At 45.2% G+C, this 117,500-nt stretch overlaps 1 protein-coding gene across 1 annotated transcript; it reads left to right on the top strand.

Annotated features, from left to right (window-relative positions):
- The first annotated feature begins 13,733 nt into the window (after positions 1-13,733).
- On the top strand, positions 13,734-84,459 carry hdac9b (histone deacetylase 9b). The gene is made up of 11 exons (XM_038995124.1): positions 13,734-13,977; positions 35,619-35,854; positions 39,995-40,163; positions 42,017-42,140; positions 45,588-45,709; positions 62,373-62,504; positions 63,269-63,384; positions 65,390-65,515; positions 67,317-67,503; positions 67,820-68,037; positions 83,196-84,459. Exons 1-11 carry the CDS (start codon positions 13,869-13,871, stop codon positions 83,571-83,573), a joined length of 1,917 nt encoding a protein of 638 aa, XP_038851052.1. The 5' UTR covers positions 13,734-13,868; the 3' UTR covers positions 83,574-84,459.
- The last annotated feature ends 33,041 nt before the right edge of the window (positions 84,460-117,500 follow it).

Here is a 117,500-nt window from a genome sequence, read left to right as displayed (position 1 = left end):
AATATCTTAACTGACTTGCCTAGTTAAATAAATATCTTAACTGACTTGCCTAGTTAAATAAATATCTTAACTGACTTGCCTAGTTAAATAAATATCTTAACTGACTTGCCTAGTTAAATAAATATCTTAACTGACTTGCCTAGTTAAATAAATATCCTTCAGGTCAGAGTTGAAAAAGGCAAGTATTTTTGGAATTGGTAATATTTCAGCAATATTGGAACACAGTATTCCTGGAACTCATTGTGAAATGATAATGGTATCATTATGTGACTAGTCATTCAGGAATTTCCTAGCCTGGTTAACCAGCTTTCTGTGTGTCAGGACTTTCCATGTGTATAGTTACCCAGTAGAGTTTTCATTTCTCATAATAGGAATTGCATTGTCATAATCCCAATCCTAATGCCTGGATACTTGAGACTTCCTCTGTTTAGCCTGACCTCACCTGTGACCTGTGACCTGTGACAGCTCCAGGTCTCTAGGCTTAAGGATCAGAGCTGGTCTGTCACTGTGACAGCTCCAGGTCTCTAGGCTTAAGGATCAGAGCTGGTCTGTCACTGTGACAGCTCCAGGTCTCTAGGCTTAAGGAACAGAGCTGGTCTGTCACTGTGACAGCCCCAGGTCTCTAGGCTTAAGGATCAGAGCTGGTCTGTCACTGTGACAGCTCCAGGTCTCTAGGCTTAAGGATCAGAGCTGGTCTGTCACTGTGACAGCTCCAGGTCTCTAGGCTTAAGGATCAGAGCTGGTCTGTCACTGTGACAGCTCCAGGTCTCTAGGCTTAAGGATCAGAGCTGGTCTGTCACTGTGACAGCTCCAGGTCTCTAGGCTTAAGGATCAGAGCTGGTCTGTCACTGTGACAGCTCCAGGTCTCTAGGCTTAAGGATCAGAGCTGGTCTGTCACTGTGACAGCTCCAGGTCTCTAGGCTTAAGGATCAGAGCTGGTCTGTCACTGTGACAGCTCCAGGTCTCTAGGCTTAAGGAACAGAGCTGGTCTGTCACTGTGACAGCTCCAGGTCTCTAGGCTTAAGGAACAGAGCTGGTCTGTCACTGTGACAGCCCCAGGTCTCTAGGCTTAAGGATCAGAGCTGGTCTGTCACTGTGACAGCTCCAGGTCTCTAGGCTTAAGGATCAGAGCTGGTCTGTCACTGTGACAGCTCCAGGTCTCTAGGCTTAAGGATCAGAGCTGGTCTGTCACTGTGACAGCTCCAGGTCTCTAGGCTTAAGGATCAGAGCTGGTCTGTCACTGTGACAGCTGCAGGTCTCTAGGCTTAAGGATCAGAGCTGGTCTGTCACTGTGACAGATGGAGCAGTTATGTTTATTATTATTACATTTTTACGCCACGATGTCCATACACACAATAAAAATATATTTTAGACAGACAACTTTACTATTTACATTGTAAGACTGACAGATCTTTAATCCCCCACTCCCCTCCCGGCACGACAGCCAGATTCCCCTTTAGATAGACTACATAGAGGTGGATGGATCAGGACTTTCCTAACTCTAATTACCCTCATTTACTGGGGATTATGTCGCCTGTGGAGATAAAAACAATCACTAATTGTAGACCGTGTTTTCCATGATGTAGGTACTTTAGGTTAGCCAGGCAGATAGATAAGTCTTTACTAGGATAGATATATTTAAATCTCACTAGAATAGATACAATGATGTACAGTATGCATGGCTCTGCAAACCCGACATTGTAATCTCTTAGAATTTGCAATCACATTGCCTCAATCTAAATCTAACATTTTAATGTAACTCAAGCTTTTAGGTAGCTGATAATTCCCAAGGCTGTCCAAATGCAATTTTTTTTAAATGAATGATCTTTATTAAGAAAAACAAAAACAGTGTATGGGCTACAGTATGAAGCTGTTTAATATAACAGAAACAAATATGATAATGTCGTTTTATTCCAAAATTCAAAAAAAAAAATTGCCACTTGAGTATAGCCTAGCCTGTGAGCTGTGCATTCCCTCTTCTGTGTGTTTCCCATGTTGTGTTGTAATAAAAGCATTGAGGGTTTAACTGTTTGGCCAGCTGAAATAACACAGTCCAACTCCTTTCTCTCTTTCTCTCTCTCCCTCTCCCCTGCCTGTAGAGTCATAAAAGCGCTGAGCAAGACTCTATAAATAGCACTGTGCTGGCTTCACGCCCCTGGCTGGAGGACAGGTCAAATTATGAAGGAAAAGAAGATGACAATTTTAAAGGCATAGCCCGCTAGCCTAGCCAGTAACTCAACCTGCTAATTTAGCCAGTAACTCAGCCCGCTAACTTAGCCAGTAACTCAGCCCGCTAACTTAGCCAGTAACTCAGCCTGCTAGCTTAGCCAGTAACTCAGCCCGCTAACTTAGCCAGTAACTCAGCCCGCTAGCCTAGCCAGTAACTCAACCTGCTAATTTAGCCAGTAACTCAGCCCGCTAACTTAGCCAGTAACTCAGCCTGCTAGCTTAGCCAGTAACTCAGCCCGCTAACTTAGCCAGTAACTCAGCCTGCTAGCTTAGCCAGTAACTCAGCCCGCTAACTTAGCCAGTAACTCAGCCCGCTAGCCTAGCCAGTAACTCAACCTGCTAATTTAGCCAGTAACTCAGCCCGCTAACTTAGCCAGTAACTCAGCCTGCTAGCTTAGCCAGTAACTCAGCCCGCTAACTTAGCCAGTAACTCAGCCTGCTAGCTTAGCCAGTAACTCAGCCCGCTAACTTAGCCAGTAACTCAGCCCGCTAGCCTAGCCAGTAACTCAACCTGCTAATTTAGCCAGTAACTCAGCCCGCTAACTTAGCCAGTAACTCAGCCTGCTAGCTTAGCCAGTAACTCAGCCCGCTAACTTAGCCAGTAACTCAGCCCGCTAGCCTAGCCAGTAACTCAACCTGCTAATTTAGCCAGTAACTCAGCCCGCTAACTTAGCCAGTAACTCAGCCTGCTAGCTTAGCCAGTAACTCAGCCCGCTAACTTAGCCAGTAACTCAGCCTGCTAGCTTAGCCAGTAACTCAGCCCGCTAGCTTAGCCTGTAACTCAGCCCGCTAGCTTAGCCAGTAACTCAGCCCGCTAGCTTAGCCTGTAACTCAGCCCGCTAACTTAGCCTGTAACTCAGCCCGCTAGCTTAGCCTGTAACTCAGCCCGCTAGCTTAGCCAGTAACTCAGCCCGCTAACTTAGCCTGTAACTCAGCCCGCTAGCTTAGCCTGTAACTCAGCCCGCTAGCTTAGCCAGTAACTCAGCCCGCTAGCTTAGCCTGTAACTCAGCCCGCTAGCTTAGCCAGTAACTCAGCCCGCTAGCTTAGCCTGTAACTCAGCCCGCTAACTTAGCCTGTAACTCAGCCCGCTAGCTTAGCCTGTAACTCAGCCCGCTAGCTTAGCCAGTAACTCAGCCCGCTAACTTAGCCTGTAACTCAGCCCGCTAGCTTAGCCTGTAACTCAGCCCGCTAACTTAGCCTGTAACTCAGCCCGCTAACTTAGCCAGTAACTCAGCCCGCTAACTTAGGCTGTAACTCAGCCCACTAGCTTAGCCAGTAACTCAGCCCGCTAGCTTAGCCAGTAACTCAGCCCGCTAACTTAGCCTGTAACTCAGCCCGCTAGCTTAGCCAGTAACTCAGCCCGCTAACTTAGCCAGTAACTCAACCCGCTAACTTAGCCAGTAACTCAACCCGCTAGCTTAGCCTGTAACTCAGCCCGCTAACTTAGCTTGTAACTCAGCCCGCTAGCTTAGCCTGTAACTCAGCCCGCTAACTTAGCCAGTAACTCAGCCCGCTAGCTTAGCCAGTAACTCAGCCCGCTAACTTAGCCAGTAACTCAACCCGCTAACTTAGCCAGTAACTCAACCCGCTAGCTTAGCCTGTAACTCAGCCCGCTAGCTTAGCCTGTAACTCAGCCCGCTAACTTAGCCAGTAACTCAGCCCGCTAGCTTAGCCAGTAACTCAGCCCGCTAACTTAGCCAGTAACTCAGCCCGCTAACTTAGCCTGTAACTCAGCCCGCTAGCTTAGCCAGTAACTCAGCCCGCTAACTTAGCCTGTAGCCCAGCCCGCTAGCTTAGCCAGTAACTCAGCCCGCTAGCTTAGCCAGTAACTCAGCCCGCTAACTTAGCCAGTAACTCAACCCGCTAACTTAGCCAGTAACTCAACCCGCTAGCTTAGCCTGTAACTCAGCCCGCTAGCTTAGCCTGTAACTCAGCCCGCTAACTTAGCCAGTAACTCAGCCCGCTAGCTTAGCCAGTAACTCAGCCCGCTAACTTAGCCAGTAACTCAGCCCGCTAACTTAGCCTGTAACTCAGCCCGCTAGCTTAGCCAGTAACTCAGCCCGCTAACTTAGCCTGTAGCCCAGCCCGCTAGCTTAGCCAGTAACTCAGCCCGCTAACTTAGCCAGTAACTCAGCCCGCTAACTTAGCCTGTAACTCAGCCCGCTAGCTTAGCCAGTAACTCAGCCCGCTAATTTAGCCTGTAACTCAACCCGCTAACTTAGCCTGTAACTCAGCCCGCTAACTTAGCCTGTAACTCAGCACGCTAGCTTAGCCTGTAACTCAACCCGCTAACTTAGCCTGTAACTCAGCCCGCTAACTTAGCCTGTAGCTCAGCCCGCTAGCTTAGCCTGTAACTCAGCCCGCTAACTTAGCCTGTATCTCAGCCCGCTAGCTTAGCCTGTAACTCAGCCCGCTAGCTTAGACTGTAGCTCAGCCCGCTAGCTTAGCCTGTAACTCAGCCCGCTAACTTAGCCAGTAACTCAGCCCGCTAGCTTAGCCTGTAACTCAGCCCGCTAACTTAGCCTGTAGCCCAGCCCGCTAGCTTAGCCAGTAACTCAACCCGCTAACTTAGCCTGTAACTCAGCCCGCTAACTTAGCCTGTAACTCAGCCCGCTAGCTTAGCCTGTAACTCAGCCCGCTAGCTTAGCCTGTAACTCAACCCGCTAATTTAGCCTGTAACTCAGCCCGCTAACTTAGCCAGTAACTCAGCCCGCTAGCTTAGCCTGTAACTCAGCCCGCTAGCTTAGCCTGTAACTCAGCCCGCTAACTTAGCCAGTAACTCAGCCCGCTAGCTTAGCCAGTAACTCAGCCCGCTAACTTAGCCTGTAACTCAGCCCGCTAGCTTAGCCAGTAACTCAGCCCGCTAACTTAGCCTGTAGCCCAGCCCGCTAGCTTAGCCAGTAACTCAGCCCGCTAACTTAGCCAGTAACTCAGCCCGCTAATTTAGCCTGTAACTCAGCCCGCTAGCTTAGCCTGTAACTCAACCCGCTAACTTAGCCAGTAACTCAGCCCGCTAACTTAGCCTGTAACTCAGCCCGCTAGCTTAGCCAGTAACTCAGCCCGCTAACTTAGCCAGTAACTCAGCCTGCTAACTTAGCCTGTAACTCAGCCCGCTAACTTAGCCAGTAACTCAGCCCGCTAGCTTAGCCTGTAACTCAACCCGCTAACTTAGCCAGTAACTCAGCCCGCTAACTTAGCCAGTAACTCAGCCCGCTAACTTAGCCAGTAACTCAGCCCGCTAACTTAGCCAGTAACTCAGCCCGCTAGCTTAGCCAGTAACTCAGCCCGCTAACTTAGCCTGTAGCCCAGCCCGCTAGCTTAGCCAGTAACTCAGCCCGCTAACTTAGCCAGTAACTCAGCCCGCTAATTTAGCCTGTAACTCAACCCGCTAACTTAGCCTGTAACTCAGGTAGCTAACTTAGCCTGTAACTCAGCCCGCTAACTTAGCCAGTAACTCAGCCCACTAGCTTAGCCTGTAACTCAGCCCGCTAACTTAGCCAGTAACTCAGCCCGCTAGCTTAGCCTGTAACTCAGCCCGCTAGCTTAGCCAGTAACTCAGCCCGCTAACTTAGCCAGTAACTCAGCCCGCTAACTTAGCCTGTAACTCAACCCGCTAACTTAGCCTGTAACTCAGCCCGCTAACTTAGCCTGTAACTCAGCACACTAGCTTAGCCTGTAACTCAGCCCGCTAACTTAGCCTGTAGCTCAGCCCGCTAGCTTAGCCAGTAACTCAACCCGCTAACTTAGCCTGTAACTCAGCCCGCTAACTTAGCCTGTAGCTCAGCCCGCTAGCTTAGCCTGTAACTCAGCCCGCTAACTTAGCCTGTATCTCAGCCCGCTAGCTTAGCCAGTAACTCAGCCCGCTAGCTTAGCCTGTATCTCAGCCCGCTAACTTAGCCTGTAACTCAGCCCGCTAGCTTAGCCTGTAACTCAGCCCGCTAACTTAGCCTGTAACTCAGCCCGCTAGCTTAGACTGTAGCTCAGCCCGCTAGCTTAGCCAGTAACTCAACCTGCTAACTTAGCCTGTAACTCAGCCCGCTAGCTTAGCCAGTAACTCAGCCCGCTAACTTAGCCTGTAACTCAGCCCGCTAGCTTAGCCAGTAACTCAGCCCGCTAATTTTGCCTGTAACTCAGCCCGCTAGCTTAGCCTCTAACTCAACTCGCTAACTTAGCCAGTAACTCAGCCCGCTAGCTTAGCCTGTAACTCAGCCCGCTAGCTTAGCCAGTAACTCAGCCCGCTAACTTAGCCAGTAACTCAGCCCGCTAACTTAGCCAGTAACTCAACTTGCTAACTTAGCCAGTATCTCAGCCCCCTAGCTTAGCCAGTAACTCAGCCCGCTAACTTAGCCTGTAACTCAGCCCGCTAGCTTAGCCAGTAACTCAGCCCGCTAACTTAGCCTGTAGCCCAGCCCGCTAGCTTAGCCAGTAACTCAGCCCGCTAACTTAGCCAGTAACTCAGCCCGCTAGCTTAGCCTGTAACTCAACCCGCTAACTTAGCCAGTAACTCAGCCCGCTAACTTAGCCAGTAACTCAGCCCGCTAGCTTAGCCTGTAACTCAACCCGCTAACTTAGCCTGTAACTCAGCCCGCTAACTTAGCCTGTAACTCAGCCCGCTAACTTAGCCAGTAACTCAGCCCGCTAGCTTAGCCTGTAACTCAGCCCGCTAACTTAGCCAGTAACTCAGCCCGCTAGCTTAGCCTGTAACTCAACCCGCTAACTTAGCCAGTAACTCAGCCCGCTAACTTAGCCAGTAACTCAGCCTGCTAACTTAGCCTGTAACTCAGCCCGCTAGCTTAGCCTGTAACTCAACCCGCTAACTTAGCCAGTAACTCAGCCCGCTAACTTAGCCAGTAACTCAGCCCGCTAACTTAGCCAGTATCTCAGGCCCGCTTAGCCAGTAACTCATGCCTGCGTGTATCAGTGGTCAGAGAGAACACTCGACCTGACGTGTATGTTATGAGTCTAATTATCATGTTATGGGTTCTCTACGGGGCTCTGATGGAATAATACACTGTTCTGTTTTTACAGCCAGACCAAAGCGATTGCTTCCTTCCCCCTGCCATTCAAACAGATCATGTGGATGTATTATCAAACAATGAACTATTTTGTTCCTCTGTACCAGTGGAGGCTGCCGAGGGGAGGACGGCTCATAATAATGGCTGGAACAGAGCGAATTAAATGGCATCAAACAAATGGAAACCATGGAAACCATGTGCTTGATGTATTTGATACCATTCCACTCATTCCGCTCAAGCCATTACCACAAGCACATCCTCCCCAATTAAGGTGCCACCAACCTCCTGTGCTCTGTAATGCTATCAATGCACAGCACTCCCTAGTGACCTAGTTGTGATGCAGTAGTTTGTGCTTTTTAAAAACCTGTTGTGTCACATGAAAGACTATGAAAGGGACAGTGTTGTCCTGTGTTTTAGACAAGGACAAACGGAAGCAAAGCTGAAAGCTGTTACAGTTTTTTACAGTTGCTAACAAGTATTTACCTATACTTAAGATACCGTTTCTAAACTCTTAACACAGCAACACACCTACATCACACAATTAGACAAATAGTTAAAGTTCTGCTCAAAACCACATTTTGTTCATTAAATACATTTCAAAATGCAAAACAACTCTACATACACGAACTCTATCAAAACACAGTAAACCCGACTCAATATCTAATCATTCTGTCAAAACACTAGCACATGTTTTCTATCCAAGAGGAGCGTATAGTCAATCATAACACAATGACTTTCTAAATACTAACAGTTGATGGCATTACAAAAACTGCATTACTTTTCAGGTTACGGTTCTACCTGCATACATTAGACAATATGAAATCCATTTTTTTTTATAATTCAGTTTCCTTTTACATTTTTTGGTTGTGTAACGCCTGTCGTCAGAAGGAGTGGACCAAAGCGCAGCATGGAAAGTGTTCATGATTTTATTTATTATCAAAAAACACTTGAACAAAGTAACAAAACGAAAGCGAACAGCTCTGTCAGGTAACAGAGACTAAACAGAAAATAACTACCCACAAAACACAGGTGGGAAAAAGGCTGCCTAAGTATGATTCCCAAACAGAGACAACGATAGACAGCTGCCTCTGATTGGGAATCACACTCGGCCAAAAACAAAGAAATAGAAAACATAGAAATAAAGAAACTATAATGCCCACCCTAGAACAGGACTGGGCATTTTAGTGTTTTTTCCCTTCCGTGCCTTTTTTACTGTAATTGTGTTTTATTTGTACACATTTGGAACCAAAGGTCATTTATGTTGGATTTCTTGTTGATCACTGGCAGCAATTTCATGTTGCTAATAAAGCTTTTACTGCAGCAATTCCTATTTCTTCTACTGTACATTCTATGAAGTAAAGATGACTCATTCACTTTTAGATAGTATGTTGCCAAAATTGCACACATTCGACACTCAACCTGTCACACCCTGGCCTAACCAAAATAGAGAATAACAGCCTCTCTATGGCCAGTGACAGGTTGAGTGTCGAATGTGTGAGTCATTGACAATTTTCGATGAACAAATATAGTTTAATATGTAAGATGGTTAAATAAAGAGCAAAATTATTGACCATTATTATATTATTATTTGTGCCCTGGTCCTATAAGAGCTCTTTGTCACTTCCCACAAGCTTTGTGGGAAGTTGTGACAAAAACTCACACTCATGGTTATGTTTAAGAAATGTACCGTATATGTGTGGCAGGCTTACACTGATGGTAAAAAACAACATTTGAGAGTGTGCTGACCCTGGTGCTAGAGGGGGTACGCAGCTGACCCTGGTGCTAGAGGGGGTACGCAGCTGACCCTGGTGCTAGAGGGGGTACGCAGCTGAAGGTTGAATGTTTGAAGGGGTACGGGACTATAGGGCATGTTTCCTCACATGATTGGCTGACTCAGGGCATGCTCCTTACACGATTAGCAGGCTCACGGCATGCTTCCTCACACGATTAGCAGGCTCAGGGCATGCTTCCTCACACGATTGGCTGGCTCACGGCATGCTTCCTCACACGATTAGCAGGCTCACGGCATTCTTCCTCACACGATTAGCAGGCTCAGGGCATGCTTCCTCACACGATTAGCAGGCTCACGGCATGCTTCCTCACACGATTAGCAGGCTCAGGGCATGCTTCCTCACACGATTAGCAGGCTCAGGGCATGCTTCCTCACACGATTAGCAGGCTCAGGGCATGCTTCCTCACACGATTGGCTGGCTCACGGCATGCTTCCTCACACGATTAGCAGGCTCAGGGCATGCTTCCTCACACGATTAGCAGGCTCAGGGCATGCTTCCTCACACGATTGGCTGGCTCACGGCATGCTTCCTCACACGATTGGCTGGCTTAGGGCATGCTTCCTCAAGAGCAGTACAGATTTAGGATCTTAATTTGATTACTATTTTGTAGCTGAGAATGTTCCTGAATGTTCTAAAGTTTGTTATTTCCACTTTAAAATGTAGGACTTGACTTGCCCTAATGAAACATGTATTAACACCTTCAAAAAAATGCCCATTAATTATAATCCACACAATAATTCACATTTCTTGTTGCTGCAGGATTATTTTCCTGTTGTAGCAAACTTGCTCAAATGAAGATCCTACATCTGCAGTGTCCTGGATGCACACTGACCCCTGCTCTCTCTCCATCCTACAATCTGAGATAATAGTTACTATTCCACTTGGTCAGGTGGTTGGGTCAGGGTGATCTGGGAGGGTTGACACAGTTAGTTATATAATACATGTGTTTGTTTAACATGCAGAATATGGTGCTGGTTTGTTAATCTCAATGACTAACCAATCATCTTGAGATTGAACTAATAACCAACCTATCAGATATGGGCTGCTTGAACTAATAACCAACCTATCAGATATGGGCTGCTTGAACTAATAACCAACCTATCAGAAATGGGCTGCTTGAACTAATAACCAACCTATCAGTAATGGGCTGCTTGAACTAATAACCAACCTATCAGATATGGGCTGCTTGAACTAATAACTAACCTATCAGATATGGGCTGCTTGAACTAATAACCAACCTATCAGTAATGGGCTGCTTGAACTAATAACCAACCTATCAGTAACGGGCTGCTTGAACTAATAACCAACCTATCAGAAATGGGCTGCTTGAACTAATAACCAACCTATCAGATATGGGCTGCTTGAACTAATAACCAACCTATCAGAAATGGGCTGCTTGAACTAATAACCAACCTATCAGAAATGGGCTGCTTGAACTAATAACCAACCTATCAGAAATGGGCTGCTTGAACTAATAACCAACCTATCAGATATGGGCTGCTTGAACTAATAACCAACCTATCAGATATGGGCTGCTTGAACTAATAACCAACCTATCAGATATGGGCTGCTTGAACTAATAACCAACCTATCAGGAATGGGCTGCCACTAAGAATAGAAGTTACGTTGTCAACATACAGAATATCACAGGCACCATAAACTACCAGAAAAAAAAAACAACAGTAGCAAGACCTTGTAAGGATGAGGAAGTATATTTGATTTGGATAGTATGTTTTGGAAAAAGGGATATAAGGATGAATCTTGTACGAGAGAAAGAAATGAAGAATCCCAGTTGAGAGAGGGTAGAGAGATAGAGAGATGAGAGAGGGTAGAGAGATGAGAGAGGGAGAGAGATAGAGAGAGAGAGATGAGAGAGGGAGAGAGAGGAGAGAGGGTAGAGAGATAGATAGAGAGAGATGAGAGAGGGAGAGAGATGAGAGAGGGTAGAGAGATAGAGAGATGAGAGAGGGAGAGAGAGAGATGAGAGAGGGTAGAGAGATAGAGAGAGAGAGAGATGAGAGAGGGTAGAGAGATGAGAGATGAGAGAGGGAGAGAGATAGAGAGAGAGATGAGAGAGGGTAGAGAGATAGAGAGAGAGAGATGAGAGAGGGAGAGATAGAGAGAGAGAGAGATGAGAGAGGGTAGAGAGATAGATAGAGAGAGATGAGAGGGAGAGAGAGATGAGAGAGGGTAGAGAGAGAGAGATGAGAGAGATAGAGAGAGAGATGAGAGAGGGAGAGAGAGATGAGAGAGGGTAGAGAGATAGATAGAGAGAGATGAGAGAGGGAGAGAGATAGAGAGAGAGATGAGAGAGGGTAGAGAGATAGAGAGATGAGAGAGGGAGAGAGATGAGAGAGGGAGAGAGAGATGAGAGAGGGTAGAGAGATAGATAGAGAGAGATGAGAGAGGGAGAGAGATAGAGAGAGAGATGAGAGAGGGTAGAGAGATAGAGAGATGAGAGAGGGAGAGAGATGAGAGAGGGAGAGAGAGATGAGAGAGGGTAGAGAGATAGAGAGAGAGATAGATGAGAGAGGGTAGAGAGATGAGAGAGGGAGAGAGATAGAGAGAGAGGGTAGAGAGATAGAGAGAGAGAGATGAGAGAGGGAGAGATAGAGAGAGAGAGATGAGAGAGGGTAGAGAGATAGATAGAGAGAGATGAGAGGGAGAGAGAGATGAGAGAGAGAGATGAGAGAGAGAGAGAGAGATGAGAGAGGGTAGAGAGATAGAGAGATGAGAGAGGGTAGAGAGATGAGAGAGAGAGATGAGAGAGGGAGAGAGATAGAGAGAGAGATGAGAGAGGGTAGAGAGATAGAGAGAGAGAGAGATGAGAGAGGGTAGAGAGAGAGAGATGAGAGAGGGACAGAGAGAGAGAGATGAGAGAGGGTAGAGAGAGAGAGATGAGAGAGGGAGAGAGATAGAGAGAGAGATGAGAGAGGGTAGAGAGATAGAGAGAGAGAGATGAGAGAGGGAGAGATAGAGAGAGAGAGAGATGAGAGAGGGTAGAGAGATAGATAGAGAGAGATGAGAGGGAGAGAGAGATGAGAGAGGGTAGAGAGAGAGAGATGAGAGAGATGAGAGAGGGAGAGAGAGATGAGAGAGGGTAGAGAGATAGATAGAGAGAGATGAGAGAGGGAGAGAGATAGAGAGAGAGATGAGAGAGGGTAGAGAGATAGAGAGATGAGAGAGGGAGAGAGATGAGAGAGGGAGAGAGAGATGAGAGAGGGTAGAGAGATAGATAGAGAGAGATGAGAGAGGGAGAGAGATAGAGAGAGAGATGAGAGAGGGTAGAGAGATAGAGAGATGAGAGAGGGAGAGAGATGAGAGAGGGAGAGAGAGATGAGAGAGGGTAGAGAGATAGAGAGAGAGATAGATGAGAGAGGGTAGAGAGATGAGAGAGGGAGAGAGATAGAGAGAGAGGGTAGAGAGATAGAGAGAGAGAGATGAGAGAGGGAGAGATAGAGAGAGAGAGATGAGAGAGGGTAGAGAGATAGATAGAGAGAGATGAGAGGGAGAGAGAGATGAGAGAGAGAGATGAGAGAGAGAGAGAGAGATGAGAGAGGGTAGAGAGATAGAGAGATGAGAGAGGGTAGAGAGATGAGAGAGAGAGATGAGAGAGGGAGAGAGATAGAGAGAGAGATGAGAGAGGGTAGAGAGATAGAGAGAGAGAGAGATGAGAGAGGGTAGAGAGAGAGAGATGAGAGAGGGACAGAGAGAGAGAGATGAGAGAGGGTAGAGAGAGAGAGATGAGAGAGGGAGAGAGATACATAGAGGGAAAGAGAAAGGAGAGAGTGATAAATAGAGTTGAAATGAGAGAAAGAGTGAGAGATAGTGAGAGAAAAGAGCAAGAGAGAGAGGGGGGGAGAGGGAGGGGGGGGGATCAAGCAGAGTGAGCCTCCATCTGCAGCTTGGCTGGGCTCTGCTCTGGGAGAGAGGGAGGGAGGGAGTCAGTCAGGAGACATGCCTTCTGGCAGGAATCTAGCTGTAGAGCTGTAGAAGAGACAGCTGTGTTTGGTGGAGGTATTTTTAAACGCATCAATGCTGCTCCAATCCCCTCGCCTCGGCCCTCCTATTTATAGCCGGGGCCGGCCATTGTTCTATTTCTGTCACCTGTGGGCCACGCTGTTGTTAATTCACATGCAAATTAAGCTTGCACCCTCTCCGGCTCAAGCATTACTTTCCTGTGAGAGGTTGACGGGTAAACAGTGCACGGCTTAGCTCAGCTCTGACTAGGACACCCCCCACTGGAAGGTTGAAACACAGGCAGGCAGGCTCACTCTCACCGCTCAGACATTACTGAGAGAGGAACAGAGAGGAGAAGACAGACAGACGAGAGAGAGAGAGAGAGAGAGAGAGAGAGAGAGAGAGAGAGAGAGAGAGAGAGAGAGAGAGAGAGAGAGAGAGAGAGAGAGAGAGAGAGAGAGAGAGAGAGAGAGAGAGAGAGAGAGAGAGAGAGAGAGAGAGAGAGAGAGAGAGAGAGAGATCAGAGGGAATAAGAGCAGGGTAGTAGTTCAGTGTCACAACAAGAGAAGAGAATCAGACTGCCAGTCATCTTCTAACTCTGTCTGAACAGGGACTTCTTGACTGAATCTCTGTGTTCTATTGTGCTGTGTAGTCACAGTATAGTGGGGAAAGCCTCACAGAGGGAGTGTGTGGTGTGGTTGCGTTTCAGCACAGCAAGAGAGAGAGAGAGGAAAAGGAGGAGAGCTGTTTCTGTCTCTAGTCGCTGTACGTCGTCGTGGTCGTTCCCCTGAGTGCACTGCTGCGAGAGGGTTGGCTCTTTGGGGACAGGAAGAGCAGAGTTTGCAATGCGACCTGAGCGCTGAGTGGAGTATGCTGCAGACGATTTACGAGATCGAGTCAAATTTCTCCACCACAACAAACAAGCTCGTTGGCCACCAGCGACTCTTGGACCAGCAGAAGATGCACAACGGTAACTCAGGTGACCAGACCCACCAGGCTCTCTCTCTGCTCCTAAAGGGATAGCCTTTCTTTCTCTTTTTTCTCTGGATTTTTATAGCACTATTATCCTCTCTCTTATTCTCTCTCTCAATCTCTCTGTTTCTCTTCATCTGGCGGTCTGCCGCTCTCTCTCCTTATTTCTCTCTCTCTCTCTCTCTCTCTCTCTCTCTCTCTCTCTCTCTCTCTCTCTCTCTCTCTCTCTCTCTCTCTCTCTCTACCTCCCTCTCCCTCTGTTTCATTCTCTCAACTCTCCGGTCTCTCCCAGTCAGTCTCTATCTATCTGCCTCTGTGAAAGGAGGGCTCCAAACTTCTCAGCACAGCAACGCGTTATGATCAGGCACTGCTTTCTGTATCCAGGTATTTACGTGTGTGATATTATACTGCATGGTTTTACAGTGTGCGGTGCTTATGGATGGGAAGTATTCATTTACTGTCATTGTTTCTCTGTTTGCTTGTGTCTGAATGGAGTAAAACAAACATGTTTAAAACTGTCTGTATAGTGAGTGTTAGTAAATACACCTAGTTTTATCATTGTGTGGATATGGACTGAATGCACTGTTTGGATTTGTTTTGGTGCATATTAATAGCACTGTGCTTTTTACAGTCATTGTCACCACAATGAAATGTCATGAAAACATGAAAGGGATGTTGTGTTTGGATAGGGAGGCTTCCATGTCAGTCTTCACTTTCTGAGGTATAACAGTAACAGGAAATGCCATGGTAAAAATACAGACAGTACAAGGCAAACGGAAATGAACATCAAAAGATTATCTCTGTGTCTCTGTGGATGTTTACCAAACACAATGACATTCTATTTCTGAACTGAGAAATGAATCTCAGGGTTCAAACGAATCTGACATCATTCTGAGTAATGTTGGTTTACGGTATTCACTCAATGTGAGTCACTCTGCTATTCTCTGCCTTTTGGACTTGTGGTAGTTCAGAAAATTCACTTGGCTCTTGTCATCTAATGGGTCTAGGGCTGTTGGACCAGCATTGTATTATGGGAAAGCACACACACTACAGTAAATGTCAGGACTTTTGGTGGGCAGCATTGTTATGACAATACACAGATTGAGTCATGTACTGCGTATTGTAGGCAGAGAGTTGTATACAGGAAATGAATATTATGGCTATTGATTTCTCAATAACTTGTGAACATTAGAGATAAACACTTAAATTATTCATTTCACACATCCTCACATTGATCACCAAGGATATCACATGCTCTGTGGACATGACTCTTATAGTGTGTTTCTGTAAACTCAGTGTATTTCTCCTCATACGCATTGTACTGTTGTCTGTTGCAGAACTATATTTAACCACCAGTACAGTATATTAACTACAGGACAAACACATCTCTACTTAATTAACCACAGAACCAACACATCTCTACTTAATTAACCACAGAACCAACACATCTCTACTTAATTAACCACAGAACCAACACATATCTACTTAATTAACCACAGAACCAACACATCTCTACTTAATTAACCACAGAACAAACACATCTCTACTTAATTAACCACAGAACCAACACATCTCTACTTAATTAACCACAGAACCAACACATCTCTACTTAATTAACCACAGAACCAACACATCTCTACTTAATTAACCACAGAACCAACACATCTCTACTTAATTAACCACAGAACCAACACATCTCTACTTAATTAACCACAGAACAAACACATCTCTACTTAATTAACCACAGAACAAACACATCTCTACTTAATTAACCACAGAACCAACACATCTCTACTTAATTAACCACAGAACCAACACATCTCTACTTAATTAACCACAGAACAAACACATCTCTACTTAATTAACCACAGAACTAACACATCTCTACTCATTAACTACATACTGCATTGTTATTAAATTCTGTCCTATTCTATTCTGCTCTGTTCAATTATATTCTATTCTGTCCTATTTTATTCTGCTCTATTCTATTCTATTCTGTCCTATTCTATTCTGCTCTGTTCTATTATATTCTATTCTATTATATCCTATTATATTATATTCTGTCCTATTCTATTCTGCTCTGTTCTATTATATTCTATTATATTATGTCTCTATTCTGTCCTATTCTATTCTGCTCTGCTCTGTTCTATTCTATTCTGTCCTATTCTATTATGCTCTGTTCTGCTCTATTCTATTCTGTCTTATTATATTATGCTCTGTTCTATTCTTTTCTGTCCTATTCTATTATGCTCTGTTCTATTCTGTTCTGCTCTATTCTATTCTGCTCTGTTTGATTCTGTTGTATTCTATTCTGCTCTGTTCGATTATGTTCTATTCTGTCCTATTCTATTCTGCTATGTTTTATTCTGTTGTATTCTCTTCTATTCTGCCCTGTTCTATTATGTTCTATTATGTCCTATTCTATTCTGCTCTGTTCAATTCTGTTCTATTTTTCTCTGTTCTATTCTGCTCTGTTCTATTCTGCCCTGTTCTATTCCATTCTGTTCTATTATATCCTGTAGACAAGCTGAAAGGTTGTACAGTACATGACCCATGGTAGTTAGCACAACAAGAAGAGCAGAACAAATGTGAATAAGGCTCTAGCATGACACATTCTATCTCCTCTGCTCTGTCAATAGAGCACCAGGTCAATCCCAACATCCATTGCTGCTTTTCCCTTTCCTTCGAGCCATGCATTTCAGGTCTTCTTCTTTTTCTTCTTCTCCCAGAACATTATCTGCCAAACAACAAGATATTTTAAGTGCCTGAAATTCAGGCTTCTTGCTTATTCTGTGGGTCAGCTATTCTTAGGTGTGTTATTTTGGGCTTATGGCATTAGCCAGCTAAGATTAGGCGCCTTGCCGTCTTTATCACTCCATCTCAGCAGCCAGCAGCACACCCCTGATATAACAGTGCTTTGGAAGGAGAGATATACTTCATTTATCATTTACCTATTTAGTGTGTGTGTGTGTGTGTGTGTGTGTGTGTGTGTGTGTGTGTGTGTGTGTGTGTGTGTGTGTGTGTGTGTGTGTGTGTGTGTGTGTGTGTGTGTGTGTGTGTGTGTGTGTGTGTGTAATGTGTGTGTAATGTGTGCATGTGTGTGTGTAATGTGTGTGTGTGTAATGTGTGTGTGTGCGTGTGCGTGTGTGTGTGCCTGTCTCTTATTCTGGTTTCACTTGTTGACGATTATATTTTCGGTTCTAAAAATAGCCTTGTCACATGCCTTTTATGACGGCTGCATGGGAGGCAGGGAGGCACCACAGTGACTGCTGCACAGCACACAGGTCTGTTCTGTTGGACTAAGACCATGGGAGGCAGGGTTAACAGGGTAAAAACAAGTTGTTAGGAATTTGACCTAGTGAAGCTCACATACAGAAAGATACACATACATTCATTTCCTGACAGTTCACATGTTAGACATGACATCTGAAACCATCTAAAATGATGTGTTATGACTGGGTTTATAATCACATTCAATGGTGATGAAGCTGTCCTTGCCACTATCTGGAGAACCAACATTCATAAAGGTTTCTGTCCACAGAGCTCTTCGTGAATTCACACTTCATTTAATAACACTCTCATCTCTCCGGCTTTCATGTTGAAGAAGCTCAATGAATTCAGGGGGAGGAAGACAACACGTCTTTGTGATTTTAATGAGATGAGCCATGTAACAGTGACATCAACATGTTCTAACGTGACCAAAACAAAGTGCTCAGACACAAAGGCTTTTTGAAAAAGAGAAAATGACTAATTAGTTAACTAAATGTAATGTCAGGAAGTGGGATTGTTGAGAATAATAAAACTCAAAACAGCACTGTGTTTATAATGCGCTATAATATGACCATGGCCTCTCCTTTGTCTGCTGCTCTCTCTACCGTTATATTCATTTCAATCATCTGCTGCTTAACAAAGACTGTCATTGGTGAATTACATTTATATATTGCATTACAGTTACTCTGTACCCCTTCTGCATTACAAATATGTAACAAGATGTTTCCCTTGAACTGTTAAACAATAGTTGAACGTTCCAAATATACGGTTTGAATATTAATAATCGATAAGCATAGTCTTGGTATCAAGCAATTATTTCTTCACTCTAATAATTTGATACAAATTTGATGAAATGTAGAGGAACATGATATTAGAGGAACAGCTGTTGTTGATGTTGCGTCATTTCTAATCCACAACGGCCTATCAGAGGTTCTGTATCGTGTGACGCTCTGTTGAGTTGCTGTGAATGTGCTGGGCCCACATCCTTCCATCACTGGGCTGATGATTGGACCTGTACAAGGAAAAAGACAGGCTTTGCATGGCATCCTGGGGAGGTAGTAAAGTGCTATACAAATGGGAAACGTATAGTTCTCTCTCTGTCTGCCACCGTTATGTACATTATTTTGATTGTGTTGCTATGTTACTGTACATTACAGAACGGTAGTCATTTTGGGAGGTGACAGAGTCCTATAGACTGTATAAAGCAGTGCCCCATGGTTGGACAGTTTCATTACATTAAAGGGCTACTTTTGGATTTTCACCAGTCAGATGAACTTGTGGATAGCATTTTTATTAGTGCAATTGCTAACTAGCATGCTTGCAGATAACCATAGACTTCCAGTCATTGTACTAACGCTAGTTAGCATTGGCTCACGAGACTACCTCCATCTTCCTTCATACTGGACACAGAGACACACCACAGAGTTCATCTGACTCTTGGGAAGTAGATAAAGGGCCAAAATCCCGAAGTATCCCTTTAAGGACATACACATTAAACTCTATGGTGAATGAGCGGGGTTTGAGCGGTTCGGTTTGTGGCACTGCGCGGCAGCGGCTCGGCTCCTTTTGTTAGCTATAGAAGATAGTCTGCAAGCCACAGCTCTGTTTGAGCTGCAAAGACGAGCCTGACCGCCTGGGACTTAAAAATAAAGGTCTGTTTCCTGCTTTAGACGTGCCAGCTGCCCAAAAATAACAAGGCACCTAATGAGAGATCCAGCACCACATAGCAGACCCAAGCATCAGGCTATTCCTGCCTTGAAACATCTTCTGCATCTCCCAGTTTCTATTTATACAAGGCCAGTTAGAAAGGGCTCTAAAAGCTTGGTTGAATGTCACAATGCTTTTGGAAAGCAGGAAAAAGTATTGTTTGGGATTGTTGGATTGACTATATTGCACTGTATTTATAATTAAGTGTCAGTTGTTGTGATCTAATTTTTAGTTTGTTGATGTCTTTTCACTTATATTCAGATAATTTTGGATTGTTGGATTGTAAGTGTTATATTATTATTATTGTTACTGGCTTGTTGTTTGTTGCTGTCTTTTAACGAATGTGTCTGTAAGAGCCAAAACAGATGTAGAATCTTATTTGATCGCTCTTTTGTTGCTGAGAATTCTTCTTCGCCACAGGAAATGCAGATGAGCTTCCTGATTTACATAAATTCACTGAAAACCCTCATTAACACACTGTTATATTAAGATTATTGCACTTTTTATGTAGCTTACTTTTGTCCAGCTAATAGCCCAACCACCGACCAAGCAACATTATGGACTAAATGTTCAAATCCTGTTGCTGCAGGATTATTTTACTATGACAATACTGGTCAAATTAAGATCCTACATCTGTAGTTAATAATTTTAAGTGATATCATGGTTTATATGGCTCCCTTGACTGGCAACAGGATAATGGAAAATGCTGGAAAAGCAATAATTGGCTTGTTATCATTTAGACTCAGAGTTTAGTACTTACTCCTTTCCTGGCATGGATTTATTTAGACAGGAGCTCTATGGTATTGTTATTATAGTCTTCACAGAGCTCTATAATATTATTATGGTCTTCACAGAGCTCTATAATATTATTATGGTCTATACAGAGATCTATAATATTAATATAGTCTTCACAGAGCTCTATAATATTATTATGGTCTTCACAGAGCTCTATAAAATTAATATGGTCTATACAGAGATCTATAATATTATTATGGTCTATACAGAGATCTATAATATTATTATGGTCTTCACAGAGCTCTATAATATTATTATAGTCTTCACAGAGCTCTATAATATTATTATGGTCTTCACAGAGCTCTATAATATTATTATGGTCTTCACAGAGCTCTAAAATATTATTATGGTTTTCACAGAGCTCTATAATATTATTATGGTCTTCACAGAGCTCTATAATATTATTATGGTCTATACAGAGATCTATAATATTAATATAGTCTTCACAGAGCTCTATAATATTATTATGGTCTATACAGAGCTCTATAATATTATTATGGTCTTCACAGAGCTCTATAATATTATTATGGTCTTCACAGAGCTCTATAATATTATTATGATCTTCACAGAGATCTATAATATTAATATAGTCTTCACAGAGCTCTATAATATTATTATGGTCTATACAGAGATCTATAATATTATTATGGTCTTCACAAAGTGTTGCAAAGTGTTGCTATGTGAAGCAGTCAAGGAAAGTGCCATCAGAAAGATGAATAACCCAATACTTGTTAATTAACCTAGTGGGGATACGTCTACTTAGTGTCATAGTGTCGGCCACAGTCTCATCTCCATTCAGAATGATACATTAAACACTATGGGTCAGTTTATCGGACACTGATTAATTAAGACAATACTATATATATATAAAAGTATGTGGACACGCCTTCAAATTAGTGGATTCGGCTATTTCAGCCACACCCGTTGCTGACAGCACACAGCCATGCAATCATCATAGGATGCCACCTTTCCAACAAGTCAGTTCGTCAAATTTCTGCCCTGCAAGAGCTGCCCCGGTCAACTGTAAGTGATGTTATTGTGAAGTGGAAACGTCTAGGAGCAACAACGGCTCAACCACAAAGTGGTAGGCCACACAAGCTCACAGAAAGGGACCTCCGAGTGCTGAAGCGCATAAAAATCGTCTGTCCTCGGTTGCAACACTCACCACCGAGTTCCAAACTGCCTCTCGAAGTAAACGTCAGCACAAGAACTGTTCGTCAGGAGCTTCACAAAATGGGTTTCCATAGCCTAGCAGTGGCACACAAGCCAAAAATCAACATGCGCAATGCCAAGCGTTGGCTGGAGTGGTGCAAAGCTCGCCACCATTGGACTCTGGAGCAGTGGAAATGTATTCTCTGGAGTGATGAATCACGCTTCACCATCTGGCAGTCCGACGGACGAATCTGGGTTTGGCGGATACCAGGAGAACACTACCTGCCCCAATGCATAGTACTGACTGTAAAGTTTGGAGGAGGAAGAATAATGGTCTGAGGCTGATATTTCATGGTTTGGGCTAGGCCCCTTAGTTCCAGTGAAGGGAAAACTTGGTGGCAACAGTTTGGGGAAGGCCCTTTCCTGTTTCAGTGTGGAAGAACTTTACAGGTCTGCACAGAGCCCTGACTTCAAACCCATCGAACACCTTTGGGAGGAATTGGAACGTTGACTGCAAGCCAGGCCTAATCGCCCAACATCAGTGCCCGACCTTATTAATGCTCTTGTGGCTGAATGGAAGCAAGTTCCCGCAGCAATGTTCCAACATCTAGTGGAAAGCCTTCCCAGAAGAGTGGAGGCTGTTATAGAAGCAAAGGGGGACCAACTCCATATTAATGCCCATGATTTTGGAATGAGATGTCCGACGAGCAGGTGTCTACATACCTTTGGTCATATAGAGTCTGTCAATTTTTTATTTAATGTTTTTATTTAACCTTTATTTAACTCGTTCAGTCAGTTAGGAACAAATTCCTATTTTACAATAACGGCCTACCTCGGCCAAACCTTCCCCTGACCCGGACGACGCTGGGTCAATTGTGTGACAAATAGATGATGGGAAGAGATCCAAGAAAACATATCTCACATCACAGACGTCACAACATGTAACACTCCCACCAGTCCAGACGACATGTGTCTCTATTCTCTCTCTCTCTCTGCTGTGTGGTGGGTGAAGCCTGCTAGTGTGACTCCTCAAGGTAAAAACAGACACGGACTGTGTCCCACATGGCACCCTATTCCCTATGGGCTCTGGTCAAAGTAGTGCACTATATAGGTAATGGGGTGCCAATTGGGAAGCAACCACCTGCCATTGCCATGCCAACGTCTCAAATGAAAGCTGTGATCGTCACTCTAACCGCCATGGGGGCTAATGATAGACAGATCTGTTATAGAAATAAACACGTTGGGGACAGGCGGTCACGGAGCTGTGTGGTGGTAGTGTTGGCCCGTGGTGTCAGAGAGGAGACTAGTGCAGTGGGAGTGCAGCCACTGGTTATGAGTCACCCTATCCCCTGTTGGCAGGGCCCTCGGAGGGGAAGAATTTGGGGCAGGGTGCTGCTTGTCTCTCCCTGGTGCTAAAAACAAATTGGACCTGTCATTCATAAATCTCTTGTTTACCCGCCAGCCCCTGCCGTTGGCGCTTAGCGACACCTCTCCACCAATGAGGAGGCCCCATCACTTGTTTCGCTGAAGGAAAGCTGCAGGTGAATGAATATCTAGTAGTAACAGTTTATTGTATCTTCTTCAAAAAGCCAAAGAGGTTGATTCAGTGCTCCTTCAGGGCGATTAGCTTAAAAACAAAACTCTGTGTTAAATTAAGCAGACAGCCTGACATCCATGACAGTCTTTCACACATTGTCTATATTAAGACCCAGGCAGCTCAGAAAAGATGTTATATTTAGCCGTAGTTACTGCTGCTTCCGTGTTCTCCTCCTTTGCCTTTGCTGGTATTTGGAGTGCATCAACAGCAGATTTCAGTTTCACGTAGAACATTTGACATAGTCATTTCTGAATCCTAAACTTAGCCGTAGGCAGCCACAGATATAACCAGATAGACATTGGTCTATTTTAATGTCGGTGTATGATGCTGGTTAATTCAAAACAGACATGATGATAATATCTCGGGCAAAGATCTGCCTTCTTTACTATGTGTTCTGTTTAACAGGGTGCTGTGTCTCTGTACAGTGTCTGCACTTGACCTGAACAACAGATGGCTTATGTTGATAAGGAGTGTAAGGCCTAGTTTGAAAAAACAAATTCTACTTACAAAATAGTTTTTCCGCTGACTTAAAATGTTGCATCTTACAATGTAACTATAACTTTGGTCAAATTAACTTTCTAAATGGACGTTACTTACGATTTGAAGGTGGCTGGGGTTACTTACCTTTTTGTAACAACTATCATTTTTTAAATGGAAGAATCTGCAGTGGAGAGTAAACCTTGTATTCTCATTCCCTATTCCCTACATACAGTTGAAGTCGGAAGTTTACATACACCTTAGCCAAATACATTTAAACTCAGTTTTTTACAATTCCTGACATTTAATCCTAGTAAAAATTCCCTGTCTTAGGTCAGTTAGGAGCACCACTTTATTTTAAGAATGTGAAATGTCAGAATAATAGTAGAGAGAATGATTTATTTCAGCTTTTATTTCTTTCATCACATTCCCAGTGGGTCAGAAGTTTACATACACTCAGTTAGTATTCGGTAGCATTGCCTTTAAATTGTTTAACTTGGGTCAAATGTTTCCTCCTGACAGAGCTGGTGTAACTGAGTCAGGTTTGTACGCCTCCTTGCTCACACACGCTTTTTCAGTTCTGCCCACAAATTTTCTATGGTATTGAGGTCAGGGCTTTGTGATGGCCACTCCAATACCTTGACTTTGTTGTCCTTAAGCCATTTTGCCACAACTTTGGAAGTATGCTTGGGGTCATTGTCCATTTGGAAGACCCATTTGCGAACAAGCTTTAACTTCCTGACTGATGTCTTGAGATTTTGCTTCAATATATCCACCTAATTTTCTTTCCTCATGATGCCATCTATTTTGTGAAGTTCACCAGTCCCTCCTGCAGCAAAGCACCCCCACAACATGATGCTGCCACCCCCGTGCTTCACGGTTGGGATGGTGTTCTTCGGCTTGCAAGCTTCCCCTTTTTTGCTCCCAACATAGCGATGGTCATTATGTCCAAACAGTTCTATTTTTGTTTCATCAGACCAGAGGACATTTCTCCAAAAAGTATGATCTTTGTCCCCATGTGCAGTTGCAAACCGTAGTCTGGCTTTTTTATGGCGGTTTTGGAGCAGTGGCATCTTCCTTGCTGAGCGGCCTTTCAGGTTATGTTGATATAGGACTCGTTTTACTGTGGATATAGATACTTTTGTACCTGTTTCCTCCAGCATCTTCACAAGGTCCTTTGCTGTTGTTCTGGGATTGATTTGCGCTTTTCGCACCAAAGTAAGTTCATCTTTAAAAGACAGAAGACAAATCAATCCCTTCCTGAGAGGTATGACGGCTGCGTGGTCCCATGGTGTTTATACTTGCGTACTATTGTTTGTACAGATGAACGTGGTACCTTCAGGCGTATGGACTTGTTGAGGTCTACAATTTTTTTTCCGAGGTCTTGGCTGATTTCTTTTGATTCTCTTATGATGTCAAGCAAAGAGGCACTGAGTTTGAAGGTAGGCCTTGAAATACATCCACAGGTACACCTCCAATTGACTCAAATGATGTCAATTAGCCTATCAGAAGCTTCTAAAGCCATGACATAATTTTCTAGAATTTTCCAAGCTGTTTAAAGGCACAGTCAACTTAGTGTATGTAAACTTCTGACCCACTGGAATTGTGATACAGTGAATTATAAGTGAAAGTATCTGTCTGTAAACAATTGTTGGAAAAATGACTTGTGTCATGGACAAAGTAGATGTCCTAACCGACTTGCCAAAACTATAGTTTGTTAACAAGAAATGTGTGGAGTGGTTGATAAACAAGTTTTAATGACTCCAACCTAAGTGTATGTAAACTTATGACTTCAACTGTATATATAGTGCCCTACTTTGGAACAGGGTCGATATGGCTCTGGTCAAAAGTAGTGCACTAAATAGGGGATAAGGTCATAGGTGTCCTTTTTCCTCACCTCTTAGAGCTTGGACCCTTACGAAAAAACACATGAATGTCACTTGTGAACACGTGAAGTGTTCCAGAAACACATGTTTTTATGTGATCACTTGTGATCTTATGTGAAGTTAATGTGATAACATGTGAAAACATGTAAATCAACATGTGAAAACCATTTCTTCATGTGAAATCATATGTTTTTTCTGTAAGGGGAGGAGTCATATCGCTGTGTTGTGCTTTATGATTCTGCTGGAACCTCGTTAGGTTGGGAGCAACAATGTTGTGCTGTATGATTCTGATGGAGTCACAGAGCTGTGCTGTATGAATCTGATGGAGTCACAGAGCTGTGCTGTATGATTCTGATGGAGTCACAGAGCTGTGCTGTATGATTCTGATGGAGTCACAGAGCTGTGCTGTATGATTCTGATGGAGTCACAGAGCTGTGCTGTATGATTCTGATGGAGTCACAGAGCTGTGCTGTATGATTCTGATGGAGTCACAGAGCTGTGCTGTATGATTCTGATGGAGTCACAGAGCTGTGCTGTATGATTCTGATGGAGTCACAGAGCTGTGCTGTATGATTCTGATGGAGTCACAGAGCTGTGCTGTATGATTCTGATGGAGTCACAGAGCTGTACTGTATGATTCTGATGGAGTCACAGAGCTGTGCTGTATGATCCTGATGGAGTCACAGAGCTGTGCTGTATGATTCTGATGGAATCACAGAGCTGTGCTGTATGATTCTGATGGAATCACAGAGCTGTGCTGTATGATTCTGATGGAGTCACAGAGCTGTGCTGTATGATTCTGATGGAGTCACAGAGCTGTGCTGTATGATTCTGATGGAATCACAGAGCTGTGCTGTATGATTCTGATGGAGTCACAGAGCTGTGCTGTATGATTCTGATGGAGTCACAGAGCTGTGCTGTATGATTCTGATGGAGTCACAGAGCTGTGCTGTATGATTCTGATGGAGTCACAGAGCTGTGCTGTATGATTCTGATGGAGTCACAGAGCTGTGCTGTATGATTCTGATGGAGTCACAGAGCTGTGCTGTATGATTCTGATAGAGTCACAGAGCTGTGCTGTATGATTCTGATGGAGTCACAGAGCTGTGCTGTATGATTCTGATGGAGTCACAGAGCTGTGCTGTATGATTCTGATGGAGTCACAGAGCTGTGCTGTATGATTCTGATAGAGTCACAGAGCTGTGCTGTATGATTCTGATGGAGTCACAGAGCTGTGCTGTATGATTATGATGGAGTAACAGAGCTGTGCTGTATGATTCTGATGGAATCACAGAGCTGTGCTGTATGATTCTGATGGAGTCACAGAGCTGTGCTGTATGAATCTGATGGAGTCACAGAGCTGTGCTGTATGATTCTGATGGAGTCACAGAGCTGTGCTGTATGATTCTGATAGAGTCACAGAGCTGTGCTGTATGATTCTGATGGAGTCACAGAGCTGTGCTGTATGATTCTGATGGAGTCACAGAGCTGTGCTGTATGATTCTGATGGAGTCACAGAGCTGTGCTGTATGATTCTGATGGAGTCACAGAGCTGTGCTGTATGATTCTGATGGAGTCACAGAGCTGTGCTGTATGATTCTGATGGAGTCACAGAGCTGTGCTGTATGATTCTGATGGAGACACAGTGCTGTGCTGGATCATTCCTAATGGAGTCACAGAGCTGTGCTGTATGAATCTGATGGAGCCTCCAGATCAAAGTGGAGCGTCTTATTAATACCCGTCACAGTGAGGGTAGGGAATGAAATATGAAATGAATAAGACATCACAGTGCTGGGTTCTCCCTCAGCCAGCCAGCAGGTGTTTTTCAGGCTATATTTAATACCATTAGAGAAGCAGCAGCGCCGTACCGCCAGGGCCCTTTCTGTCTGTCTGACTCACTGCCGTACGCAGCCCTTTCATCGGTTCACAGGTTCACTGCTGCGCCTGGAACACCTCCCGTGCTGCTACAAAATAGTATTTTGTCAAGTACTTACCACTAAGATTAATATTCCCTGTCACTAGAGGAAGGCTGTATGCTACAGGTGCTGGGCTGCTCTTTGACAGGAGTTCCTCTGTTATTTAAAATGAGCTGTTTTTAGAACACAGAGGAGAGAGAGAGAGAGAGAGAGAGAGAGAGAGAGAGAGAGAGAGAGAGAGAGAGAGAGAGAGAGAGAGAGAGAGAGAGAGAGAGAGAGAGAGAGAGAGAGAGAGAGAGAGAGAGAGAGAGAGAGAGAGAGAGAGAGAGAGAGAGAGAGAGAGAGAGAGAGAGAGAGAGAGAGAGAGAGAGAGAGAGAGAGAGAGAGAGAGAGAGAGAGAGAGAGAGAGAGAGAGAGAGATGGAGATACAGAGACAGAGACAGAGACAGAGACAGAGACAGAGACAGAGACAGAGAGAGAGAGAGAGAGAGAGAGAGAGAGAGAAAGAGAAAGAGAGAGAGAGAGACAGAGACAGAGACAGAGACAGAGACAGAGAGAGATGAAGTACAGCCTTGGGGGATTCCCCTTTGCCCTCTTCACTCTCTGAATGTGACAAAGAAATGAGAAAACCCCTAGTATCAAGTAAACAAAACACAAACTGGGAGGATAAGGAAATATGGTGATTATATCTGTGATTCCATTCATGTACTTACTCAATGCAATCATTATTATTTTAAAAAATTCAGATATGTGTTTGTGGCATGATGTGTGTACGTATTTATTTATCTTTTCTCCCAATGTATCAACTCTAGGATTACATAGCGATAACAGTCTAAATTGGATGATGGTAGTCTACCTACCCCAGCCCCAGTGTCACACAGCAACTGTAGCTAGGATAGGAAGGATGAGACAAGGAGACAACACGCAACAAGACTCGATATCTGTTCTGCAGGAAGGAGGGACATTATTATGTCGCCTGCCGCCGCCTGCAAACGTTACCATGGCAGCCAGTTAGGGTGGTAGTGGTGGTGGAAAGGGTGTGGGGTTGTCAGAGCCCAGGATTGCGGCACTTGCTTTAATGTTTCTATTTATAATCATTTATAACGACAGCGCCGCCCGCCCGCCGCCTGCTGCACCACACAGTTGGACGGTGTAATGAAAAACTGGCTGCACCGCCAACACCAAGCAGAGGAAAGACAATATGTTTCACATTATCAGTGAACACTATAACAGCGAATGTATGTTGTTAATGGACAACTGGGCTAATGGAGACTTGTTCTGGTAAGGCTCAACTCTGACCAACTTGGGATTTGACATGTTATGGGTTTTACATGTGCAGCACGAGTGAGGAACGCTTAGAGTGCGTCCCAAATGGCACCCTATTGTCACGATCGTCTTCTTGTGAGATATTGGACCAAGGCGCAGCGTGTGCAAAATACATCTCTTTATTTTGGAAGAGAGAAAAACACAAAAACAAACACTATACACAAACTAACAAAACAACAAAAGTGAAGCTAAATAACGTAAGTGCACAGACAAGCAACAAACGTTCAACATAGACAATTACCCACAAACACATGATGCCCATGGCTGCCTTAAATATGGCTCCCAATTAGAGACAATAAACCACAGCTGTCTCTAATTGAGAACCAATCTAGGCAGCCATCGACATACAAACACCTAGACAAGACATTGCCCCATTAAACTTACAAACCCCTAGACAAACCAAAATAATAATGAAAACAAAGATAACTAAGGCCAGGGTGTGACACCTATTCCATATATAGTGCACTACTTTTGACCAGAACCTATGTGGGGAATAGGGTGTCATTTGGGATGCACAGATTCCCATAGTGTAAACAGGTACAGTGAACGCTGTCAGGATTCTCACAACAGGTGCTGCCTGAAACACTGCCTGTATTTGTTCTCCTAAATGTGACCCTTGAGAAGATTACGGCAGTGAATGCACCCGATAAATCTCCCCTCAGCCTTTGGCATTTTAAGTAGGTTTGCATATTTTCTTTCAGGCTAAAAATGGAATAGACATGTATAAGGCCTGTACAGTGTGTACTCTTCTCACAATGTGACTGATGCCATGACAAGAATAGAACTAGAATATTCTCCAAGAGTTGGAAAAAAGCTAAATGTAGCAGTGAACAAAATGTCCTGTCACCAGAGAACAGTAGTTACTATCTGGTATTATGAGACATGGGTTGCTTTAAAACAAAAGGCTTGCTGTTCTCCATAACCTCATATGAGAGGAGGAGAGATACAGTGATACAGTAACCTGGGTTTAACCATCCTCTCCTCTGGGACAGAGAGATGGACTAGCCTTGTCCTCTATGGTGTAAATGAGAGGAGGAGAGATACAGAGATACAGTAACCTGGTTTAACCATCCTCTCCTCTGGGACAGAGAGATGGACTAGCCTTGTCCTCTATGGTGTAAATGAGAGGAGGAGAGATACAGTGATACAGTAACCTGGGTTTAACCATCCTCTCCTCTGGGACAGAGAGATGGACTAGCCTTGTCCTCTATGGTGTAAATGAGAGGAGGAGAGATACAGAGATACAGTAACCTGGTTTAACCATCCTCTCCTCTGGGACAGAGAGATGGACTAGCCTTGTCCTCTATGGTGTAAATGAGAGGAGGAGAGATACAGTGATACAGTAACCTGGGTTTAACCATCCTCTCCTCTGGGACAGAGAGATGGACTAGCCTTGTCCTCTATGGTGTAAATGAGAGGAGGAGAGATACAGAGATACAGTAACCTGGTTTAACCATCCTCTCCTCTGGGACAGAGAGATGGACTAGCCTTGTCCTCTATGGTGTAAATGAGAGGAGGAGAGATACAGTGATACAGTAACCTGGTTTAACCATCCTCTCCTCTGGGACAGAGAGATGGACTAGCCTTGTCCTCTATGGTGTAAATGAGAGGAGGAGAGATACAGAGATACAGTAACCTGGTTTAACCATCCTCTCCTCTGGGACAGAGAGATGGACTAGCCTTGTCCTCTATGGTGTAAATGAGAGGAGGAGAGATACAGTGATACAGTAACCTGGGTTTAACCATCCTCTCCTCTGGGACAGAGAGATGGACTAGCCTTGTCCTCTATGGTGTAAATGAGAGGAGGAGAGATACAGAGATACAGTAACCTGGTTTAACCATCCTCTCCTCTGGGACAGAGAGATGGACTAGCCTTGTCCTCTATGGTGTAAATGAGAGGAGGAGAGATACAGTGATACAGTAACCTGGGTTTAACCATCCTCTCCTCTGGGACAGAGAGATGGACTAGCCTTGTCCTCTATGGTGTAAATGAGAGGAGGAGAGATACAGAGATACAGTAACCTGGTTTAACCATCCTCTCCTCTGGGACAGAGAGATGGACTAGCCTTGTCCTCTATGGTGTAAATGAGAGGAGGAGAGATACAGTGATACAGTAACCTGGTTTAACCATCCTCTCCTCTGGGACAGAGAGATGGACTAGCCTTGTCTTCTATGGTGTAAATGAGAGGAGGAGAGATACAGTGATACAGTAACCTGGGTTTAACCATCCTCTCCTCTGGGACAGCGAGATGGACTAGCCTTGTCCTCTATGGTGTAAATGAGAGGAGGAGAGATACAGTGATACAGTAACCTGGTTTAACCATCCTCTCCTCTGGGACAGAGAGATGGACTAGCCTTGTCCTCTATGGTGTAAATGAGAGGAGGAGAGATACAGTGATACAGTAACCTGGGTTTAACCATCCTCTCCTCTGGGGCAGAGAGATGGACTAGCCTTGTCTTCTATGGTGTAAATGAGAGGAGGAGAGATACAGTGATACAGTAACCTGGGTTTAACCATCCTCTCCTTTGGGACAGAGAGATGGACTAGCCTTGTCTTCTATGGTGTAAATGACAGGAGGAGAGATACAGTGATACAGTAACCTGGGTTTAACCATCCTCTCCTCTGGGACAGAGAGATGGACTAGCCTTGTCCTCTATGGTGTGAATGAGAGGAGGAGAGATACAGTAACCTGGGTTTAACCATCCTCTCCTCTGGGACAGAGAGATGGACTAGCCTTGTCCTCTATGGTGTAAATGAGAGGAGGAGAGATACAGTGATACAGTAACCTGGGTTTAACCATCCTCTCCTCTGGGACAGAGAGATGGACTAGCCTTGTCCTCTATGGTGTAAATGAGAGGAGGAGAGATACAGTGATACAGTAACCTGGTTTAACCATCCTCTCCTCTGGGACAGAGAGATGGACTAGCCTTGTCCTCTATGGTGTAAATGAGAGGAGGAGAGATACAGTGATACAGTAACCTGGTTTAACCATCCTCTCCTCTGGGACAGAGAGATGGACTAGCCTTGTCCTCTATGCTGTAAATGAGAGGAGGAGAGATACAGTGATACAGTAACCTGGTTTAACCATCCTCTCCTCTGGGACAGAGAGATGGACTAGCCTTGTCCTCTATGGTGTAAATGAGAGGAGGAGAGATACAGTGATACAGTAACCTGGGTTTAACCATCCTCTCCTCTGGGACAGAGAGATGGACTAGCCTTGTCCTCTATGGTGTAAATGAGAGGAGGAGAGATACAGTGATACAGTAACCTGGGTTTAACCATCCTCTCCTCTGGGACAGAGAGATGGACTAGCCTTGTCCTCTATGGTGTAAATGAGAGGAGGAGAGATACAGTGATACAGTAACCTGGTTTAACCATCCTCTCCTCTGGGACAGAGAGATGGACTAGCCTTGTCCTCTATGGTGTAAATGAGAGGAGGAGAGATACAGAGATACAGTAACCTGGGTTTAACCATCCTCTCCTCTGGGACAGAGAGATGGACTAGCCTTGTCCTCTATGGTGTAAATGAGAGGAGGAGAGATACAGTGATACAGTAACCTGGGTTTAACCATCCTCTCCTCTGGGGCAGAGAGATGGACTAGCCTTGTCCTCTATGGTGTAAATGACAGGAGGAGAGATACAGTGATACAGTAACCTGGGTTTAACCATCCTCTCCTCTGGGGCAGAGAGATGGACTAGCCTTGTCCTCTATGGTGTAAATGAGAGGAGGAGAGATACAGTGATACAGTAACCTGGGTTTAACCATCCTCTCCTCTGGGACAGAGAGATGGACTAGCCTTGTCCTCTATGCTGTAAATGAGAGGAGGAGAGATACAGTGATACAGTAACCTGGTTTAACCATCCTCTCCTCTGGGACAGAGAGATGGACTAGCCTTGTCCTCTATGGTGTAAATGAGAGGAGGAGAGATACAGTGATACAGTAACCTGGGTTTAACCATCCTCTCCTCTGGGACAGAGAGATGGACTAGCCTTGTCTTCTATGGTGTAAATGAGAGGAGGAGAGATACAGTAACCTGGGTTTAACCATCCTCTCCTCTGGGACAGAGAGATGGACTAGCCTTGTCCTCTATGGTGTAAATGAGAGGAGGAGAGATACAGTGATACAGTAACCTGGGTTTAACCATCCTCTCTTCTGGGACAGAGAGATGGACTAGCCTTGTCCTCTATGGTGTAAATGAGAGGAGGAGAGATACAGTAACCTGGGTTTAACCATCCTCTCCTCTGGGACAGAGAGATGGACTAGCCTTGTCCTCTATGGTGTAAATGAGAGGAGGAGAGATACAGTGATACAGTAACCTGGGTTTAACCATCCTCTCCTCTGGGACAGAGAGATGGACTAGCCTTGTCCTCTATGGTGTAAATGAGAGGAGGAGAGATACAGTGATACAGTAACCTGGGTTTAACCATCCTCTCCTCTGGGGCAGAGAGATGGACTAGCCTTGTCCTCTATGGTGTAAATGACAGGAGGAGAGATACAGTGATACAGTAACCTGGGTTTAACCATCCTCTCCTCTGGGGCAGAGAGATGGACTAGCCTTGTCCTCTATGGTGTAAATGAGAGGAGGAGAGATACAGTGAGACAGTAACCTGGGTTTAACCATCCTCTCCTCTGGGACAGAGAGATGGACTAGCCTTGTCCTCTATGGTGTAAATGAGAGGAGGAGAGATACAGTGATACAGTAACCTGGGTTTAACCATCCTCTCCTCTGGGACAGAGAGATGGACTAGCCTTGTCCTCTATGGTGTAAATGAGAGGAGGAGAGATACAGTGATACAGTAACCTGGGTTTAACCATCCTCTCCTCTGGGACAGAGAGATGGACTAGCCTTGTCCTCTATGGTGTAAATGAGAGGAGGAGAGATACAGTGATACAGTAACCTGGGTTTAACCATCCTCTCCTCTGGGACAGAGAGATGGACTAGCCTTGTCCTCTATGGTGTAAATGAGAGGAGGAGAGATACAGTGATACAGTAACCTGGGTTTAACCATCCTCTCCTCTGGGACAGAGAGATGGACTAGCCTTGTCCTCTATGGTGTAAATGAGAGGAGGAGAGATACAGTGATACAGTAACCTGGGTTTAACCATCCTCTCCTCTGGGGCAGAGATTTTTTTTTTGACATACCAATTAGGATCTGGCAAAAAATACTTGAATCAGTTATAGAACCCATTGCCCTTTATGGTTGTGAGGTCTGGGGTCCGCTCACCAACCAAGAATTCACAAAATGGGCCAAACACCAAATTGAGACTCTCAAAAATATATTTTGTGTACAACGTAAAAATACCAAATAATGCATGCAGAGCAGAATTAGGCCAATACTAATTATCAAAATCTGGAAAAGAGCCGTTAAATTCTACAACCACCTAAAAGGAAGCGATTCCCAAACCTTCCATAGCAAAGCCATCCCCTACAGAGAGATGAACCTGGAGAAGAGTCCCCTAAGCAAGCTGGTCCTGGGGCTCTGTTCACAAATACAAACAGACCCCACAGAGCACCAGGACAGCAACACATTAGACCCAACCAAATCATGAGAAAACAAAAAGATAATTACTTGACACATTGGAATGAATTCCCCCAAAAATTTTGCAAACTAGAATGCTATTTGGCCCTAAACAGAGAGTACACCGTGGCAGAATACCTGACCACTGAGACTGACCCAAACTTAAGGAAAGCTTTGACTTTGTACAGACTCAGTGAGCATAGCCTTGCTATTGAGAAAGGCCGCCGAAGGCAGACCTGGCTCTCAAGAGAAGACAGACTATGTGCACACTGCCCACAAAATGAGGTGGAAACTGAGCTGCACTTCCTAACCTAATGGCAAATGTATGACCATATTAGAGACATATTTTCCTCAGATTACACAGATACACAAAGCATTTGAAAACAAACCTAGTTTTGATAAACTCCCATATTTATTGGGTGAAATACCACAGTGTCCATCACAGCAGCAAGATTTGTGACCTGTTGCCACAAGAAAAGAGAACCAGCGAAGAACAAACACATGTAAATACAACACATATTTATGTGTATTATTGTCCCTTTTGTACTTGAACTATTTGCACATAATGTGACATTTGTAATATTTTTATTCTTTTGGAACTTTTGGAGTGTAATGTGTACTGTTCATTTTTATTGTTTATTTCAATTTTGTTTATTATCTAATTCACTTGCTTTGGCAATGTTAACATATGTTTTTCCCATGCCAATAAAGCCCTTAAATTGAAATTGAATTGAATAGAGCGAGAGCGAGAGCGAGAGCGAGAGCGAGAGACAGAGAGAGAGAGAGAAAGAGAGGGGGGGAACACCAAAACAAGAACATACAAACACAGAGTCCAAACTCACAAACATTTTTATTTTGTTAATAATTAAAACATGAAATTGGAAACCAGAGATGTGTTCTGGTTAATGATGCAGAGTGGAGGGAGTCAAGAGGGAGCACATCCCCTAAACAGATGGTTTATTTATTTATGGAGCCGTGAACAGACAGGATTTGTATGTAAATACTTGAAATAACTACTGAGACATGTCGTGCCAAGGGTCCATTGAGTCTCTGTGCTGTTGCCCTAAGTGGGCTCCCTGAAGACTTGAAGGCTTTGTGTCAGGAAGTGATCTGCTGTTTGTTTATAGAAACTAATATAATTGTGGCTTTTTGAGGATGACACGAGAAGAGGAGACGCAGGAAGGAGGAGAAGAGGAGAGGCAGGGAGGGGGGGAGGCAGAGCGGCAGGGAGGAGGAGAGTGAGAGGTAGGGAGGAGGAGAGACAGAGAGGCAGGGAGGAGGAGAGAGAGAGGTAGGGAGGAGGAGAGACGGAGAGGCAGGGAGGAGGAGAGACAGCGACGTAGGGAGGAGGAGAGACGGCGAGGCAGGGAGGAGGAGAGACAGAGAGGTAGGGAGGAGGAGAGGCAGGGAGGAGGAGAGACAGAGAGGTAGAGAGGAGGAGAGGCAGGGAGGAGGAGAGACAGAGAGGTAGAGAGGAGGAGAGGCAGGGAGGAGGAGAGACAGAGAGGCAGGGAGGAGGAGAGACAGAGAGGCAGGGAGGATGAGAGACAGAGAGGCAGGGAGGAGGAGAGACAGATAGGCAGGGAGGAGGAGAGACAGAGAGGCAGGGAGGAGGAGAGTCAGAGAGGCAGGGAGGAGGAGAGACAGAGAGACAGAGAGGCAGAGAGAAGTTCCTGTCTTTGGTTCCTGTCTCTCTCTCTTTTTTCTTTTGGCACTGTGCCCATAAGCTGTCTTTCCCTTCGAAGCTTCTCCTCTTTCCTCTGCTGAAAACACCATGCACTTTGTATAGGTACTCATGTAATGCAAAGTACAGTTTGTTCTCTGCAACGGGACTGTGAAGTAACTCAGAGTGGTAACCCACTAAGACTAATGTAGGTATGTTTATGAATATGAATATAATATAGGAAAATATTGTGCTCATAGTTCATATTCTCTCTCGCTCTCTTTCCCTCCTCCCTCCCTCCCTCCCTCCCTCCCTCCCTCCCTCCCTCCCTCTCCCAGTGGACATTAAGCCAGAGGTACTTTTGGACCCCGTGTCTCCGTTGGACCTGCGTACAGACCTGAGGATGCTGGGGCCTGGCTCGGACCCGGGAATGTGGGAGCGTCAGTTGCAGCAGGAGCTGCTCCTCATCCAGAAACAGCAGCAGGTCCAGAAACAGCTGCTGATCAGCGAGTTCCAGAAGCAGCATGAGAATCTGACCCGCCAGCACCAGGCCCAGCTCCAGGAGCACCTCAAGGTCAGGACTACAACATCAACTACAGTATAGTATAGTATAGCATAGCATAGTAACAGTAGTATAGTATAGCACAGTATAGTCTAGCATAGCATAGTATAGTATAGTACAGCAACAGCAGTATAGTATAGCACAGTATAGCATAGCATAACGTAGTATGGTATAGCATAGTATAGTATGGTACAGCAACAGTAGCATAGTATAGTGACCGTAGTATAGTATAGTGCAGTATAGTATAGCATATCATAGCATAGCCTTGTATAGTATAGTACAGCAACAGTAGTATAGTATATTATAGCAACAGTAGTACTGTATAGTATAGTACAGTATAGTATAGTATAGTATAGTATAGTATAGAACCTGACACACCAGCACCAGGCCTATCACCAGGAGCAAATCAAAGTCGGAATCCCGCACAGTTAAACAGAACAACAGTTTACAAACAGTAGTGTAGCGTAGTCAGAGTATAGTAACAGTATAATAGTATAGTAATAACATAGTATAGTATAGTCATAGTATAGTATAGAAATAGTATAGTAATAATATAGTCTAATATAGTAATGGTATAGTAATAATAGAGTATATTATAGTGCTAGTAGGATAGTATATTATAGTAATAGTATAGTAATATTATAGTAATAGTATAGTATATTATGGTAATAGTACAGAAATAATATAGGAATCGTATGGCAATAGTATAGTAATAGTATATAAATAGCATAGTAATAGTATAGAATTAGTACAGTAACGGTATAGCAATAGTGCAGTATTAGTATAGAAATAGTATAGTAATAGTATAGCAAGTTTAGCATAGTATCGTTAGTAGTATAGTGATATTAGCACAGTATAGTAATAGTATAGTGATAATATAGTAACATTAGCATAGTACAGTAGTAGTATATAATTGGTACAGTAACAGTATAGTGATATTAGCATAGTATAGCAATATAATATAAATAGTATGGTGCTAGTATGGTAATAGTATAGTAATGGTATGGTAATACTATTGCATAGTAATATTGTAGTGATAGTAATAGTATAGTATAGTAGTAGTATACAGTAGTATAGTAACAATAGTGCAATAGTGATATTATAGCAATAGTAGTAGTAATATTAGCATGGTATAGTAATGGTATAGTATAGTAATATTATAGTAATAGCAATAATATTGTATAGTATAGTATAGGAATAATATAGCATAGTATAGTAATAGTGAATATATAGTAGTTCATAATGCTTGTGTGTGAAAGTGGTACTATATCTTTGATGCAGGGTTGCTAGAGTATAGCCTATGCTAGGAGAAAAACAGTCACCGATACTCACTGGAAACAATGCTTCAAGATGCAGTGCATTCGGAAAGTATTCAGACCCCTTTTTCCACATTTTATTACTTTACAGCCTTATTCTAAAATTGATTAAATTAATTATCATCAATCTACACACAATAGCCCATAATGACAAGGCTAAAACAGGTTATTACCTTATTTACATAAGTATTCAGACCCTTTGCTATGAGACTCGAAATTGAGCTTGGGTGCATCCTGTTTCCATTGATCATCCTTGAGGTGTTTCTACAACTTGATTGGAGTTCACCTGTGGTAATTTCAATTGATTGGACATGATTTGGAAAGGCACACACCTGTGTATATAAGGTCCCACAGTTGACAGTGCATGTCAGAACAAAAACCAAGCCATGGGGTCGAAGGAATTGTCCGTAGAGCTCCGAGACAGGATTGTGTCGAGGCACAGATCTGGAGCAGGGTACCAAAGAATGTCTACAGCATTGAAGGTCCCCAAGAACACAGTGGCCTCCATGGAATTAAATGGAAGAAGTTTGGAACTAGGGCTGGGCGATATGGCCAAAATCTCATATCCCGATATAAGTCATTTCATATCCCGATAACGATACATATCACGATATAGCACATTTTTGGTAAATTCAATGAATAAATAGTTGATATAAAATGACCACATGTAAAGGCCTATTTCTTATTACATTTAGAATTAAACTCAACAAATAAAGGTACTTACTCATATTTGATTATTTCTCCTTTTACTTATAACCTTTGTGCAAATTTTCAATTAAGCATGTAACAAATATAAAATATGAATGTATAAAATCTAAAAAGGTAAATAGAAAACACCTCAACTATAGTTGCAAACAAAATAAATACAGGCCTAAAATATATATATATATTTGGGGGGCTTGCCTGTTTTGCATGTTATTTTGGCGTTAATACGTGTCACATATCAATTTGCATTTGGTACCTTGGGTCAAGTGTTAGCACCAACTCATGAAACCCTCGTTTCTGGACCGTGTAAATTGGGGCCTTGTCTTTGCAGATGTAAGTTGTAACGGCAGCTGTTATCTCCTTCCATCTTCGTGATTCTTTGCCATATGGTGTGCCGCGGGCAAAAGCCTCTTCCAACGTCTGAGTCTGGGATTTGGTTTGAGCACTCGACTGTACTTTTTTGAGTCTCATCCGTAGACTCTCTTCGTACTGTCTCACATGATTCTTGCGTAGGTGGTAAAAGAGGTTAGTGGTGTTTGAGCCTGTTGTCAGGACCGGCCTGCGGCATATTTTGCGGAGGACGGTTTTCTGGTCCGTGTCAGACGTTTCATACCCAAACCACGTCCATGTGACCGAAGTAGCCCCTCTTTTAGGTACGAGCTCCGTGTCTCCGTGCTCTGTGTCGCGTTCACTCTCCTCCATGTTTGTTTGTGTTTCAAAGAGTGTGATTTACGACACAACGAAATAAACGATAGAGCATAATATGAAACGATAGACGTTTTTCTATCGTCGCACAATATATATCATCATATCGCCCAGCCCTATTTGGAACCACCAAGACTCTTCCTAGAGCTGGCCGCTTGGCCAAACTGAGCTATCGGGGCCTTGGTCAGGGAGGTGACCAATAATCCGATGGTCACTCTGACAGAGCGCCAGAGTTCCTCTGTGGAGATGGAAGAATCTTCCAGAAGGACAACCATCTCTGCAGCACTCCACCAATCAGGCCTTTATGGTAGAGTGGCCAGAAGGAAGCCCCTCCTCAGTTAAAGGCACATGGCAGTCCGCTTGGAGTTTGCCAAAAGGCACCTTAAGGATTCCAAGACCATGAGAAACAAGATTCTCTGGTCTGATGAAAACAAGATTGAACTCTTTGGCCTGAATTCAAAGCGTCATGTCTGGAGGAAACCTGGCACCATTCCTACGGTGAAGCATGGTGGCAGCATCATGCTGTGGGGATGTTTTTCAGTGGCAGGGACTGGGAGACTAGTCAGGATCGAGGGAAAGATGAACGGAGCAAAGTACAGAGAGATGAAAACCTGCTCCAGAGCGCTCAGGACCTCAGACTGGGGCGAAGGTTCACCTTCCAACAGGACCACGACCCTAAGCACACAGCCAAGACAACGCAGGAGTGGCTTCGGGACAAGTCTTTGAACGTCCTTGAGTGGTCCAACCAGAGCCTGAACTTGAACCCGATCGAACATCTCTGGAGAGACCTGAAAATAGCTGTGCAGCGACGCTCCCCATCCAACCTGACAGAGCTTGAGAGGATCTGCAGAGAAGAATGAGAGAAACTCCCAAAATAGAGGTGTTTGTAGAGTCATAACCAAGAAGACGCAATGCTGTAATTACTGCCAAAGGTGCTTCAACAAAGTACTGAGTAAAGGGTCTGGATACTTATGTAAATGTTATATTTCCGTTTTTTTATTTTTAATACATTTCCCAAAAATTTGAAAAACCTGTTTTTGCTTTGTCATTATGGGGTATTGTGTGTAGATTGATGAGGGGGAAAAAACAAATCAATTTTAGAATAAGGCTGTGATGTAACAAAATGTGGAAAAAGTCAAGGGGTCTGAATTTTTTCCGAATGCACTGTAAATACTTCAATATGATCTAGTTATTTTCAGTACAGGTTCCCCCTTTTTATCAGGACTACACTACACAGCACCTTCACCACTATAGTTTGTTACTGTATGGCTGGGGTCCATACTGTCTGACTGACTGATTGACTGGGTCTCTCTCTCTCTCTCTCTCTCTCTCTCTCTCTCTCTCTCTCTCTCTCTCTCTCTCTCTCTCTCTCTCTCTCTCTCTCTCTCTCTCCCCTTCTCTCTTTCTCTCTCTCTCTGTGTGTTAGCTGCAACAGGAGCTGAATGCCATAAAGCAGCAGCAGGAGCTGGTGGAGAAGGAGAGGAGGCAGCAGCTGCAGCAGCAGCAGAGCCAGCAGGAGAAGGAGCAGGAGAGACATCGGAGGGAGCAGCATGTCCTCTGTCTCAGCCTCAGGGGCAAGGAGCGCACCAGAGAGAGTAAGGGCTCACCACCGAGTCCACTCACCACCGCTAACTCTCTGCCCAATCACTGATAACTAACCTACTCCCCAACTCAATTGATACTGCATATATAGATAGATAGATAGATAGATAGATAGATAGATAGATAGATAGATAGATAGATAGATAGATAGATAGATAGATAGATAGATAGATAGATAGATAGATAGATAGATAGATAGATAGATAGATAGATAGATAGATAGATAGAGGGCTCGTGAACAAGATTAACCCGATAACTAACTGCTAATTTACCAACCAAAACCTTGGAGGCAGCTAACTCATCTTGTGTCATTGTGGCTCTTTTATCATAATGGCAATGCTTGTAACAGTGCAAGGCTGTACACTGAGATGAACAACCAATGGGGAAACAAGAATTCAAATTTCCTGTAGCGACTAGTGATGACTAATGAAACACGAGCCAAGGCTGTAGTGACTAGTGATGACTAATGAAACACTAGCCAAGGCTGTAGTGACTAGTGATGACTAATGAAACACGAGCCAAGGCTGTAGTGACTAGTGATGACTAATGAAACACTAGCCAAGGCTGTAGTGATGACTAATGAAACACGAGCCAAGGATGTAGTGACTAGTGATGACTAATGAAACACTAACCAAGGCTGTAGTGATGACTAATGAAACACGAGCCAAGGCTGTAGTGACTAGTGATGACTAATGAAACACTAACCAAGGCTGTGGCTTGGGATTTATTGTTGCATGTTCTTCCCCCACTAGAGGGAGATGTTCCTACATTAGATGTGGATCCACTCAGAAATATCAATTCTATGAGAAATAAAATACCTGATATTTGGTGTGCTAGTTATGGATAGTGTCAAAAACTATACAATGTGAGAGTCATATTTCAGAGCAATACAATGTGTGGATGTGATGAAAACATACTATAGAATAGCTAAACCCAGTCTCTAACATTTCAATGCAACACTATGTGTGGATGTGATGAACACATACTATAGAATAGCTAAACCCAGTCTCTAACATTTCAATGCAACACTATGTGTGGATGTGGTGAAAACATACTATAGAATAGCTAAACCCAGTCTCTAACATTTCAATGCAACACTATGTGTGGATGTGATGAACACATACTATAGAATAGCTAAACCCAGTCTCTAACATTTCAATGCAACACTATGTGTGGATGTGATGAACACATACTATAGAATAGCTAAACCCAGTCTCTAACATTTCAATGCAACACTATGTGTGGATGTGGTGAAAACATACTATAGAATAGCTAAACCCAGTCTCTAACATTTCAATGCAACACTATGTGTGGATGTGATGAAAACATACTATAGAATAGCTAAACCCAGTCTCTAACATTTCAATGCAACACTATGTGTGGATGTGATGAAAACATACTATAGAATAGCTAAACCCAGTCTCTAACATTTCAATGCAACACTATGTGTGGATGTGATGAAAACCTACTATAGGAATACAGTGCTGTATAGATATACCTTTGGTAGACAGTCTCTGTGTCCCCAATGGCACCCTATACCCTATATAGTGTGCTACTTTTTATTTTTTTATTTGACAAAAGCAGTGCACTATAAAGTGAATAGTGTGCCATAGGGGACACAATGTCTCTAAGTCTGTACCCCCTGAGCCCCAGGGTGACCCCAATCCCTGTCTCTCTCTAAGTCTGTACCCCCTGAGCCCCAGGGTGACCCCAATCCCTGTCTCTCTCTAAGTCTGTACCCCCTGAGCCCCAGGGTGACCCCAATCCCTGTCTCTCTCTAAGTCTGTACCCCCTGAGCCCCAGGGTGACCCCAATCCCTGTCTCTCTCTGGCTGCTGGTCTCACAGGTGCTGTGGCCAGTAATGAGGTGAAGCAGAAACTCCAAGAGTTTCTGTTGAGTAAATCAAACAAGGACCTGTCCACTGCCGGAGCCACACACACACTCATCCACCACCCCAAGCTCTGGTACACGTAAGTACTCACTGTTGTGATTCTGTCTAGTACCTTATTCCACTACCCACTGTAGTGATTCTGTCTGGTAACTTCTTCCACTACTCACTGTTGTGATTCTGTCTAGTAACTTCTTCCACTACTCACTGTTGTGATTCTGTCTAGTAACTTCTTCCACTACTCACTGTTGTGATTCTGTCTGGTACCTTCTTCCACTACTCACTGTAGTGATTCTGTCTAGTAACTTCTTCCACTACTCACTGTTGTGATTCTGTCTAGTAACTTCTTCCACTACTCACTGTTGTGATTCTGTCTGGTACCTTCTTCCACTACTCACTGTAGTGATTCTGTCTAGTAACTTCTTCCACTACTCACTGTTGTGATTCTGTCTAGTAACTTCTTCCACTACTCACTGTTGTGATTCTGTCTAGTAACTTCTTCCACTACTCACTGTTGTGATTCTGTCTAGTAACTTCTTCCACTACTAACTGTTGTGATTCTGTCTAGTAACTTCTTCCACTACTCACTGTAGTGATTCTGTCTAGTAACTTCTTCCACTACTCACTGTTGTGATTCTGTCTAGTAACTTCTTCCACTACTCACTGTTGTGATTCTGTCTGGTAACTTCTTCCACTACTCACTGTTGTGATTCTGTCTAGTACCTTCTTCCACTACTCACTGTAGTGATTCTGTCTGGTAACTTCTTCCACTACCCACTGTTGTGATTCTGTCTGGTAACTTCTTCCACTACTCACTGTTGTGATTCTGTCTAGTACCTTCTTCCACTACTCACTGTTGTGATTCTGTCTAGTAACTTCTTCCACTACTCACTGTTGTGATTCTGTCTAGTAACTTCTTCCACTACTCACTGTTGTGATTCTGTCTAGTAACTTCTTCCACTACTCACTGTTGTGATTCTGTCTGGTAACTTCTTCCACTACTCACTGTTGTGATTCTGTCTATTAACTTCTTCCACTACCCACTGTAGTGATTCTGTCTAGTAACTTCTTCCACTACTCACTGTTGTGATTCTGTCTAGTAACTTCTTCCACTACTCACTGTTGTGATTCTGTCTAGTAACTTCTTCCACTACTCACTGTTGTGATTCTGTCTAGTAACTTCTTCCACTACTCACTGTTGTGATTCTGTCTAGTAACTTCTTCCACTACTCACTGTTGTGATTCTGTCTAGTAACTTCTTCCACTACTCACTGTTGTGATTCTGTCTAGTAACTTCTTCCACTACTCACTGTAGTGATTCTGTCTGGTAACTTATTCCACTACTCACTGTTGTGATTCTGTCTGGTAACTTCTTCCACTACTCACTGTTGTGATTCTGTCTAGTAACTTCTTCCACTACTCACTGTAGTGATTCTGTCTATTAACTTCTTCCACTACTCACTGTTGTGATTCTGTCTGGTAACTTCTTCCACTACTCACTGTTGTGATTCTGTCTGGTAACTTCTTCCACTACTCACTGTAGTGATTCTGTCTAGTAACTTATTCCACTACTCACTGTAGTGATTCTGTCTAGTAACTTATTCCACTACTCACTGTAGTGATTCTGTCTGGTAACTTCTTCCACTACTCACTGTAGTGATTCTGTCTAGTAACTTCTTCCACTACCCACTGTTGTGATTCTGTCTATTAACTTCTTCCACTACTCACTGTTGTGATTCTGTCTAGTAACTTCTTCCACTACTCACTGTTGTGATTCTGTCTAGTAACTTCTTCCACTACTCACTGTTGTGATTCTGTCTAGTAACTTCTTCCACTACTCACTGTTGTGATTCTGTCTAGTAACTTCTTCCACTACTCACTGTTGTGATTCTGTCTAGTAACTTCTTCCACTACTCACTGTTGTGATTCTGTCTAGTAACTTCTTCCACTACTCACTGTTGTGATTCTGTCTGGTAACTTCTTCCACTACTCACTGTTGTGATTCTGTCTGGTAACTTCTTCCACTACCCACTGTAGTGATTCTGTCTGGTAACTTCTTCCACTACCCACTGTAGTGATTCTGTCTGGTAACTTCTTCCACTACTCACTGTAGTGATTCTGTCTATTAACTTCTTCCACTACTCACTGTAGTGATTCTGTCTATTAACTTCTTCCACTACTCACTGTTGTGATTCTGTCTATTAACTTCTTCCACTACTCACTGTTGTGATTCTGTCTATTAACTTATTCCACTACCCACTGTTGTGATTCTGTCTGGTAACTTCTTCCACTACTCACTGTTGTGATTCTGTCTATTAACTTATTCCACTACTCACTGTTGTGATTCTGTCTGGTAACTTCTTCCACTACTCACTGTTGTGATTCTGTCTAGTAACTTCTTCCACTACTCACTGTTGTGATTCTGTCTAGTAACTTCTTCCACTACCCACTGTTGTGATTCTGTCTAGTAACTTCTTCCACTACTCACTGTTGTGATTCTGTCTGGTAACTTCTTCCACTACTCACTGTTGTGATTCTGTCTAGTAACTTCTTCCACTACTCACTGTTGTGATTCTGTCTGGTAACTTCTTCCACTACTCACTGTTGTGATTCTGTCTAGTAACTTCTTCCACTACTCACTGTTGTGATTCTGTCTAGTAACTTCTTCCACTACTCACTGTTGTGATTCTGTCTGGTAACTTCTTCCACTACTCACTGTTGTGATTCTGTCTGGTACCTTCTTCCACTACTCACTGTAGTGATTCTGTCTAGTAACTTCTTCCACTACTCACTGTAGTGATTCTGTCTAGTAACTTATTCCACTACTCACTGTTGTGATTCTGTCTGGTAACTTCTTCCACTACTCACTGTAGTGATTCTGTCTAGTAACTTCTTCCACTACTCACTGTTGTGATTCTGTCTAGTAACTTCTTCCACTACTCACTGTAGTGATTCTGTCTAGTAACTTCTTCCACTACTCACTGTTGTGATTCTGTCTAGTAACTTCTTCCACTACTCACTGTTGTGATTCTGTCTAGTAACTTCTTCCACTACTCACTGTTGTGATTCTGTCTGGTAACTTCTTCCACTACTCACTGTTGTGATTCTGTCTGGTAACTTCTTCCACTACTCACTGTTGTGATTCTGTCTGGTAACTTCTTCCACTACTCACTGTTGTGATTCTGTCTGGTAACTTCTTCCACTACTCACTGTTGTGATTCTGTCTAGTAACTTCTTCCACTACTCACTGTTGTGATTCTGTCTAGTAACTTCTTCCACTACTCACTGTTGTGATTCTGTCTGGTAACTTCTTCCACTACTCACTGTAGTGATTCTGTCTAGTACCTTCTTCCACTACTGGAAAAATAAAGCAAGCACACCATTTTTCTTCAGGAAAATGAACTTTTCCAGTTACTATTTATCATTCAAAATTATGTATATATATGTATATATATATCACTGTTTGCACTTGGCAAGAAGAAATAAACCAAGATTTGTGAGGTGTTGTCGCTGTGTGTTCTGTGTCCAGGTCCTCCCACCACACGTCTCTGGACCAGAGTTCTTCTCCTCTGGGAGGCATGTCTCCTGTCTGCCACTACACACTCCCCTCCGCTCAGGACGGACAGGACGACTTCCCACTGAGGAAAACAGGTACGGCCACACACTCCCCTCCGCTCAGGACGGACAGGACGACTTCCCACTGAGGAAAACAGGTACGGCCACACACTCCCCTCCGCTCAGGACGGACAGGACGACTTCCCACTGAGGAAAACAGGTACGGCCACACACTCCCCTCCGCTCAGGACGGACAGGACGACTTCCCACTGAGGAAAACAGGTACGGCCACACACTCCCCTCCGCTCAGGACGGACAGGACGACTTCCCACTGAGGAAAACAGGTACGGCCACACACTCCCCTCCGCTCAGGACGGACAGGACGACTTCCCACTGAGGAAAACAGGTACGGCCACACAACCACGCCAACACCCAAGTATAAAAACACAAACGTACGCACACACACACACCCACACACACACACACACACACACACACACACACACACACACACACACACACACACACACACACACACACACACACACACACACACACACACACACACACTCATCAAATGTTACTTGTCACAGGCGCTGAGTACAACAAGTGTACATGTTACAGTGAAATGCTTACTAACAAGCCCTTCCCAACGATGTCGAGGTAAAATTTGAAAACAAAAACCCAACAGCAATAAAGCACACCAGAATGAAGCTATATACAGGAAGTAGCAGCACCGTAGCAATGTGCTGGGGGACGAGGTAGTTGAGGGAGGTACATGTAGGCAGGGGTAAAGTGACTAGGCATCAGGTCGAAATCGAGGTTAGTAACTGACGATCTAATGTCCAAAAGTAATTGGCGATCATAGATGATAATAGTATGAACTGCTTGGCGGTCATAGATGATAATAGTATAAACTGCTTGGCGGTCATAGATGATAATAGTATGAACTGCTTGGCGGTCATAGATGATAATAGTATAAACTGCTTGGCAGTCATAGATGATAATAGTATAAACTGCTTGGCGGTCATAGATGATAATAGTATGAACTGCTTGGCGATCATAGATGATAATAGTATAAACTGCTTGGCGGTCATAGATGATAATAGTATAAACTGCTTGGCGGTCATAGATGATAATAGTATAAACTGCTTGGCGGTCATAGATGATACTAGTATGAACTGCTTGGCAGTCATAGATGATACTAGTATAAACTGCTTGGCGATCATAGATGATAATAGTATGAACTGCTTGGCGATCATAGATGATAATAGTATAAACTGCTTGGCGGTCATAGATGATAATAGTATAAACTGCTTGGTGGTCATAGATGATAATAGTATAAACTGCTTGGCGGTCATAGATGATACTAGTATGAACTGCTTGGCGGTCATAGATGATACTAGTATAAACTGCTTGGCGATCATAGATGATAATAGTATGAACTGCTTGGCGGTCATAGATGATAATAGTATGAACTGCTTGGCGGTCATAGATGATAATAGTATGAACTGCTTCGCAATCATAGATGATAATAGTATGAACTGTTTGGCGGTCATAGATGATAATAGTATGAACTTTCTGTTCAGAAAAAGGAAAGGTAAACATGAAAAAAGTTGGGACGGAACTCGTAAACGGTGACCATGTCGCGTACAAACACACGCGATCACGCACAACAGCATACACTCAGCCACACACACCAGCATAAATTGACCATACTCAACCACAATCAAACTATTTCTAACACTTAATTCCAAATGAACTGCAGGACATTCCAAAGTCTTTTATATCCTTCTATTCTCATAAGTATTAACATTAAGATATGTGTGGATAAATCCTTCAACAGACATCTTGTCTTCAACCAGTAGTATGTGTTTGTCTGCAGGGTGGTACAATTACCTTCCATCAATGAGTTATTAATACAATGAATGTGCTGTGACCTCTGTCATCCCAGGGTTACCTCTGTGTATCCACACAGCATTTCCTGACCATACTGATGACCTGCTAATGACATCAGTTAGGCCTATTATGACCTTTGAACCTCCACCCCGCCCCCAAGGCCCCTCTCACCCCTCGTACCCCTTCAGGGGACCCCTTACTCAAATAATGGGGAGGGGTTCCGAGGTAAGCCAGAGCAGTAATATCTATCAGAATCCTTCCCTCCTATTTGACCTCTCCTAACACAGAGCCAAACGTGTGCAACACCGACAGAACACCAACACACACTGTTGAAAATATCATACAAAACCAATGCAATCTTTTTTTGTTGTATTGTAAGTTGATGATGGTATATATTGTGTGTTATTTTCCTCACAAAGACATAGGCTACAATACTGTTCCCCAAGAACTAACTCCAGTCTTTGGTTATTGTGTTATTAATGGTACTACACAGACAGAAACCTAGGCCTCACTGTTAGGGCTTCTCAGTTGAACAGTTCATGGAAAACTTAAAGCACCTTTAATTTCTTTAGAGTTATGAGCACCACTAACTCTTTTGAAAACACACAACTTGTCAGCAAAAGGCAGCTCAGGTTTGCTGGTTTAAAGCTGAGGATCTCTCTAGGGAACACTGTATAAATAAGAATTATACCCCCCTCTTGGTTTCGCTGCGCCACAAGCTAAAACTGTTCATAATTTTGCTGTGAGGTCACGGAAATGACATTACTTTCTTTCCCTTTTGTGTCTCGTCAAATTACAGCGGTAAACAATAATACCTGTTTAATGACTTTACGACATGAGCTGGCATATTGTGTATAAACACAATTTAGAGATCAGGCTAGGGGAATTATATTGTCAGTTTTTTTGGTACTTTGTAATATACATTTAAGCTAATTTGTAGTCATTGTGGAGACTTTGTGGTTAAAATAACAACTGGGGAAGCACATGAAAGACAATTGTGTTTATTGTGTCTCTCTTTGAAAAAACAATCCCGCACCAGGAAATACCTCCTCTCTCTCTGTCTGGTAACATACCTGTAAACCTAGGAGGTTAGGAGTGGCCTGCAAGTCCAAATAACCAGTTGCCAAAGTAAAATAATGTGCTTCGTCCAAATAAGAGGGTTCCCAGAAATGATTTTGAATTTATCTTGCGAGGCAGACAGTCTTACCATCAATGATTTAGCCTATGTTTACCTTTGATGCAAGCTGCAAAGAAACAGCAAATTTATGAACACTAACAAAACTCTGCTTGCCTTATTTTTGCAGGACTAAATTTTAATAATCCTTATGATCTTCCTTTTGGATTATCTTCAAATAATCTCTGTGTCCCTGAGTAATTCTTATGCATTGATAAAAGACCCTTATAAAAACATTTCCTGCCCTTTGGATTCTAGAATCTATATGTGGTAATTTCCTGTGCGAGCCCGACCCCCCCATTTCCTGTCCTCTGAGAGATTGGCACGCAAGGGACACACACAAAGGTAGTGTTGTTCCTGGACACGTTGTCCGTCATCGATAGCTGACACTCTGACAGGCAGGTGTCACTGAGTTAAGAGGACTGTTGCCGGGCAGAATGAAGTAAGACACCACTGTTTGTTTAAGCAAAAACAGCCTTCTGAAAACAAAGTGGAGAAGACTTTACAGGTTTGGGTTACGTCGCAAATGGCACCCTATTCCCTATATAGTGTACTACTTTTGACCAGGCCCCAGAGGGTTCTGATCAAAAGTAGTGCACTATATATGCACTTTATAGGGAATAGGGTGCCATTTGGGACACAGCCTGGGGGTTTGACTACCTGGTTTTTAGCTTGGCTGGTCATAGGGTCTAACACCTTCTTTTTTCGGGGGGGGGGGGGGGGGGTTGCAGTTGTTGTGGTGAAACTGTAAACTTTTAGCACTTTTATGATTTGCTTTGAAGCTAGCCACTTAGCCAATTATCCTATTCCATACCTGCCCTGCTGCCTGATGTCTCTGCTGGATAAGTCAAGAGCTACTGTACACAACAAAGATTAAATAAACAATAGTCAGTTTTTTAGTTCTGCCGTTTTTTTGTTCCAACAGCCACATGCCTTATGCATGCCCTTGAAAGCCACAGAACCTTTGTCTTGGTTTGGACGATACCGTTCAGAAGCCTATTTGAAAAGGATAAAACACGCTTGATTTGACAGGCTATGCAATATGAATTGTTGTTGTTGATGCATTTATATTGCAGTGGGCGATGGGGAGCCCAGGTGCTCTTGTGTTGTTCCATCTACCGCTACTACTTTGATCCTGAACTTTCAGAAACTGTTTGGTGACTTTACTAGCGTGCAGAAAATAGATTTTATTTTAGACAGAAGAAGTGGACTGGCTGCTAGACATGGTGGTTGTTTCAGTCTATAACTGGTGACAGAAGTCAGTTCAACGTCTATTCCACGTTGGTTCAACGTCATTTCATTGAATGTTGATTCAGCTAGTGTGTGTCCAGTAGGTCCTCATCTCTTCTTCATGGTGTTCCATCAACAGACGTATTAAGGCCAGTGTGTGTCCAGTGGGTCCTCATCTCTTCTTCATGGTGTTCCATCAACAGACTTATTAAGGCCAGTGTGTGTCCAGTGGGTCCTCGTCTCTTCTTCATGGTGTTCCATCAACAGACTTATTAAGGCCAGTGTGTGTCCAGTGGGTCCTCGTCTCTTCTTCATGGTGTTCCATCAACAGACTTATTAAGGCCAGTGTGTGTCCAGTGGGTCCTCATCTCTTCTTCATGGTGTTCCATCAACAGACTTATTAAGGCCAGCGTGTGTCCAGTGGGTCCTCGTCTCTTCTTCATGGTGTTCCATCAACAGACGTATTAAGGCCAGTGTGTGTCCAGTGGGTCCTCATCTCTTCTTCATGGTGTTCCATCAACAGACGTATTAAGGCCAGTGTGTGTCCAGTGGGTCCTCATCTCTTCTTCATGGTGTTCCATCAACAGACGTATTAAGGCCAGTGTGTGTCCAGTGGGTCCTCGTCTCTTCTTCATGGTGTTCCATCAACAGACGTATTAAGGCCAGTGTGTGTCCAGTGGGTCCTCATCTCTTCTTCATGGTGTTCCATCAACATACGTATTAAGGCCAGTGTGTGTCCAGTGGGTCCTCATCTCTTCTTCATGGTGTTCCATCAACAGACGTATTAAGGCCAGTGTGTGTCCAGTGGGTCCTCATCTCTTCTTCATGGTGTTCCATCAACAGACGTATTAAGGCCAGTGTGTGTCCAGTGGGTCCTCATCTCTTCTTCATGGTGTTCCATCAACAGACGTATTAAGGCCAGTGTGTGTCCAGTGGGTCCTCGTCTCTTCTTCATGGTGTTCCATCAACAGACGTATTAAGGCCAGTGTGTGTCCAGTGGGTCCTCATCTCTTCTTCATGGTGTTCCATCAACAGACGTATTAAGGCCAGTGTGTGTCCAGTGGGTCCTCATCTCTTCTTCATGGTGTTCCATCAACAGACGTATTAAGGCCAGTGTGTGTCCAGTGGGTCCTCGTCTCTTCTTCATGGTGTTCCATCAACAGACGTATTAAGGCCAGTGTGTGTCCAGTGGGTCCTCGTCTCTTCTTCATGGTGTTCCATCAACATACGTATTAAGGCCAGTGTGTGTCCAGTGGGTCCTCGTCTCTTCTTCATGGTGTTCCATCAACAGACTTATTAAGGCCAGTGTGTGTCCAGTGGGTCCTCGTCTCTTCTTCATGGTGTTCCATCAACATACGTATTAAGGCCAGTGTGTGTCCAGTGGGTCCTCATCTCTTCTTCATGGTGTTCCATCAACAGACTCATTAAGGCCAGTGTGTGTCCAGTGGGTCCTCGTCTCTTCTTCATGGTGTTCCATCAACAGACGTATTAAGGCCAGTGTGTGTCCAGTGGGTCCTCGTCTCTTCTTCATGGTGTTCCATCAACAGACGTATTAAGGCCAGTGTGTGTCCAGTGGGTCCTCATCTCTTCTTCATGGTGTTCCATCAACAGACGTATTATTAAGGCCAGTGTGTGTCCAGTGGGTCCTCGTCTCTTCTTCATGGTGTTCCATCAACAGACTCATTAAGGCCAGTGTGTGTCCAGTGGGTCCTCATCTCTTCTTCATGGTGTTCCATCAACAGACGTATTAAGGCCAGTGTGTGTCCAGTGGGTCCTCATCTCTTCTTCATGGTGTTCCATCAACATACGTATTAAGGCCAGTGTGTGTCCAGTGGGTCCTCATCTCTTCTTCATGGTGTTCCATCAACAGACTCATTAAGGCCAGTGTGTGTCCAGTGGGTCCTCATCTCTTCTTCATGGTGTTCCATCAACAGACTCATTAAGGCCAGTGTGTGTCCAGTGGGTCCTCATCTCTTCTTCATGGTGTTCCATCAACAGACTTATTAAGGCCAGTGTGTGTCCAGTGGGTCCTCATCACTTCTTCATGGTGTTCCATCAACAGACTTATTAAGGCCAGTGTGTGTCCAGTGGGTCCTCATCACTTCTTCATGGTGTTCCATCAACAGACTTATTAAGGCCAGTGTGTGTCCAGTGGGTCCTCATCACTTCTTCATGGTGTTCCATCAACAGACTTATTAAGGCCAGTGTGTGTCCAGTGGGTCCTCATCACTTCTTCATGGTGTTCCATCAACAGACTTATTAAGGCCAGTGTGTGTCCAGTGGGTTCTCGTCTCTTCTTCATGGTGTTCCATCAACAGACTTATTAAGGCCAGTGTGTGTCCAGTGGGTCCTCATCACTTCTTCATGGTGTTCCATCAACAGACTTATTAAGGCCAGTGTGTGTCCAGTGGGTCCTCGTCTCTTCTTCGTGGTGTTCCATCAACAGACGTATTAAGGCCAGTGTGTGTCCAGTGGGTCCTCGTCTCTTCTTCGTGGTGTTCCATCAACAGACGTATTAAGGCCAGTGTGTGTCCAGTGGGTCCTCGTCTCTTCTTCATGGTGTTCCATCAACAGACTTATTAAGGCCAGAGTGTGTCCAGTGGGTCCTCATCTCTTCTTCATGGTGTTCCATCAACAGACTTATTAAGGCCAGTGTGTGTCCAGTGGGTCCTCATCTCTTCTTCATGGTGTTCCATCAACAGACGTATTAAGGCCAGTGTGTGTCCAGTGGGTCCTCATCTCTTCTTCATGGTGTTCCATCAACAGACTTATTAAGGCCAGTGTGTGTCCAGTGGGCCCTCATCACTTCTTCATGGTGTTCCATCAACAGACGTATTAAGGCCAGTGTGTGTCCAGTGGGTTCTCGTCTCTTCTTCATGGTGTTCCATCAACAGACTTATTAAGGCCAGTGTGTGTCCAGTGGGTCCTCATCTCTTCTTCATGGTGTTCCATCAACAGACTTATTAAGGCCAGTGTGTGTCCAGTGGGTCCTCATCTCTTCTTCATGGTGTTCCATCAACAGACGTATTAAGGCCAGTGTGTGTCCAGTGGGTCCTCGTCTCTTCTTCATGGTGTTCCATCAACAGACTTATTAAGGCCAGTGTGTGTCCAGTGGGTCCTCATCACTTCTTCGTGGTGTTCCATCAACAGACTTATTAAGGCCAGTGTGTGTCCAGTGGGTCCTCATCTCTTCTTCATGGTGTTCCATCAACAGACGTATTAAGGCCAGTGTGTGTCCAGTGGGTCCTCGTCTCTTCTTCATGATGTTCCATCAACAGACGTATTAAGGTGAAGGCTGTTTAAGAACTAAGCCCATAAGCATTACAAATGCTTCCTCTCCTCTGGAATCAGTCCATGTTAGGCTTCTCTAATCAGAAAAGGCCTAGTGGATGCATCGTGCTTTGATCACAAGACCGTCCCTTGAATACTTCACCCCCCCCAAAAAAGCATTTTATTCCACAAAGCAATACTTATTCCACGTGATAAACTTGTTTACTTGACCGTACATCCTCTTTGTGCCATGTCCAAGAATAGACGGGGCTCAGGTCATGTGATGCTCCGCGCCGTGGTAAGAACAGCCTGACTTAGAGGAACAGAGAGGTGCAACACCCTCATCTCCACTCTTGACCCACTTACCAAACGTGTGTAGCAGGTGCAGTGGAAGGAGGATTTCACATTGCTTTCTGAAACCAGGGGATATTTTAAGGCCTGGATGCCTGGAGGCAAAGTAACCCGCTCCTTGTACCTCTCCGTGGTGAGACAATGATCATTTCAATAGTAATAGAATCGGGTGAAACACTGTACATTTGTCTGGCCTGGAGGAGTTCATGGATTTTGATAAGTATCGTAGAATGACTTATGAACAAGGAAAGAATCTGGTAGAGCTGTATAGCTTACCCAGCTGAGCCAGCTGTATATCTAAGCCAGCTGAGCCGAGCTGTATAACTGAGCCAGCTGTATAGCTTACCCAGCTGAGCCAGCTGTATATCTAAGCTAGCTGAGCCGAGCTGTATAACTGAGCCAGCTGTATAGCTTACCCAGCTGAGCCAGCTGTATAGCTTACCCAGCTGAGCCGAGTTGTATAGCTTACCCAGCTGAGCCAGCTGTATTGCTTACCCAGCTGAGCCAGCTGTATAGCTTACCCAGCTGAGCCGAGCTGTATAGCTTACCCAGCTGAGCCAGCTGTATAACTGAGCCAGCTGAGCCGAGCTGTATATCTAAGCCAGCTGAGCCGAGCTGTATATCTGAGCCAGCTGAGCCTGCTGTATATCTAAGCCAGCTGAGCCGAGCTGTATATCTGAGCCAGCTGTATATCTGAGCCAGCTGTATATCTGAGCCAGCTGTATATCTGAGCCAGCTGAGCCGAGCTGTATATCTGAGCCAGCTGTATATCTGAGCCAGCTGTATATCTGAGCCAGCTGTATATCTGAGCCAGCTGAGCCGAGCTGTATATCTGAGCCAGCTGTATATCTGAGCCAGATGTATATCTGAGCCAGCTGTATATCTGAGCCAGCTGAGCCGAGCTGTATATCTGAGCCAGCTGTATATCTGAGCCAGATGTATATCTGAGCCAGCTGTATATCTGAGCCAGCTGTATATCTGAGCCAGTACAGAACGGTTCAGGTTTGTATGAAAGGGGTATAAAAGTAACGCCTTGTAACCAACAGCACACAGTGTCCCAGCATATAGCCTTTCTGTAAGGCTCGGTCCCAAATGGCACCCTATTCCCTACATAGTGCACTACGGGCCCTCTGGGCCTGGTCAAAAGTAGTGCACTATATTGGGAATAGAGTGCCATTTGGGACAGAACCTAAGAGTCCCCCTAGCCAGCCACCTGGCCTTGTCTTGGTCCGGCAGCCTAATGGAGACAGGCATCACACTGACAGCAGAGTTAACATTGAGATGGAGTGGAGACAGGCATCACACTGACAGCAGAGTTAACATTGAGATGGAGTGGAGACAGGCATCACACTGACAGCAGAGTTAACATTGAGATGGAGTGGAGACAGGCATCACACTGACAGCAGAGTTAACATTGAGATGGAGTGGAGACAGGCATCACACTGACAGCAGAGTTAACATTGAGATGGAGTGGAGACAGGCATCACACATTCAGCCTCCACCAACCTCCAACCCAGAACTTTCTAATGTAATAACCTGGTTGATGTATGGACATGTTAAAAACATCGTGGCTCATTCATATTGCTACCTGTTTTAGTTGGGTGATGTGTTCTTGGCACTTTGCCAGTTAACCAATGAAGTGGCCCAGGTGTTTGTATCAACGTGAGAGCTGTGTTAGTTAGAGATGTCTGCTGCCAGCTTCCCTTCCTGTTGCGTCGTAGGCAGGTAACGCTACCACTGGTTTTTCCACAGAGACAAATGAGATGCGTCCTAAATGGTACCCTTTGCCTTAAATACAGTAGTGCACTATATAGGGAATAGGGTGCTATTTGGGACACAAACACGGTGACAAAGTCTGTCCGTTTCCCACCTCGCCGCTGTCTGGCGTTCCCGTGGCGACGGATCGGTTGGGATGCGGGCGCTTGGTGGCAGCGAACGGAGCGGTGGTAAAAATAGAAAGCAATCAGGGCAGCGGGGCATGAAGCCGATTCATGAAGACTCCCTGCAGCGCTTTCTCTCCCTCTATCTAGCTCTCTCTCTCTCGCTCTTCCTCTCTTTCAGTACCCCTCGCTCGCAGGACTAGAGACCTGTACTGCGTTGATGGACAGGGAAAGAGAGGGGCTGGTGCTGCTGTATTTGACAGGACTCTCAAAATAGAAGCATCTGGCCCTGTCAACACCCCCCTCCCCTCGTGTCCCTTGTGCAACATCACGTTGTATGGTCGCATCACAAAACAACCCTTCTCAATACTTTAAAGGATAAATAATTGAAACAACATGGTGTATAGTTATTGTATAATACTGAGATAGCCGATTATGTAACTTGCTCCTACAGCACTAGTAGGTTGACCTCTGTGTTGATCTGGATCATCCTCCTACATCACTAGTAGGTTGACCTCTGTGTTGATCTGGATCCTCCTCCTACATCACTAGTAGGTTGACCTCTGTTGATCTGGATCATCCTCCTACACGTGATCTGATCCTCCTCCTACATCACTAGTAGGTTGACCTCTGTTGATCTGGATCATCCTCCTACATCACTAGTAGGTTGACCTCTGTGTTGATCTGTATCCTCCTCCTACAGCACTAGTAGGTTGACCTCTGTGTTGATCTGGATCATCCTCCTACATCACTAGTAGGTTGACCTCTGTGTTGATCTGGATCAATCAATCAATCAATCAATTTTATTTTATATAGCCCTTCGTACATCAGCTAATATCTCAAAGTGCTGTACAGAAACCCAGCCTAAAACCCCAAACAGCTAGTAATGCAGGTGTAGAAGCACGGTGGCTAGGAAAAACTCCCTAGAAAGGCCAAAACCTAGGAAGAAACCTAGAGAGGAACCAGGCTATGAGGGGTGGCCAGTCCTCTTCTGGCTGTGCCGGGTGGAGATTATAACAGAACTATGCCAAGATGTTCAAAAATGTTCATAAGTGACAAGCATGGTCAAATAATAATCATGAATAATTTTCAGTTGGCTTTTCATAGCTGATCATTAAGAGTTGAAAAACAACAGGTCTGGGACAGGTGGCGGTTCCATAACCGCAGGCAGAACAGCTGAAACTGGAATAGCAGCAAGGCCAGGCGGACTGGGGACAGCAAGGAGTCACCACGGGCGGCAGTCCCGACGCATGGTCCTAGGGCCCAGGTCCTCCGAGAGAAAGAAAGAGAGAAGGAGAAAATTAGAGAGAGCCAAGATTTTCAAAATGTTCATAAATGACAAGCATGGTCAAATAATAATCAGGAATAAATCTCAGTTGGCTTTTCATAGCCGATCATTAAGAGTTGAAAACAGCAGGTCTGGGACAGGTAGGGGTTCCATAACCGCAGGCAGAACAGTTGAAACTGGAATAGCAGCAAGGCCAGGCGGACTGGGGACAGCAAGGAGTCACCACGGCCGGTAGTCCCGACGTATGGTCCTAGGGCTCAGGTCCTCCGAGAGAAAGAAAGAGAGAAGGAGAAAATTAGAGAGAGCCAAGATTTTCAAAATGTTCATAAATGACAAGCATGGTCAAATAATAATCAGGAATAAATCTCAGTTGGCTTTTCATAGCCGATCATTAAGAGTTGAAAACAGCAGGTCTGGGACAGGTAGGGGTTCCGTAACCGCAGGCAGAACAGTTGAAACTGGAATAGCAGCAAGGCCAGGCGGACTGGGGACAGCAAGGTGTCATCATGCCCGGTAGTCCTGACGTATGGTCCTAGGGCTCAGGTTCTCAGAGAGAAAGAGAGAACGAGAGAATTAGAGAGAGCATACTTAAATTCACACAGGACACTGGATAAGACAGGAGAAGTACTCCAGGTATAACCAACTGACCCTAGCCCCCCGACACATAAACTACTGCAGCATAAATACTGGAGGCTGAGACAGGAGCGGTCAGGAGACACTGTGGCCCCATCCGAAGAAACCCCCGGACAGGGCCAAACAGGAAGGATATAACCCCACCCACTTTGCCAAAGCACAGCCCCCGCACCACTAGAGGGATATCCTCAACCACCAACTCACAATCCTGAGACAAGGCCGAGTATAGCCCACAAAGATCTCCACCACAGCACAAACCAAGGGGGGGCGCCAACCCAGACAGGAAGATCACGTCAGTAACTCAACCCACTCAAGTGACGCACCCCTCCTAGGGACGGCATGAAAGAGCACCAGCAAGCCAGTGACTCAGCCCCTGTAACAGGGTTAGAGGCAGAGAATCCCAGTGGAGAGAGGGGAACCGGCCTGGCAGAGACAGCAAGGGCGGTTCGTTGCTCCAGATCCTCCTCCTACAGCACTAGTAGGTTGACCTCTGTGTTGATCTGGATCATCCTCCTACATCACTAGTAGGTTGACCTCTGTGTTTATCTGGATCCTCCTCCTACATCACTAGTAGGTTGACCTCTGTGTTGATCTGTATCCTCCTCCTACATCACTAGTAGGTTGACCTCTGTGTTGATCTGTATCATCCTCCTACAGCACTAGTAGGTTGACCTCTGTGTTGATCTGGATCATCCTCCTACATCACTAGTAGGTTGACCTCTGTGTTGATCTGGATCATCCTCCTACATCACTAGTAGGTTGACCTCTGTGTTGATCTGGATCCTCCTCCTACATCACTAGTAGGTTGACCTCTGTGTTGATCTGGATCCTCCTCCTACATCACTAGTAGGTTGACCTCTGTGTTGATCTGGATCCTCCTCCTACATCACTAGTAGGTTGACCTCTGTGTTGATCTGGATCATCCTCCTACATCACTAGTAGGTTGACCTCTGTGTTGATCTGGATCATCCTCCTACATCACTAGTAGGTTGACCTCTGTGTTGATCTGGATCATCCTCCTACAGCACTAGTAGGTTGACCTCTGTGTTGATCTGTATCCTCCTCCTACATCACTAGTAGGTTGACCTCTGTGTTGATCTGGATCATCCTCCTACATCACTAGTAGGTTGACCTCTGTGTTGATCTGTATCCTCCTCCTACATCACTAGTAGGTTGACCTCTGTGTTGATCTGGATCATCCTCCTACATCACTAGTAGGTTGACCTCTGTGTTGATCTGGATCATCCTCCTACAGCACTAGTAGGTTGACCTCTGTGTTGATCTGTATCCTCCTCCTACATCACTAGTAGGTTGACCTCTGTGTTGATCTGGATCATCCTCCTACATCACTAGTAAGTTGACCTCTGTGTTGATCTGGATCCTCCTCCTACATCACTAGTAGGTTGACCTCTGTGTTGATCTGTATCCTCCTCCTACATCACTAGTAGGTTGACCTCTGTGTTGATCTGTATCCTCCTCCTACATCACTAGTAGGTTGACCTCTGTGTTGATCTGTATCATCCTCCTACAGCACTAGTAGGTTGACCTCTGTGTTGATCTGGATCATCCTCCTACATCACTAGTAGGTTGACCTCTGTGTTGATCTGTATCCTCCTCCTACATCACTAGTAGGTTGACCTCTGTGTTGATCTGGATCATCCTCCTACATCACTAGTAGGTTGACCTCTGTGTTGATCTGGATCATCCTCCTACAGCACTAGTAGGTTGACCTCTGTGTTGATCTGGATCATCCTCCTACAGCACTAGTAGGTTGACCTCTGTGTTGATCTGGATCCTCCTCCTACAGCACTAGTAGGTTGACCTCTGTGTTGATCTGGATCCTCCTCCTACAGCACTAGTAGGTTGACCTCTGTGTTGATCTGGATCCTCCTCCTACATCACTAGTAGGTTGACCTCTGTGTTGATCTGGATCATCCTCCTACATCACTAGTAGGTTGACCTCTGTGTTGATCTGTATCCTCCTCCTACATCACTAGTAGGTTGACCTCTGTGTTGATCTGGATCATCCTCCTACAGCACTAGTAGGTTGACCTCTGTGTTGATCTGGATCCTCCTCCTACATCACTAGTAGGTTGACCTCTGTGTTGATCTGGATCATCCTCCTACATCACTAGTAGGTTGACCTCTGTGTTGATCTGTATCCTCCTCCTACATCACTAGTAGGTTGACCTCTGTGTTGATCTGGATGTCAGTAGTGTTAAAGTGTGAGTGGAGGGGGATTCCAGGGCTGTAGGGAGAGAGAGAGAGAGAGAGAGAGAGAGAGAGAGAGAGAGAGAGAGAGAGAGAGAGAGAGAGAGAGAGAGAGAGAGTGGGTGAAAGGAAGTCTCAGAGCCTGGGCCTTGGCTGGGCCATGCATGCGTCCCAAATAGCACCCTCAGTATTCCTTATTAGCGCCCATAGGGCTCTGGTCAAAAGTAGTGCACTAAATAGGCAATAGGGTGCCCTTTGGGGCGAAGTGTGAGTGGAGCTAGGCTGAGCTGGCCTACTTACTGACTCAGTCTCCTCGGCTTGACAGGATCATCCTCATCATCACCGCCACGCCTCAACAACACTCAGACTCAACAACAACCCTTAGTTATATCAACACACTCAGTGGCAGTCGGTACTGTGTGATGCTAGATAGATATTTGACTGAAATATGAACGTTTTTCCCCCAATATATTTCTGTATATATCAATGATGTTGCTCTTGCTGCTGGAGATTCTCTGATCCACCTCTACGCAGACGACACCATTCTGTATACATCTGGCCCTTCTTTGGACACTGTGTTAACAAACCTCCAAACGAGCTTCAACGCCATACAACACTCCTTCCGTGGCCTCCAACTGCTTTTAAATGCAAGTTAAACCAAGTGCATGCTCTTCAACCGATTGCTGCCCGCACCCTCCCGCCCGACTGGCATCACTACTCTGGACGGTTCTGACTTCGAATATGTGGACAACTACAAATACCTAGGTGTCTGGTTAGACTGTAAACTCTCCTTCCAGACTCACATTAAGCATCTCCAATCCCCCCAAAAATCTAGAATCGGCTTCCTATTTCGCAACAAAGCCTCCTTCACTCATGCCACCAAACATACCCTCGTAAAACTGACTATCCTACCGATCCTTGACTTTGGCGATGTCATTTACAAAATTGCCCCCAACACTCTACTCAGCAAACTGGATGTAGTCTATCACCGTGCCATCCGTTTTATCACCAAAGCACCATATACTACCCACCACTGCGACCTGTATGCTCTCGTTGGCTGGCCCTCGCTACATATCCGTCGCCAAACCCACTGGCTCTAGGTCATCTATAAGTCTTTGCTAGGTAAAGCCACGCTTTATCTCAGCCTACTGATCACCATAGCAACACCCACCCATAGCACGCGCTCCAGCAGGTATATCTCACTGGTCATCCTCAAAGCCAACACTTACTTTGGCCGCCTTTCCTTCCAGTTCTCTGCTGCCAATGACAGGAACGAATTGCAAAAATCTGGAGTCTTATATCTCCCTCTCTAACTTTAAGCATCAGCTGTCAGAGCAGCTTACCGATCACTGTACCTGTACACAGCCAATCTGTAAATAGCACACCTAACTACTTCAACCCCATATTATTACTTACTCTCTTGCTCTTTTGCACCCCAGTATCTCTACTTGCACATCATCATCTGCACATCTATCACTCCAGTATTAATGCTAAATTTTAATTATTTTTGCCTCTAGGGCCTATTTATTACCTACCTCCCCACTCTTCTACATTTCCACACACTGTACATAGATTTTTCAATTTTTCTTTTATTTTGAGTTATTGACTGTACGTTTGTTATGTGTAACTTTGTGTTGTTGTTTTTGTCACACTGCTTTGCTTTATCTTGGCCAGGTCGCAGTTGTAAATGAGAACTTGTTCTCAACTGGCCTACGTGGTTAAATAAAGGTGAAATAAATCCAATAAATAAATAGTAGGAGCGGATCATTTGGCTTGGTTCCATGTTATTTGTCCGTGTTGCCTCCTCCTTGGCAGCAGTCCAGTAGTCACTCTCTCAACTTCTCTCTGTCACTACTTGACTTTCTTCATATTCCTGTCAAACAGAGGCTGTCCATTAGGACTTCATCTAAAAGTGGGTCTGGATTCATTTAGCCTGGGACGTGTTTGTCCACTGACTTGGGAGTGAGTGTGTGTTTGGGGTGGTATCTCTGGTTTGCATTAGGAATGTGGGGATGGTGTGAGGAACGTAGCTGAAACATCTGCCATGCGTTTGTGTTAGTTTAACTGCTGCTACTGTATCAGGCTGTGGTCACCAGGGCAGCAGGTAGCGACCACTTCACTTAGAGAGACCCTGTGTGTTGCTCAACCTAATTTAGACCAGACGAGGTGGAAATGGGCCCAATCTTGACTCATTGCATCTCCTCAAACAGCTCAGAATCTTCTCTCTGAAGAGAAACCACCAGAACTGTGTCTATACTTCTTCTTCCAGGTTTAAATGTATTAAAACTTTGACAGGACCACTATTCTGACCTTGCTGAGTTGTTACTCATTTTTACGATTGTGTTTAAAGATACGGAGGGTATGTGTCATTCTGTCCTGGTCGGGTCTACAATATATCAAAACCATCTTTGGAATCCTGTCAGGCGTGAGCTACAGTACCTCCCACTGGTAAACATTTCTTTGAGGGAACTCAAGCTGATTGGTGGCTGTCTTCTGTTAGTGACAGTGGCCATCAACACCAACCACTACATGCATATACATAGATCTAGTACATGGAGTATAGTACAAAGGACCTGATGAACCATGCTAAACCATAGTCTCACTCTCCCCCTCCAGCCTCAGTCTTAAGAAACCACTCTCTCTCTCTCTCTCTCTCTTTCTCTCTCCCTCTCTCCCTCTCTCTCTCTCTCTCTCTCCCTCTCTCCCTCTCTCTCTCTCTCTCTCCCTCTCTCTCTCCCTCTCTCTCTCTCTCTTTCTCTCCTCCTCCAGCCTGAGAGTCTTACTAAACCATAATCTCTCTCTCCTCTCTCTGTCCTCCTCCAGCCTCAGAGCCCAACCTGAAGGTGAAGTCTAGACTGAAGCAGAAGGTAGCAGAGAGGAGGAGTAGTCCACTGCTGAAGAGGAAAGACAGCAACGTCATGACCCCCTACAAGAAGAGGGCCCTAGAAATGATGGGTACAACTTGTATGTTGTTTATTGATCCACCCGATCCACCTTTTTATATTAAAGAGACTAGTATGTTCTAATTAAAAAGAGGACTTTTGCCAACACATATGGTTCTACTGTGGAATAACTCTGTATTGACAGAGACAGCTGTGATGGTGCAGCCAAAGGACACATTATGGTGTTAGGAGCTTGTTTCCCTGTCGGTCCTTTATGTCTATTTTCTGTCCTCTCTATAGCCACTAACATTATCTCTGTCCCCTTCACAGACTCTACAGCCACTAACATAATCTCTGTCCTCTTCACAGACTCTACAGCCACTAACATAATCTCTGTCCTCTTCACAGACTCTATAGCCACTAACATTATCTCTGTCCCCTTCACAGACTCTACAGCCACTAACATTATCTCTGTCCCCTTCACAGACTCTACAGCCACTAACATTATCTCTGTCCCCTTCACAGACTCTACAGCCACTAACATTATCTCTGTCCCCTTCACAGACTCTACAGCCACTAACATTATCTCTGTCCTCTTCACAGACTCTACAGCCACTAACATTATCTCTGTCCTCTTCACAGACTCTACAGCCACTAACATGATCTCTGTCCTCTCCACAGACTCTACAGTCACTAACATTATCTTTGTCCTCTTCACAGACTCTACAGCCACTAACATTATCTCTGTCCTCTCCACAGACTCTACAGCCACTAACATTATCTCTGTCCTCTTCACAGACTCTACAGCCACTAACATGATCTCTGTCCTCTTCACAGACTCTACAGCCACTAACAGTGCCCCAGGCTCAGGACCCAGCTCTCCCATCGGAGCCTCCAGCGCCCTGGGGGCCGAGAACGGGCCCTCCTCTCTCCCCACCACCACAAAAACCGAGGTTCGAACCCAGACCATCAATCAATCCATTTAATAAAGCCCTTTTTACATCAGCAGTTGTCACAAAGTGCTTCACAGTGACCCGGCCTAAACCCCAAAGAGCAACCAAAGCTAAAGAACAGTAGCCAGACCACTCGTATTTATCCTCTACACACTACAGTGACTTTTAATTGATTCAAGTGGGTTCAAGATAAATAATCTGAATCGTGAAAATCGAACTTCTTAAGTCATGTCTCACACAGGGTGTCTGTCTGCCTGTGTGTGTGTGTGTGTGTGTGTGTGTGTGTGTGTGTGTGTGTGTGTGTGTGTGTGTGTGTGTGTGTGTGTGTGTGTGTGTGTGTGTGTGTGTGTGTGTGTGTGTGTGTGTGTGTGTGTGTGTGTGTGTGTGTGTGTGTGCAGCTATGGAAACAGCCAGTTGACCCTGCCGTCTGTCTCTAACCGTTCAGTCTGTCACAGTCCAATAGAAATGACTCCCTACACTGAGGGTAAAGAGACACAGCTCTCCCATAATGTCTACATACGTAATACACACCTGCTTTACTTTTTTCTTTCTACTTACTATTTATTTTCCCTTTTCTTTTTATGTCTTATTTTATTTTTCATAAAGGGTGACATGCAAAGCATTTGCATATCCATGGTATGAACTCTTATGGTGAGGCAATATTGGCAGCAAAATTTTTGTTGCAATTCAATCTCTATAAATTCTCAGAGCAGAAAGCATCTTGGATCCCTGTGTATTTCCCTATGGTTTTGTGGTAAAAAATGCCTCATCCAGTATCTCGATTCACAATTTTCATACCTCTTGAATTTTTTCCTTGCTCTACACGTATCGTGCAAGCTATTTAGCTACTCTACGCTAAAAGAGAATCCAAATATTCAACAACAAAAAAAGATTCCATAAGCAGTCTAAAAGAATCCAAGCTAAGCGTTCTGTTGGCGTGTCATAGTATATCTGTCACTGAGCTGTCTGACCACAGCCCTGTGAGTTGTTCCCTTCCTGCTGAGGCCTTCCCCAATAGATTCATGACTCAGTAACTAGCCGGGGCAGGGGCTCTCCTAGGACCCCAGCCTCACAAAACACTGCGTTCTAGCGGGTGGCAGATATGATACATCTCTGAACCATCTTTAACAGAGCAGCTGTGTTTTCTTTAACCAGCGATGTTTACTCTTTCAGGGACCTCCAGTGACATTGAGAGGGGAGTAACAGGCCTGCCATTGGGGTGGAGGAGGGGGGGAGGGGGGAACCGTGGAGCTTAATTGATATCCCAGGCGCTGGTAGCCAAAGACACCCACCCACATGCTAACAACATAAACACACAGGATTGCTATTGTATCAGCCCAAAGCTGAGACTCGTTCTCTCATGAAACGTACTGTGGCGGGACTGTTAGTGGGGGCTAACCGAAGGCCTCATGCCTGTTGCAAAAGCAAGTCGTGTTTGTGCACCGTTACATTAGGTATCCTTTTTCAGAGGGAACGGGTCCCTGGGGTGGAATACAGGCCGGATATCCCTGTTCAGGTCACTGAATACTAGAGGGGGTTGGAAGGATAAACACGGCCCTTCCAGAACCACATGCTGCTAGGCTGCTCTGCTGGCCCTGCTGGGTACAGGAAGCATGCCCCAGCTATACTGATGTTCTCTGGGAGAGAGAGTAGCCTGAGGAGGGTGAGGCCTGGGGCTGGAGGATGGGAGGACCAGGGACGGGGTACAGGGATCTTTGGAAGAGAAGGGTAGATTTCTGGTTGATGGGGGGGGGGGTGATGCTAAACGATACCTGATCATGTTGTTTTCACAATATCCTACAATTTGATGACACACTATTAAGTGACACTCGTTTTTATCATCCGTCAGTAAAAACGCCTATCTTTCTGCTACACTGCAGGGAGCCGGCATCCATCTTAGTGCTCTTGTTGCTCTTTCAAATGTTCCATAGTCTGACTTTCTAAATCTCTCTCTCTATCTATCTCTCTCTCTATCTCTCCCTCCCTCTCTTTCCTGTCATTTCAGCGCTGGCCATCACAGCCCAGGTTATTTCGTCCAGAGGGCTCCATGTCCAACCTTCTGAGCTTATACACGTCTCCCTCCTTACCCAACATCACCCTGGGCCTCTCCGCCACCTCCTCCCAGATCAGCGTGAGTACCACCAGCCACCATGACCTGATCCTGGTCAGCCAGTACAACCAGCCACCATGACCTGATCCTGGTCAGCCAGTACAACCAGCCACCATGCCCTGATCCTGGTCAGCCAGTACAACCAGCCACCATGACCTAATCCTGGCTAGCCAGTACAACCAGCCACCATGACCTCATCCTGGCTAGCCAGTACAACCAGCCACCATGACCTGATCCTGGCTAGCCAGTACAACCAGCCACCATGACCTCATCCTGGCTAGCCAGTACAACCAGCTACCATGACCTCATCCTGGTTAGCTAGTACATCCAGCAACCATGACCTCATCCTGGTTAGCTAGTACAACCAGCCACCATGACCGGATCCTGGTTAGCTAGTATATCCAGCCACCATGACCTGATCCTGGCTAGCTAGTCCACCAGCCACCATGACCTGATCCTGGCTAGCTAGTACATCCAGCCACCATGCCCTGCTCCTGGTTAGCCAGTACAACCAGCCACCATGACCTGATCCTGGTTAGCCAGTACAACCAGCCACCCTTGACCTGATCCTGGCTAGATAGTACAACCAGCCACCCTTGACCTGATCCTGGCTAGCCAGTACATCCAGCCACCATGACCTCATCCTGGTTAGCCAGTACAACCAGCCACCATGACCTGATCCTGGCTAGCCAGTACATCCAGCCACCATGACCTCATCCTGGTTAGCCAGTACAACCAGCCACCATGACCTGATCCTGGCTAGCCAGTACATCCAGCCACCATGACCTAATCCTGGTTAGCCAGTACAACCAGCCACCATGACCTGATCCTGGCTAGCCAGTATATCCAGCCACCATGACCTAATCCTGGTTAGCCAGTACAACCAGCCACCATGACCTCATCCTGGCTAGCTAGTACAACCAGCCACCATGACCTGATCCTGGCTAGCTAGTACAACCAGCCACCCTTGACCTGATCCTGGCTAGCTAGTACAACCAGCCACCCTTGACCTGATCCTGGTTAGCTAGCTGGCTAGCTTTTACACCTTCTCACAAACACAGGCCATTAGAGAGAGGATTTCTCATTGTTACGTAGATAGCTATCAACTAGTCTTTAATTTGTAGAACAACATTCTGTAATGCTTTCAATTGAACCACTTTTGTAGTACATAGCCAGGTGGTTCAAAAAAGGTTTTACCCAACAATAGATTCTTAGATAACAAAGTCAGGTTTTCACTGAAAACAAAGGGAAGTGTAGTTTGAGAGACGTTCTCTGCCTTGTCTGGCTGTTGAAAGACTTCAGCATCAGTGGCTGTCAGGATTATACATATGGCAGCAGGGCAACGACCTTTAACCCCAGATTATTTTATTCCACTTAGATAAATATTGTTGTTAAGAGTCTGTTGTCAGGCCTCCTCTTATCTCTCTCTATATGACCTCATTAATCACAGCTTTTTAAAACGTCCCAGCGGCCCCCTGCCCGGTCAAGTACAGCTTGCTCCAGTCCAGATAAGGGCCAAAGCAGTGCATGATACATCACTTTTAGCTCCCTGACACATTCCTTACATTGAGACCTGTCTGGTACATCAGCTGGATAGAAAGAGTGTAACCATTTGAAGAGGTGATTGTCGAAAACAAAATTATACCAAGTGTTTCTGGCCAATAATACAGAAAAAAAACTGACTGCACAAAATGACAACTCTTCTCAGTTTTTTTGGAATGGAAACTTAATAGAATATATAGAAGCACCATTATATTGTGAGAACTTTAGTCCTCAGTTGTATTTCTAAGCCCCTGCTCTGTGTGTCTCTGTGTTCTCTCAGGCTGCCATCGGGCTGAAGGAGAAGACTGGGGAGGTCAGGCATGGTCTACCAGGGCAGCTCCTGGGGCCTGTGCCCATGCCCACGGTGATCTCCATGGAGACCAAGGTGTCCCCCAGCCATCAGGCCCTGCTCCAACACCTCCTTCAGAAGGAACAGATAAGACGGCAGAAGATCCTCTCCTCCTCTGGTGAGTCCGTATCCTTACACTGAGACAGACTTAAACCTAGATGTAGGGCCCGTTTCCCAGACATTGATTAAGCCTAGTCCTGGACTAAAAAGCATACTCAATGGAAAATCCCAGTGGAACTTTTCAGTCCAAGACTACAATCTGACCAGGTTACTGGGCAATATAATTACACCACTTTGAATGGGAGAGATATTGAATTATTAAATATTGCTTATAATTAGTTGAAGAAGTGGTCATGAAGATCATGAATTAAATGAGTTGGAATTACTGTAGATTTAGAACGTTGAATCTTAGTGCCGCCGTCTTGCCCCTCCAGGTCAAGGCTCCATGCCCGCCCACCCCCACTCCCCTCTGGCCATGAAGGACAGGCCCTCCTCCAACAGCAGACCCAAGCTGCCCAAGCACCGGCCCCTGAACCGGACCCAGTCAGCCCCTCTGCCCCAGAGCACCCTGGCTCAGCTGGTCATCCAGCAGCAACACCAGCACTTCCTGGAGAAGCAGAAACAGTACCAGCAGCAGATCCACATCAATAAGGTAAGAAACAGTACCAGCAGCAGAGTAGGAGTGTGTATCTAGGATCAGGTACCCTGTCCATTCATTATGATGTAAAAAACTAAACTGATCCACATCAATCAGCTAACTGACCTCTACTGTACTTTTGCTGTACACTAAAATCCCTGGAGAGTAACTGGACCCCATATCGCCTGTAAATAATACATGCAACCTATACATTAAAATCACCAAGTGTGTGCCCAGTGGGGATTTTAATTTAAGCAGTTTATAAACATAGATTCTGAGGCTATATTTAGCCTTATCAAACTTTCTGTGGTAGCTGCTTTGTGTTTACAGAGCCCTTCCACCCGGCTCAGCCTCCCTGTGCTATTTCTGCTAAGTAAACAAGTTGAGCCTGACTTCAAATAGGGGAAGAAATGCTTCCCATAGCACTAATTCTGTTATCATAGCTTAAGGCATCAGTGGCATTCACATGCAAACCCTGTGAAATTCAATTCAGCCAAGTTCAAATGAAAAAAGGCCCCAGAATACACGCTTTTGTTCCTCTGTGGCAATATTTGTGTTTCTGTGAGCAGGCTGTGGTGACCTCGCCATTGGCAGAGTGCAATTATTCAGCCACGGGAAGTGAGTGGTTGAGGTGGCGGACATACAGAGACACAGCCAGAGAGACACAGTGAAAGGCAGCATTGTGTTGCTCTCACACTGATCTGTCCCAATGCACAAGCCCTCAAACAGCCATGGGAATCTGAGAGCAACAAGACGTGCAACTCTCACTTAAAACTAACAAGGAAGGGCCTCAAAAGTCCCCTAACTACACAGTTTAAGTCTCCCCAGTCAAACTTCCCAATGATGCCATAAGCTGTTTAAAACACTTCCTTAGTTCTGATTCTAGGCCCTCTTAATCAATACACAAAAAAAGAATGCAGTGGCTCAAAATAGGTTTTGCGTTATTTGTAGCTATGCACAAGCATTCCTTGAGCTTGAAGCTGCATTTGATTGACCGGAGGAAGGGGTATTGGATGGTTATCTAAACAAATTACCCTAGCTACCGTATCACCCCTGATGTGAGCACTCAGGTCAATAACAGTAGATCCTTTAGACCAAAGCACCTCTCTCACTAAGAGGAGGTTATAAATGTCCACTAATCAGAGATGAGCTCTGTGTTTATTTAGAAGAATCTTAGCCATTGGCCCAATTAATTTACAGCAGTAGCAGTAACAGTAGTAGTAGTAGCAGTAGAGGTAGCAGCAGCAGGGGTAGAAGTAGCAGTAGCAATAGTAGTTGTACTGTAGTAGCAGTAGCAAAGGGTAACAGTAGTGGTAGCAGTAGCTGTAACAGTAGCAGCAGCAATAGTAGAGGTAGTGGTAGTGGTAACAGTAGCAGCAGCAATAGTAGTGGTAACAGTAGCAGTAGCAATAGTAGTTGTACTGTAGTAGCAGTAGCAAAGGGTAACAGTAGTGGTAGCAGTAGTGGTAACAGTAGCTGTAACAGTAGCAGCAGCAATAGTAGCGGTAGTGGTAGTGGTAACAGTAGCAGCAGCAATAGTAGTGGTAACAGTAGCAACAGCAATAGTAGCGGTAGTGGTAGTGGTAACAGTAGCAGCAGCAATAGTAGTGGTAACAGTAGCAGCAGCAATAGTAGCGGTAGTGGTAGTGGTAACAGTAGCAGCAGCAATAGTAGTGGTAACAGTAGCAGCAGCAATAGTAGCGGTAGTGGTAGTGGTAACAGTAGCTGTAACAGTAGCAGCAGCAATAGTAGCGGTAGTGGTAGTGGTAACAGTAGCAACAGCAATAGTAGTGGTAACAGTAGCTGTAACAGTAGCAGCAGCAATAGTAGCGGTAGTGGTAGTGGTAACAGTAGCAGCAGCAATAGTAGTGGTAACAGTAGCAACAGCAATAGTAGCGGTAGTGGTAGTGGTAACAGTAGAAGCAGCAATAGTAGTGGTAACAGTAGCAGCAGCAATAGTAGCGGTAGTGGTAGTGGTAACAGTAGAAGCAGCAATAGTAGTGGTAACAGTAGCAACAGCAATAGTAGCGGTAGTGGTAGTGGTAACAGTAGCAGCAGCAATAGTAGTGGTAACAGTAGCAGCAGCAATAGTAGCGGTAGTGGTAGTGGTAACAGTAGCAGCAGCAATAGTAGTGGTAACAGTAGCAGCAGCAATAGTAGCGGTAGTGGTAGTGGTAACAGTAGCAGCAGCAATAGTAGTGGTAACAGTAGCAACAGCAATAGTAGCGGTAGTGGTAGTGGTAACAGTAGCAGCAGCAATAGTAGTGGTAACAGTAGCAGCAGCAATAGTAGCGGTAGTGGTAGTGGTAACAGTAGCAGCAGCAATAGTAGAGGTAGTGGTAACAGTAGCAGCAGCAATAGTAGTGGTAACAGTAGCAGCAGCAATAGTAGCGGTAGTGGTAGTGGTAACAGTAGCTGTAACAGTAGCAGCAGCAATAGTAGCGGTAGTGGTAGTGGTAACAGTAGCAGCAGCAATAGTAGTGGTAGTGGTAACAGTAGCAGCAGCAATAGTAGTGGTAACAGTAGCAGCAGCAATAGTAGCGGTAGTGGTAACAGTAGCAGTAGTAGCGGTAGTGGTAACAGTAGCAGTAGTAGCGGTAGTGGTAACAGTAGCAGTAGTAGCGGTAGTGGTAACAGTAGCAGTAGTAGCGGTAGTGGTAACAGTAGCAGCAGCAATAGTAGTGGTAACAGTAGCTGTAACAGTAGCAGCAGCAATAGTAGTGGTAGTGGTAGTGGTAACAGTAGCAGCAGCAATAGTAGTGGTAACAGTAGCAGCAGCAATAGTAGCGGTAGTGGTAGTGGTAACAGTAGCAGCAGCAATAGTAGTGGTAACAGTAGCAGCAGCAATAGTAGCGGTAGTGGTAGTGGTAACAGTAGAAGCAGCAATAGTAGTGGTAACAGTAGCAGCAGCAATAGTAGCGGTAGTGGTAGTGGTAACAGTAGCAACAGCAATAGTAGCGGTAGTGGTAGTGGTAACAGTAGAAGCAGCAATAGTAGTGGTAACAGTAGCAGCAGCAATAGTAGCGGTAGTGGTAGTGGTAACAGTAGAAGCAGCAATAGTAGTGGTAACAGTAGCAACAGCAATAGTAGCGGTAGTGGTAGTGGTAACAGTAGCAGCAGCAATAGTAGTGGTAACAGTAGCAGCAGCAATAGTAGCGGTAGTGGTAGTGGTAACAGTAGCAGCAGCAATAGTAGTGGTAACAGTAACAGCAGCAATAGTAGCGGTAGTGGTAGTGGTAACAGTAGCAGCAGCAATAGTAGTGGTAACAGTAGCAACAGCAATAGTAGCGGTAGTGGTAGTGGTAACAGTAGCAGCAGCAATAGTAGTGGTAACAGTAGCAGCAGCAATAGTAGCGGTAGTGGTAGTGGTAACAGTAGCAGCAGCAATAGTAGTGGTAACAGTAGCAGCAGCAATAGTAGCGGTAGTGGTAGTGGTAACAGTAGCAGCAGCAATAGTAGTGGTAACAGTAGCAGCAGCAATAGTAGCGGTAGTGGTAGTGGTAACAGTAGCAGCAGCAATAGTAGTGGTAACAGTAGCAGCAGCAATAGTAGCGGTAGTGGTAGTGGTAACAGTAGCAGCAGCAATAGTAGTGGTAACAGTAGCAGCAGCAATAGTAGCGGTAGTGGTAGTGGTAACAGTAGCAGCAGCAATAGTAGTGGTAACAGTAGCAGCAGCAATAGTAGCGGTAGTGGTAGTGGTAACAGTAGCAGCAGCAATAGTAGTGGTAACAGTAGCAGCAGCAATAGTAGCGGTAGTGGTAGTGGTAACAGTAGCAGCAGCAATAGTAGTGGTAACAGTAGCAGCAGCAATAGTAGCGGTAGTGGTAGTGGTAACAGTAGCAGCAGCAATAGTAGTGGTAACAGTAGCAGCAGCAATAGTAGCGGTAGTGGTAGTGGTAACAGTAGCAGCAGCAATAGTAGTGGTAACAGTAGCAGCAGCAATAGTAGCGGTAGTGGTAGTGGTAACAGTAGCAGCAGCAATAGTAGTGGTAACAGTAGCAGCAGCAATAGTAGAGGTAGTGGTAGTGGTAACAGTAGAAGCAGCAATAGTAGTGGTAACAGTAGCAGTAGTAGCGGTAGTGGTAGTGGTAACAGTAGCAGTAGTAGCGGTAGTGGTAACAGTAGCAGTAGTAGCGGTAGTGGTAGTGGTAACAGTAGAAGCAGCAATAGTAGTGGTAACAGTAGCAGTAGTAGCGGTAGTGGTAAGAGTAGCAGTAGTAGCGGTAGTGGTAACAGTAGCAGTAGTAGCGGTAGTGGTAGTGGTAACAGTAGAAGCAGCAATAGTAGTGGTAACAGTAGCAGTAGTAGCGGTAGTGGTAAGAGTAGCAGTAGTAGCGGTAGTGGTAACAGTAGCAGTAGTAGCGGTAGTGGTAGTGGTAACAGTAGAAGCAGCAATAGTAGTGGTAACAGTAGCAGTAGTAGCGGTAGTGGTAAGAGTAGCAGTAGTAGCGGTAGTGGTAACAGTAGCAGTAGTAGCGGTAGTGGTAGTGGTAACAGTAGAAGCAGCAATAGTAGTGGTAACAGTAGCAGTAGTAGCGGTAGTGGTAAGAGTAGCAGTAGTAGCGGTAGTGGTAACAGTAGCAGTAGTAGCGGTAGTGGTAGCAGTAGCAACAGAAGTAGTAGCAGTAGCATTAGCAGTAGTGGTAACAGTAGCAGTAGTAGCGGTAGTGGTAGTGGTAGCAGTAGCAACAGTAGTAGCAGTAGCGGTAGTGGTAGCAGTAGTAGCGGTAGTGGTAGTGGTAACAGTAGCGGTAGTGGTAGCAGTAGCAGCAGTAGCATTAGCGGTAGTGGTAACAGTAGCAGTAGTAGTGGTAGTGGTAGCAGTAGCAGTAGTAGCGGTAGTGGTAACAGTAGTGGTAACAGTAGCAGTAGTAGCGGTAGTGTAGTGGTAACAGTTGCAGTAGTAGCGGTAGTGGTAAGAGTAGCAGTAGTAGTGGTAGTGGTAACAGTAGCAGTAGTAGCGGTAGTGGTAACAGTAGCAGTAGTAGCAGTAGTAGCGGTAGTGGTAAGAGTAGCAGTAGTAGCGGTAGTGGTAACAGTAGCAGTAGTAGCGGTAGTGGTAACAGTAGCAGTAGTAGCAGCAATAGTAGCGGTAGTGGTAGTGGTAACAGTAGAAGCAGCAATAGTAGTGGTAACAGTAGCAGTAGTAGCGGTAGTGGTAACAGTAGCAGTAGTAGCGGTAGTGGTAACAGTAGTAGCGGTAGCGGTAACAGTAGCAGTAGTAGCGGTAGTGGTAACAGTAGCAGTAGTAGCGGTAGTGGTAGCGGTAGTGGTAACAGGAGCAGTAGTAGCGGTAGTAGTAGCAGTAGTAGCGGTAGTGGTAACAGTAGTAGCGGTAGTGGTAACAGTAGCAGTAGTAGCGGTAGTGGTAACAGTAGCAGTAGTAGCGGTAGTGGTAACAGTAGCAGTAGTAGCGGTAGTGGTAACAGTAGCAGTAGTAGCGGTAGTGGTAACAGTAGCAGTAGTAGCGGTAGTGGTAGCGGTAGTGGTAACAGTAGCTGTAACAGTAGCAGCAGCAATAGTAGAGGTAGTGGTAACAGTAGCAACAGCAATAGTAGTGGTAACAGTAGCTGTAACAGTAGCAGCAGCAATAGTAGTGGTAACAGTAGCTGTAACAGTAGCAGCAGCAATAGTAGAGGTAGTGGTAGTGGTAACAGTAGCAGCAGCAATAGTAGCGGTAGTGGTAGTGGTAACAGTAGCAGCAGCAATAGTAGAGGTAGTGGTAGTGGTAACAGTAGCAGCAGCAATAGTAGCGGTAGTGGTAGTGGTAACAGTAGCAGCAGCAATAGTAGTGGTAACAGTAGCAGCAGCAATAGTAGCGGTAGTGGTAGTGGTAACAGTAGCAGCAGCAATAGTAGTGGTAACAGTAGCTGTAACAGTAGCAGCAGCAATAGTAGTGGTAGTGGTAGTGGTAACAGTAGCAGCAGCAATAGTAGTGGTAACAGTAGCAGCAGCAATAGTAGCGGTAGTGGTAGTGGTAACAGTAGCAGCAGCAATAGTAGTGGTAACAGTAGCAGCAGCAATAGTAGCGGTAGTGGTAGTGGTAACAGTAGAAGCAGCAATAGTAGTGGTAACAGTAGCAGCAGCAATAGTAGCGGTAGTGGTAGTGGTAACAGTAGCAACAGCAATAGTAGCGGTAGTGGTAGTGGTAACAGTAGAAGCAGCAATAGTAGTGGTAACAGTAGCAGCAGCAATAGTAGCGGTAGTGGTAGTGGTAACAGTAGAAGCAGCAATAGTAGTGGTAACAGTAGCAACAGCAATAGTAGCGGTAGTGGTAGTGGTAACAGTAGCAGCAGCAATAGTAGTGGTAACAGTAGCAGCAGCAATAGTAGCGGTAGTGGTAGTGGTAACAGTAGCAGCAGCAATAGTAGTGGTAACAGTAGCAGCAGCAATAGTAGCGGTAGTGGTAGTGGTAACAGTAGCAGCAGCAATAGTAGTGGTAACAGTAGCAACAGCAATAGTAGCGGTAGTGGTAGTGGTAACAGTAGCAGCAGCAATAGTAGTGGTAACAGTAGCAGCAGCAATAGTAGCGGTAGTGGTAGTGGTAACAGTAGCAGCAGCAATAGTAGTGGTAACAGTAGCAGCAGCAATAGTAGCGGTAGTGGTAGTGGTAACAGTAGCAGCAGCAATAGTAGTGGTAACAGTAGCAGCAGCAATAGTAGCGGTAGTGGTAGTGGTAACAGTAGCAGCAGCAATAGTAGTGGTAACAGTAGCAGCAGCAATAGTAGCGGTAGTGGTAGTGGTAACAGTAGCAGCAGCAATAGTAGTGGTAACAGTAGCAGCAGCAATAGTAGCGGTAGTGGTAGTGGTAACAGTAGCAGCAGCAATAGTAGTGGTAACAGTAGCAGCAGCAATAGTAGCGGTAGTGGTAGTGGTAACAGTAGCAGCAGCAATAGTAGTGGTAACAGTAGCAGCAGCAATAGTAGCGGTAGTGGTAGTGGTAACAGTAGCAGCAGCAATAGTAGTGGTAACAGTAGCAGCAGCAATAGTAGCGGTAGTGGTAGTGGTAACAGTAGCAGCAGCAATAGTAGTGGTAACAGTAGCAGCAGCAATAGTAGCGGTAGTGGTAGTGGTAACAGTAGCAGCAGCAATAGTAGTGGTAACAGTAGCAGCAGCAATAGTAGCGGTAGTGGTAGTGGTAACAGTAGCAGCAGCAATAGTAGTGGTAACAGTAGCAGCAGCAATAGTAGAGGTAGTGGTAGTGGTAACAGTAGAAGCAGCAATAGTAGTGGTAACAGTAGCAGTAGTAGCGGTAGTGGTAGTGGTAACAGTAGCAGTAGTAGCGGTAGTGGTAACAGTAGCAGTAGTAGCGGTAGTGGTAGTGGTAACAGTAGAAGCAGCAATAGTAGTGGTAACAGTGGCAGTAGTAGCGGTAGTGGTAAGAGTAGCAGTAGTAGCGGTAGTGGTAACAGTAGCAGTAGTAGCGGTAGTGGTAGTGGTAACAGTAGAAGCAGCAATAGTAGTGGTAACAGTAGCAGTAGTAGCGGTAGTGGTAAGAGTAGCAGTAGTAGCGGTAGTGGTAACAGTAGCAGTAGTAGCGGTAGTGGTAGTGGTAACAGTAGAAGCAGCAATAGTAGTGGTAACAGTAGCAGTAGTAGCGGTAGTGGTAAGAGTAGCAGTAGTAGCGGTAGTGGTAACAGTAGCAGTAGTAGCGGTAGTGGTAGTGGTAACAGTAGAAGCAGCAATAGTAGTGGTAACAGTAGCAGTAGTAGCGGTAGTGGTAAGAGTAGCAGTAGTAGCGGTAGTGGTAACAGTAGCAGTAGTAGCGGTAGTGGTAGCAGTAGCAACAGAAGTAGTAGCAGTAGCATTAGCAGTAGTGGTAACAGTAGCAGTAGTAGCGGTAGTGGTAGTGGTAGCAGTAGCAACAGTAGTAGTAGCAGTAGCGGTAGTGGTAGCAGTAGTAGCGGTAGTGGTAGTGGTAACAGTAGCGGTAGTGGTAGCAGTAGCAGCAGTAGCATTAGCGGTAGTGGTAACAGTAGCAGTAGTAGTGGTAGTGGTAGCAGTAGCAGTAGTAGCGGTAGTGGTAACAGTAGTGGTAACAGTAGCAGTAGTAGCGGTAGTGTAGTGGTAACAGTTGCAGTAGTAGCGGTAGTGGTAAGAGTAGCAGTAGTAGTGGTAGTGGTAACAGTAGCAGTAGTAGCGGTAGTGGTAACAGTAGCAGTAGTAGCAGTAGTAGCGGTAGTGGTAAGAGTAGCAGTAGTAGCGGTAGTGGTAACAGTAGCAGTAGTAGCGGTAGTGGTAACAGTAGCAGTAGTAGCAGCAATAGTAGCGGTAGTGGTAGTGGTAACAGTAGAAGCAGCAATAGTAGTGGTAACAGTAGCAGTAGTAGCGGTAGTGGTAACAGTAGCAGTAGTAGCGGTAGTGGTAACAGTAGTAGCGGTAGCGGTAACAGTAGCAGTAGTAGCGGTAGTGGTAACAGTAGCAGTAGTAGCGGTAGTGGTAACAGTAGCAGTAGTAGCGGTAGTAGTAGCAGTAGTAGCGGTAGTGGTAACAGTAGTAGCGGTAGTGGTAACAGTAGCAGTAGTAGCGGTAGTGGTAACAGTAGCAGTAGTAGCGGTAGTGGTAACAGTAGCAGTAGTAGCGGTAGTGGTAACAGTAGCAGTAGTAGCGGTAGTGGTAACAGTAGCAGTAGTAGCGGTAGTGGTAGCGGTAGTGGTAACAGTAGCTGTAACAGTAGCAGCAGCAATAGTAGAGGTAGTGGTAACAGTAGCAACAGCAATAGTAGTGGTAACAGTAGCTGTAACAGTAGCAGCAGCAATAGTAGTGGTAGTGGTAGTGGTAACAGTAGCAACAGCAATAGTAGTGGTAACAGTAGCTGTAACAGTAGCAGCAGCAATAGTAGTGGTAGTGGTAGTGGTAACAGTAGCAGTAGTAGCGGTAGTGGTAGTGGTAACAGTAGCAACAGCAATAGTAGTGGTAACAGTAGCAGTAGTAGCGGTAGTGGTAGTGGTAACAGTAGCAGTAGTAGCGGTAGTGGTAGTGGTAACAGTAGCAACAGCAATAGTAGCGGTAGTGGTAGTGGTAACAGTAGCAACAGCAATAGTAGTGGTAACAGTAGCTGTAACAGTAGCAGCAGCAATAGTAGTGGTAGTGGTAGTGGTAACAGTAGCAACAGCAATAGTAGCGGTAGTGGTAGTGGTAACAGTAGCAGCAGCAATAGTAGCGGTAGTGGTAGTGGTAACAGTAGCAGCAGCAATAGTAGTGGTAACAGTAGCAGCAGCAATAGTAGCGGTAGTGGTAGTGGTAACAGTAGAAGCAGCAATAGTAGTGGTAACAGTAGCAGCAGCAATAGTAGCGGTAGTGGTAGTGGTAACAGTAGCAACAGCAATAGTAGCGGTAGTGGTAGTGGTAACAGTAGAAGCAGCAATAGTAGTGGTAACAGTAGCAGCAGCAATAGTAGCGGTAGTGGTAGTGGTAACAGTAGAAGCAGCAATAGTAGTGGTAACAGTAGCAACAGCAATAGTAGCGGTAGTGGTAGTGGTAACAGTAGCAGCAGCAATAGTAGTGGTAACAGTAGCAGCAGCAATAGTAGCGGTAGTGGTAGTGGTAACAGTAGCAGCAGCAATAGTAGTGGTAACAGTAGCAGCAGCAATAGTAGCGGTAGTGGTAGTGGTAACAGTAGCAGCAGCAATAGTAGTGGTAACAGTAGCAACAGCAATAGTAGCGGTAGTGGTAGTGGTAACAGTAGCAGCAGCAATAGTAGTGGTAACAGTAGCAGCAGCAATAGTAGCGGTAGTGGTAGTGGTAACAGTAGCAGCAGCAATAGTAGTGGTAACAGTAGCAGCAGCAATAGTAGCGGTAGTGGTAGTGGTAACAGTAGCTGTAACAGTAGCAGCAGCAATAGTAGAGGTAGTGGTAGTGGTAACAGTAGAAGCAGCAATAGTAGTGGTAACAGTAGCAGCAGCAATAGTAGCGGTAGTGGTAGTGGTAACAGTAGAAGCAGCAATAGTAGTGGTAACAGTAGCAACAGCAATAGTAGCGGTAGTGGTAGTGGTAACAGTAGCAGCAGCAATAGTAGTGGTAACAGTAGCAGCAGCAATAGTAGCGGTAGTGGTAGTGGTAACAGTAGCAGCAGCAATAGTAGTGGTAACAGTAGCAGCAGCAATAGTAGCGGTAGTGGTAGTGGTAACAGTAGCAGCAGCAATAGTAGTGGTAACAGTAGCAACAGCAATAGTAGCGGTAGTGGTAGTGGTAACAGTAGCAGCAGCAATAGTAGTGGTAACAGTAGCAGCAGCAATAGTAGCGGTAGTGGTAGTGGTAACAGTAGCAGCAGCAATAGTAGAGGTAGTGGTAACAGTAGCAGCAGCAATAGTAGTGGTAACAGTAGCAGCAGCAATAGTAGCGGTAGTGGTAGTGGTAACAGTAGCTGTAACAGTAGCAGCAGCAATAGTAGCGGTAGTGGTAGTGGTAACAGTAGCAGCAGCAATAGTAGTGGTAGTGGTAACAGTAGCAGCAGCAATAGTAGTGGTAACAGTAGCAGCAGCAATAGTAGAGGTAGTGGTAGTGGTAACAGTAGCAGCAGCAATAGTAGTGGTAACAGTAGCTGTAACAGTAGCAGCAGCAATAGTAGTGGTAGTGGTAGTGGTAACAGTAGCAGCAGCAATAGTAGCGGTAGTGGTAGTGGTAACAGTAGCAGCAGCAATAGTAGTGGTAACAGTAGCAGCAGCAATAGTAGCGGTAGTGGTAGTGGTAACAGTAGCAGCAGCAATAGTAGTGGTAACAGTAGCAGCAGCAATAGTAGCGGTAGTGGTAGTGGTAACAGTAGAAGCAGCAATAGTAGTGGTAACAGTAGCAGCAGCAATAGTAGCGGTAGTGGTAGTGGTAACAGTAGCAACAGCAATAGTAGCGGTAGTGGTAGTGGTAACAGTAGAAGCAGCAATAGTAGTGGTAACAGTAGCAGCAGCAATAGTAGCGGTAGTGGTAACAGTAGAAGCAGCAATAGTAGTGGTAACAGTAGCAACAGCAATAGTAGCGGTAGTGGTAGTGGTAACAGTAGCAGCAGCAATAGTAGTGGTAACAGTAGCAGCAGCAATAGTAGCGGTAGTGGTAGTGGTAACAGTAGCAGCAGCAATAGTAGTGGTAACAGTAGCAGCAGCAATAGTAGCGGTAGTGGTAGTGGTAACAGTAGCAGCAGCAATAGTAGTGGTAACAGTAGCAACAGCAATAGTAGCGGTAGTGGTAGTGGTAACAGTAGCAGCAGCAATAGTAGTGGTAACAGTAGCAGCAGCAATAGTAGCGGTAGTGGTAGTGGTAACAGTAGCAGCAGCAATAGTAGTGGTAACAGTAGCAGCAGCAATAGTAGCGGTAGTGGTAGTGGTAACAGTAGCAGCAGCAATAGTAGTGGTAACAGTAGCAGCAGCAATAGTAGCGGTAGTGGTAGTGGTAACAGTAGCAGCAGCAATAGTAGTGGTAACAGTAGCAGCAGCAATAGTAGCGGTAGTGGTAGTGGTAACAGTAGCAGCAGCAATAGTAGTGGTAACAGTAGCAGCAGCAATAGTAGCGGTAGTGGTAGTGGTAACAGTAGCAGCAGCAATAGTAGTGGTAACAGTAGCAGCAGCAATAGTAGTGGTAACAGTAGCAGCAGCAATAGTAGCGGTAGTGGTAGTGGTAACAGTAGCAGCAGCAATAGTAGTGGTAACAGTAGCAGCAGCAATAGTAGCGGTAGTGGTAGTGGTAACAGTAGCAGCAGCAATAGTAGTGGTAACAGTAGCAGCAGCAATAGTAGCGGTAACAGTAGCAGCAGCAATAGTAGTGGTAACAGTAGCAGCAGCAATAGTAGCGGTAGTGGTAGTGGTAACAGTAGCAGCAGCAATAGTAGTGGTAACAGTAGCAGCAGCAATAGTAGAGGTAGTGGTAGTGGTAACAGTAGAAGCAGCAATAGTAGTGGTAACAGTAGCAGTAGTAGCGGTAGTGGTAGTGGTAACAGTAGCAGTAGTAGCGGTAGTGGTAACAGTAGCAGTAGTAGCGGTAGTGGTAGTGGTAACAGTAGAAGCAGCAATAGTAGTGGTAACAGTAGCAGTAGTAGCGGTAGTGGTAAGAGTAGCAGTAGTAGCGGTAGTGGTAACAGTAGCAGTAGTAGCGGTAGTGGTAGTGGTAACAGTAGAAGCAGCAATAGTAGTGGTAACAGTAGCAGTAGTAGCGGTAGTGGTAAGAGTAGCAGTAGTAGCGGTAGTGGTAACAGTAGCAGTAGTAGCGGTAGTGGTAGTGGTAACAGTAGAAGCAGCAATAGTAGTGGTAACAGTAGCAGTAGTAGCGGTAGTGGTAAGAGTAGCAGTAGTAGCGGTAGTGGTAACAGTAGCAGTAGTAGCGGTAGTGGTAGTGGTAACAGTAGAAGCAGCAATAGTAGTGGTAACAGTAGCAGTAGTAGCGGTAGTGGTAAGAGTAGCAGTAGTAGCGGTAGTGGTAACAGTAGCAGTAGTAGCGGTAGTGGTAGCAGTAGCAACAGAAGTAGTAGCAGTAGCATTAGCAGTAGTGGTAACAGTAGCAGTAGTAGCGGTAGTGGTAGTGGTAGCAGTAGCAACAGTAGTAGTAGCAGTAGCGGTAGTGGTAGCAGTAGTAGCGGTAGTGGTAGTGGTAACAGTAGCGGTAGTGGTAGCAGTAGCAGCAGTAGCATTAGCGGTAGTGGTAACAGTAGCAGTAGTAGTGGTAGTGGTAGCAGTAGCAGTAGTAGCGGTAGTGGTAACAGTAGTGGTAACAGTAGCAGTAGTAGCGGTAGTGTAGTGGTAACAGTTGCAGTAGTAGCGGTAGTGGTAAGAGTAGCAGTAGTAGTGGTAGTGGTAACAGTAGCAGTAGTAGCGGTAGTGGTAACAGTAGCAGTAGTAGCAGTAGTAGCGGTAGTGGTAAGAGTAGCAGTAGTAGCGGTAGTGGTAACAGTAGCAGTAGTAGCGGTAGTGGTAACAGTAGCAGTAGTAGCAGCAATAGTAGCGGTAGTGGTAGTGGTAACAGTAGAAGCAGCAATAGTAGTGGTAACAGTAGCAGTAGTAGCGGTAGTGGTAACAGTAGCAGTAGTAGCGGTAGTGGTAACAGTAGTAGCGGTAGCGGTAACAGTAGCAGTAGTAGCGGTAGTGGTAACAGTAGCAGTAGTAGCGGTAGTGGTAGCGGTAGTGGTAACAGGAGCAGTAGTAGCGGTAGTAGTAGCAGTAGTAGCGGTAGTGGTAACAGTAGTAGCGGTAGTGGTAACAGTAGCAGTAGTAGCGGTAGTGGTAACAGTAGCAGTAGTAGCGGTAGTGGTAACAGTAGCAGTAGTAGCGGTAGTGGTAACAGTAGCAGTAGTAGCGGTAGTGGTAACAGTAGCAGTAGTAGCGGTAGTGGTAGCGGTAGTGGTAACAGTAGCAGTAGTAGCGGTAGTGGTAGTAGCGGTAGTGGTAACAGAAGCAGTAGTAGCGGTAGTGGTAACAGTAGCAGTAGTAGCGGTAGTGGTAACAGTAGCACTATTAGCGGTAGTGGTAAGAGTAGCAGTAGTAGCGGTAGTGGTAACAGTAGCAGTAGTAGCGGTAGTGGTAACAGTAGCAGTAGTAGCGGTAGTGGTAAGAGTAGCAGTAGTAGTGGTAGTGGTAGTGGTAACAGTAGCAGTAGTAGTGGTAGTGGTAAGAGTAGCAGTAGTAGTGGTAACAGTAGCAGTAGTAGCGGTAGTGGTAACAGTAGCAGTAGTAGCGGTAGTGGTAGTGGTAACAGTAGCAGTAGTAGCGGTAGTGGTAACAGTAGTAGCGGTAGTGGTAACAGTAGCAGTAGTAGCGATAGTGGTAACAGTAGCAGTAGTAGCGGTAGTGGTAACAGTAGCAGTAGTAGCGGTAGTGGTAGCGGTAGTGGTAACAGGAGCAGTAGTAGCGGTAGTAGTAGCAGTAGTAGCGGTAGTGGTAACAGTAGCAGTAGTAGCGGTAGTGGTAACAGTAGCAGTAGTAGCGGTAGTGGTAACAGTAGCAGTAGTAGTGGTAACAGTAGCAGTAGTAGCGGTAGTGGTAACAGTAGCAGTAGTAGCGGTAGTGGTAACAGTAGCAGTAGTAGCGGTAGTGGTAACAGTAGCAGTAGTAGCGGTAATGGTAACAATAGCAGTAGTAGCGGTAGTGGTAGCGGTAGTGGTAACAGTAGCAGTAGTAGCGATAGTGGTAGTGGTAGTAGCGGTAGTGGTAACAGTAGTAGTAGTAGCGGTAGTGGTAACAGTAGCAGTAGTAGCGGTAGTGGTAACAGTAGCAGTAGTAGCGGTAGTGGTAGCGGTAGTGGTAACAGTAGCAGCGGTAGTGGTAGTGGTAGTAGCGGTAGTGGTAACAGTAGCAGTAGTAACGGTAGTGGTAACAGTAGCAGTTGTAGCAGTAGTGGTCGTGGTAGCAGTAGCAACAGCAGTAGTAACAGAAGCGTTATAGCGGTAGTGGTAACAGTAGCAGCAGCAGCAGTAGCGTTAACATTAGCGGTAGTGGTAACAGTAGCAGCAATAGCGTTAGCATTAGCGGTAGTGGTAACAGCAGCAGTAGCGTTAGCATTAGCAGTAGTGGTAACAGCAGCAGTAGCGTTAGCATTAGCGGTAGTGGTAACAGCAGCAGCAGTAGTAGCAGTATTGGTAGCAGTAGCAGCACCAGTAATGTTAGGAATAACAGTAGCACTATGGCGCTGGATTGTTTAGCAAGGTTGGTATTTTGTAAGGTTTTACCTGCAACAATAGGGGCCACTAATCACTAATGGACATTTACAAGAGCTTAGAGAGGATTTTAGAGGGAGGTATAAAAAGCGTTGACTAATACCAAGATAAAGAGGCTAATTCTCTGCCGGAGAGATATTTATACCAGGCCTACGTTCTTAAGCCAAAGTGTTTGTGCTATCTTACCAGCTGTCAAGGGTTAAGGTGTTTAAGTGATTGCTCCACTTTCTGTTGTCTAACAAATAAAGCTTGACTAGATGTTGAGACATGAAACCCGTAGCAGCGCCTCATAGTACTCATAGTACTGTCATGCTCTTAAGGAGCCAGCACCAGTGACTGCATTCTCTGTGTAGCCTTATTTATGTGGAAATGTAGTGTGATGTTGGATGAATTTGACTTGTGCTGCTTTGCACAGAACACTCTACTCTCTACTGGCTAGCTCAAACTCATAATAAAACGTAAAGATGAATTGTGAAATAATAATGAATCTGTCTGTTGAGCATTATAACTAAATTACCTCTGATGCTGTACCTCTCTGCAGCTGCTGTCCAAGTCCATCGAGCAACTCCGTCAGCCCAGCTCCCTGGTCAACCCACACCTGCAGGAGTCAGAGGAGGAGGAGGAGGACAACACCCGGAGGATGGAGGATGAGAGGATGGACATGCAGGAGGACAGGATGCCCCCTGGTGGCGTGATCCAGAAACACACCCTTCGCTCCAGCAGCAGCAGTGGCAGCAACGGCTCTCTCGGGGAGCTGTCCGCCATCGTAGAGGCCCACCACCGCCTGGGGGTCATAAAGGTCAAAGAGGAGCCAATCGACAGCGAGGACGAGTCCCTGTCCAATCAGAGCCTAGTGGCGGAGCAGAGTGCCTCACTCCACCAGGTCAAAGGTCAGCTGGTGATAAGAGCCATGATCTGAGAGGGGGCAGAAGATGAAGGAAATCACACACTGCGACATTCAGAGACGCATACGTACACACACACACACACACACACACACACACACACACACACACACACACACACACACACACACACACACACACACACACACACACACACACACACACACACACACAGAGCCGACTAGGACTCCCCAGGCAGTCCTCTCCCTGCCCTGAGATGTGACGCTGTCTCAGTGAAGTGCAGCCGCACCCCAAACCCCCACCAGACTGACTCTCTGTTTGTGAACTTTGTGAAGTGATCTGTAATGTTAAGTATGTTTCACCGTGCTGTATATAACATGAAGAGAAGATTTACTAGAAGAATGATCCTTCTTTTTTTACTTCTAAGGAACTGCTTTGATTGTTTTCAGGTTCTGCTCAATTGACAGAATGTAATATGTATACAGTAGATTTAGCGTAAGAGAATATTCTAGAAGGGAGGGAAAGTTTAACCGTTGTACAGTTTATGAATGCCATTTTATGTTCCCATAGTGTAACATTTATGCCATCAATTCACTTCAACTTTGACTTGCTGACTGTTGTTGTTGTTTTATTCAAAAAGAAAAAGTAAAACGTCATATTCTCCGTCGTTCTCCAAAAAGCTGTGATGTTCTGTGTTCAGTGGTCTCTGAAAATGACATGAAAATAAGGAAGCATGCTCATGTCTGTATGAGAGAGAATGTATTGTTCAACCTTAACACAACACAGCCCACCCTTACGACTGACTACAGCCAGCCTACACTGGGAATGAGACTGTTTATTGATGTACAGTACTGCAGAGTGGAGGAGAAAATGCTAAATCAGTGGATGGATGGATGGATATATGGATGGATGGATAGATGATGGATGGATGGATATATGGACGGATGGATAGATGATGGATGGATGGATGGATGGATAGATGATGGATGGATGGATGGAAATATGGATATATGGATGGATAGATGATGAATGGATGGATGGATGGATATATGGATGGATGGATAGATAGATGATGGAGGGATGGATGGATGGATGGAAATATGGATGGATGGATAGATGATGGATGGATATATGGATGGATGGATAGATGATGGATGGATGGATATATGGATGGATGGATGGATGGATAGATGATGGATGGATGGATATATGGATGGATGGATAGATGATGGATGGATGGATGGATGGATGGATGGATGGATGGATGGATGGATGGATGGATGGATGGATGGATGGATAGATGATGGATGGATGGAGGGATGGATGGATATATGGATGATGGATGGATGGATGGATGGATAGATATATGGATATATGGATGATGGATGGATGGAGGGATGGATGGATGGATATATGGATGGATGGTAGATGATGAATGGATGGATGGATGGATATATGGATGGATATATGGATGGATATATGGATGGATGGTAGATGATGAATGGATGGATGGAGGGATGGATATATGGATATATGGATGGATGGATGGATAGATGATGGATGGATGGATGATGAATGGATGGATGAAGGGATGGATGGATGGATATATTGATGGATGGATGGATGGATATATGGATGGATGGATGGATGGAGGGATGGATATATGGATGGATGGATGGATAGATGATGGATGGATGGATGGATGGTGCAGGCAGTCAGCTCCATCAGACCATAGGACCAGGTCTGCTTCTCAAATGGGCATCCCATAGGCCTCAGGTTAAAAGTTCTGTGCTATATAGGGAATAAAGCAAGAACAAAACAACAAAATCATCCTGGTTTGCCACGGCCCTGTGTTGAGATGCCGTGTCATCCTAATCTTCCTCATCTTCCTCGACCTCCTCTTCCTTCTCTTCCTCCTCCTCCTCCCCTCTGGGTCCAAACCAAAGCTCAGCCAGGTTCCTGCCCAACTTTCAGCAGAGAAATCACTAACAGTGAGAAGGAGAGAGAAAGAGAGGGAGAGAAGGAGCGAGAGAGGGAGAGAGAGAGATAGCGAAAGAGAGAGAGAGGAGAGTGAGAGAAAGAGAGAGAGAGAGAGTGGAGAGAAAGAGAGAGAGAGGAGAGGGAGAGAGAGAGGGAGAGAGAGGAGAGAGAGAGAGGAAGAGAGAGAGAGAAAAGTAGAGGGAGAGAGAGAGAGAGAGCGAGAGAGAGAAAGAAGGAGAGGAGAGAGTAGAGGGCGGGCAGGAAATGCCTTCTAGAAGCCAGGAGTCGGAATGATTCATGTGTGCAGGAATGTTAAGGGAGAGGAGGACCCAGGGTTGTAGGAGTCCAAGGGGCCAGGCTTGAGAATTGATTTACTGTCAAGGCGAATTACAAAGCGAGTGGGGATATGGTTAAGGGAGACCCTTTTTAAAGGGAATCGCTTCCTTCATACTCCCCAGTGACATGCTTACCTCCACACACAGGTTTGATGTTACTTCAATAAAATAAAAAACAAAATGGGACCTCTCTCCTTCTCCCCAACCCCCACCCCTAACTCCCTCTTGAAATTGCCCCATGCAACATGTCGACTCTGGACTTAAAGTGGTCAATCAATGTAGAGATGTAACTTTTTTTCCTGTTTCGTTTGTCTTGTCAATGTATAAAATGTTAGTATGGGGTTCTGTGTTTGGGTTCCTGTGAAAGACAAACTATGTCTGTCAGTCTGTCTGTCTGCCTGTCTGACTCATACTGTACATTTAGCTCAACCTATTCTAATGTTTCTAGTGTAAAAATCACTTTCAATCGGAACAATGTCAGTCTTGTTCCCTTGCTTCTTTGATTGGGTTGTAACGGGGCCCCGTCTCTACCCGTGGGGGGTCCCTGGATTCTGTTCATAGCTGTTTGCGTTTGTTCTCTTTTTTTTCTGCCTTGTTCTACAAACCTTTCTTTTATAAAATAAAGTGAATTCCCCTACTGTGCAACTTTCTGCTCTTTGTAGATGATGTTTCTAACATGTCATACAGCTTGAGCCTTATTTTGAGACATAGATTTTCATTTTTCACATTCAAGACCCAACACAAGACTGTGTTCATGTTATTGTACATCTCAGATGTCTCCCCCTAAACTAAACCATTAGCCCACTTTCCCACACTCAGTCACATAACCCACTAAACACAGGCCAGCTCCTCATTTCTCTGGGATCTGTGTAACCCTTTCTAAGCAGCTCTTTGATGTGAGCAGAGAGGCTCCTAGCGGCAGCATTACAGCAGTCAAGACAAGGTGAGGCTAGGAGAGGGTGATATGTAGGACTTGCACTGAGACTTAAACTGAGCTTAAGCAATTTCACACCCAGGCTTAGTTCTTTCTTGGACTGGTAAGACTTGATATATTTCACACTACACGCAATGATGACAATAGGAAAGATCACGGCTCAGACCCTTGAGCAGGTTTCTGCAGTTTAAGGTAGCCTGTTTGGGATGGTTGTTATTTGTCTCCAGTGACATTTTTGTAGCCAAAGTAACTGCTGCAAATGTAGCAAATATTGGTCAACCATTTCTTCTTCTTTCAGTTTCAGCCTTCTTCCCTCAAAGCTTCCAGATACCTCTTCCGGAACATTCACAAAGGTGTAATGTTACCTTATATTGGGAAGTATTCAGAGTCAAATTAAACCTTGATTATTTTTTAAGTTGATGCCATCTGTCTTGGGGCCTCTTGCCCTTGTGGTTTTAAATGAGCTGTTACAAAGGCAGAACAAATAATGGAGTCCCCATCTATCTGCACCAGCCCTCCCCAAGGTGCCCACAGACCCAGTTGTAAAAGCAAACAAGCGTTTTTAAAGGGTGGCCAAGCAGGCGAGGAAGCAAGAAAACATACCTATTTCCTCTCCGCACCGAGTTATAGTGTGCAGGGGGGGTCTTCATAAGGAGAGCATAGTGTGCTCTAAAGTTTGGGATGTTGTGTGTGGGTGCGTGTGCGTGTGTGTGTGTGATAGATGATGATACACTTCCTGTCAATTAATCTCTCCCAAAGCACCTCAAATTCTCTGAATTTGGTCCCTAGTGCTTCCCAAATGGCATTCCTATCCCTATATAGTGTACTACTACATGGCCGGTCGAACCAAATCTTGGGCCCTGGGAAGGAACATTTTAAAGTCCTGCCTTTTGACATCAGAGAGAAAATATTGTCGTTTTCAAGCAAATCTTCTGTAATTCTACACATTTTGTCATGGGTAAAGATGTTTTGTTGTTGCAGCTTTAACAATAATATCCTGCAATTTTTCATGAGGCAGAGATAAAATGTTGCAGTTTTAAAGCTTCAATTACATTGCATTTATGTATATAAAAAAAGACATAGTGAGTGTAAAAATGTATAATTGGTGGAGTACTGTAGATACCAACCTCCCTGTGAGCCTCCCAAGCCCATGCTGCCCAGGGTTAAAACATACATTTTAGATGAATAATGTTACATTGTATTGTAATACACACCATAAACTTATTCCACGGATCCTTTGGCCAAAATTGGTTTAATCTTTTGTTCTTAGTACTATTCATATAAAAATATATACTGTATGTAAATCAAAATCTATTCATTTGTAATATATTTTGAGATCTAGCTGCAGTACCCCACTTGGAGAAGCCTTGATATAGGGAACAGGGTCCATTTGGGACAGAACTCCTGTCTGTGCTGAGGCCTAAATGATGATCTGGAGGGTTCCCATGAGGGGTCCTGCCTCCTGGGGCTCCGGTAACAGGATATGGGACAGAACTCCTGTCTGTGCTGAGGCCTAAATGATGATCTGGAGGGTTCCCATGAGGAGTCCTGCCTCCTGGGGCTCTGGCAGCAGGACATGGGACGTCGCCTGGCAGAGAAAACCAGGATAGCCTGAGGTCCAGCTGTCAGGAGGAAGGCAGAGTAGTGGACTACAACACTATTGTCAGTCTCTCTGTCTCTCTAGCCCTGTTCATACCTTGTTCTAACATAAGGCCTTTGTTGTGATATTGCCCACATTTTTAGACAGGTGTAGACGATTAAAAGACGCATTGGGATCTGATTGTGATCAGATCTTGTAAGTGTAAACGGATAAGATCAGGACAAGATCAGGGCGAAGGACGCAAGTTAACAGGGCTTCTGTCACTCTCTCTCTCTCTCTGTCCATCTGTCAGTCCGTCCGTCTTTCTTCTCTTATCAATCAGTTTTAATATTACCTTACTGTAATTTCCTTTCATTTACTCATAGCAAAAGTACATTTTCTTGCTTAATTTTGGCATGGTACTAAGGACTGTTTTAGCTAACTGTGTGAAAACATATGGTAAAACATTGGCCCCTGTATTAAAACTTTTTGGAACCAAGTTCCTTGGGTCAGTTTGTTAGAAAATATTATCGAACCGAGGCTGAGACTTCAGTTCATTTGGTTAGCTTTGGTTTCATTAAAAGTGGCATCACTAGAGACGTCATTACAGACCCGGGTTCAATCCCGGCCTGATTCATAACCGGCCTTGATCGGGAGTCCCATAGGGCGGTGCACAAATGGCCCAACATCGTCCGGGTTAGGGAAGGGTTTGCCCAGGGTAGGCCATCATTGTAAATAAGAATTTGTTCTTAACTGACTTGCCCAGTTAAATAAAGGTTAAATAAAATGAATTAATTAATTTCAAAAATCAACTAGATGAGGCATGATTGCCACACAATCGTACCAGTTCATATAACTGTCTATGTTTTTACTTGTCATGCTAACGATAGCATAAAGTTGGCTGTTCGGTGAAGAGTTTATACACTGTGTTTCTTTTCCTGACTAAAACCCTGTTTATTATTCTCAGTTGTCTGATCAAACCCTGTGCTATTTGAAAGCCACTTGCACAGCTGAAATGGAAGTAGATTAATAGTATGGCACAGCATTGAAGTTTTCCAGATTTCTGGTGTGGATGTGAGGGGATTTTTGCGATGCTGGCATCCACTTGGAAGCCGTAATACAACGGGCTGTTTTTCTTTCCATTTGCTCGTACCAATGCTGGAGGTGTGGGACACTGACATTACAGCAGAGACACCACTGGCAGCAAATAAAGTAGACACTGTGTTTGTCTGCTAGCTAGTGTCAAAAAGACCACCTGGAACTTTAAAGACATAGTGCTCTGGTAGACTGGGGACTGACTGTGGTGGACTCATTTATGTTGGAGGCCTCTGTGTGCCCAGTTCTCCAGGGTTTGGGCTGAGGTTATTTTCACAAGACTGTCAAACCAAATGTACTCGCAGTACTGTCCAATTGTTCAAGTTTGTTCCAAGTTGGCTGAGCCTGATGGCCTGTCTACTGGGCTTTGTTTGGTCCAGTGGGGTTGGTGGGCATGACATCATTGGAGACAAACTGTAATTTAATATATGATGAGATATGTAATATGGGTTGAAGAGAATAAATCAAAAGCTTCTCTATTTTTTAATACCTATTCAAAGTACATTTAGTTATGTTTATGTACTTTGCAACTAATGCGATTTTGGGACATGATTTTCAAATCAAACAAATACAACTGGATCTTTTCAACCCAAATCATCCTGAAAGACCACCATCACTACAAGAAGTAACTACTGGTCTTCCTCTCACATGAACCAGTGGTTTTCTCTTCTCTTTTCTCTTCTCTTCTTCTTCTCTTCTCTTTTCCTTCTCTTCTTTTCTTCTTCTTCACCTTCTCTTCTCTTCTTATTCTTCACCTTTTCTTCTCTTCTTCTTAACCTTCTCGTGTCTTCTTCTTCTTCACCTTCTCCTCTTCTTCTCTTCTCTTCTTCTTCACCTTCTTTTTTCTTCTTCTTCCCTTCTCTTCCTTCTCCTTCTCCTTCTCCAGACAGAGATGAAACACCCAAAGCCAGTCAGATAGATAGTGTCCAGGGGTTTATACCTCTGTCAGTCTCCTTGAGCGGTGTCATCCATACTGTTATCTTAGCTCCACCAGGAGTAATGCTCCTTTTCAAGTTTAATGAGATAAGAGACCTGGGGGAGGCGTCCCCCTGCCGTGTTCAAAGACCCTGCCGCCCCACCAGGAACTGCTTTATCTCAGCCCAATGATTGGCCTGGCTGATAGGTGATTCTGAGGAACTGCAGTGGCCCAGAGAAGTGGGGTCTGGGGGTGATGGGGTGGGAGTGGGACAGGCTGGCAAACTTGGCCTCTTCTCTTAAAAGAAAGAAAGCTCCACCGTTGTGGCTCAGGCATCCCTGAGATGCCGCCTGTTCCCCCTCTCTATTTGATTCCAGCGGCCAGGACACCTTTTACGTGCCTGCCTCCCTCACACCACCGGCGCTCCAGAGCCCATAAAGCAAGTGGGCCCGCTCCCGGAGGCTCAGAGGCTAGTTGGACAGGACGTGTTTGTAAGTGTTGCCTGAATGCACCGCCAGGAGAAACAACACCCCCAGGGCTCGTAAGGCTTGTGAGTTTTTCTTCCAACTCCATGCCAAGAAGCCGTTTCCAGTTCCAGCTCAATTCCTCTAGTCGTTTGTTGCCTGTGTGATCACGGAGCATCGGGACCTACCTCATGGTCTACATGGCATGCTAAATGATATCTGTTAAGGAAAAGGGCCGTAACTGATAGGGGACAGAGTAAACTAATATACTGCCCTGATTAAATCTCCATCATCAAACTGCATGTCCTTTAATGACTATAGAATTAGCATTGTTTCCATGTTCCAAAAAATGTGTAATATTCTAGAATATATTAATATTTCAGTTCCGTTAAGAAGTTAAACCATTAGAGCATGAAGCAGTGATGTCATACATCAAGTCTACTAAGTAGCACACATACAGTTCCACTCAAAAGTTTGGACACACCCACTCATTCAAGGATATTTCTTTATTTTTACTATTTTCTATATTGGAGAATAATAGTGAAAATATCAAAACTATGAAATAACATATATGGAATCATGTAGTAACCAAAAAAGTGTTAAACAAATTGAAATATATTTTATATTTGAGATTCTTCAAAGTAGCCACAATTTGCCTTGATGACAGCTTTGCACACGCTTGGAATTTTCTCAACCAGCTTCATGAGGAAGGCTTTTCCAACAGTCTCGAAGGAGTTCCCACATATGCTGAGCACTTTTCCTTCACTCTGCGGTCCAACTCATCCCAAACTATCTCAATTGGGTTGAGGTTGGGTGATTGTGGAGGCCAGGTCATCTGATGCAGCACTCCATCACTCTCCTTGGTGAAATAGCCCTTACACAGCCTGGAGGTGTGTTTTGGGTCAATGTCCTATTGAAAAACAAATGATAGTACCACTAAGCGCGAAACAGATGGGATGGCGTATAGCTGCAGAATGCTGTGGTAGCCATGCTGGTTTAGTGTGCCATGAATTCTAAATAAATCCCTGACAGTGTCACCAGCAAAGCACCACCTCACCATCACACCTACTCGTCCATGCTTCCCGGTGGGAACCACACATGCAGAGATCATCCGTTCACCTACTCTGGTGTGCACTGGAAGTGGTTTCTTTGCAGCAATTGACCATGAAGGCCTGATTCACACAGTCTCCTCTGAACAGTTGATGTTGAGATGTGTCTGTTACTTAAACTCTGTGAAGCATTTATTTGTTTTGCAATCTGAGGTGTAGTTAACTCTAATGAACTTATCCTCTGCAGAAGAGGTAATTCTGGGGCTTCCTTCCCTGTGGCGGTCCTCATGAGAGCCAGTTTCATCACAGTGCTTGATGGTTTTTGCGACTGCACTTGAAGAAACTTTCAAAGTTCTTGAAATGTTCCGTATTGACTGACCTTCATGTCTTAAATTAATGATGGACTGTCGTTTCTCTTTGCTTATTTTAGCTGTTCTTGCCATAATATGGACTTGGTCCTTTTTTTACTTATCTATTTTTTACTTAACACTTATTTTTCTTAAAACTGCATTGTTGGTTAAGGGCTTTTAAGTAAGCATTTCACCTGTTGTTTTTGGCGCATGTGACAAATAAAATTAGATTTGATTTGGTATTTTACCTAATCAAATCAAATCAAAATGTATTTGTCACATGCGCCGAATACAACAAGTGTAGACTTTACCGTGAAATGCTTACTTACAAGCCCTTAACCAACAGTGCAAGAAAATATTTACCAAGTAAACAAAAATAAAAAGTCATAATAAAAAGTAACACAATAAGAATATCAATAACGAGGCTATATACAGGGGGCACTGGTACGGAGTCAGTGTGCGGGGGTACAGGTTAGTTGAGGTAATTTGTACATGTAGGTGGGGGTGAAGTGACTATGCATAAATAATAAACAGCGAGTAGCAGCAGTGTACTACTGTAATGTAAATTGTCCGGTGGCGAATGTATTAATTGTTCAGCAGTCTTATGGCTTGGGGGTAGAAGCTGTTGAGGAGCCTTTTGGTCCTAGACTTGGCTCCCCGGTACCGCTTACCATGCGGTAGCATGGCAAGCTTCATGGGCACTATGGTGTTGAACCCTGAGCTGTAGTCAATGAACAGCATTCTCACATAGGTGTTCCTTTTGTCTTGTGGATCTAGGGTGTCCGGGAGGATGCTGTTGATGTGAGCCATGACCAGCCTTTCAAAGCACTTCATGGCCACCCGACGTGAGTGCCACGGGCCGGTAATCATTTAGGCAGGTTACCTTCACTTCCTTGGGCAGAGGGACTATGGTGGTCTGCTTGAAACATGTAGGGATTACAGACTCGGTCAGGGAGAGGTTGAAAACGTCAGTGAAGACACTTGACAGTTGGTCCGCCCATGCTTTGAGTTCACATCCTGGTAATCCGTCTGGCCCAGTGGATTTGTGAATTTTGACCTGTTTAAAAGGTTTTGTTCACATCGGCTACCGAGAGCGTTATCACAGTCATCCAGAACAGCTGGTGCTCTCGTGCATGCTTCAGTGTTGCTTGCCTCGAAGCGAGCATAAAAGGCATTCAGCCCGTCTGGTATGCTCGTGTCACTGGGCAGCTTGCGTCTGGGTTTCCCTTTGTAGTCCGTAATAGTGTTCAAGCCCTGCCACATCCGACGAGCATCAGAACTGGTGTAGTAGGATTCAATCTTAATCCTGTATTGACGCTTTGCTTGTTTGATGGTTCGTCTGAGGGCATAGCGGGATTTCTTACAAGCGTCCGGATTAGTCTCCCGCTCATTAAAAGTGGCAGCTCTAGCCTTTAACTCGATGCAGATGTTGCCTGTAATCCATGGCTTCCGTTTGCGATATGTACGTACAGTCACTGTGGGGACGACGTCGTCGATGCACTTATTGATGAAGCCGATGACTGAGGTAGTGTACTCCTCAGTGCCATTGGATGAATCCCGGAACATATTACAGTCTGTGCTAGCAAAACAGTCTTGTAGTGTAGCATCCACGTCATCTGACCACTTCCGTATTGAGCGAGTCACTGGTACTTCCTGCTTTAGTTTTTGCTTGTAAGCAGGATTCAGGAGGATGGAATTATGGTCAAATTTGGTCTAGGATTTTTTTTTCTCTGGTTGCACATGTGATATGCTGGTAAAATTTGGTTAAACTGATTTAAGTTTGCCTGCATTGAAGTCCCTTGCCACTAGGAGCGCCACTTTTGGGTGAGCATTTTCTTCTTTGCTTATGGCCTTAAAGAGTTGGTTGACAGCGGTCTTAGTGCCAGCTTCGTTCTGTGGTGGTAAATAGACGGCTACGAATAATAGAGATTATTCGTACTCTCTTGGTAGATAGTGTGGTCTACAGCTTATCATAAGGTACTCTACCTCAGGTGAGCAATACCTTGAGACTTGTTTAATATTAGACATCACGCACCAGCTGTTATTGACAAATAGACACACAACCCTCACCCCTCGTCTTACCAGAGGTAGCGTCTCTGTTCTGTCGGTGCATGGAAAATCCCTCTAGTTCTATATTTTCCGTATCGTTGCTCAGCCATGCCTCGGTGAAACATAAGATGTTACAGTTTTTAATGTCCCGTTGGTAGGATAATCTTAACCGTAGGTCATCAATTTTATTTTCCAATGATTGCACGTTAGCAAGAAGAACGGATGGCAGTGGGAGTTAGCTCGCTCGCCTACGGATTCTCAGAAGGCTGCCCGATCTGCGACCCCTTTTCCTACGTCTTTTCTTCATGCAAAAGGTGGGGATCTGGGCCTGTTCCATTGAAAGCAGGATATCCTTTTCGTCGGACTCGTTAAATTAAAAAGTTTCTTCCAGTCCGCGGTGAGTAATCGCTGTTCTGATGTCCAGAAGTTATTTTAGGTCATAAGAGATGGTAGCAGCAACATTATGTACACAATAAGTTAAAAAATAAGTTACACAATACGCAAAAAAACGAACAAAATGGCACAATTGGTTGGGAGAATGTAAAACGTCAGCCATGTTCTTCGGCACCATCTTCTGTATACCACCCCTACCTTGTCACAACAAAACTGACTGGGTCAAATGCATTAAGAAGGAAAGAAATTCCATAAATGAACTTTAACAAGGCACACCTGTTAATTGAAATGCATTCCAGGTGACCACCTCGTGAAGCTGGTTGAGAGAATGCCAAGAGTGTGCAATGCTGTCATCAAGGCAAAGGGTGGTTACTTTAAAGAATCTCAAATATAAAATATATTTTGATTTATTTAACACTTCTTTGCTTACTACATGATTCGATATGTGTTTTTTTGTGGTGTTGATGTCTTCACTATTATTTTACTGTAAAAAGAAAGAAAAACCCTGGAATGAGTAGCTGTGTCCAAACTTTTCACTGGTACTGTGTATGTATAGCCACTTACACATTGACTTCTCTAAAGAATGCATTTCAGTCTATAGGATAGAGTTATTTCCAGATCTTCTAGAGGAGATCTGAGACAGGTTTTCAGTAATGTTATTAAGTGGCTCTGGGGAATTCAGCTCGAGGCACATGTTTCAAGGTTGGGGTGAAGGACTCCCTCATTATCACTATATATAGAGAAAATGAAACAAAGGACCCAGGAGAGGTCCCAGAGGCATCCACCCCGTCCCGCATGGCATGCAGGGGAGTTGACTGTCCTTCATGCTACACACTATATCACTATAGGGCTAATCTCTGGGGTGAACATCTGTATGGTGATACGTAAGGCACGTGGTTGTGCATGTAGACTAACCGCTAACAGGGTCAGTGGGAAATACAGGGCTCCAACGGCCATTAATGTCACTGGCAGCCATGTTTGTTCATCTGTGTAATGTTCAAATTGCGTCATCACTCCAATACATTACAGAGGAGGCCCTGTCTTCGGTCCAAAGGGCACCATATTCCCTATTTAGTGCACTGCTCTTGATCAGAGCCCTATTATGCAATAGGGTGTCATTTGGGATGCAGTCCTTGCTTGTGGAGCCATGTCCATAGCTCATGTTGGATTCCACATTATTATGTGAAGTGTATAAAATATCCATAAAAAGTATGTTCCCACAAGAGGTACTGAAACTTCATATCTTGTATCTTTAGCACAGTGGTGTAAATATTAGACAGACTGTATAGACATAGTGGGGTTTCCGTCAAGCTACTGGGAATGTCAAACCCTCAAATAAGCAATGCAGCCTGTGCCAAACTGAGTGGTTCTTTGAAGTATGTTTGTATAAATGTACAACAAACTCCGTGAGGTTTCCTGTTTCCAATGTGAATGACGAGTAGACTTGGACGACAGCCTTTTCACTTAAATATAATTTTTTTATCTCTGAAATAAAATAAAATTACACCAAATATTTGTTTGAGTCTCGTTCTATTTTTCCTTAATATTGTTTACTTTAGCTAAGTAGAGAGAGGTCACATCAAAACTAGAGCTGTGGAATGTTAGGGTGCTTAGCTCAATATCTAATGCAAACATCTCGGAGCAAGGCTTTCTGTCCAACACCATTATGAGGGTCATCATCTGTCTCTGAGCGGTATGAGGCTCCTGGCCAAGTCCCTGGGCGAAGTCTGTCCCAAATGGCATCCTATATTCCCTATAAAGTGTATTACTTTTGACCAGGACTCCATAAATGTAAGTCTTTCATATGCTCGCCTTTACTATGTACTCCTCAGTAGTTGGTATTCAGACTTATGCAGATGCGTAATGGGCTTTGCAGGCGTGGTCCTCTTGCGCGCGCTGAATAAATGTCATTCAACCACTGAAAACCCTCCCACTTGCTGGCCAACAGATTGTATAATGGAGTTTTAATTTAATAGGGTTTTCAGTACATTTAAATAAAGCCATCCCTTTAAATTTGGTGTACCACTTTTACTGCAGTGGGCTAAATCAGGGTCACACCGAGTGTTTCTTGGTAGTCAAACAAATCTACCTCGAAACAAAAGTATACACCTCACACACATGGTTATGGGCTTAAAAAATGAAGACACCTGTACCATGTCAGATATTGAGTTGAAATGTACTAAATTTTGAGTTTGCATCCCCATATTACACTTTATATGCATCACAGAAGACTGAAAATATCAACACCGTTTGACATAGAAACACAGAATTTAAAAAAATTCTATAATGTTTATTAATTATAAAATGATGAAACGATCCACCCATGAGACCGCATTTGACTGCAGGAAAAGGGCTATACTTTGACATTTCTGGACAGGCTCACTAGAATATATGGAGAGAACGTTCAGAATATTAGGATCAATGACAGAAAGCTATGTCAATACATGCATATTCGTCTCGTTTTCAGCCTCAATTGGTGGACAAAAAAAATACTCTGATCTTGCTTATTATTTAGGGTTTGGAAAGTATTCATGAATAATAATAAAAACAGGGTTGAGGAGCCTTTATGCACGAAATATATTGGTGAATAAAAAATACAGTGGTTTGATTCATCTTGAAAGTTGCCATTTTCAATTGTTCAATCCATAAAATAGCGAATGGTGAGAAAAGTATACAATAGGGATTTGAAAAATAATCCTATAAATCTAACCTAATAATCCTCACTAATCATGGAACTGTGATGAAATGGGTCCAGTGGTCGTGAACCGTGCGCCAGGGTCCAGGTTTAAACTGTTGTGTCTGGTCTGCCTTCCATAATGATTGAAATAGGCGTGTAATGCGTCAACCTATTATGATTCATCCACTATTGTTAGCGATCCTCAGGAACAACCACACGAACATGACAGAGGAAAGAAATGTAAACTAATGATGTAATGGAATGATGCAAAATTTAAGGAAACTAACACTAAAGTGACAGTTATAAATGTAAGGAAACTAACACTAAAGTGACCGTTATAAATCAATGTTGGTATACTTGGTGGTTGTTACCGATAGTGGCTATTATTTAACACCATACAAACAGTAAAAAATACAATGAAAAGTCTGAGCATATAATGAAAACCTTCTAAAAATCACAAATCAAGTCGGTAGGTTTGGCGCTATACTGTCATTTGCACATGGCTACAGAATCCTATAGCTTTGGTCTCCAAATGTTATCCCTGCAAGTTAAAAAGGCCAGCATTTCAGAAACTGCACTGTGGAAAGGGTGATAGATATGTTGCTATGCTTCAGTTTATCAGTTTGCTGCCATATGACTGGTTTCACATTTGTCTCTAGCGATCATAAGGTAAAATAGATCTAAAACAATTGTAATTTATATTTACCACCCCCTTACCCAAACAGCTTACTCATTTACCTAGCTCTTATCAATAGTTCTTATCAATCTGTAAATTACAATGCATGGAGAATGCTGTTATTTCTATCGGAAAAGATAAAGTAGATGGGGTTCACCGTTTCAGGTGGTGGAATTATGAGGGAGTTAGGTCAAGGTCAGAATAGGGCGTATCTGTAGACACACCTCCGCCACACCTTCATTTATTTGATCTCCACCACACACGATTAGCGGTGAATACCACGCTATTCTCATGCTTTAATTCAATGTTGTAATACACGTAGAGAGAAAAGTGCTTAGAAAGGGTCGGAATTCAGCCCTCCCCATGAGCCCTGGAGCATCCCTGTCCCTAAGAGACATAGAACAGGCAGGTAATTCACCATGAGCCCTGGAGCATCCCTGTTCCTAAGAGACATAGAACAGGCAGGTAATTCACCATGAGCCCTGGAGCATCCCTGTCCCTAAGAGACATAGAACAGGCAGGTAATTCACCATGAGCCCTGGAGCATCCCTGTCCCTAAGAGACAGAGAACAGGCAGGTAATTCACCATGAGCCCTGGAGCATCCCTGTCCCTAAGAGACATAGAACAGGCAGGTAATTCACCATGAGCCCTGGAGCATCCCTGTCCCTAAGAGACATAGAACAGGCAGGTAATTCACCATGAGCCCTGGAGCATCCCTGTCTCTAAGAGACATAGAACAGGCAGGTAATTCACCATGAGCCCTGGAGCATCCCTGTCCCTAAGAGACAGAACAGGCAGGTAATTCACCATGAGCCCTGGAGCATCCCTGTCCCTAAGAGACATAGAACAGGCAGGTAATTCACCATGAGCCCTGGAGCATCCCTGTCCCTAAGAGACATAGAACAGGCAGGTAATTCACCATGAGCCCTGGAGCATCCCTGTCCCTAAGAGACATAGAACAGGCAGGTAATTCACCATGAGCCCTGGAGCATCCCTGTCCCTAAGAGACAGAGAACAGGCAGGTAATTCACCATGAGCCCTGGAGCATCCCTGTTCCTAAGAGACATAGAACAGGCAGGTAATTCACCATGAGCCCTGGAGCATCCCTGTCCCTAAGAGACAGAGAACAGGCAGGTAATTCACCATGAGCCCTGGAGCATCCCTGTCCCTAAGAGACATAGAACAGGCAGGTAATTCACCATGAGCCCTGGAGCATCCCTGTCCCTTAGAGACATAGAACAGGCAGGTAATTCACCATGAGCCCTGGAGCATCCCTGTCCCTAAGAGACATAGAACAGGCAGGTAATTCACCATGAGCCCTGGAGCCTCCCTGTCCCTAAGAGACATAGAACAGGCAGGTAATTCACCATGAGCCCTGGAGCCTCCCTGTCCCTAAGAGACATAGAACAGGCAGGTAATTCACCATGAGCCCTGGAGCATCCCTGTCCCTTAGAGACATAGAACAGGCAGGTAATTCACCATGAGCCCTGGAGCATCCCTGTCCCTAAGAGACATAGAACAGGCAGGTAATTCACCATGAGCCCTGGAGCATCCCTGTCCCTAAGAGACATAGAACAGGCAGGTAATTCACCATGAGCCCTGGAGCATCCCTGTCCCTAAGAGACATAGAACAGGCAGGTAATTCACCATGAGCCCTGGAGCATCCCTGTCCCTAAGAGACAGAACAGGCAGGTAATTCACCATGAGCCCTGGAGCATCCCTGTCCCTAAGAGACAGAGAACAGGCAGGTAATTCACCATGAGCCCTGGAGCATCCCTGTCCCTAAGAGACATAGAACAGGCAGGTAATTCACCATGAGCCCTGGAGCATCCCTGTCCCTTAAGAGACATAGAACAGGCAGGTAATTCACCATGAGCCCTGGAGCATCCCTGTCCCTAAGAGACATAGAACAGGCAGGTAATTCACCATGAGCCCTGGAGCATCCCTGTCCCTAAGAGAACAGGCAGGTAATTCACCATGAGCCCTGGAGCATCCCTGTCCCTAAGAGACATAGAACAGGCAGGTAATTCACCATGAGCCCTGGAGCATCCCTGTCCCTAAGAGACATAGAACAGGCAGGTAATTCACCATGAGCCCTGGAGCATCCCTGTCCCTTAGAGACATAGAACAGGCAGGTAATTCACCATGAGCCCTGGAGCATCCCTGTCCCTAAGAGACATAGAACAGGCAGGTAATTCACCATGAGCCCTGGAGCATCCCTGTCCCTAAGAGACATAGAACAGGCAGGTAATTCACCATGAGCCCTGGAGCATCCCTGTCCCTAAGAGACATAGAACAGGCAGGTAATTCACCATGAGCCCTGGAGCATCCCTGTCCCTAAGAGACAGAACAGGCAGGTAATTCACCATGAGCCCTGGAGCATCCCTGTCCCTAAGAGACATAGAACATGCAGGTAATTCACCATGAGCCCTGGAGCATCCCTGTTCCTAAGAGACATAGAACAGGCAGGTAATTCACCATGAGCCCTGGAGCATCCCTGTCCCTAAGAGACAGAACAGGCAGGTAATTCACCATGAGCCCTGGAGCATCCCTGTTCCTAAGAGACATAGAACAGGCAGGTAATTCACCATGAGCCCTGGAGCATCCCTGTCCCTAAGAGACATAGAACAGGCAGGTAATTCACCATGAGCCCTGGAGCATCCCTGTCCCTAAGAGACATAGAACATGGCAGGTAATTCACCATGAGCCCTGGAGCATCCCTTTTCCTAAGAGACATAGAACAGGCAGGTAATTCACCATGAGCCCTGGAGCATCCCTGTTCCTAAGAGACATAGAACAGGCAGGTAATTCACCATGAGCCCTGGAGCATCCCTGTCCCTAAGAGACATAGAACAGGCAGGTAATTCACCATGAGCCCTGGAGCATCCCTGTCCCTAAGAGACAGAGAACAGGCAGGTAATTCACCATGAGCCCTGGAGCATCCCTGTCCCTAAGAGACATAGAACAGGCAGGTAATTCACCATGAGCCCTGGAGCATCCCTGTCCCTAAGAGACAGAACAGGCAGGTAATTCACCATGAGCCCTGGAGCATCCCTGTCCCTAAGAGACATAGAACAGGCAGGTAATTCACCATGAGCCCTGGAGCATCCCTGTCTCTAAGAGACATAGAACAGGCAGGTAATTCACCATGAGCCCTGGAGCATCCCTGTCCCTAAGAGACATAGAACAGGCAGGTAATTCACCATGAGCCCTGGAGCATCCCTGTCCCTAAGAGACATAGAACAGGCAGGTAATTCACCATGAGCCCTGGAGCATCCCTGTCCCTAAGAGACATAGAACAGGCAGGTAATTCACCATGAGCCCTGGAGCATCCCTGTCCCTAAGAGACAGAGAACAGGCAGGTAATTCACCATGAGCCCTGGAGCATCCCTGTCCCTAAGAGACATAGAACAGGCAGGTAATTCACCATGAGCCCTGGAGCATCCCTGTCCCTAAGAGACATAGAACAGGCAGGTAATTCACCATGAGCCCTGGAGCATCCCTGTCCCTAAGAGACATAGAACAGGCAGGTAATTCACCATGAGCCCTGGAGCATCCCTGTCCCTAAGAGACATAGAACAGGCAGGTAATTCACCATGAGCCCTGGAGCATCCCTGTCCCTAAGAGACAGAGAACAGGCAGGTAATTCACCATGAGCCCTGGAGCATCCCTGTCCCTAAGAGACATAGAACAGGCAGGTAATTCACCATGAGCCCTGGAGCATCCCTGTCCCTAAGAGACATAGAACAGGCAGGTAATTCACCATGAGCCCTGGAGCATCCCTGTCCCTAAGAGACATAGAACAGGCAGGTAATTCACCATGAGCCCTGGAGCATCCCTGTCCCTAAGAGACATAGAACAGGCAGGTAATTCACCATGAGCCCTGGAGCCTCCCTGTCCCTAAGAGACATAGAACAGGCAGGTAATTCACCATGAGCTAAGTATCCTTACTTTCCTACATGTTGTGCATCCATCCTCTGAAAGCAGTGATGATTATGTACTCTACAGTATTTCACATTATTCAGTCTTTAGGAAAGGCCAGAGTATGAGACAAGGCTGAATATCATAGAGCTCATTATAATAATTAAAGATGTGTTTAATCAAGTTCCCAATATGTGTGTGTTCAGATTATGAGTTCATGTACATATGAGCTGGCGATATCCTGGCAAGGCATTCAACGCACATAGTTCAACTTTGAGTTTGAATTAAGTTATAAATGAATTACTCCCACCGTACAGGTGTTGACTATCATTATTTTCTGAGGTTAAATCAAACATTGAGTCTTGCCAAATGTGGGGCTCAATCAGAGGACAGCTGCACAAAGTATTTGCAGAGAAAATATCTCTCGTCATTATCATCATCATAGTTGCTATATGGGTCTAGTCCTGTTCAGTGTGAGAAAGCAGAAAGAAGCTTTGCAGGAACAGTGGTCTCCTGACAGAACACAGAACCAGAACCTGACTCACTTCATGAATCCATCCAATCCACGGTCATTAGTCGGAGTCAGGAGCAGTGATGACAAACATTCTAGAATCAGTTGAAGAGGTTCTGGGCAGGGAGCTCCACAGTCTCCTAAACCCGACCCTAGGCAACAGTGGGAGGCAACCGTCTGCCTAGGAAGACTATAGGAGCTCCAGCATCACTGTTGATCCAAGAGAATCTGGCTGGATCAGTTTGTATCTGGTTAGCCAGCCAAGCTGCAAGTTTATAGGAAATTACATCAATTACGTAAATGAGTAAAAACAGTGGTTCGCCTTCATTTGCTTGTATAACAGGAGCTCCATGACCAAGGGGCTCACACGGTTCCAAGATACCCACGTGGATGTTACTACAGTGGGCATGACTACTACTGGACACAACCCTCACCCTGGTGCCATGGCCCTGCCAGTGTTTCAATCAAGTGTTCCACACTAACGTAAGGATGCATGACTCGCCTGGACTAGAATGTATGCCCCTTCTCGAGCACTACACTACAAGTCTTGTCAGACAAGGCTTTGCTTTTGACGACCCTGGAAATCGCCATATACAACACAGGAGGTTGGCGGCATCTTAATTGGAGAGGACTGGCTCGTGGTAATGGCTGGAGCGGAATAGGTGGAACGGTTCAAATACATTCAACACATGGTTTCCAGGTCTTTGATGCCATTCCATTTGCTCCGTTCCAGCCATTATTATGAGCCGTCCTCCCCTCAGCAGTCTCCACTAATATACAAGTATGGGGATTATCTGATTTAAATGCACAGGATGCCACACTGTGCTGCTGCTGCAGTTTTGATGTTCAGCTGGCACTGCCCACCTTATCTGGGCTGGTGGTAATCCTCCATGAACAAGCTCCACATTATGCTGAGAGCAGTGTGGAAGTAACTGCAGAACAGGTGGTCTAGTCTCTCTCTCTCTCTCTCTCTCTCTCTATATATATATATATATATATAGTCAAAAGAATGGACACGCCTACTCATTCAAGGGTTTTTCTTTATTTGACTATTTTCTACATTAATCACAGCTTTGCACACTCTTGACATTATCTCAACCAGCTTCATGAGGTGGTTACATGGAATGCATTTCAATTAACAGGTGTACCTTGTTAAAAGTTAATTTGTGGAATTTATTTCCTTTTGAATGCATTTGAGCCAATCAGTTGTGTTGTGACAAGGTAGGGGTGGTATACAGAAGATTAACCTGTTTGGTAAAAGACCAAGTCCATATTATGTCAAGAACAGCTCAAATAAGCAAAGAGAAACGACAGTCCATCATTACTTTAAGATATGAAGGTCAGTCAATCCAGACAATTTCAAGAACTTTGAAAGTTTCTTCAAGTGCAGTCGCAAAAACCATCAAGCTCTAAGATGAAACTGGCTCACATGAGGACCGCCAAAGGAAAGGAAGACCCAGAGTTACCTCTGCTGCAGATGATAAGTTCATTAGAGTTAACTGCACCTCAGAAATTGCAACCCAAATATATGCTTCACAGAGTTCAACTAACAGACACATCTCAACATCAACTGTTCAGAGGAGACTGCGTGAATCAGGCCTTCATGGTCAAATTGCTGCAAAGAAACCACTACTAATGGACACCAATAAGAAGAAAAGACTTGCTTGGGCCAAGAAACACGAGCAATGGACATTAGACCGGTGGAAATCTGTCCTTTGGTCTGATGAGTTCAAATTTGAGATTTTTGGTTCCAACCGCCGTGACTTCCTGTGGCGGTCCTCATGAGAGTCAGTTTCATCATAGCGCTTGATGGTTTTTGCGAAAGCACTTGAAGAAACTTTCAAAGTTCTTGAAATTTTCTGGATTGACTGACCTTTATGTCTTAAAGTATGGAGAGTAGGTGAAAGAATGATCTCCACATATGTGGTTCCTACCGTGAAGCATGGAGGAGGAGGTGTGATGGTGTGGGGGTGCTTTGCTGGTGACACTATCAGTAATTTATTTCAAATTCAAGGGACACTTAATGGCTACCTCAGCATTCTGCAGCAATACGCCATCCCATCTGGTTTGCGCTTAGTGGGACTATCATTTGTTTTTCAACAGGACAACGACCCAAAACACCTCCAGTGCTGCATCAGATGACCTGGCCTCCACAATCACCTGCCCTCAACCCAATTGAGATGGTTTGGGATGAGTTGGACAGCAGAGTGAAGGAAAAGCAGCCAACAAGTGCTCAGCATATGTGGGAACTCCTTCAAGACTGTTTGAAAAGCTATCCTCATGAAGCTGGTTGAGAGAATGCCAAGAGTGTGCAAAGCTGTCATCAAGGCAAAGGGTGGCTACTTTGAAGAATCTCAAATATAAAATATATTTTGATTTGTTTAACTTTTTGGGTAACTACATGATTCAATATGTGTTATTTAATAGTTTTGATGTCTTCTCTATTATTCTACAATGTAGAAAATATTCAAAATAATGAAAAACCCTTGACTGGTACTGTATATATATTATTCACTCTCTCGCATTCTCTCTCTCTCTCTCTCTCTCTCTCTCTCTCTCTCTCTCTCTCTCTCTCTCTCTCTCTCTCTCTCTCTCTCTCTCTCTCTCTCTCTCTCTCTCTCTCTCTCTCTCTCTCTCTCTCTCTCTCTCTCTCTCTCTCTCTCTCTCTCTCTCTCTCTCTCGCATTCTCTCTCTCTCTCTCTCTCTCTGTCTCTCTGTCTCTCTCCCTCTCTCTCTCTGTCTCTGTCTCTCTCTCTCTCTCTCTCTCTCTCTCTCTCTCTCTCTCTCTCTGTCTCTACTTATTTTGCCTTCTCTTTCTCAGTTCAATACAATTCAAAGGCCTTTATTGCCATGGGAAACATATGTTTACATTGCCAAAGCAAGTGAAATAGATAATAAACAAAACTGAAATAAACAATGTAAAATGAACAGTAAACATTACACTCACACAAGTTCCAAAGGAATAAAGACATTTCAAATGTCATATTATGGTTATATATACAGTGTTGTAACGATGTGCAAATAGTTCAAGTACAAAAGGGAAAATAAATAAACATATGGGTTGTATTTACATTTTCTCTCTCTCATTCTCTCTCCTACCCCCCACAATACAAACTCTGTTTATGGTCATGAAAATAGTTTCTGAAAACATAATGAACAATTCATCCACATTCATCCTATGACAAGTTAGTAGTCTGGAAGAGGAAATTCCCCCAGAACAACGTGCAGCAGTGGCTACCCAGAAAACCAAAATTGGTTCTGTGAAAGTTCCCAGAACATTCATTATGTTGCGGCAAGGGTCATCTTCATTCTTCAGAGGACACATATCTTTTTGTTTTTTTTTACAGCTTTTCTGCTACATATACATATATTTTACATACACATTTTACATAGATTGTACTTTTATAAACAGCAATCACATAACAATAATACAATACCGAACATAAACTCTTTAATCCCACCCCTCTGCCACTCTCAGCCCATCCCACATATCACCATAGACCACTCTCGATTGGTTTCCATATATTTTTCAATTGTTCTGGGATGTTTTAGATACATGTTTAACCTTTCTAATCGTATAGTATCCACAGATTGTGAGCTAAAGATGAAATCCTTTCCTACAAATATTTTTATATTAGTGATTGACTGACTATGACTGTTTTTAGAATTGTTCATTCTGTTTTTAGATAGTCTTTGCATTACCATACATATGGTTTGTACTGTTCTATTCAAATGGCATGATTCTTGCACTTGTCAAACGCATGATAGTGAAATATACTAACCTATAACATACAGAAGATGCATCTATCATAACATCCTTTGAGAGCATTTTTTGCAATTTTCCCAATCTGGATCTTGAGATTGAACAGACCTGTGGAGCTTGATCAACTCAGAATAGCACACTTTCTTCTCTTACAGTAACGTTACCTGTGTTGAAGAGCACAAGGAGAACACAGATCTCTGACTGTTCTCTCTGATATTATTTAAGTCTGTATATTCATGTCTGTAAGACAACGGAAGGATGTCCTTTGTAAAGATGGCGTCATCACGTCTTCAAAAGACCCTGCTCTCCACAGTTGTTATCATTTATAAAATTGGATGGAGCAGATGATGCAATTCCTTGGACGGAGGGAAAATCAATAACAGATTGTCTGCAAACCTTTCTCTGGCATCGAGGACTCTGACAAAGGATTGTAACACCTCACTACTGGCTGGTAAATGCAGCAGGAAGAGCTCATGTTCTGTGTGTTTGGATGAGGGCTAAGCCCCCTTACTGTGCAAGGTATCTTGGATTGGCTTCAGGTGGCACGCTGAGCACAACAGTAAACCATGTTTGCTTCTATTTGGGGTGGAACCCACTGTGAGACGTTGGCTTGGGTTTCACCTGCCGCAGAGTCGCAGACTCTCAACCTAAAGAGTTCTTCAAGTCACAAAGGAATGAACGGCCCTTCATTGTCCGTAATATGGGACAGCTGAATGTAAACTCCATGCTCTCAACCTAAAGAGTTCTTCAAGTCACAAAGGAATGAACGGCCCTTCATTGTCCGTAATATGGGACAGCTGAATGTAAACTCCATGCTCTCAACAAATCTCATTTGGATTTATTCTAAGAGGATATGACACTACTGAGAGTAAACCAGAGCGCTGGCATTTCCGGGCCTCCTGCACTACTGCTGTGATATCGTGACTAGTCAGACCTCTCCCTCCATCTTTGTTTGGGTCCCAAATAGCACCATATTCATTATATAGTGCACTCCTTTTGACATATAGTGCACTCCTTTTGACATATAGTGCAGTCACTTTGACATATAGTGCACTCCTTTTGACATATAGTGCACTACTTTTGACCAGGGCCTATAGGGTAGTGCACCATATAGGGAATAGGGTTCCATTTGAGATGCAGCCTTTCAGCTCCAGACTGTCAGGTGTCAGTCAGCAACACCCAAGCCTCCTGGGGAGAGATGAGAGCTGAAAGTCACTGATGCTGGGAGCAAGATGAGAGGGTCTGGAGGAGAGGGAGGAGAGGTAAGGTCTGCTTTCCATAAAGTCCTGGCATCCTATATGAGATAGAACCACTTCACATGCATAAATCGTGTCAGCGAGAGTCAGCGCTTGGGGCATTTTTCAATATAACAACAGGACAATTCCCAGAAATAAAAAATGGTCATATTTGGCATAGGAGTTGTTCTCAAAAGTGTGAAATCAATCAATTTCACCCTAGAATGTCTAAAGGGAAGAAACACAGCGCATCCCGACGTCTTGAAAGGTTTCCCTTTTCGTATATATTAAGATAATTGAAAAACAGAAAACCAATACTAGTCAGCGCAAAGTTAAACAACAGTTCAGGCCTGGATATAAAAAATGACAAAGAATTTCACGTGCTTAGAGGAACTTGTTGGAATAGGCATCCCTGTTATTTTGGCATGTTATTGATATTTGGCTCAGTACAGTGGGCCTACTGAGTAGCTAGAGGAAAATGTGAGTTGTGATGACTGTCTGTTCCCCCTCCATGTGCTGTCTGTCTGTGATAGCTAGGGCCTAGTTTTTCACCTCTCTCCCCTTGGCCCTGGCCCGCTGCGTGCAGAGAGCTGAGGTCTGTATGCAGCCCCTCTCTCCCTGACTCTGTCTGCATGTGCCCTAGCCAGCTCCAGCCCATGTGTGTAATGCTGTTTGTAATGAGAAATCTAAACAGGGAACAGCAGTGAGGCATTACAGGAATGTGTTTCCATTGGAGAGAGTCGCTTCGCCGGCGCAAGAAAAAGAGAAGAAAGAAGAAGAAGTAGCAGGAGAAGGAGAGAAAAGGCTCAGAGCACAGTAAAGGAATGCAGCTAGCAGAGAGAGAGAGAGAGATAGGAAGGCAGCTAGCAGAGAGAGAGAGAGAGATAGGAAGGCAGCTAGCAGAGAGAGAGAGAGAGATAGGAAGGCAGCTAGCAGAGAGAGAGAGAGAGAGAGATGGGAAGGCAGCTAGCAGAGAGAGAGAGAGAGATAGGAAGGCAGCTAGCAGAGAGAGAGAGAGAGAGATAGGAAGGCAGCTAGCAGAGAGAGAGAGAGAGAGATAGGAAGGCAGCTAGCAGAGAGAGAGAGAGAGATAGGAAGGCAGCTAGCAGAGAGAGAGAGAGAGAGATAGGAAGGCAGCTAGCAGAGAGAGAGAGAGAGAGAGAGAGAGAGATAGGAAGGCAGCTAGCAGAGAGAGAGAGAGAGAGATAGGAAGGCAGCTAGCAGAGAGAGAGAGAGAGATAGGAAGGCAGCTAGCAGAGAGAGAGAGAGAGAGATGGGAAGGCAGCTAGCAGAGAGAGAGAGAGAGAGAGAGAGAGAGAGAGAGAGAGAGAGAGAGAGAGAGAGAGAGAGATAGGAAGGCAGCTAGCAGAGAGAGAGAGAGAGAGATTGGAAGGCAGCTAGCAGAGAGAGAGAGAGAGAGAGAGGAAGGCAGCTAGCAGAGAGAGAGAGAGAGAGATAGGAAGGCAGCTAGCAGAGAGAGAGAGAGAGAGAGAGAGAGAGAGAGAGATAGGAAGGCAGCTAGCAGAGAGAGAGAGAGAGAGAGAGATAGGAAGGCAGCTAGCAGAGAGAGAGAGAGAGAGATAGGAAGGCAGCTAGCAGAGAGAGAGAGAGATAGGAAGGCAGCTAGCAGAGAGAGAGAGAGAGATAGGAAGGCAGCTAGCAGAGAGAGAGAGAGAGATAGGAAGGCAGCTAGCAGAGAGAGAGAGAGAGAGATAGGAAGGCAGCTAGCAGAGAGAGAGAGAGAGATAGGAAGGCAGCTAGCAGAGAGAGAGAGATAGGAAGGCAGCTAGCAGAGAGAGAGAGATAGGAAGGCAGCTAGCAGAGAGAGAGAGAGAGAGAGATAGGAAGGCAGCTAGCAGAGAGAGAGAGAGAGAGAGGAAGGCAGCTAGCAGAGAGAGAGAGAGAGAGATAGGAAGGCAGCTAGCAGAGAGAGAGAGAGAGAGAGAGAGAGAGAGAGAGATGTCCAGAAGGAGCACTCACTGGGCCAAGGCGGAAGACTAATGTTATTGTACATTGGCTGTCACTTTGCCAGCCCTCCCTCACCAATTGGTTCCTCACACCCCCTTACCCCTCTCCCCCCTCTACTCTGCCCCCCTCCCTGGTTCCCCGGGACTCTGTTTGCTCAGGTGGTCAGTGACACGGTTTTTAAATGAGCCCAAGTCGTCCTCTCTCACTGTCTCTGTCTCTGTCTCTGTCTCTGTCTCTGTCTCTGTCTCTGTCTCTGTCTCTTTCTCTGTCTCTGTCTCTGTCTCTGTCTCTGTCTCTCTCTCTCTCTCTCTCTCTCAATTCAATTCAATTCAAAGGGCTTTTACAATGCCAAAGCAAGTAAAATAGATCATAAACAAAAGTGAAATAAACAATATAAAATGAACAGTAAACATTACACTCACAAAGGTTTAAAAGGAATAGAGACATTTCAAATGTCATATTATAGCTGTGTACAGTGTTGTAACGATGTGCAAATAGTTAACGTACAAAATGGAAAATAAATAAACGTAAATATGGGTTGAATTTACAATGGTGTTAGTTTTTTCCTTGCTGCTGTGATGCACACTGTGGTATTTCACCTAGTAGATATGGGAGGTTCTCAAAATTTGATTTGTTTTAGAATTTTTGGGGGGTCTGTGTAATCTGAGGGAAATACGTGTCTATAATATGGTCATACATTTGGCAGGAGGTTAGGAAGTGCAGCTCAGTTTCCACCTCATTTTGTGGGCAGGGTGCACATACTGTATAATCAACATCACAGGCTTTTTTGGGTTGGAGGGTTTGTATTTTGCCCTGTAGCTCATCCATTGTAAATGGAGAATCCAGCGGGTTCTGGTAGTCTTTAAAAGCTGATTCTAAGTTGTTCTAATGATTATGTATGTGTTTGTTATTGGGTCTTTGTTAAAGGGCCTAAATGGTTGGAGAAGTGGTTTATCCATACATCTCCGTTTTGGATAGGTAGCTCTTCGTGTTGTTGTTTGTTTAGTGTGTTCCAATTTTTCCAGAAGTGATTTAAGTCTATGGATTCTTCAATCACATGGAGATGATTTCTGACGTGCTGTTCCTTCTTTTTTCGTAGTTTATTTCTGTATTGTTTTAGTGTTTCACCATTGTGACGGTGTACATTTGGGTTTTCTGGGTCTCTAGGTTTTTGCATTCTTCATCAAACCATGTCTCATTGTTGTTGGTTTAAAATGTTATATGATAGCTGATAGGTCAAATATAGTGTTCAGTCTTCCTACTGCTAAGTTCACACCTTCACTATTGCAGGGAAACATTTTTTTCCATGAAGTTATACAGTAAGGATTGGATTTTTTGTTGGCCAACAGTTTTTTGGTATGTTTCTACACTACCATCCTTCTATCTATAGCATTTCTTAATAGCATGCAGTTTGTTCAGCTTCAATACCTCATGGTTGAGTATTGCTCTGTTCAATTAGATTGTTATTTTGCTGTGGTCTGATAGGGGTGTCAGTGGGCTGACTGTGAACGCTCTGAGAGACTCTGGGTTGAGGTCAGTGATAAAGTAGTACAGTACTACTGCCAAGGGATGAGCTGTAGGTGTACCGTAGGAGTCCCCTCGAAGCCTACCATTGAGCTGTAGGTGTACCGTAGGAGTCTCCTTGAAGCCTACCATTGAGCTGCAGAGCTGCAGGAGTTGGGACACATTTTTGTAGGTTGTTTTGTCGTAGTTGTGTCTAGGAGGCATATTTTGTAGAGAATGCTGTCACCGCCAAGTAGGTGCTTGTCCCCCTGTGTGCTGAAGGTGCATGTTGTTATGTCAGGTTCCTGTTCAGTTCTGGCGTTTAGGTCACCACAGACTAGTACATGTCTCTCTCTCATTGTACGCATGGCTGTGGACTGTGTCATCAAGTCGGCGTCTGGAGGAGAGGAGAGGAGGGGAGAGGTGAGAGGAGAGGACAGGAGAGGAGAGAGGAGAGGACAGGAGAGGAGAGAGGAGAGGAGGGGAGAGGTGAGGTGAGAGGAGAGTACAGGAGAGGAGAGAGGAGAGGACAGGAGAGGAGAGAGGAGAGGAGGGGAGAGGAGAGGAGGGGAGAGGGGAGAGGTGAGAGGAGAGGACAGGAGAGGAGAGAAGAGAGGAGGGGAGAGGTGAAAGGAGAGGACAGGAGAGGAGAGAGGAGAGGAGGGGAGAGGTGAGCGGAGAGGACAGGAGAGGTGAGAGGAGAGGAGGGGAGAGGTGAGAGGACAAGAGAGGAGAGAGGAGAGAGGAGAGGACAGGAGAGGAGAGAGGAGAGTACAGGAGAGGTGAGAGGAGAGGACAGGAGAGGAGAGAGGAGAGGACAGGAGAGGAGAAAGCTGGAAGGAAGCTCCACTGTGGGTGGGATCATGACAGGAAGCAGCAGGACAAACACAGAGAAGAAAGAACATGCAAATGAAGGGGTGCATGGAGGGAGAGGGGAGGGGAAAGGAGGAGGGAGAGAGAGAGGGGAAAGGAGGGAAGGGAGAGAGAGGGGGGCATGGGAGAGAGAGAGGGGAAAGGAGGGGGGAAAGGGGGAGGGAGAGAGAGAGGGGAAAGGGGGAGGGAGAGGGAGAGAGAGAGGGGAAAGGAGGATGGAGAGAGAGAGGGGAAAAGGGGAGAGAGAGGGGAAAGGAGGAGGGAGAGAGAGAGGGGAAAGGGGGAGGGAGAGGGGAGGGGAAAGGAGGAGGGAGAGAGAGGGGAAGGGGGAGGGAGAGAGAGAGAGGGGGGAAAGGGGGAGGGAGAGAGAGAGGGGAAAGGGGGAGGGAGAGGGGAGGGGAAAGGAGGAGGGAGAGAGAGGGGAAAGGAGGAGGGAGAGAGAGAGAGGGGGGAAAGGGGGAAGGAGAGAGAGAGGGGAAAGGGGGTGGTAGAGAGAGAGGGGAAAGGGGGAGGGAGAGAGAGAGAGGAAAGGAGGAGGGAGAGAGAGAGGGGAAAGGGGGAGGGAGAGGGGAGGGGAAAGGAGGAGGGAGAGAGAGAGGGGAAAGGTGGAGAGAGAGAGAGGAGAGTTGAAAGGGGGATAGAGACAGTGAGAGGGAAAAGGTAAAGGGAGAGAGAGAGAGGGAGAGAGAGAGAGAGAGAGAGGGGGGAGGGGAAGGGAAAGGGAGAGAGAGAGAGATGGGGGGGTGGGGGGTGATAGAGAGCCAAGGGGAGCGAGAGAAAGGGGGAGAGCAAGGGAAAGAAAGGGAGAGAGATATGGGGGAAAAGGGGGAAGTGGACCACCCGTTCTGAAAATGAGTGGGGGGCAGTTATGGTCCATAGAGGTTGTCTTGGTTTATGGTCTGCACTGTCTTGAAACAGTGCCGCTTGGAGTTTATTTTATCATGCCACGCAGTCTCAGAAACTCTGTCAGGAACTCTCATTCTGCAAAGACTAATTACAGTATAAACACTACATCCAAGTCCTCAGGCCACTTCAACTGTAGTATTTACCTTTTCTTCCAAACAATCTTGACATCCATCTAAAGATTGATTTGATACAAAGAAACATATTTTTCCCTGATGTATATTTGTTTTGAAAAGCAAATATATGCTAACGTATCTAGATTGAGTCTAGCATACAATTAATGCTGAACAAGATGGATTCAGTTTGAAATGTATGAGTGTATGAATATTGCTCTGCTGGGATGGCGATAGAAATGCTTACGCAATAAGACTCAATGTATTATTAATGCCTACCCATGAAAGAACATGGATTCACACATGAACATAGAACACAGAAAATATCTAAGCGGACATTTGTCCTATTGTTGAACTAATCCTCATTAGAATATCAATCAATCAATCAATTATTGACATTTGACAACACTGGGATACAAGAAGTTCATCCACAAACCTGAGTCTGAAAGGCCCTAGTTCTCAGAGTACCATTTGTTCCCCAGAACTATATGGTTGTTTACTACAACTGTCCAATTACTCTAGTCCAGAGCCATATCACCACCTCCACCATCACTCTAGTCCAGAGCCATATCACCACCTCCACCATCACTCTAGTCCAGAGCCATATCACCACCTCCACCATCACTCTAGTCCAGAGCCATATCACCACCTCCACCATCACTCTAGTCCAAAGCCATATCACCACCTCCACCATCACTCTAGTCCAGAGCCATATCACCACCTCCACCATCACTCTAGTCCAGAGCCATATCACCACCTCCTCCATCACTCTAGTCCAGAGCCATATCACCACCTCCACCATCACTCTAGTCCAGAGCCATATCACCACCTCCACCATCACTCTAGTCCAGAACCATACCACCACCTCCACCATCACTCTAGTCCAGAGCCATATCACCACCTCCACCACCACTCTAGTCCAGAGCCATATCACCACCTCCACCATCACTCTAGTCCAGAGCCATACCACCACCTCCACCATCACTCTAGTCCAGAGCCATATCACCACCTCCACCATCACTCTAGTCCAGAGCCATATCACCACCTCCACCATCACTCTAGTCCAGAGCCATATCACCACCTCCACCATCACTCTAGTCCAGAGCCATATCACCACCTCCACCATCACTCTAGTCCAGAGCCATATCACCACTTCCACCATCACTCTAGTCCAGAGCCATATCACCTCCTCCACCATAACTCTAGTCCAGAGCCATATCACCACCTCCACCATCACTCTAGTCCAGAGCCATATCACCACCTCCACCATCACTCTAGTCCAGAGCCATATCACCACCTCCACCATCACTCTAGTCCAGAGCCATATCACCACCTCCACCATCACTCTAGTCCAGAGCCATATCACCACCTCTACCATCACTCTAGTCCAGAGCCATATCACCACCTCCACCATCACTCTAGTCCAGAGCCATATCACCACCTCCACCATCACTCTAGTCCAGAGCCATATCACCACCTCCACCACCACTCTAGTCCAGAGCCATATCACCACCTCCACCACCACTCTAGTCCAGAGCCATATCACCACCTCCACCATCACTCTAGTCCAGAGCCATATCACCACCTCCACCATCACTCTAGTCCAGAGCCATATCACCACCTCCACAATCACTCTAGTCCAGAGCCATAGCACCACCTCCACCATCACTCTAGTCCAGAGCCATATCACCACCTCCACCATCACTCTAGTCCAGAGCCATATCACCACCTCCACCATCACTCTAGTCCAGAGCCATATCACCACCTCCGCCATCACTCTAGCCCAGAGCCATATCACCACCTCCACCATCACTCTAGTCCAGAGCCATATCACCACCTCCACCATCACTCTAGTCCAGAGCCATATCACCACCTCCACCATCACTCTAGTCCAGAGCCATATCACCACCTCCACCATCAATCTAGTCCAGAGCCATATCACCACCTCCACCACCACTCTAGTCCAGAGCCATATCACCACCTCCACCATCACTCTAGTCCAGAACCATATCACCACCTCCACCATCACTCTAGTCCAGAGCCATATCACCACCTCCACCATCACTCTAGTCCAAAGCCATATCACCACCTCCACCATCACTCTAGTCCAGAGCCATATCACCACCTCCACCATCACTCTAGTCCAGAGCCATATCACCACCTCCACCATCACTCTAGTCCAGAGCCATATCACCACCTCCACCATCACTCTAGTCCAGAGCCATATCACCACCTCCACCATCACTCTAGTCCAGAGCCATACCACCACCTCCACCATCACTCTAGTCCAGAGCCATATCACCACCTCCACCACCACTCTAGTCCAGAGCCATATCACCACCTCCACCATCACTCTAGTCCAGAGCCATACCACCACCTCCACCATCACTCTAGTCCAGAGCCATATCACCACCTCCACCATCACTCTAGTCCAGAGCCATATCACCACCTCCACCATCACTCTAGTCCAGAGCCATATCACCACCTCCACCATCACTCTAGTCCAGAGCCATATCCCCACCTCCACCATCACTCTAGTCCAGAGCCATATCACCACTTCCACCATCACTCTAGTCCAGAGCCATATCACCTCCTCCACCATAACTCTAGTCCAGAGCCATATCACCACCTCCACCATCACTCTAGTCCAGAGCCATATCACCACCTCCACCATCACTCTAGTCCAGAGCCATATCACCACCTCTACCATCACTCTAGTCCAGAGCCATATCACCACCTCCACCATCACTCTAGTCCAGAGCCATATCACCACCTCCACCATCACTCTAGTCCAGAGCCATATCACCACCTCCACCACCACTCTAGTCCAGAGCCATATCACCACCTCCACCATCACTCTAGTCCAGAGCCATATCACCACCTTCACCATCACTCTAGTCCAGAGCCATATCACCACCTCCACCATCACTCTAGTCCAGAGCCATATCACCACCTCCACAATCACTCTAGTCCAGAGCCATAGCACCACCTCCACCATCACTCTAGTCAAGAGCCATATCACCACCTCCACCATCACTCTAGTCCAGAGCCATATCACCACCTCCACCATCACTCTAGTCCAGAGCCATATCACCACCTCCGCCATCACTCTAGCCCAGAGCCATATCACCACCTCCACCATCACTCTAGTCCAGAGCCATATCACCTCCTCCACCACCACTCTAGTCCAGAGCCATATCACCACCTCCACCATCACTCTAGTCCAGAGCCATATCACCACCTCCACCACTCTATTCCAGAGCCATATCACCACCTCCACCACTCTCATCCAGAGCCATATCACCACCTCCACCACTCTAGTCCAGAGCCATATCACCACCTCCACCACCACTCTAGTCCAGAGCCAAATCACCACCTCCACCACCACTCTAGTCCAGAGCCATATCACCACCTCCACCATCACTCTAGTCCAGAACCATATCACCACCTCCACCACCACTCTAGTCCAGAGCCATATCACCACCTCCACCATCACTCTAGTCCAGAGCCATATCACCACCTCCACCACCACTCTAGTCCAGAGCCATATCACCACCTCCACCATCACTCTAGTCCAGAGCCATATCACCACCTTCACCATCACTCTAGTCCAGAGCCATATCACCACCTCCACCATCACTCTAGTCCAGAGCCATATCACCACCTCCACCATCACTCTAGTCCAGAGCCATATCACCACCTCCACCATCACTCTAGTCCAGAGCCATATCACCACCTCCACCATCACTCTAGTCCAGAGCCATATCACCACCTCCACCATCACTCTAGTCCAGAGCCATATCACCACCTCCACCATCCACTCTAGTCCAGAGCCATATCACCACCTCCACCATCACTCTAGTCCAGAGCCATATCACCACCTCCACCATCACTCTAGTCCAGAGCCATATCACCACTCTAGTCCAGAGCCATATCACCACCTCCACCATCACTCTAGTCCAGAGCCTAATCACCACCTCCACCATCACTCTAGTCCAGAGCCATATCACCACCTCCACCACACTCTAGTCCAAGAGCCATATCACCACCTCCACCATCCACTCTAGTCCAGAGCCATAATCACCACCTCCACACCACTCTAGTCCAGAGCCATATCACCACCTCCACCATCACTCTAGTCCAGAGCCATATCACCACCTCCACCACCACTATAGTCCAGAGCCATATCACCACCTCCACCATCACTCTAGTCCAGAGCCATATCACCACCTCCACCATCACTCTAGTCCAGAGCCATATCACCCCCCTCCACCCTACTACACCCCCTCCACCATCACTCTAGTCCAGAGCCATATCACCACCTCCACCATCACTCTAGTCCAGAGCCATATCACCACCTCCACCATCACTCTAGTCCAGAGCCATATCACCACCTCCACCATCACTCTAGTCCAGAGCCATATCACCACCTCCACCATCACTCTAGTCCAGAGCCATATCACCACCTCCACCATCACTCTAGTCCAGAGCCATATCACCACCTCCACCATCACTCTAGTCCAGAGCCATATCACCACCTCCACCATCACTCTAGTCCAGAGCCATATCACCACCCCCCCCACTCTAGTCCAGAGCCATATCACCACCTCCACCACTCTAGTCCAGAGCCATATCACCACCTCCATCACTCTAGTCCAGAGCCATATCACCACCTCCACCATCACTCTAGTC

This window comes from Salvelinus namaycush, chromosome 5, assembly GCF_016432855.1.
Source record: "Salvelinus namaycush isolate Seneca chromosome 5, SaNama_1.0, whole genome shotgun sequence".
Lineage (NCBI taxonomy): Eukaryota > Metazoa > Chordata > Actinopteri > Salmoniformes > Salmonidae > Salvelinus > Salvelinus namaycush.
The sequence above is the reverse complement of the archived record's forward strand: the minus strand, read 5'-3'. Positions and strand labels throughout refer to the sequence as shown.

Excerpts from the sequence above, each read along its gene's own strand:
- hdac9b (XM_038995124.1), top strand. The coding sequence starts at position 13,869 with ATGCTGCAGACGATTTACGAGATCGAGTCAAATTTCTCCACCACAACA. Across the intron at positions 35,855-39,994 it reads AGCTCCAGGAGCACCTCAAG|CTGCAACAGGAGCTGAATGC; the intron begins GTCAGGACTACA and ends TCTGTGTGTTAG. Across the intron at positions 40,164-42,016 it reads CAAGGAGCGCACCAGAGAGA|GTGCTGTGGCCAGTAATGAG; the intron begins GTAAGGGCTCAC and ends CTGGTCTCACAG.